Below are 144,179 nucleotides of genomic sequence, written 5' to 3'. Positions count from 1 at the left end.
GCAGAATTGGGATTCAGAAGACGAGAGATGAATGTCCTCTTAAGCCAAGGCTATAGAGGAGAAATGGGTATTTATTACAATTAGTACTGGCTAAAGTTAAGATGATAATAGGAATATAACTGTACAGAATAAGACAGATGGATACTGCCCAAGCCACTTGGAATTCAGACTTGCACCGTAAGATCCTGATGCCCTGATATGCCAGTTGTTGTAAAGGGCTGTGAGTGATGGAGGGACGGGGATTCCTGCCTTTCCAGCAGAACCTTCCAAAATTGCTTCATGAGCACTTGGCACTGCTCCCAGCTCTGCTCTGAACACTGCAAGAGACAGCTTTTCCTAGTGGAAACCTCAATTGCAACTTTCGTTTAATTCTCTTTCAATGCTGGTGACCGTATGCTTATCAGAGAAGGAAAGAGAAGCAATGAGAAGAAGCTGGCTGTCCCCAAACCATTGTGCAATCTTTGCTCCTTGTGTCTGTCTCGTCCCTGCCGCCAACCTTCTATCTTCTTTGATAATATTATTCTTTATGTTAAATCTTCATTAGCATTCTGAACCTAATATTACCTCGAAATGTTCTCTTCTCTCGTTCTTATTATGTTCAGGGTACAATAGGCATTACCTTTATTTTCTTTTTGCCTGTTGATATTTTCCTAACTTCATTTTTGAGAGTTTTATTTTTTAAACTCAAATATGGTCTCTGGGACAAACTGAAATGGTATTGCCAGAAAAATTGATGGGTTTGAGGAGGAGGTTGCCATGGAAACCACTTAGGTTTTGATGATGGAAGATGATGGCACATCTTCTGGAAATAACTTGAAACTGTAAGGACACTTGATCCTTTTTATGACAGAGATAGCAAAGGGCCTAGAATTGAGTTTCCAAACAGTGCCTTGGGGCAGCTTCTTGCTTTTCTCTTTTACAACACTCTCCAACACACACACCCCACCTTTTTAAAATAAACGATGATCCTCTGATCTTTCTGACATGGGAGACCAGTGCTTGGAAACATGGTAGTGGTAGCAGGAAATGAAGTATTTCAAAACATGCTTCTTTGAGGGGAAGACTTGATCCAGGTTTGGAGGTCAGGAATGCTGTCGTAAATAGGGTGAATTCACGTGATAGACTTCTGGTGGTCTCGTTCCTCATTCTCTCAGCCTCTGTTGTATTAGCCAGTGTTAGGCTGCATCTAGCTGCTTCTTAATTTCAGGCAGAAATGGGGGGAAAATAACAAATGACTGAAGAAATGGTGAAAGTAATGTGCAACCCTCATACTTTCTTTTGGTTGCTGCAGAGAACTAGAAAAAAAACCCAGAATATTCTTGTGCAAAACGTCTTGAGGTTTCGTAAGATTTGCAAATTGTATATGGTCACCACACACTGAAAGTTGTGAGAGAGCCTGAATTCTTTTCTTTCCTTTTCTTTTCTCTTTTTTGTTTTCTTTTCTCTGAAATTAAATTGCTCTTTGATCTTGGACAAAGTGCTCTATCAGCTGGGTGACCAGTGACCCCGTGAAGGGGTTGGACTGAAGTCAAGGTCATTTTCCAAATTGCAGAGGTTATAAAATAAAGCTCAGCTTTGTAATTTCTTCTTATAACTAGTATATACCTTTCTCATGAAACTAAATTCTTGGGTTACATTTTCCTCTCTATGGTTGCCCCTGACCATGGGGCCGTATCTGGTGCTTTCCCCAAATATTAGTTTCCTTTTGATCCTGCAAAGGCAATCATGCAGAAAAACAGTCAATGAGAAACACTAGTTGTTTGAGGGCTGAAAACACACCAAAGAGAGTGGGGGGGCCGGCTCCGTGGCTGAGTGGTTGAGTTCGTGCACTCTCCTGGGTGCGGACATGGCACCGTTTGTCAGGCCACGTTGAGGCAGCGTCCCACAACAACCCACAACTAGAAGGACCTGCAACTAAGATATACAACTGTGTACAGGGGGGGTTTAGGGAGATAAAGCAGAAAAAAAAAAAAAAAGATTGGCAAAGTGAGTAGGACCCTGTTTAAAAGATTTACAAAGAAATTTATACCAGCCAGGCAATTGCAAAATTAGAAATTGACCCCTAGGATAGAAGTATAGATCCCAAAGATAGTTGGTTTCCTACTGTCTACCTTTTGTGAAAGTGAGACATACCTATTAAGTATTTTTCTATTGCTGACTTTGAGGAAGCCTGCTGCTGCAGTTGACCTGGTAAGTTGCCTGTGACTACTCAGGTTCACGCTTAGAGTGGCATTATCGCCCCATAAGTACAACTGTCCAACTAGTCTAGTTGTCAAGGAGATTGACAGATATTTGGCATGGGCTGCCACCCAGCAAGTTACACAGTTTTTTATTGTCATTATTCCTGCATAGATTCGGTTCTGCTATAACACTTATTTTTAAAATGTGAATTTGTTCTAACACAATTGATATATTAGTGAACAATTTGATGGTAATGCAAATTTTGCACTTGCTTATGCCTGCTTTTATTAACATCCAAGCGCTAGGGTGAACACAGGAAACTGCACCGAGTCACATATATTCAAAATGCACACATGTACACACCTTAAACATCTACCAGCAAACTCAGTTCACTGTGTGTTGTAAACCACACCCGTTCACACCTGCTATTAACCCTTCTGTCCAGTTTCAGATAAACGTCCCTCCACTACTTCACAACAATGAATGAGCTGTAATCCTTCTGATGGCCAATTCCAGAAGGAAACTTCAGATCTTGCCGTATTTATTATAGTGTTTATGTATTTGTTAACCATTTCATATATGTAAAACTGTGCTAACATTTTTATTAGATTTCTAATAAATTAGATTTCTCTTTTTTTTGCACATGTCTCTGTCAAGTTTTTGGAGTATTTTGCCCTTAATCCCTGTGGTTCTCATTGCGCAATTTTTATGGCATAGCATATTTATTTTCTACTGATACTGTAATAAATAACTTCAAATATGGCTGCTTAAAACAATGCAAATCTATTATCTCACAATTTCCACAAGGCAAATGTCCATATATAGCGTGGATCAGCTGGGTTCTCTCCTTAGAGTCTTAAGAAGCCAAAATCAAGGTGTTGGTCAGGTTGGGCTCTCACCTGGATGTTCTTGGGGGAAAATCCATTTCTGGATTCATTCAAATTGCTGGAAAAATTCAGTTCTGAGCAATTACAATGTGGAAGTCCTCATTTCCTTGATGGCTGTTGGCCAGGGGTTGTTCTTAGCTTCTAAAGGCCACCTGCATGCCTTGGCTCATGGTTCCTTCCATCTTCAAAGCCTGCAACAATGCGTGAATTCTTCTTTTGCTTCAAACCTCTCTGCCCTCTCTTTCTGCTCTATATTCTGACTTCTTCTGCCCTTAATAACTAGGAGAAAACTCTGCTTTAAGGAATATGTAACTACATTCAATCTCCCTATTTCAAGGTCAATTGATTAGCAACCTTAATCACACCTGCAAAGTATCTTTGGCAGGTAACACAACATATTCAAACCAGGGTGTGAAGGTCATGGGAGACAAATTTCTGCCTCCAAGTTTGATTTTTAAGTATACATGTGTCATGTTAAAGCAGAACTGATTGTATGAATCATCTTTGTGCCTTCATGGCTTTCTTATTCTTTCTCCTGCCTCCATAGCATTGGAATCCCTCAACAGTCACTCTTTATTGTTCTTTCTTTGCACTCTCTGGAACTAGTACTTGTCTTTTCTTTGATTGACAAATTTTGGAGAATATAGCAAAAGCTGTGGTCTATCTCCTCAGACAAATGCAAGTACACATGAAACTTCACTGATCCTCTTACAGCCCGTCCATGAAACTCCTGCAATGTAATATGCCCCTCTGGCATCCTATGTTGAAGGACAACTTTGAAGTAACTAGTTATTCCTATGTGGCAATTAAGATGCAACACTTTTCTGTTTGCTACCTTATTTAATCCTCACCGAAAATCCATAAAGGTGGTATTATCAACCTCCCTTAACCTGAGACTTTAAAACAGTTTAGTATTTCATCAGGTTACATGTCTAGTAGGCAATGGACCAGATATTCAAACCCAAGTTGGTCTAGTTCAAAAGCATGTGATGAAAAACATTTGGTTTGAACTATTACATCAATACACAGCAAGCAACAATTTCCATTTTTAGTCCTTGTATCTGTCCTAATATCCAGCCCAAATAGCACCCCACAATCGCTGGGCAGCACCAGACTCTTTCACCATCTCTCCTGCCCCCTTGTCTAGTTTTCTCACTATTGTCCCCATCTTGCCCCCATCCATCAGAAAAACTCACAAAAACTTGTTTGGATTCTTCCCCTTTGCTTCAGTGTGTTCCCAATCACCAAACCCCTGCTAATATCCATGCCCTACTCCCATGGCAAACTTCTACTTAATCTTAAAGAAACAGAAAACATGACACCACCTATGGAAGTTTCTCTGACTCTACCACGGAGAGCATTAAATTATTATTATTGTTGTTACTAAGTAACTATTTTACTTTTATTATTAAATCATTATTTAAATTAGTAAGTTATTATTAAATTACTTCTACTATGGCACTTACCTCACTGTATTGTAATTAATTCTTTGCATCTGTCACAAACTGGATGTGAAGTGGACATTCTCACAAGTAAAAAATCAATCCCTTGATTATCATCATTCTCTTCTTTTTTAGCACATTTTCTGGAATGCAGTGTGAGCTTAGCAAATATTTGTTAAGAACTGATTTGAATTAAATTCAGGCAGAATCAGCAAAGGCATGAGGTTTGAGTGAGAGCAGTCTAACTTTTGTCAGTAAATATATGTTAAGATATCATCCCAATTAAAAGAATGGGGAAAAAAGATAAAATATTTGATAGACTTAACTCACTTTGAGGAGTATTTTTGCTCCAAATGAAAAGTTTTCTAGCTAAATAGCTTACTATTTGGGGCCATCCTAGAAGGGATGGCTCCTTTTATAGAATCTTCTGGTATTCCTTGCCCATTCCAGAAAGCTCCTTCCTTTCCCTTTACTGATATTCCACAAATACTAGTATTCATGAGTATGAATATATGGAATCAGTTGACCAAGCAAAAACCTACTGGGTACCCTCTCTGATAACCTTTGTAAATGGTTCTAATTCTACAAGTATTAGTCAATATGGCATCATTGCTGGGTTTGAGAGAGGTGCTGTCACAGCCTAATTTCATGGAACTGATTAAAGTTGAAACTTTGAATTGGGCACTGCCAAGACTCTCTTCCCACCATTTACAAGTAGAAAATATTTGAAAGCCAGCACAGTGTTATAGTGGCTTCTAGGATATTTGTCACGAACAGGTTCAGAGAGTGAGTCAGGCCTAGCATCCCCCTAATACCTATGAATGTGTATGATATAACTTCAAGAACAAAAGTGTTCTGAATGTCACTCTGTGCCCAGGCCTGTAGTGGACACTTTCATCTTCAGAGCAATACTAATAAGAGAAGATTTTCTCATAGTTCATATTTTAGAAGAGCTAATTAAGCTGATGGTGATTAAGTAACTTGCCTAAGTTCCCACCACTAGAAAATTTGAACTTAGGTCTGTGTGATGCCAAAGTTCATGCTAACTTGATTTGTGCTCAAGGTTGAATAAGGTAAAGTATTAGAATTCGTAAGCCAGGGAACTGTGCTGGTGGGTCCAGGGTCCATCTGATTCATGCTCCCTGTAGCTTCTCTGGAAGCAGCCTTGCATCTGAATGTTCAATGATACACCTGGGGCTCCAGAAGTGATATCTTCTAATCTTCCCCAGTGAACAGAGTGAGGCTTGAGCAGATGGCAATTTCTATGCTTCTGCTACAGGTGATTGCACTGACAAGGTTCCTCCACAGAGCCTTGCCAAGTCGGATGCCAGGCCCTGCCATATGTAGGCCTCCATCCCTTTGGCTTGTGCTCATTAACTTCTCCAAAGAGCCCTTTGGAGGACAAGCCAGTAGGAGGACATGGAACCCCGACTGAGTGCACTCCAGTTACAGGTCTGTCTTCCACCTGTCAGTCTGCATTCAGACAAGGAGATAATCTGATTAGGTGAATTGGGAATTATCAAGATTCACTTACTCTACATATTTCCACATAACAGACAGATCTAGAGATTGCTGGTAACCAGTGAAGCATATATAGAGTGGCCGATTAAATTCCCCAGGCTCCATTTTATTTCTCAAAATGAAAATCTAATCCTCAATTTCTCCTCACTGGTTAAATCACCATAAATCTTTCTTGGCATGCGACCTACTCTGACCTGGGAAAAAGTTCCTTCAAGTCTCCTATTATTCACGTTGATCTCGTATTATCCAAGGCTTTTCATTAATTTTCAAGGTCTCAGATATAAGTCACTCAGTCCCTAAGAACACAGTCCAGGGTCTGGAAGGAAAATAAGGGGGTGTCAGGGATCTTTAGACAAGAAAATCTAATCTTTTGAGGTTGAAAAAGAGAGAAAATCTCTTGCTTTCCCAAAAATGACTCTTAGGGCTGCTGTCAAAGCCAGAGCATGATGCACTCTTCAATTTGACCTAACATAGCATTTCATCCGTTATGATTGCACAAAAGTCAAGGGTTATTACATAAGTGTTTAAGCCATCATACTGGCCACTCAGTGGAGGCCATCAGAGCATCACAGATGTTAACATTCACAGTGTCATTGCTCATGGTTTCTCCTGTGTTCTTACAATAGTTAGAGCACAAAGGGTGTTTCTGATTTCTGATGTATGAAAACGGCCCAAGAACTGCAAATTAGATGCTCCATAGTTTCCCAGGGCCACCAAATCGTATACTGTATCAGCAGAGGTAGATTTTTAATGAATTGTAAGCTTCAGGGTCCCTCACTTGCATGGGCTTCTTCCAAGATTCCGAGAGGGGGCCTACAATCTTTTAACACGGTTATATATATTTTTGCAAAATTTGCAAAAGTAAGCTATTCTAACCACGGTCCACTAAGATCATCATCTCGTTCCACTCTAATGCTCACCCCCCAGCCCAATAACTTTCCTCCTGTTGGATAGCACTGGTTTGGTTGCAGGCATTTTTGGAATTCAGCTTTGGTTAGTTTGGGTTTAATGAGACATTTTTATGTGATTTGCGGTCATGTCTAGAGTTATGAGATTGCTAGCCAGCTCAGCATAGAAATGGCTTCCAGGAACCCCCTCCTGCTGACCATGCTGACTCCTCCAGTATTGTGGTACAAAGTTGTGGGTTCAAGGATCATAAGGATCATATTGTAATATGATCAAAGGTGCTCAACACTCAAACAGGTGGTTGAGAAGGAGAAACGAAGTCCAATATAAGTGGAGCCAGAAGCCAGCCTGTGAAAATCCTTCCAATCATCAGATATCTAAAGCTATAGGTGGAAGATCTATTCCACACCTAGTCAAAATGAAAGTTCTTGCTTGTCAAGAATGTACCTGATGATAATATAGCATATACATTTACAAACTCATCAAAAATAGGTCCTGGGCTTGCTTGACAATCTAATTAATGAAGAGAGGTGAATCATTTGAACACATTAGAAAGTAATTAAACATAATATTCTTATTAATATGACATGAAATATTGACATGGACAAAGATAACATAAAACTCACATTGTACTTTATAATAACTAACACATGGACAATAACTAGGACAACACGGATAGTGAGCAGCAGAAATTCAAAAAATATTCAAGAGAAGCACTACACAAGAGAACTTGAAATTCTCTGCAATCTTATAGTTCATATGTGAAAGAATCCTGACAGAATTTTTCCCTAACTTTACAATAATTCACATTTTGACAATAATGTCCTTACCAATAATGATTTCCATATCTGTAAAAAAAGATCTTAAGTATTAAAATTTTGAAGTCAAAACAAATTTTGGTCAATCATCAGGGGAAATGTGAATTCTACTCTGTCTTTAGAAAAATGACACCAAAAACAGTTGTCTCAAAATAATGCAAATAAAGAATATACAGCCAAAAAAAAATTTACAAAAAGCATTATACAAACAGTTAATTAGTAAACATATATTATTTACTTTTTGATTTTGTAAAGTTTATGGTATTTGTCAACCCTTTAAAATTTATATTCATCATGATTTCTTTTCAAATTCTTCATGAGTAATTGCTTTCCATATTATTTTCTTTTTTAGTGTTGCACTCTTTTCTTAAAGAGGGCACCCTAAATTATATAAACTTCAGGCTACATGAAACCTGGTTCCACCCTGTATGTCAGTCAGTATCTTTTATTTGAAACTGACAAACTCAACTTAGCAAAAAGAATAAAGTGTGAAAATCTAGAATGCTGGATTGTGCTATTGGGACTCAGTCTCATACTTTCCATCCTTCAGCTTTTTTTTTTTCCTGCCTTCTGTGCTAGTTCCATTCTCAGTCCAGCCTCTTTTCATAGTAGCAAGATGGCTGCCAGTAGGCACAGACTTTTACGTTATCTTCACAATTCCAACACTTCTGACAACAGTCTTGTATTGAATCTCTCTGGCCTGGACTGGCTAACGAGCTCGTGAATGAACAAGGCCAGAGAACTATAAGTCTCTAGTTGGCCAGAACCGGATTATGTGCCAATCTCTCACCCACTGCATGAACAACCAGGAACATGAAAGGGACATTATTCCATGAAGAGAATCAGGAAACTGATATTAACAGAAGGAGAAGTGGATAGTGGTTTAGCAAAACAGAAGAGCACCGTGACACATCCACATTTTCTTCATATTCTCTACTTAGGACTTGGTGAGACCCAGGTGGCGTACGACCATACAAAGAGACTTATACCTGGCTAAAGACTGGGAATGAGGAGGGGAAGATCATGGATTTCTCAGCAGAATGTGTCCCTACAATTTTCTTTAATTAACCAGATGTTTCAATCATAAGTTTAAAGGACAGGTTTGTGCCTACATACAGCTGCTAGATCTGGGAGAGAAACCACAGGACCAAAGATACATCATGAAGATTGCTTGACGTATAAAAGGACTGTATGTTCGTGTGGTCGTAACATGAGCTACCACTATCAGGCATCTGACTTGTGCCAGGCATGGTGCTAGATGATTTACATATGCACTTCTAATCTTCCCAGTCCCTAAGAAGTATTTTTATGCATACTTTAAGGGTTTAGTTAGTCAAACAGACAAACTAAATCACCCAAGATCACCCATTTCATATGTAAAAGAGCCAGGACTCAAACTTCCAAACCGGTGCTCTGTATTATATTACTTTAACTCTAAAGCATTTTGCTACGCTTGAAGCTCAGAGTGTTTTCCTCTTGCTTGTATGCGAATGTATATTATAGAAGAAATCTTGCTAGAATATACCAGACCATAGTCCTCTTCTTTATAGCGTATGAATTCTCTCATTGTAGCTCCAATACTCTGGAAGCATGGGCTACATACTATCTCCCAAATAAGTAATGGTCTTGCTACATCAATTTCTTCAAAGCCCCTGGTGCTGGCAGTAGGCATGATATTAATTTAACGTTAAGAGAGATGCTGTCTTTGTAGGCTTTGATAGGGTAGAAAGAGGGGTCAGTGCATTCTGGAAGTCACCAGGACACGTTTAGACGATGCTGCAGCCTCCTTTCTGGGCAGATGTTTGTGAAAGCTCAATCTGCTTTAGAAGGCCTTATTAGAAACGTCTTGAAGTTCTACGGCACTTTATGTTTTGTGAAGGAAATTTATATAAATTAATGTTGAAAGAGGTTTGGAGAAAGGTGAGAGGTAGAGAAGAGATTCACCTTCTCTGATCCCCAGAAAATCTAGCCGGGAAGAAGTCAGAACAAATACGAGTGAACCTAGAGAAAGGAGGATCTCTAGGTCCCACAGGCAGCATTAGCCCCTATCAGGCTCCATCTGGTGCCTGGCACAGGGAATGGATGCACTTATTCTGGCAGAGTTGTTTCAATGAAGAGTTAACCAACTCTACAGCATAAGACAGTCCTGTTCCAAAATGGCAGCATAAATCATCAGCAGAGCCAACACTCAACCCTTCTGAGAGGAAGGAGGCTTTGCACGGGGGAATGCCGTGCCGTCAACTGAAGCTGATAGCGTCAAAGTATCAAGGAGAAGATCTGGGAGTCAGAGATTCTGCAAAAGAAGAGGTAACCCGGGCCCGGTTGGCAGTGGATGGTGCTGTTGCCACAAGCTTTGAAGGGCATACAAAGCATCTCTTAAAAGGCCAGATTTTTAAGTGAAGCAGACTTGAAATCATCTTCTGGCAAATGCCCATTTGGAATGACTCCAGTAAAATGTGTGAGGCCTAAGTGCTCCGGGAGAAGAGTATTCAGACTGGGAGAAGGGCAGCAAACCCTGTACATGCTCTCTATTCTCCCCACCTCTCCCTATTCCACAGGAAACCCCATCCAAACCAATAACCTAAAATTTAATGAAGACTTACAGGAGATTTCAAAAAATAAATGATTGTGTTGTTACTAAGAATGTTACCAAACTGATTTAATCTGTGAATATCAGATTAAGCAGAATGGCCATAAAATTGAGAAAATGAAGAAATCTAGCATACTCCATGGAAAAGAAATGACCTCATGTACTAATGCGTTGTAGTGACCATTGAGAGGAGAAATGGCCTATGCTTGGATATTATACTTAATCAGCTCTCTTAATGCATTTTCATTGGCACTTAAGTCTGTTTTTCTCCATAGAGACACTAATCAGAATGATCTGGGAGCTGTTTAAAGACTTTCTCATGGACAATAATGAGAAATAGACGGGGTCACTACAGGCAAGGAGATTTTATGATACCTTTCTGTCTTTCCTTTCTTCACATATCAAGCCTTTCCCTCCTGGTCATGAATATATTAGGATGGGAGCCTAAAATGGCCCATGGCCATAAAGCATACCTTTAAAAGTTTTTTAAAAGGTCCGTAAACTAGATTATAAAGATGACTTCAATAATTTAAAAAAATCATACAGGACAGTCTCAGAACACAATAAAAAAATGGCAATTAGAAACAAAGCTAGGGGCCCGCCCAGTGGCATAGTGATTGGGTTCATGTGCTCCACTTCAGCGGCCTGGGGTTCACCAGTTCGGATCCCAGGTGTGGACCTATGCACCGCTTATCAAGCCATGCTATGGCAGGCATCCTACACATGAAATAGAGGAAGATGGGCATGGATGTAAGCTCAGAACCAATCTTCCTCAGCAAACAGAGGAGGATTGGCAGCAGATGTTGGCTCAGGGCTAATCTTCCTCAGAAACAAAACAAAAAAAACCCACCAAAGCTATAAAAAACAAAACATACTCAACTAGTTTTACCTTATTTTCTTAAATATATATAGGGCATCCAGACCTAAAACTATTGAATATTAAGAGTATGGAAATTACGAAATCATTACATATAGTAATTTATGGAGTTCAATTAAAGCTGTAGACAGAGATAAATTCATAGCCTCAAAGGCCACCATCACTACAAAAAAAAGTGATTAAAATTAAATGAATCCTGCATCAAAAAGAATAAAATACCTAGGAATAAATTTAACCAAGGAAGTGAAAGACTTGTATGTTGAACATTATAAGACATTGATGAAATAAATTGGAAAAGACACAAATAAGTGGAGTGATATTCCCATGCTTATGGATTGGAAGGATTAATATTGTTAAAATGTCCATTCTACCCAAAGCAATCTACAGATTCAATGCTATCTCTATCCAAATGCCAATGGTACTTTTCACAGAAAAAAAACAAACAATCCTAAAATTTGTATGGAACTGAAAAGACCCAGAATAGCCAAAGCAATCTTGAAAAAGAGCAAAGATAGAGATTCAAACCTTGCAGAACAAAGCTTGATTTGAAATTACATTACAAAGTTATAGTAATCAGAACAGGATGCCATTGGCATAAAAACAGACACATAGGGCAACAGAACAGAATAGAACCCGGAAATAAACCCATATATGGTCAATTGATTTACAACAAAGGAACCAAAAATATAAAATGGGTAAAGGACAGTCTCTTCAATAAATGGTGCTGGGAAAACTGGACAGCCATATAGAAAGGAAGGAAACCGGACCACTGTCTTACACTAGGCACAAAAATCAATTCAAAATGGATTAAAGACTTGAACGTGAGACTTGAAATCATAAAACTCCTGGAAGAAAACATAGGGGAAAAGCCCTTGCACAGCAGTCTCAGCAATGATTTTTCTGGATTTGACACCACATGCAAAGGCAACAAAAGCAAAAATAAACAGGTGGGACTACAACAAACTAAAAAGCTTCTGGATAGCACAGGAAGCCATCAAGAAAATGAAAAGGCAACCTACAGAATGGGAGAAAATATTTGCAAATCATATGTCTGATAAGGGGTTAATAACCAAAATATACAAAGAACTCATACAACTCAATAGGAAAAAAACAGAAAAGCAAGCAGTTTAATCAAAACATGGGCAAAGGATCTCAATAGACATTTCTCCAAAGAAAACATATGAATGGTCAACAGGTACATGAAAAGGTGCTCAACATCATTATCATCAGGGAAATGCAGATCAAAATCACAAGATATCACCTCACTCCTGTTAGTGCGGCTATTATCAAAATTACGAGAGATAACAAACGTTGGTGAGGATGTGAAGAAAAGGGAACCCTTGTGCACTGTTGGTGGGAATGTAAATTGGCGCAGCCTCTATGAAAAACAATATGGAGTTTCCTCAAAAAATTAAAATAGAACTGCTGTATGATCCAGCAATTCCACCTCTGGGTATTTATCCAAAGAAAATGAAAACACTATCTCAAAAAGATGTCTGCACCCCATGTTCACTGCAGTGTTGTGTACAACAGCCAAGGCATGGAAACAAGTGTCCACTGATGGATGAAAGGAGAAAGAAAATGGGATGGAATATTATTCAGCCATTAAAAGGGAATCTTGCCATTTGCAACAACATGGATCGACCTTGAGGGCATTATGCTAAGTGACGTAAGTCAGATAGAGAAAGATAAATACTGTATTATCTCATTTATATGTGGAATCTAAGAAAAAATGAAATGAATTTAATACATAAAGGTAACAGATTGGTGGTTGCCAGAAGCAAGGGTGGTGGGGGGATGGGCGAAACAGGTGAAAAGATAAAAAAATAAAATTAAATGAGTCCTACATATTCAATAAAGAAGTAAGAAAAAATCAAAATATACTCAAAAAGTTGATTAAGAAACTCATAAAGATAAAAGTAGAAATTGTTAATTTAAAAACAGAAAAAAATAAAATAATGAATAACTCCATCATAAGATTTTATTTCTCATTCATTTCATAGCTGGCAGATGTAACCTTAGAACAATTTTTTTTTAATGGATAAACTCTTTCCTGGACCCATACTTAGCTTGAAATTCTTCTCATAATTATGCATGAAAATAAAATGTTAGCTGGGAACAGAATTCCTGGGTAATAACAATTCCTTAATTAAAATTTAGTAGATATTTATCAGCTGACAATGCTATAAACAAGAAGTCTGATGGTAGCCTTACTTTTTCCTTTTTTTAAAAAAAAATCTATTTTCCTGCTTTATCTTCATGAGAATTTCTTTTTAATGCTTTAAAATTTTCTCCTTTTGTTTGTCAGTCATTTTGCATTATGAAAGAGTGGTTCTTTTTTTTTCAGTTTAAGAATGTTTTCTTCTGGTAAGTGTCTGATGGTTATTTTTGCTTTTTTCTTCTGGATTCTTTCTGAGGATGTCATTTATTAATACATGAGTATTTTCTGTCATTCTTAATGTTCCTCAAAAGAAAAGAATCAGCAAGTGACTAACGTGTGCTAGAGAAACAGCAGTGAAAACACACAAATGTTCCCTAGATGTTGGAGCTTATTTAGTCTAAGATACTAAATAGATGAGTAAATTTTATCTATATAATATATATATATAATATAGGTTGTATATACTATATAATATAGATTATATAGATTATATGTATTTTATATATATAATATATATTCCGTTTAGTCCTATATCCATTTAATTTCTCTTATACCTGTTTAATTTTTATTTACCCCATATTCTTAGATCTCTAGTTTATCATCTATGTATTGCTTTAATTTCCCACTGTGTGAATTTTGTTCTTTAGAATTCTTAATACAAGTTCTATCCCTTTAATTACATTTAAAAAATTCGCCTTACTATTTGAAACCCTTCTGTAACCTTGTTTTCATTTTGGATTGTGTCTCACCCAATCCATCTCTCTACTTTTATCATCGAATTCCCGATTTTTTGCCTTTATTGGCCCACCTCTTGGCTCACTGGCCTTGTGGTTGTTTAAATGGACGGAACATGAGCAGTAATTTTTGAACTATTCTGTTTTCTGAAACCACAGACAGGAATAACCTCTCCTACACTTCGGAAAATTTCTGATTCACAATCTTAGCCCCTGAGGATGTTGTAATGTTTTTTTATCATAGTGATTTTAAAAGGAAGGTAGAAAGAGGCAAACTCTGTGCCATCATTACATAAAGATGCTCTTTTCTTTTCTTCTCTTTTTTTTCCTGTCGTGCGTTCCATTCTTTAGGTAATGGTGCATCATTTTCTCACCTCTTCAATTACATAAGAGAAAAAGGTTTCCCAGGCTAGAGTGAGTGTCTGGACAATGGCCTCCAGTCTCATGCTCCAAACACAGTGGTGGTCACCACGTCAATAAAATGGGGGAGTCAACTTGTAAGAAGACCCTGGAAAACCAATGAGCATTATCAAATGAGTGAGGCATTGTCACAGGTGATATATTTCATGTGCAGATCCATTTTGGAGCAGAGCTTCTCAAAGGGTGGTTCTGGGACCAATAGCACCAGCCTTCCCAGAGAATTTGTTAGAAAAGCAAATTCTTGGCCTCCACCCCAGACCTACTGAATCAGAGACTCTGGGGCTGGGGCTCAGCAATTTGGGCTTTAATAAGCTCTCCAGGTGACTCAGATGCCTGCTGAAGTTTGAGAACCACTGTCTCAGAGACTAAAGCACATAAGAACCAGTTCACTGTGAGCACGGGGTCCGGGCTCAGCATATATTCCACCATCCCAGCAATTGGGTTGAGAACAAATACAAATAAAAATAATAGGAGGTCACACTATTTGTTTATTCACTCATTCAACTTGTGTGTCCAGCTATGCACCTAGTGCTGAAATCTACAGGGACGATTTCCTAGTCTGGCAATAGATGGAAACATATATAAACTTCTAAACTACAAAGTACTTTGGTAAGAATGGACTTTGAAAGCGTGCCATGAGAACATTTAAATTGACCTGGAGGAAATAGGGAAGGTCTTATAGAGAAGAACATATTTCAGCTGGGTCTTGGAGTTTGCCACAGAAAGAAGATATGGGTAGAAAAAGGTCAAGGGTCACGTGAGTTAAGTTAAATTGAGAAGCATATGGGGTTAAGAGAAATTCCCAGGAGAATAAGTTAAGAAAATCTTCTATCAGTGCCAGGAGAGGTCACATTAATAGGAATGAGGGACCCTAGAGTCAGAGAGGTGGGGTTGGGGAGGATCCAGAGTTAAGCATAAGACTCGTGACTTCTTATCCTTAGTCAGAGTGTAGAGGACAGCAAGCCAGGTGGTCCTTGCAAGCTGTTTTGGCCGTCAGAGCCCATCTCATCTGTTCTTGAAGTGTCAGTGGTGAGATATTGGATGTGACATCTTACTGGAACCATAGGATGAATTCTGATTTCATGTACCTTCGCCCAACTTTGAGCTCTCCGGTAGGTGGAATCTTCTCTAGGGATGGAAAAGTTGTGAAAATTTGCAGTGTGTCAGGAAATTTGGCAGTAGGAACTGGAATCCTATATTTGATATATGGTGTCATCCTATATCCTAATGTATGAAATTTGGTATCAGGCTATTTTGGATATAAGGGTCTAGCATAGCTTGCGGTATAAATGTACTCTTCCTTTAAGCCAAGCTTCTTGGAGCATTTTGAGCAATAAACTTGAACTTGCCAGATGCCTTGGGATTTTTTAAATAGACTTCCTTAACTGAAAAGTTATATGGCAATTGAAGTGGCAGAGCTGCTGATACCAGTGCCGAGGGGGCAGTGAATACCCTAGAAGCTGGATGCTATGATTTTGACATATGGGTTTTAAGGAATTGGAGGAAAGAAAGCTCAATATCTGAAATTTTGACTCAGAGAGAGTTTGCAGGTGCCTATGGCTCTGGAGAACCAAATATAACAGCTCCGGAAGAAGGAATGTGGCTTGAATGCCAGGCATCATGTTAGAAACTTTCTCATCTGCCAGGCCATTTGATCTTCACCCAACAAGGCTAGAGGCAAGGACTTAGCATCACCACATTCAGTTGAGAAAATGGGTGTTCACGAAAGATTTGATAACTTATCCAGAATCTCACATAGCTAAAAGGTGGCAGAACCAGGATTCAAACCCAGGCCTGCAGGATGCCAATAGCTTCCTCCTAGTCAACCCCTCGACTTCTTTCTGAAGATCTCTTCTCTTTTCCCATGAGCTCTGGTCTACCTAGAGGGCCCTGGGCATCTCTTTTGATGGCTTGGGAGCCAGAGAAGCAGCCTCCAGTAGTTTCACAAAATACACCTGAATCAGGTTGCAGTGATTCAAGAATGAAGCCAGATTTATGGAGTTAAGAAACATTAAGTCCTTCCTTTCCTTTCCTGGGGTTGAGGGGCCTTCTTGCTGCCAACCAAAAACCACAGTGGTTTCTCATTCTCTAAGGCTGCACTTGGAGGCTCAGGCTTCCAAGATACAGGAAATACAGACGAGCACATTTTCAAAGTTCTCACAACACGGAGAGAGCCGACTCAGCAGTCATCCAGGGTCCAACTCACTCTGAATGGGCAATTTTCCCAGGCCCTGAAGCGACATCTGGAATTGGACATAAAAGCTCAGGTAAGGGGATCATCAAAGGAGGGGGCATTCATTCAATCATGTCTTCATTCATTCAACCAAGATTTATTTTGGCAGGTAAGTAAAGGATCACTAAAAGGAGCCAAAATCTCCATTCCATCGCAAGCAAGGAAGTTCCATAAAGCTGGATGGGGGCTAATATTATCAGACAGATGAGGCGTAAGCTAAGGTTGAGGGAAGTGGGGCAATAGGAAGGCAAGTCTGTCCAGGCAGTGGGGCAGATTTAGAATCGGGTCAGGTAGCTAAGGAGAATCAGGAATACAGACAAGATGCAGTGTCCAGAGGCAGGGAAAGGACCACCAGAGTAAGGAGCTTGAGGCACAGAGGTTAAGAAGGAAGATGGAGCCTGAGTGGGAGATTTTGTGAGCTTCAAAGGCTGGCTTCTTCACATTTCTGGTCCAGGACCACACAATTCTCAGCACACATACAAACCGAGCCCCTAAGAAAGCAAGTATGATCTGAAAAAGGCCAAGTAGGGGAAGAGGAGATAAAAGGGCAGGGAGCCAGGCAGTTTTAGCGGCTCCAGAGGCAGTCTGAGCTTTGGAAGGTACAAACGCATTGCTCTGTTCCATGGTGAAATGCAGACACACCATCTTACAGCATCCAAGCTGACACTCCGGGGTTTTGTGAAGTCTGATCTAATCCATACTGGGGATACAAAAAGATTAACAGGTTTATGTTGCACAAGCTCAGCCCTGCTGAAAAACCATGCCTGCTAAAATGTCCTAGATCCAAACAGTGCCCATGTTGACCGGCTTTCTTCAGAAAACAAAAAAAAATACTGCCCATTTTCTCAAGTGGCAAAACAGAGAGATTTAAAAGCAAGTCCGACCTTGGAGATTTATTTCTAAAATTTACCAGACCAGATAAAATTACTTTTCACCCATTCTTCTTATCCTAGGTTGGAAAATTAGGAGCATTTACGCATAGGTTATAATTAAAAAATGTCACCACATTCTAGGAACTGCAAAATACTTAAGCCCCAGTCTCATTAATACAATTAAGGGAAAGAAAGCCAGTGTCCCTTCAGATTAAGCTCATTGGGATGGAGGCTCTTTCTGCGCCTGCCATGGACCTGTGTAGTGTTGGTCAAGTGAAAAGACCGTGGGTCTTGTGTGCAGGAAGATCTGAGTTGTGTCGATGCAAATAATCCATAACCAATCTATAGACCAAAATTGGGGTGAATTTATTATGAGCCATGTCGACAAAAATAATCCATAACCAATCTATAAATGAAAATTTTGGTGAGTTTATTCTGAGTTTAAATCTGAGGATTATAACCCGGAAGAGTCTTTCCACAAAGGAACAGAGCACTCCAAAGAACTGGGGGTATACAGGGTGGTTATATACCCTCAAAGAGTATGTTTCACGTATGATTGAAATGTCCCTTTTACAATAGTCACCAGGCTGCTCTGTCAGATAGGCCTGCTGTCTTGGTGAACACCGCGGGGTGGCAGGTGTGTTGCCTCGGGCTAGGGGGTCACAGATGAGTGCTGCAATCGGTTCCCAGCCTAAGGAAAGATGCTTAATCTTTAAGGAGATGCCAACGTTGGGAGGGGGAGGGAAGTTGCACCTTTATCTCAAGGGCCTTTGCTCTTGCCATAGGGAATCTCTAAAGCGGATATACAATGCGTGCTCAACGGCCGCGGTCAGGCCCTTTTGGAAAGACAAGGTCAGGCCGAATTAGGTTTACACAAAATGGCTTCCTCATATACTCCAATATATCCTATTACTTGCCATTTTTATTTGTCAGCCAGATACATGAACTAGCCCAGGGCCTGCCTTCCCCAAGGAAGCAAGGGCACCAAACAAGCGGGGTGTACAGAGTGGTTATATACTGTCAAAGAGCATGTGTCCCACATGATTGGAATGTCCCTTTTAAAATGGTCATGAGATTGCCTAGCCGGCACAGGGATTCACACAGCAGGGAGCAGGTCTGTGTCTAGAGCTGAGTGGTCACAGGTGAGCACAGCAATCAATTCCTAGCCTAGGGAGAGATGCTTATCCTTAAGGAAATGCTAATGCAGGAAAGTTACATCTTTATCTTAAGGGCATTGTTCTTGTCTTCGGACACAGCAAATGCTTAAAACAGATATACAATGCATGCTCAACGGCCACATCAGGCCCTTTTGGAAAAACAAGGTCAGGCAAAATTAGTTTTACACCAAATGTCTTCCTCATATACTCCGATATATTCTATTGCTTGCCATTTGATTGTCAGTTGGAATCTCAGACTCACCAAGCATTAAATACCTACCCTTGAGTCTGATCCATGGCGGGTACACACTAAGTACCTCCTTTAACTTCCTCACTTCTTTTGGTTTTCCTTCCCTCCCTCTCTCTCTCCAGGAATGTTGCTTTTAAATATACCCATTTATGTTTACATGTGGCAGGTTTCTTCCCCCAACCCCGCCCCACCCCCAGGCTTTTCCATCTCACAGCACAAGGTTGGAGGCCATGCTCAAAAAATTGTAAGAACCTGAATTAGAGAAGTCAGGCTTCAAGGCTCAGTGGGAGTCCTGAGTCTTGCAATACACAGCCCCTCCAGAAGCCAATTTGTCCAGCGCGCACTGGCAGACAATGAAACATGACAAGAAGATGCCCCACACAATAGCTACCACTTTTCCTCCTTTTATCTGCACCTTTCTAAAACCAGCTGGGGCTTGCCCCATCGGGAACCCTCTTTCCTGTGTTGGAGCCTTCTCAGGGCCCTCCCTCATCTTCTCTCATCTCCAGGAACAGGAGCTACTCCAGAAAGCAGTTCTGTAGACAGTAGGATGAGGAGATCCTGCCTCATCACAGAGCACCCAAATTGGTGGCTGCTTTGGCCTCCAGGCTGGCCCCACCGTTAGGAGAACACAGATTGCTGAGTCACCTCGTAAATTGTTTCAAATGAGTTTTTCTTTCCCGTTAACATACCACAGCAGGAGGAGGCGGCCCAGGGAAAGGATGCTGAGCAGAAAGAGACAAGGTTGAGAGGAAAGGGCTCAAGGGAGCTGGAGGGAGGGAGGATGAAAGGATGGGATTTAGCGGCCTGCTCGGTTATGGCAATCAATTTCAGCCGTAATAATAAAATAACGCAGAGGGGAAAAAGCAGACGTGACAGAAGTGATAAAATGGAAATAAATCCTCATTACCTCACTGAAGAGAGGGCCACAGCTGCTGCCACTGCTTCGTCACTCGGCAAGAGGGCATTTCATCCCAGTGCTTATCGTGTGAGTCTCGGCAACGAAGGGGAGAAGGAAAAGCATGGTCTGTGATGTTTACCTACACAGCAGCGAGCTCGGCTGTGCGGTGACTGGAAATCCTAGAAGATCAAGGATCAGCTTCTTCCCTCTGCTCATCTCCCCAGGCTCACAGCCTCTGGCTGTGGGGAAGAGTACCTCGGCCCAACCAAATAATTTGAGCACTTGGAGTTTTCTTTGCTTCTAGTTCTCCAGCAGGAGCTCACATAATCTCCAAAAGCATGAAGGTACACAGGCTGTAGGCCTTGGAGGGGTGCCATGAATACAGCTGCACAATTAAGCTTGTGTCTAGAGCTGGTGACAATGGCAGAGGACGTGACACATTGTCACAGGTAACTTAGATGACTCCTGGGTGTTTCATAGCCCATACTCCTCATCAGGGTTTGGGGAAAGATGGATTTTGCCTTTAGCACCAGAAACGCCTTAGCTTGTCATTCCAAGACTTTCCATTAACTGGTCCCAACCCATTGCACTCGCTTCTTTCAGCTCCCTGCCAGAGTCCAGCTTTATTTGACTACTCACTATTCCCAGAACATGCCTTGTGCTTCCCACACACATTGGCTGACATGCCCTCCTCTGTCTCTTCATCCTTTTTCCTAGCTTTGATTATCTGAGTCTTAACATCCTTAAAGACACAGCTCCTGTGGTTGGAAATGACTTCTTCCTTATGTAAATCTCCTTTGTGGCTTATCTCTATGTTTTCGGTAATATTTTACTTCATATCTTGGACCATTATACTGGTATCCCTTACTGAACTACAAGACTCTCTATAAACATTTCTGTCTGCAATATGTCTAGAATGGTACAAAGATCTACTCACCTAGTAGATGCTCAATATCTTTTTTGTTTGTTTTGTTTTTAATGAGTGAATGAGAAGAGGAAAGAGGAAGGCTAATGCCTGTTCCCCATAGCCAGTTGCTAGGATTTCTTTCTATCCCATTCTCCAACACTCTGCGGATCCTTGGAATGTCAGCTGTTGTTGATTCCAGACTTGATGACAGACTCAGCCTGAGGCCTTTCCAGTTCGAGCCAGTGCTTCCTTCTATGATCTCCTGGATGAAGCATGTGCTGGCAGGAAGCATTAGTGTCTTGACACCCATTCTCATATCTTACGTTGGACGGTGGACTCTGTTTGCATGTAGATTTCAGCAGTCTGATTCCCTTTAGAGCAGGCCTCCTTCCTGGCTGACCCTGACCCCAGCTGCATTCTGATTGTCATTCACGGCTTCCCTCCTCCCCACATCAACACTTATTCAACCTTTAATAAGGGTCACCTCCTTTGTGAACCTGGATCAAGTGTGAAATAAAATCTGTGTCTAAGATGCCATCCCTAACTTTAGGGGGTGTGCAATACAGCATGCACATCCAGCAGTTGTCAAAATCTCTTGGGATGAAGACATGACAGTGACAATTTTATCTTAGGAATGGAACTTGGACTAGGGAAGAGGCCAGGAAGCCCATTTGTCTGTGGGCACTGAAGCACATCATAACACATCTTTCTGAACACGTGCTTCATGCCCAGCTGGCAGCACTTAGTTTTCACGTGGTGCCTAGGCAAGATGTTAAATGCCATTGAGTCACGTACAGAAAATTACCTTCCTTTTAGTTGCCTTTAATCCTCCTGACTATGCCAAAGAGGAAGACGCGGTGGTGTGCTAGTCTTTAACCGCCCTTGGATGCTTACTAATACTGCCTTTTAACAAAAAGAGAGTAAGCCTGAGGCCTGTAGCCTTCGAGATCAGCGCTACCTGGTCAGAATTTAATAATAATGGTTTGTTTTCATAGTATTGATTTGTGTGTTTACCTTTGGTTTACTGAACGTTTTCAGGTTTTCCGTTTACATGCTAATGATAATGATAGCTAATAGTTCTTGAATATTTAACCCATGCAGGGCACCACTGTTTTGATCTAATTGCCATGGCAACCCTATGAGTTGAGAGCTATTATTACTTTCTTTCGCAAATGAGGAAACTGAGGCAGAGAGCTAGAGTGGGTTATCTGAGATGACACACCAAGTAAGTGGTGGAGATAGGATTTGAATCCAGTATGTACTCCTAATCACTATTCTATGACTGCTCCCAGTAATGATATAAAATGCCTTTTTGGAACAAATTTATTTCAGTGAAAAAAAAAGTTAAAGTAATTTAAATATTAAATAAATATTAAATAGTAATAAATAATCCTGAAGGTGCAACAGAAATACCCGGAGTTTGGGAAGCTCAGAATTAGAGTTATTCAGTTGTAGTCCGCAGGGAGCCTATTCTCTGGCATTTAACAACCCAGATAAAGGAAGGGATTGAGCAGAGATGGGGTGCCCAGTTGTCCAGACCTCTATTACAAAGCAGACTGGACTAAATGGCCTTTCTGAGCCTTGTGAGGGATGTGAAATCCTGCGGACTCGGAAGTAATCCAGACTTGGTTATAAACTCTATTTTTCTACTGTAGACTTGGTGCAATTTTCTTAGTCTCTCTTGATTTCAATTTTCTAATCTGTAGTCATAAAAAAATCCTACATCACAGGGTCGTGGTGGTGGAATGGGGAGATATGTATAAAACCACTGGTAGAAGGCTTAGCCAATACTGTATTTCTAACAAAGATCCTTTTCTTCCCACCTCACAATTTTTGACTGTGACAGATGGCAAGATGTGCAAACAGTTACTGGTATGGCCAGACTCACAGTGTGAGGAATCTTTCTGAATTGGGAATTTAAAGTATGTATGAATATTGCTATTCACAGTCTTAAACTTCTAATAACACACTAGATTCTACCCAACCCCCCCCCCCCCCCCCCCCCCTTCTACTAGTAGACTCTAAATAATTTTGGCAGGAGGCTTTCGGTGGAAGCCTACATGTGGAAGACACACAAAAGTCATATTCCTTGCAGGAGAGCACCAGCCGTGAAGAACTTCTCCACTTGCAAGGAGAGAATGGTGGGAAGACTCAAGGACCAGCTCTGGCAAAATGGGAAAAGTATTTCCTTTTATCATCTCAAGAGCTTCCTTTCTATTCTCTCTCTTTCTCTTCTAACAAAACCAGTTCATAAGAATTGATCTTATATCGTTTCAGTAAATATCAAACAACAAATAAGTATTTTACTTCTGGGAAAACAGAGAGAGTCTCCATCCTCTGGGAACTTGGTTTAGTTGGGGGATGCAGAAAAGCAAACGTGTAATGTGCCAATTTGATTGAAAAAAAGAAATTAGGTTCCTACTGTCAAGTGCCTAGTACTATGCCTGGTGCATAGCAGAAACTCAGTATTTGCTGAGTTACAAATGAATGAATCCTGAGGTGGGAAAATTTGCTTGTTTCTGGAGTGTGAACACCGACTTGTTTTTCCTGTAAACCTTTTCCTGACCTCCTCCTCTTTCTAGTCCTCTGGGTTCCCTGTACTTCAGCTCCTCTTTCTGTTGACATGTTTGCCTTCTCTGTTATACCAAAGGCCTTTTTCTTGCGAGGGAATGTGTTTTTGACATCTGTCTGTCCCAGAGCCTGACACGCAGTAGGCACTTAATAAAAGTTTGTTGAATTGATTTTGATATGAGCCTCATTTCCTTGGATGACTTGCTTCTAACTCTGGTACCTCATGCATTAGAAACAGAAGGTGAGATCTCCCTGTGCTTATGGATCCTACAAAACTGACTATTTATCCAGCATAGGTATGGATAAAATGACTGGGGTCATTTTAATAAACCTTCCATTTTGTCCCCTGGTTATTTTGCAACCAGCTCTATACGATTATATTATCTTTTATCAGTTTATAAATCAGTTTCAGTAAGTTCATAAATTTTGTATTATGTGTCACAAGAATTTGGCCTTGACTTGAAAACCCTGGCTGTCTTGATTAAAATCCAGGCCAGGACTCATACCCTAGCCAGTTTTGAGTCTGTCTTTCTCATAATGACATCCTTAGTTCGGTGCGTTTGTTTTTTTTAAATTGAAACAATGCTTCTTATGAATGGATCATGGATTTCCACCCAACTCAATTTGTCGCTGAGGAACCAAATGTGATATTCTGATCTCATCATCTGTTGGAAATATTCCTGAGACGGAGGAGGAAGGAAAGAGATGAAAGCCGAACAGAGGGAATGAACCACAACGATGTACAAGATTCCCTGCTGGGAGCTTTACGTATGCTGAAGCTTGTTACACTCACTACAACGCCATCAGTCTGGTGCTATCAGCCCATTTCACACCCGAGAAAGCTGTGTTTCAAAACGAGATTTTGATCAGCCCACGCTTATGCAAAAATGACAGACCCCTGCAGAATTCTGAACTCTAAAGTTCTTCTTTCCACTGGGAGGTGCAGACAAGCAGGCAGGGGACAAAGAAACTGATTTAGCTGTCTCTGTAGAAAATGGATTATGAAGAGATTGTCTTCCATAAACATCCATGCAAATAAATTATGATTTGAGGAACCCATATAATATGTCAATCTTCATCAGCATGTGATAGTGAGAGAAGAGGTTCTGAGGATGGTCCAAAATGAAGACGACTCAGGCAGATTGTCCTGAGTGTTTAGGATGTAAGGATTCGGAAATGGTAGTGTTTTATTGTTTGGTTTGGTTTGGTTTGGTAACTTTGGTAAGAGAGAGAAAGATTAATTAAAAAGGAAACATGAATTAACTATACAAAGAACACACACACACACTCCGGAAAATCTTCCTATGCTTCCTTTTGTTTTTAGGAATAAGTAAGAGCTCCTTTCATGGCATGGAACACCTTTCACTTTCTTCCCCAATTCTCTTCCAACTCTTACTGTTCTGCGGCTTGTACTCATGTCTACGCCCTGCCATGCTGAACAGCTTGAGGTGTGGCTCATCTAGTTTTCTTTCTCTCTTTTCAAACAGCTTTATAGAATTGACATACAATAAAGTAAACTTGTTTAAGGTGTACAATTTGATAAGTTTTGACACATGTATACCCCTGTGTAGCCGTCACCACAATCAAGACAGTGAACATACAATTATCCCAACGAGTTCCTCCCGCTTCTTGCTATTCCCTCTTGCCTGTATCTCGTCCCACACTGAGCAATCACTGATCTGCTTGCTGTCACTATAGATTAGTGTGAATATTCTAGAGATTTCTATAAATGTAATCAAGTAGCTTGCATTCCTTTGTCTGGCTCTTTCACTTGGCATAACTGTTTTGGATTCATTATTTTTGGATTCATGTCACTGTGTGTATCAGTATTTCATTCGCTTTTCTTGCTGATAATATTCCATTGCATGGACATACCGCAATTTGTCCATCCATTCCCCAGTTGCTCCCAGTTTATGGATATTACATATAGGCTTGCTATAGACATTGGTTTACAAGCCTTTGTGCAGACACATGTTTTCATTTCTCTTGCTTAAATATGTAGGAGTGGAATGGCTGGATCGTATGGTAGGTGTATATATGTTTATGTGCAACATTTAAAGAAACTGCCAGGCTGTTTTCCAAAGTAGTTGTTCCATTTCATATTCGCATCAATGGTGTACGATATTTGTACTTCTTCCACATTCTTGCCAAGCTAACAATTGACATGGTCAATCATTTTACTTTTTGCCATTCTAATCGAAGTGTATTAGTTTCTTATTGTGGATTTCAATTGCATTTCCCTGATTATTAATGACATGGAACATCTTTTCATGCACTTATTTGCCACCCATATCTCTCTTTGTTCAAGTGGCTTTTCAAACGTTTTGCCCATTTATTAGGTTATTGGTTTCTTATTATTGAGTAATAGGGATTATTTATGTATTCTGGATACAAGGCCTTTATCAGATGGATGTTTGGAAAACATTTTTGCCAAGTCTGTAGCTTGCCTTCCATTCTCTTAACAGCGTCTTGTGAACAAGTTTATAATTTTGATGAAGTCCCATTTATCAGTATTTAAAATTTTATGGGTCGTGCTATTCATATCCTATTTAAGAAATCTTTGCCTAACCCAAGGTCACAAAGATTTTCTTCTGTGTTTCATAGTTTTAGGTTTTACATTTAGGTTTATGATCCATTTGAGTTAATTTTTATATCTGGTACAAGGTAAGAATTGAAGTTAATTTTCTTGCATATGTATATCCAATTGCGCCAGCACATTTAGTAAAAAGAATATCTTTTCTCCACTGAATTGTCTTTGAAACTTTATTGAAAATTAATTGTCCATATATGTGTAGTTCTATTTCTGTTCCATTAGTTGATTTGTCTGTCTTATGCCAATACTCTACTGTCTTTATTAATACAGCTTTATAAACCTGCAATCAGGCCATTCCAGTCCTGCAACTTTGATCTTCTTTTCCAGACTTTCACTGTCTTAAGCCCTTTTTACATCCACAAATTTCAAAATAATGTTGTCAATTTCTACCAAAAAAAAAATGTAAAAAGCCTACCAGGATATAAATTGGCATTGTGTTGAATCTATAGATTAATTCAGGAAGAATGGTTTCTTACCAACATTGAATCTACTGATCCATTAGCATTGTATGTATCACAATTTATTTGTTTTTTTTTCATTCCTCAGGAATGTTTTGTAATATTTAGTGTACAGGCCTTGTGTGTAATTGTCAAATTTATCCCTAAATATTTCATATTTTAATGTACTGCAAATGGTATTTAAACTTTTTAAATTTCTTTTATTTTCTACATAGATATACAGTTGCTTTGGGTATATTGCTCTTGTATTTAGCGACATTGCTAAACTCATATATGAGTTCTAGTAGTGATTTTGGAGGTTCTGTCAGATTTTCTACCTAGATAATCATGTCATTTGTAAATAAAATTTCACCTCTTCCTGTCGAGCCTAGATGACTTTTATTTATTTTTTCTTGCCTTATTGTGCTATGTAGAACCTTCATTAAAATGTCAAATAGAAAGAATTAGAGCAAACATTCTTGTCTTGTTCTGGATCTTAGAGGAAATTATTCAGTCCTTTGCCATTACATATGATGTTAAGTAGTTTTGTTTTGTTTCATTTTTTGTAAATGTCCGTTATCATACGGAGGAAGTTCCCTTCTATTTCTGGTTTTCTGAAACTTTTTTAACAGAAATGGATGTTGAATTTTCTCCATTGCTTTTCTCCCCTGCTTTTGTTAAGAAAATTGTGTTGTTTTTCTTTTTTTGTTTGTTAGTATGGCAAATTGCTTTGACTGATTTTCAAAGTTAAACCAACTTTTGTATTTCTAGCATATACTGTACTTAATCATGATGTATTATTACCATTTTTATATATTTCTGGATTTGATTTGCAAAATATCTTTAGAAATTTTTATCTGCATGTATGAGAAATATTGATATATGCTTTTATTGTAATGTCTACGTCTGGTTTCGGCATCAGAGCAATGGTGGCCTTGTAGAATATGTTTATAAAGATTTCCTCCTCTTCAATTTCCAGAAGAGGTTTGTGGAAAATTGGTATCATTTCTTCCTTAAATGTTTGGCAGAATTTACCAGTAAAGCCATCTGATCCTGGACTGTTCTTCTGAGGGAGACAGGGAGGGAGGAGAGTGTAAATGCATTTATTTACAGATTCAGTTTCTTTAATCTATTTCTTCTTGCCTATGCTTAGGTAGTTCATGTCTTTTAAGGCATTTGTCCATGTCATATAAGTTGTCAAATTAATTCACAAAATTATAAAGTATTTCTTTACTATCCTTTCAATATCTATAGAGCCTGAAATGCTGCCACCACTCTCATTCATGGTATTATTAATTTGTATCCTGTTTTTTTTTTTTTCCTGACCAATCTGGCTACAGTCGTATCAATTTATTGATTTTTTTTAAAAAATATATCTTTTGGTTATGTTGCTTTTTTCCTTTCTTTTACTACTTTGTATCTTATCTATTTCTCCTCTTATTTTAAATATTTTTCTCTCTGATGCTTACTTGGGATTAACTTGCTCCTATATTTACAGTTTCTGACTTTCTAAGGTGGAAACAGAGATAGTTGATTTGAATCCTTTGTTATTTTCTAATAAAGCTGTTTAGTGATATAAATTTCCTCCAAGTATTATTATGTTTTTACTTTTATTTAGTTCAAAATGTTCTATTTTCTCTTTTGCTACTTCTTATCCAAGGGTTATTTAGAAGTATTTTATTTAGTTTCCCAGAAAGTTTTATGTTAATGATGTCTAATGAAATTCTCTTGTGGTTTCTATGAATTAAGTCCTTTTAAATGCCTAGAATATAGTCTATATTTGTACATATTCTGTGCTTGCATCAATGGAATGTGCACGCTGCTGTTTTGGATGGACTGTTCTAGAAATGTCAACTAGATCGAGTTAGTTGATAGTGTTATTCAAACATTCTATATCCTTATTGAATTTTCAGTTTACCATTCTAATAATTATTGAGACGAGGGTGTTTAATTAAATCTTTGACTATAAATTCTAGATTTATGTATTTCTCCTTGCATTCCTCAAACACTTAGGATGATTATGTTCTCTTGATGAACTAATACCTTTATTATTTTGAAATGATGTTTTTGGTCCAGGGTAGTATTCCTTGTTATGCAATCCTCTTTTTCTGATATTAATATACACATTCCAGTTTTCTTTTGACTAGTATTAGCATATTATATCTTTTTCCATCCTTTTGTTTTAACATATTTGTATCTTTATATTTAAAGTGTGTTCCTTTGAAAAAGCATCTTTCATTCATTTTTTAAAAATCTAATTGGACGATCTCTGCCTTTTAATTGGATGTCCTCATTTACCCTTATTGTGATTATTGATAAAGTTAGGTATAAATTTATCACCTTGTTATTTGCTTTCTGTCTCATTTATTTCTTGTTCTGTTCTGACCTTCTTCAGTTGCAGTATTTTCCTATGATTACGTTTTATTTTCTTTGTTGATTTACTGGCTATAACTCTTTGTTTTGTTATTTTAATGTTGCCTGAGACTATATAGATATATTTTAACTTATAACTGTTTACTTTTAAGTAATATTATGCTACTTCACATAGAGTATAATGTGACCTTAAAAAAGAGTATTTGGTATCTTCTCTCCCAGCCTTGGGGTTATTGTTGTCAAGCATTTTACATACACACATACATATACACACACACATAATACATGTAGATACATATATAGAGACACATGTATATATAAAATATATTGTAAAATAAGCCCCACATTACATTGTTACCATTTTTGTTTAAACAATTATCTTTTTAAAATATTTACATTTTAAAAATCTTATTTACCCAAATTGTTACCGGTGTCCTTCATTCTTGGCACAGATCCATATTTTCATCTAGTATCATTTCTCTTCTGCCTGAATGAATCCTTTTCACATTTCTTATATTGTGGGCCTGTTGGTGTTTAATTCTTTTGGCTTTTGTATTTCTGAAAAAGTCTTTACTTTGCCTTCAGTTTTGAAATATATTTTCACTAAGTGTAAGATTCTCGGTTGACAGGTTTGTTTTTTCTTCAGCACTTTAAAAATGTTGTTCTACTCTCTTTTCTCCTGCAGTGGATTTGATGAGAAATCTGCTCTTAGCCTTGTGTTTGTTCCTGTGTTCATAATTTGTCTTTTTTTCCTCTGCTTGCTTTTAAGCTCTCTTCTTTATCACTGGTTTTGAGCAAATTGACTAGAACACATATATTATTTTCTGTATTTCTCCTTCCCGTTTATTCAGCTTCTTGGGTAGGTTGGTTTATAGTTTTCATCAAGTTTGGAAACTTTGGTCCATTTTTCTTCAAATACTCCCCAATCTTCTCTCTTTTGGGGCCTCCAACTACTCACATATACGGCTATCTAAAGTTGTCGCAGAGCTCAGTAATCTTTTCTTCTGCAATGTCTTGTCTCTTATCTGCCACAAATCTTATCCAGTGTATTTTTCATCTTATGCATTGTCATTGTCATCTCTATAAGTTTGGTTATGTGGAATATAGTTATAATAACTGTATGCTAACTTTAATAGCTATGTCTGTTGTGTTCTGCATTAGTTTTAATGGATTTTTTTCCTAATTATGGGTCATATTTTCCTACACTATGTTTGCTAATATTTAATTGGATGCAAGACATTATGAATTTTAACTTTTTGGGTTCTGTATATTTGTATATCATTATAATTTTATATAATTTAATTTATATATTATACTTTTATGTAATATAATCCATATTTTATATTATTATATTATTCCCACAAATATTCTTTAGCTTTCTCCTAGGATGCAGCTAAATTACTTAAAAACAATTTGATCCTTCTAGATATTGCTTTTAATATTTTTGGGAGAGTCCAGAGCAGGATTTGGTCTAAAGCTAATTATTTCCTACTGCTGATGCAGACTCTTCTGTGTGTTCTACCTGATACACCATTAATTATGAGGCTCTCCAGTCTGACTTTTGGGAACAGACACTATTTATGGCCCTGTGCGAGCACTGGATTCTGTTTCCTCTCATCTGTTTGGCTAGTTTTTTACGTACATGTCCTGACCAGTACTCTGCTAAATACTTAAAAGGGACCCTCTGCATAGCTCTACAGTTCTCTATCTTGATAGCAAGCCTGAAGTGAGTTTGCTCACCCCATTGTGCAGCAAGCCAATCTCTGACACCAGGTGTAGTGAAGAAATTAGGAATTTTATTATTGCACAGCACTGAGCAAGGAGAAAGGGCAACTAATGCTGAAATCCCAAACTCCCTGAAAAGCTAAAAGTAAGGGTTTTTGTTTGGGGTTTTAGGTAGGGGAGGAGGAGCATACAGCCTTGCTGGTCAGAACTTTCCCACCAGCCTTTGTTTGGCCTTTACACTACTTGCAGAGAGGAGGGAGCCCGTGACCTTGCTGGCCATCAGCTTTCCCACCAGTCTGTAGCCCCTTGGTGGGGAGGAGGATGAGTAATGAATCCAGGTGCTTGTCCTTGGCAGTGTCTGTCTCCATGAAGGATAGTGGATTCTGGAGCCAGGAAGGCAGGGAATGAGTGCTTTGGTTTTAACCCCATATATGCTGGGTTTAATGTAGGGAAACCAATATCAGGGCCAGTATCACTCTGGTCATGTCTCTCCTTTCTGGTACACTTTCCTGTGAACTGTAGTCATATGGATCCATCTGGCCTTTCAGCTGTGTCTCATCAATCTAGAGTCCACTGGTCTCTGCCTCGTTTTGCATCTCCGTTGCTGTAGCCTGGAAATTTTTCAAGGCCATAAGTGGAGACAATTATAGTGCTTTCCTCATTTGTTTCCCATATCCCAGGGATCACTATCCTTTGTGGCTTTAGGTCCAGTGCTTGAAAACCATAGCTTCCTATATTTTTGTTGTTGTTTCGGGTAGAAAAGTGAATCTAGCACCCGGCCAAAAATGGAACTCCCCTCTGATTCTTTTTTGTTTCTGGCTTTTGCACAATCTATTGGCTTTATCTGAAATATTCTTTCCTCTCTCTTTACAATCCTTTGCAAATATTTCAGGTCTTTATTGAGTCAGTTCTTCTCCTGGGTGATCTCCCAGCTGCCTTTCCTTAGTGCTCCTGAAACACAAGGCTCAACCCTCCTTAACACCAACAACATTGACTATAACTATCAGTTCTCATTTTCTTCTCTTCTGCCAGTCTAGGAATATCTTAAAGGCATTATGGGAACAAGAATTACTTTCTTTTCACCACTACGTCCCCTGGTTCTTGCACTGAGCTTTCCATATATTCTTTAATATTTTTCAAGGTGCAAATGAATAAGTGGGCCAACTCTTGATTTATTTCAACACAGTAGGTAAAATAGCTGAAGAAAATAAAAAGAACATATCTTGCTAAGGGTATTTTACTCATTTGACCAGATATTGGAATATTTGCATCCATAGTCACTATACTTGTATTGTCTAGCATGTTCTCAGACCTACCAATGCCACACTAAGGTACAAGGATCAATGTATGCCCGAGAGGTTGCCTCTTAAATTGTTGAAAGCAATAACAATGCAAAAACTTTGCAGAGAGCTCCTTAGAAGAATGGACTGGTCTCATGGTGGCTGTAGTACTTTCACATAATCACCAAAGTCATAAATCAGAAACCCAAGCACATCATATGTCAGTGACTGCAAGGAGCTCTGCCAGTTTGCCCTTATTTTGTTTGGTGACAGGATGACAAAGGGAATGAGCGAGACTGGGAAAGAAGACAGTCTGAGGAAGCAGCAAGATAGCATCAAGGTCTCATTTGCATAGAAGATAAGACACAAAACAATTCCTACTGAGATTTGAGGTAGTAAGGGCTAATGTCATCCCACTAATATCAAGAGGAGTTCATGAGGGCCAGGGATTGCAATTTGTCTCCAAAGCAAGGCAGAGGTTTGGGATTCATGTCTCTGGAGAACAAATACATGAACCATCATGACCTACCAACTATGTAATACAGATCTCCTCAAAAATATTTATAAAGAATGACCAACTGTCTAGTGTTAGAGCCCCCAGTAATGAGGAGATCATGGACTCAAAAGCAGGTATAAGTCCAAATCTGAGAAGTTTCAATTGAACAGAACAAAAAACCCTATTTTTCTCCAATTTTCAACTATTGGTACTGGTGCTGCTCTGAAACTGTACAAGTGTGTTTGCCATTTGCTACATATGCCTACTTTTAGCACCATGGGGAAGTTGCTTATGCCCCATCATCTCCTCAGTGATGTATTCAGTGCCTGCACGTTGGATATTTGAAATTAGCCATGATGGGGGTGTTCACACTATGGAAACCAGCAACAAAGTAGGGCTTTTTCCCCAGAGAGTCAGTCATTAAACATTTACCAGTATACTACTGATTACACTTTTAATATTGACAATGACTATTTTAATGATAATAACCTTTTGAGATTGACTGCCCACATTGAACGAGCTGTGTGTCACAGGGCAGTGGCCCCTTCAGGCTGCGTTTTCCAGGCTTCCTTGTCAGCAGACATCTGACTAGATTCGGCCATTTGCAGGCACTGATGGGAGATTGGGGAGTGGCCGGTAGAAGGGAGGCAGGGATATTTCCGTCCCCCCGTTTCTGCCCCGGGTCTCCTGCAATGGCTACATCCTTTCTTTGGTTTCAGCTCCTGACAAAGAGACTTGCCATGATGCCAGCTTCTAGAAAGTGCTCCTAGTCTTTGAGCTGTAGTATCAGCACCCCCTTCCTCTATTCCCTCTGGTCTAAGGAAGAGGTGGCTTCCTGCTATTACTAATGTCTGTATTGCCTGACTATCCTCTATTAGACTTCTAAGCTCTCTCATTATCTGCGTAAATCCTGAATTACATTCCTTCTGCTTAAATATTCAGATGGTATTTGACTCCAGCTAGATCCTGACTGATATAATGCTTAAGTAATTGGCCAAAGTTCATGCAGAAATTAGCTCAGTTTGGATTTGAACTTTGCTATATCTCACTGTAGAGACTGTGCTATATCCAATACCCTGAAACTTCCTTCAAATCTTGTCCTGGTTTTCAGATCCTCTATTCAAGCTGTCCTTCATGGTCCACTTAGAATGAATGACCAAAACTCCAGGAAGCTCCAGGTAAGGCCACCATGGGAAAATGCTGGAGAAATGCCTTCACTAGAGTCCAAATGGAAAGCTTCCAATTGTTCATCTTTGCCTGAAGTTGGAAAATGAAGGAGATTAGATGAGTTTTCCAAGGCCTTTGCTGCAGGAGTATATGATCTTGCTGTGTCTAAAAATGGTGCTATTATATATTTTTGGCCCAAAATGGAGACTTGAAATAATGTGACATAACCATAAGCGTAATAATATGCCTGACCCATTGTAGGCCCACACTCAGCTATATTTGTTGTTGAATTAGAAATATGTCACATAGTTATACAGGGAATAGGAAATGATTACAGAGCACATGCACCTGGTCATCATTACCCGATTTTTCTGGTCCCTTGTAACTCATCATTCTTAGCTTTCTTTGGACAAGCTCTTACCTAGTTTTTCTGCCAAGGCTGTTCACAAGTGCAGACTCTATCTCAGTGCCCAGTTGTTTCAAATCCTCGGTAGTTGTCATTTACTTTGCTTTGCCTTGTCTGGGTTCTGGCAATGGATATAAAGGTAATCTCCTGAGAGGCCAGGGCTTAGAATTCTTGCTTTGGGGCTCTTGTGTGTATTACTATGACCAGCTTGGTTTTACCTACTTCTGATCCTTATTTCCATGGTGTTTCTTGGCATTTGGAATGGTAGGATTGTTGCTGAATCAATGAGAGATTATCAGCCACAGCTGATTGTCTTTGACCAAAGAAACATCTTAGAGATCAAATGCCTGCCCTTGCACATCCCTGCATTGGAAGGTTTTGTACAAGAGCAAGGTTGCCATTATTTCACAAGGCATTATTTTCACTTTTACAGTATTTGCCACAAATGTGATTTGTTTGTTCTGGTATCATTTATTTTTTCACTACCTCCACACTATTTACTCATGAGAGTAGAGTTTGTTTTGTCCAATTCTTTAGACAGAAGAGTGTCTGGCATACTAGCAAGGCCAGAGATATTTGTTGCTTAAAAAAAATAACTGCGTGAGTAGGATGGACAGATGGCTGCAGGTTAAACATCACACTGTCCCCAACCCCTTCTCCCAGTACACTCCTGGGCCCTCTGTCCTTTCCTTGGACAGAGATGAGCAACCCAGGCAGTCCGAGGCCTCAGTTTGGTCTCCACCATGCTAAGCCCTGTTGCTCCTGACCCTTCCTGAAGCATTTTGGTTCATGACTTCTAGATGAAAAGAAATCTGGAGGAAGAAGACTACTTCTTCATTTTAGAAGTAGATGAACTAAAAATATCCTGTATTTGGAATAGACACTACCACCACCACCACCACCCTGGGTTAAAATCAATCCTGCATCACTTATAAGCTGTGTTACCTAAGACAAGACATATAGCTTTTCCGACTTCCATTCTTTTTCTCATATGTAAAATGCCAGTTATCATTGTACCTTCTTTTACTAATTCATGCATTACTGAGAGATGTAAAAGTAGTTTCCTTGGGCAATGTTCTTGCTCCCAAATGAACCCTCTTTCCCTCTCATTCATTTCGCTTCTCTCACAAAATTCTAATTCTTCAATTCAGTGCTCTCATCCAACTTCCAGGAAGGAATTCTCTCAAGTATCACCATTCCTATAATGATGGGAGTGATTGATAATTGAGTCATACCCTGCCCAGGGAAATTTATATTAAGCATGGTGTTTATTTGTCCAAAGTAATATAATTCGAATGATGGAACTCCAGGCTGTGTTATAAACTCACTGGCAAGCTATTTGGGTCTAGAGAAAATTCTTAAGCTCTCTCAAAATTGGATTACAAATAACTGCCTTTCTCATCTATACCTAAAGACAGGTCTGCCCAGTTGATTGACTTCTGGACATGCTGTACGTAACACTCACCAAGGTTGCTATTGGTGCAATATGTTGTCCACTGCAAATGCTTCCTAAATTGGTGAAGTAGAGGGCATGTGACATTAGCCCTCAATAAATAGCAACTCATGCTCTTCGTGGCATAAAGTGGCCCCATGCTGCAGTCCAGCTGCTCGGAAAGTGGACTTGAAGAGAGTTGTGATCAATGAGGACAGCAAAATAATCTAGAGTTGGAGTATGGGTCCCTGATGACAGCAGAGGGCAGAGCTGTAGTTTCTGGAAAGAAGTATTGAAAGATTAATAAATCCATTTAGAATTCCAACTGTCATCTCAGATCATTTATTCAAGTTTATATAATTTAAGGTCTGGAAAACACTTTATTAATTGTATTGATCAGAGTAGTCTAGATTTTTCTGTGATATCACATTTACCCCCTCAATCCCACTGACTTGGTACTGTAAGGTTATTTCTTACTGTGCTATATACCTATTGAGGGTTGGCAGGGCCTCTCTCTGTATAGTCGCTCAGAGACCCAGACAGACATATTCCAAATGCACAGTTTTGCTTGGAAGTGACACATGGCACTTGTGCTCATGGCTCACCTTCCAGAATTAGTTTCATGGCCTCGTTTAACTGAAAGGGGTATGAGAAAGGTAATCCTCCAGATCATTAGAAAGAGATTGGGGCCAACCATTAATTGTACTATCTACCATAGGTATCATCTAACTAGTGGTTCTTAACGCATTTTGGATCATGAATTCATCAAATGTCTGACGAAAACTAGGGATAAGTTACCCAGAAAAGTTTAGATGGTTATATACACACTTTTGCAGTCAATTTCACTAAGTGTACAGATTCCGGTACACTTCAGCTAGGATGCCACTGCCAGATGTGTGCTGGTGCTGGTTTGTAGTACCTTTCAAGAGCCACTTGCAAAATTTTTAGGAATTTTGCAAGCCAGATGATATTGCATTGTTAGCTTGAAATGGCTGTAGTTGGAGTATTTATACCATGGAGATTGGAAAATGCTACCAGTCAGTCCTCTCCCCCATTTTTTGTTCTGGAGAGTTGGTTGCTAAACATTTTCTAGCACACCAGTGCCGCTATTGGCCCCTTGTTTCTGTTGAAGCAACTCCTCCTCCAGATCAGAGATCTCAACTATGCTGCCTCTCACGTGTCTGTTCTGTTTGACTAGCAAGTGATTTCTTGGGAGCACTGTGTTAAGAAGGAACGTGAGTATGAAAGAATACTAGCATGCAATAGTAGTATCTGACAGTGTCAGAGCCTGGAATGGCAGCAATAGTGCTGAATTAAATGATGGCCTCGTTATACAGATGGAGATACAGAGGCCAAGTGGGATTAAGTTAAATGAGCTACTTAAGATCGGTTAATGTTGTCAACCACCCTGGAACACATATCTCTGGATTCCCATGCTGTGTGCATCCATGTCTCTGAATCAGCATTGAAATGGCTGGTGTCGACAGCAGCCTGACATGACCGTGAGTCACCAGGAGACAGTAATTCACTATGGTTGTGGCTCCTCTGCTGATCTTATTATCTCGAACCTTGAAGGCCTTAGCTGTCTCTGTAGGTGTGCACTTTCTCAAGTACCATCAAGCCACAGACTTGGAGGCAAGGCCTCTTCCTGGGAGAGGACATTGTCCTTTATTCAACCTAGGGCCTCTGAGCTCTCCATCTGAACTGGGGACTAGATTTGGAGATCAAAGGACAGGGCTAGATTATTCTTTAAATTAGTAAACACCTGTAGGCATGACAACTCCTTGGCACTAGCCACAATATTAGGCACTGCTCATTTTATCACTCGTAAAAATTAAATCAATGAAATACATTAACCTTGAGTAGTTTGTGTTTTTCTCAAATACAATTTTAAAGATTAGAGGCAAAGTAGGGAAAGGAGCTAGAGACCGGGTTGAGGCAGTACCCAGTACATGAGGCCATGGTGGGTGCTTGCTCTGTGTGCCACCATTATTCCAAAAGGAGTGAGCATACCTGTAGGTGTGACCCCCTCATACATTGGGGTGCACCTGTGCCAGGCATTCTGAGCGCTCAACAGAGGGTACACTGAACTCCTCCCGCTCTGTATCTGCTGTGCTCCCAATTGACTAATGACCTCCAGAGCATAGACAAGCTATAAAAGCGTTGTTGCAATGGTTAATGGTAAACATTGATGAGTGTCAGGCATTGGTACTTGGAAGAGCAGAGGACCCAGGGCCTGGCCTCCAGCAGCTCATGACCTGACGATGATGTGTTTTACTCCACATGCAAAGGGATGGGGAATCATGCTCTGCTTTGATGCCCAGAATTCCCTCAGTCGGCCTGAAACAGATGGCCCAGGTCTGAGACAAAGAGGGACTTGCTTCTCCTCTTATTTCACATCCTGGAAGTAGCAAGACTCGGAGAGTTGAAGGAACGGCATTGCAGCACCTTCGTCCTCCAGAAAAATCAGACCCACGCTGGGGAAGTGATCTACCCAAAGATGCACAGCCACTTTATTTTAAAGTCCACATAAAGACCCAACATCCCTACTTCTAGTCCAGGGTGCTAATCATTGGCATTTTAAATAGAATTGAAATTATGTAAAATTTTACTAAAAAAAAGTGGTGTAATTATCCCACGTTTTATGCTACTCATTTACAATCAAATAATCATTTTGTTTACAAGAAGTGAGATTTTTTTTCCTGATTATTTCTAGTTTTCTTTTTTTTTTTGGATGTGACTGCTCTGGGTTGCTGGTTTTGACTTTGCTGTTTTCTGCCTTAATATTCTGGTTTCTGCTAGTCATTATCATGGGATAAATTAGGATAGAGACTGAAAAGTAATTAACTACAAACACACAAGCATGCATGTAGGGCTTTTTATTTTTCAAGGCATTTTCCACCCTCATTCCCTCAGTTCATTCTCAAGCAACTTTGTGAGGCAGATCAATTATTACGATCTGACCCATTTTAGTTTGCTATAACTTGGCACAGGGACATTAAGTAGCATTCACAGCATCACACGGTACTTAGTAACAAAGCAGGGAATAGACCTGGTTTTTATGATTTGAAGGTCAATGTCCTTCCCATGACGTCAGTGTGTGGTGTATGCTCTAATCTATGTGTTATACCTACGCTGCCACTAAAGGTTCAAAGGCAAGGCCCTATACGAGGTCATTAGTAATAAAAATAATAATCATATAGTTATCTCACATGTTATTTAGACATATTTTTCCTCTCTCAACCTCACTTCCCTCTGATTTGGGATACTGTCAACATCGAACACAAAAGAAAAAAACTGCCAAAATATATGTCACAGAGTCCATATTCAAAATCATGCACTTTTTCTTCATAGAAGTTTCTCTCAAGTCCCCACTCATAACTGAACTACCTTAATTTTGCACACAATTCGAATCAGTTGCCAACCCTAGAGCAAATTTGGAGGGTTGAATGGAAGATAGAAGTTGGAGAAGGTGGGAATTAGTAATTATATTTTTACGGTTACTTGTGATTACAACAGTGAGTAATAGTTGGGAAGGTGACAGCAAGGAAGAGAATGAAAAAATTGAGAATCAAGAGAAAAGAAAAGAAAAAGCAGACAGTTACCTCCAAACACCTGGTAGTCTGGTGTTTTGTGAACCTTGGTAGGTTCTGAGGTCTGAAAGATGATCTGAACCATTAAAAGCAATTTAAATCCCTTAAGAACTTGAGTTCATTAGAAAATGCAGGGAGATAGATGGCCACCCAGTGTAGAAACATTTCAGTTCCACATTGTTCAGACTAATCCACCACAAATACATATTTTTAGTGCTTTGGGGGCATAAGCAAACAAAATTAGCATATCTTTTGTTGTTGTTGTTGCTTTTTAATTTAGAAGGCAAAGGGATAAACTTCTATTACCTAGAAATGTCTCCTATGTGGAAATAGTCCTCTGCCTGTAATGATGGATACATGAAGCATTGATATTCTTTCTCTTCTGTATCTTCAAATGCAGCCTCCTCTGACAGGATTCCAGGAGATAAGGCTGGAAACTCTCCCCTCTAGTCAGAGTTGGAATCATCCACCACCACAGTCCACCCCTGGTGCCTTCGTCTTGGAAAGACAGTGGAAATCACCTATGGCGTTTCCCAGAGCAGAGGATGACTGTGATGGCTGGTCCTGGAAGAGCAGAGAGCCAGAGGCCCAGGGGGTAAGGGTGGAGGGAAGGAGCAGCCGATGGGTCACTGCATGACAGCCCAGGCCCGCAGGAGGCTGACAGCTGTCAGGGCAATCCAGAGATTGCTGTCCTGAGGCTGATGGCCGCAGACAGCACATCCTTCCTTGCCTTATTCAAGAGGACTGCCTGGGTATTTTGATATTCACTTGCTACTTTTGGTTCCATTAGCCTCTGTGTGTCTCTCCATAGCAGTCTTGTCTCTGGGATAATTAACCACCAGGGCAGAATGTGGCCACTCCAGGCAACTAAACTGGCAGCCATCGCTGCAGATCTTTGCAATTCCACTTTCTTCTGGGCATTCCAGTTTGAGCCCAAACACCAGCCCTAATGCTGCCTTCACCTTGTGCCCCAGACAACACAATAAGTCCCTATTGCCCTATTCTGCTTTTTTCTTAACAGCATTTGAGATAATCTTACTTTTTGTGTACTCGTTTACTGTTTCTCCATTCCTCCACTAGGATAGGGGTCCTGTCCGTGTAGGTCATTTCTGCATCCCCAGTGCTCACACCACAGCTTAGGACACAGTGAGTACTTAATAAAACTCATAGGAAAATGCTGAATGAAGCAGATACATTAGGGTTATTCCTTCTGTTACAGAGTTTTTCTTTTTAATAGAGTTTATTTTTTACATCAGTTTACGTTCACAGAAAAATTGGGAGGAAGGTACAGAGATTTCCCATATACCCGCTGCCCGCACACATGCATAGCCTCCCCCATTATCAACATCCCCCACTGGAGTGGTACATTTGTTATAATTGATGAACCTACGTTGACACATCATAATCACCCAAAGTTTATAGTTTACATTAGAGTTCACTTTTGGTGTTGCATATTCTACGGGTTTGGATAAATGTATAATGATGTGGAGCCACCATGACAGTATCATACAGAGTAGTTTCACTGCCCTAGAAATCCTCTGTGCTCTGTCTATCCATCGCTCTTTCCCCTCTAACCCTGGCAACCACTGATCTTCTCATTGTCTCCATACTTTTGCTCTTTCCAGAATGTCATATCATTTAGTACACGTCCTTTTCAGATGGGCTTCTTTCAGTTAACCATATGTATTTAAGGTTCCTTCATGTCTTTTCATGCTGTGATAGCTCATTTCTTTTTAGCACTGAATATTATTCCAGTCCGATGGACCACAGTTTCTTCATGCATTCACCTACTGAAGGACATCTAGGCTGCTCCTAAGTTTTAGCAATTATGAGTAAAGCTGCTATAAACATCCGTGTGCAGGTGTTTGTTAGCCATAAGTTTTCAACTCCTTTGGGAAATACCAAGGGGCGCAATTGCTGGATCATATGGCAAGAGTATGTTTAGTTTTATGAGAAACTGCCAAAGCGTCTTCTGTAGTGGCTGAACCATTTTGCATTCCCACCAGAAATGAATGAGAGTTCCTGTTGCTCCACGTCCTTCCCAGCATTCCGTGTTGTAAATGTTCTTGATTTTGGCCATTTTAATAGGCGTGAAGTGGAATCTCCTTGTTATTTTAATTTGCATTTTCCCCATAACTTACGATTTGGAGCATCTTTTCGTATGCTTCCTTGACATCTGCATGTCTTCTTTGGTAAGACGTCTGTTAAGGTCTTTGGCTGATTTATAAAGCAGATTATTTGTTTTCTTATTGTTGAGTGTAAGAGTTCTTTGTATATTTTGGACAAGAATCCTTTATTAGATGAGTCTTTTGCAGATATTTTTTCCCAAAACTGGACTTTCAAGTTTCTTTTAAATTAACGTTTGCAGAGTATGAGACATTATGCTTGATTTTCTCAGTGATGTCAATAATATAGCAAGGTAGATACTAATATAAGTCACAGGCAAGCAAAGGGCCTGTCCCAGGCCATATAGCTTTATTGATGTAAGCAGTTTCCTTTTAGAAAGACACAAACAGCTCATCTGTTTTAGTAAATTCTAGTACCTTCAGTGACATACTTGAACACCTCCTGTCTTTAGAGAACATTCTTTATACTTTACCACATTTGCACAGTACTTCGATGGGAACAACAGAAGGACAGGGATTCATCTGAGTGATCCCAGGGTTTGGGCAACCCAGAACTCATCTTTAGATCTCACCTCACCTGCCTGAGCTTGGAGGCAAGAGCAAGATATAAGAAGTCAGCTCTAGCGACCTAAAGAATTACCTAACACTGAAAGCTGAATTACGGATGTTCTGGGATCGTCTGCTACCCAGAAGTATAGACAAAATGTCCACAATTTGGATCCGATCTCTAACCTTATCGGCCCTTTTAGTTATTCTCAACATAGAAGCCAAAGTCACTCCTTTGCTCCTAACTCTGCAGAAGCGCCCACCTCATTCATGTTAATTCCAGGGATCTTCCATGCCTCCATGGCCCAATGGAATCTCCCTGACCCCATGCCCTCTGACACATTTCTTCTTCCTTCCCTTCCCTCGCGTGTTTAACCAAACACGCTCACTCCTGCTTGGGGTGCTTGAACTGGCCAGTACATCTGCCAGGACCAGCCCCCTTCATCAGAGCAACCTGGATCGTTCCCTCACTTGATTCTCATCTCACTCAAGTGCCATCTTTTCAGAGAGGGGGACCCATTGCTATTACACTGCCCTAAGATAGTACTCCATCATTACTTTTTATCCTCTTACCTGCTTTTTTTTTTTAAAACTACCTAGCGCGTATGACCATTTGTCACATATTCATTCATTCTTTGGTTATTTGTCTGCTTCCTAGATAGGAGCCTAATGAGAGGCCAAGAACTTGGCTGATGGTGTTCAACTTCTACATTCCCACCACCTGTCACAGTGACTGACACATAATAGGGACTGAATAAACAGTTGTTAAATGAATTGCTAAATTAATTAATTATGTGACTTTGGACACATCTTCTAGTAAAACTGAATAGTTTCTGTTTGCTCACCCAACTTCATTGGTTTTGTATAATTCTAACGGAAGTTTTTAGAAATTCTACACCACTATAATGAATGTAAGAAATTATTACTATTATCCTACCAGCAGTAACTTGCATTTAAGTATACCCTGGCTGACAATTGGTTGGAGAGCACTCGCATCCTAACTCCATCTGGGCTACGCTGAGAAGAGAAAATTAGGCCAATCAACATGGACTCTGTGTCACTCTTCATGCCTGGAAACGCACCATTTGCCCTATGACAGTCAACAGCAGCTCTCTGACTCATGGCTCTCATTGTAACATTGTTGCTAAAATATGCTATTTCTCTCAAAGCTGAAGGATCAAATTCCCTTGAAAAACCTTCCTTTTGTACTGTTTCTTGGAGGCCATTCTCAGACACGATTTCATTTTGTCTGTTTTCTTCAACAAATTCCTTCTCTATGCTGCTAACCACTTCTTATTGCACCAATGCTATAGAGAAAGGGGTTTCTCACCTCAGAGCACCTGTTAATGCTCCTGCTCTTGACTTTTCACTTTCTTCATGCTTAGGCCAAACCTTCATCCTGTTCTCTCACACAGCCCAGAGAAAAATACACATGTTGGAACTATCGATTTCTATCCATTTTTGTCTGAAATGATCAAAAGAGAGCTTAAGAAAAGGCAGGAGATCAAGACTAGATACGCTCTCCATTCTATTTCCTACCCATACTAACTGTGTGACCTTGGCCGGGCCACTTAACCTTTCTGGACTTCATTTGAGTAGAGTAAAACTTCATTTCCTTGGGGTCAGGAAGCTGGCGGTTGTCTTCCTTGGGCCTTTTCCCATTCAAATTTCCATTATGTATTTGTAGTTGACCCATAGAACAACTATTTAACCCGACTTAGTGAAGTCATTCCCAGGAAGTAACCCAGAGTAAAGCACTGCCCCTGACTTGCATTGGGAAACTGATTCAAGTGTATCCTTGATTTCTTCTCTGAGTAACTCAATTTGTTCACATGTCCAATGAGTAGAATAAAACTGCCTCTTTATGAATGACAGATGAATGACAATGGAAGGGCTTGCAGCCTCTAGAGAATGACATGCACACAAACTGAATGAGAAGATGCAGGACCAGAGTAGTTGCATCACTTCTTCTGTCTCCTCACAAATCTTCACACAGATAGTTCCCACATGCTGCAGGGCACAAAGTGATTCACAATCTTGCCTTCAGATTAAATGTAAAGCCAATTCTGGTGGGTCAGATTCCAATTGGGTTGACGAGGATGAATCTGATTTTTGGTTCTACTGCAAATAGGCACCAGGGAGAATGTTTTTCATGGCTTGGGCAGTGGGGAAGAAACACTGACATGCCATGCCTCTAGAATACTCAATCACCTGGAGCTGAGAGACAAATGCGAAGTTGAACTGCCTCCCCCAAAGTGACACGTAAGCTCTTTCTGCACTCAGGACTGAGTGAATTGACTCATTGGAAGCAATATTTTCCCGTGGCATTCACTGATATCTACACCATCACTGTAATTAACTATGACATGGAATTAATTTATTTGCAACTTGGTAGTATATTTCTCCAATCTCCTTGCTCAGCAGAAAATTTTAGGCTAATTCTATCCAGTCCCATGTTGGTTTTGAGGTAAAGTTTGGGCTTTCCTTTAGTGTTACATCTCCAAAGAAGGGATTCAAACCCACTTTATTTTGCTGTGTGCATGAGTGGAGACTTACACTTGCCCAGGTCATCACACTTTTGGTTATCCATGAAAGAAGCGTTGGTTGGGGTTAGCAACTGGATAGATTCTCTGAGGCACAGATGAACACTATTTCAAAGTGGACATTTTTGTGAGTAATGGATTGACTGCTAGTGGTCAATGGACTCTCTTCGAGCACAATAGGAGGGACTTGTCTGCAGTGAAGAAGCTTCCTGGTCCTTGTGATCCTTTCCCTCAAAGATGGAAGTTTATCTTATTCTTACACTCTTGTTTCCCTTGTCCCTCTGCATCTACAGGTCTCCTTTTCTGGCTTCTGTCATTTATCAGTCTTTGCAAATGGAGGTCTGAATCTTCTTATCTAAAGCAATTTACAGAGTATTTGTCAATGTTTCCACAGTGAGTCACTATCCACTATCTATTCGGAGAAGAGAAGAAGGAATGAGCCCTCAGGGTATAATTAAAATAATTTAGTAGGGGTGGGAGACAAGCTGTTGGATTCTGGAAAATACCATGCTACTTCAGATAGATAATTTTAGTGATGGAAGATAGCTTCTTGTTCTCAATCAAGGGTGGTGCTCAGGGTGGTGTTGAAGTCTCTAATGAGCCTCACAAAATGACATTATCTTGAAACCCTGCCCAGTGCAATAGAGTTTTGTGTCATATTGAGTACATGGAAAGTCCTCAACAGACACACATTGGATTAAATTGAAAGCATCACGCCAAGTGGTCAAGTGGAGAGAATATCATCTGAAAAATCACCGTCCTCGTTTAGCCTTATAGTCTTTCAACTTCTGAGGCTCCAGTCTCAGGCAAGCCTTTGTCGTTTATTAGAACTACATTGTAGGAGAGAAGGAGGAGAGTCCTTGCTGGCCCAACACTATGGTGCACCCAACACTGAGGACCACCCCTGCCCAATTCGTTAGCACATCATCATTACAGGCCATTTTTTTAAATACGTGAGCATAACCTATAATCCCTTCCAAGGATTGCCTATGATCATGAAAAAAAAGAAGGGCCTTGTGACATATGAGGTAGGTAGAAAAAATGATCTGTGATACTTAGCATTGTAGAAGAAGATACACTTTGTCATAGTTAGCAAATTTCAAAGCCTTTCTGAAAAGGCTGCTACTAATATTTACTCTTTTTTTAAACATCATAGTATCTGTCAAGTAATGTATTTAGGACCTATACACAGGTAACAATGTTAGAGATCTCTTTTTAGTTATTAGTTTTAATGTTTTAGAAAGTGAAATGAAGTTCTTTTAATGATAGAAATGCTGCTTTCTCCATTACTTGTCACGATCCTATGGAGGAGAGATGGGGAGAGCAAATCTCTCACCCGCTCTGCCCCAAGTGGAATACCCTTTTTCTCTCCATGGTTTCTTATCTCTGCCACCACACTAGGCTGCATCTTTATGTTGGTTCTTTAGCTTTACGATGGAGGTTGTGAGGCTAATAGTAGCCTAGGGGCTAGCCTTTAGAGGATCCCAAATGTTATCCTAAGGGTATCCAATGTTACTTGGTAAGCCCACAGAAACTATCACAGATGGAAGAGTTAAATAATCATAGATGTCCTTAAGGAAGATAATTGAAGCAGTGTTGAAAAGAATGGGTTAGATGACAAGTTGGAAGAGATTGAAGGTGGAAGCCATGTTAGAAGACTATGGTCAGGTGGGACAATGAATAATTAGCTATGCTGGTGACATTATAATGAAATGAAGAGTATAGATGCTGTCACAGAGTTTCTGGATTACAGCAACCCCAACACGCAATAGATTCCAGCCTCTCTGCACTGCTGCTAATGTTATTAATAATGATATTATTCTTCATAAAAATAACAATAGCTAGTATCATTGAGTACTTACTACGTATCAGGCACCGTACTCAATGCTTGACATTCATTAATTCATGTAGCTTCCTAACTACTGTCCCAGGCAGGCCTATTATTATCCTGCCTTTGAAGGTGAGGACATTTATGCGTCACGAAGCTAAGTAACTTGTGCAAGTTCTCATAGCACTAAGTAGCCGAGCTGGAACTTGGACTGAGGCCTGTGTGACTTCATAGCCCGCCTCCTTCAGGAGATACTGCCTCTCTTCTCTACCGTGCAAAGCAGGCATCTGCTGTGCCCAAGGAAGCAATAATAAGTACGTTCCTTATAATATTATGGTAATTTCCACTTTCGATAAAAAAGAATAGAAAGGAGATTCTAGAAGAAGTCTTTGGATTAGAACAAGGGAAAGACAGAAAAGCCAGTTGTTAAAAGAAAATTCAAAAATGTCATCTTAATGTCTGGGTTGAGAGAATGGGAAAGGAAAGCAGCAATTCCAGCTGTGCCCAAGAAAGAATATTTCAGAGAAGGTATACCTACGTGTGCCAAAGGAGGGTACGTTGAAGGGAAGAGCAGAGGAACTCTAGTTAGCCTTCCAGTTTACTGATTCTGCATCTCACTTTCTTGAGCAATTCTTTCCTGATGGTTTCATAGTGGTTAGACCAGGTTGTTAAGTTTTTGAAGCCTTATGTGTTGGGATGTTTCTGATACTGGCTGAGAGACTGATGTCAGATACAAGCGACTTGTCGACTAATTGAGTCTAGAAGAGGGTGGAAATTGATGCCTCAGGGTAGACCCTGATGTTTTGAAACTGTTGGGTGAGAATGATGGCACTGGTAACTGATTTTAATGCTGAGGAAGAAGAATTGGTGTGGAGTGTAACTTGCAGAAATAACCAATTGAGAGTGCTTTGGAAGCACCCAAAACCAGGTTTCTATGCAAACAAAGCAGTAACCAGCTGGGGTCAGTCCAGGTTGATGACTCTGATTGGTGAGCTCTGTTATTCAGACCTTGGAAGTCATTGCAAGATGGAGATATAAAGTTCTCAGAGCATTTTCTGAGGGAATGTCTCGTGTTAAATGCACATTTGAAAGTCTCGCCTTCCCCTGGGAGAGATTTTGCGGTGTATGTGGTTTCCATTTAGGAATGAGGAATTATTTCCCAGAAGTTTGCCGCTAACAAGAGCTTTGATTGTATAGAAGAGGTTTGTCCTTTTTGTGATAAAAATGTTCATCGCAGTGCATTAAATTAGACGCAAAACATCCTCATTAACACAGCCAATCTGGTAAATAATGTGTCTTAGGCAAATTGTCTTATTAATTAATATTTAAGACCTTTGCTCAACAGAATGCTGGAATCCTGGTTTCATAAATGAGATTGCCCTCCCCACCTTGTTCTTTTTTTTTCCTGTATGCATGTGAAACTAGTAACATAAGAGAATAATAAAAATAAATCTCGTAAGTGAATTGAGCTCTGCTTGGTTCTAAGCTTTGCTCTGAGCTCATTCTCGCAGCCGAAGCTGCTCCTTGATTCAATGACAGAACAAAGCAAAAGCTTCTCTGGATCTTTACTGGTGTTACAGATGTAGAAATGTTTCCAACTAGAGATGACTTTAGACATCATTTAGTTCAGTCTCCCTTCTTTACAAGGTTGTGTTCAATTTCTCCAATGCATAACCGTGCAATTTCTGATTGTTTACATGCAACGCAACTCTTGCGACTTCATGCTGCTTATATTGTTGTCAGAGCAGTCAAATTAGCAGGAAGGTCCTCCCAATTTTGAACCAAAATTAGACTCCTTAAATTCTACTTACTGATCCTAAATGTGTCTCTGGTGTAAGTCCTATCTCACAGATCCCTTTATTTCTTATGACAATTCCTCATACATTTGCTATATAGAGTTGCTATAGCCCTTTAGCCCAGTGTACACTTGGCAGTTTTCCTTAGTTGTTCTTATCTGATTTATTTTCATACAAATTTACCTTGTGCACTTCCATGTGGTAGCATAGGGAGAGGCGAGATAACTGAAGCCCTGCCCTTTCCTTCCACTTCTAGTGGAAATCAGAAATTCTTCCATTCCAAGCACCTACACAAATAGAGGTGATACTTTCGGAGAGGTAAATGTAACATGAATAAAATAAAATAGGTATCATGATAGAGGGTGACTGAGTTGGGGGAGTTAGGTGGTTAATTTTTGAGAAGGTAGTTAGAGAAGCACTCTGAGGAAGTCGCATTTACATTTAAACCTAGATTCCAAAAGGGATCCGGCCATACAAAATTCGGAAGGCAGAACGTTACAATTAAAAAGAGCAGAAGTGCACATACGCTAAGTAGAGATGGCATTAATATATTTGAATGGCTAAAGCCAAATGAACGCTCCTCTGGACCAATTCTACTTTCTCCACATTGGTCTTAAAGGGGGCTGCTCACGACTGAGCACAGTGGAGTAGCTGTGCTCTGACCAGTGCAGATTACAGAAGTCTTACCAGTCAAGGCTTTGTTTAGTAATCTGACAGCACAGTTGACTTGTTGAAGCTTCTGAGGACAACTTCCAGAATTCATATGAACTGCCCTCAAGCCAGTCTCCCCACATCTGCATTTGTAAAATTGATCATTTTAGTGTAAATATAGGAATTCTTATATTTTCCATTTTGTTTTTTTTATTTTGGTTTACACAGAATATAACAAGCTGAAGACATTTTGAATTTTGTTTCTGTCCCCACTGTAGTCTAGCCATCCAACAGTAATTTGTTAAACACATTTTATGTGCTTCTGTGTAACTCTTGGATGAAGATGTCCAGCAAAACAGGACCAAAGGTTGAGACCCACAGCTCTGCTCCAGAAAACCTCCTCTCCAATTCCAGAGCCATCAATATGTTTTAGCGTAAATGCTTAACATGTTAAAATTGCCCTGTAAATATAGTAACATCTTCATCTCAATTCAATCATATTTTTGCAAGTATGTCATGAGAGATTATGTTCGTTGTATTCATGAAGCTAAAATAAAACAGATTAAGCTTTCATGTTCTTCTCCCTGCTCTTTGCGTGGCTGGTTCCTTCTCATCTTTCAGCTGTCAGCTTTGATCTCACCTCCTCCAAGAGGACACGTAGGATCCCTCCTTCTAAAGTAAGTCCCATTCACAACACCTTTTGTTTTATATCTTAACATCCTACTGGTTTCCTTTATAGAATTTACCATAATTATTCTTACATATATTTATTAAATTATCTTATATAAATTTATAATCATAAATTGAATCTATTAAATTATAATTTACTCTAATTATTTGCATTTATTTCTTTGATTTTGGCTCTCTCTTCTACCAGACAGTCAGCTCTGGGAGTGCTGGGCTAGCGCTTGCCTAGTTTACTACTCTAATCCCATTGCCTGACACTGCTGAATGAATTACGGAAGGAGAACATAAATGTATGAATAAGATATTAATGTAAACTCATGGCTTTTATAGGTAGATAGATCTGAGTTAAAATTCTAGCTCAAACACTTACTAGCTGTATTCCTTTAGGCAAGTCACAGAGTCTCATTGATTTTCAGATTCCTCCTACTAAAAATGGATTGTTCTGGAATCAAGAATGTGAAAATGCCTGCTATGCAGTAGGTTCTTACTGCATAGTAATTCTTCCCTGTCATATGTCTTTTGACATAGCCCCCATTCTCCCTGAGTTCTCGAAGATTACATTGTCTCTGACACATCTGCAGGGTTTTCTCAGCAGCACTGGATGCAACTTGGGTTTTTTGCCTTAAGCCTTTGACTTGCCCATATCACTCACTCACCATGTCCTCTTTCAAGAATATTTACTTCTAATTTTCTAGTTGAAGACCCATTTTTCCTACAGAAACAATCTTTACATCCCCTTCTTTATCAAGCATCATGACTTGCTAGGGAAGTGATTTAGATACTCATGTCATATTTGTGTGTTACAACAAGGATATATTTGTTGACGAGTAAATTGATTAATCTGGGCATTACATTTGGCATATTTCCATTCTCTAAGGTCATATTCAGATGCCTATCTCAAATAAGAAGATTCAGGGTACAGCAGAGACCTAGAAGAACCGATTTTCTGTAACAGCTTTAGTTTTGATAAACTCAGAATTAAAAAAGGATATTTGAGATCATATAACCTAACCCTCCCCAACTTTTTGTTTAATAGGCAAAGAAGCCAAAGTGAAAACTTACCTAGAGGATGAAAAAAATCAAGAGTATATTTTGTATATCCAGATTTTAGGCCAATGTTCTTTCTTTGAAAATTAAGTACTAACATTTGGTGAGCCATTACCATATGCCAATTAAATAATTCATTTAACCTTCACAATTACTCTAGGCTGAAAATAACATTACTGTCCTCATTTTATGTATATGGAAACTGAGGCTAATAGCAGTTCTTTAATTTGTCCAAGTTCTCACTGCAGAGCCGTAAGCCTACAATTGCCCGACTCCAGTTAGCTGTCGCGTCTAACCGTGACCTTGTGCTGCTTCCTTTAGTCCACCTTAATGACAGAGGAAGGATGAGGTCAAGGAAATATCAACGGCATTGAATGACTTCTCTCTTATTAGGTCGTAAGGAGCAGGAATATGTAATGGATTCCAAGAACCCTTGAAGAATAATTCTGGGCAAAATTAAAAGATTAAGGCAAAATGAAAAGATTGACAGGAGTCACAGAAGTTCATGGTGTCCTTGAAGTTCACGTCCAGAGTCATGTTTTTCATTGGAGATTTTACTAAAGCTGCCTAATAACAAGCCAGCAATTATAAGGGTTGCTTTCTCCCAGCAACCTCAAGACCGAGATGTTCTTAAGATTAAGGGGTCTACTTGGCAGGCTCCCCATCCCCATAAAACTATTCTACCATACTGTCAGAAAGCCATAACTCAAGCGGTCCAATATTCTCTCTAGTATAAAAGTACTATGAAAAGTTTAATATGGTCCAATTGCCCAAACTAGTATAAGTAAGTTCAATCTATTACAGCTATCACTCTTGTAACAAGGCTATGTTCCAGGCATATTAAGCACTTCATATATACTAACTTTATTCCACATAGCATTCTACAAGGAGTGTGTTATTCCCATTTTGCAAATGATGAAAGTGGCTCAGACAAATACATTGTCTTTGCCAAGACCACACAGCAAAGACAAGATCCAGGATGATTGCCTCCAGAGTTCCTTCTGCTATACCATTCTGTTTTTTTTTTTCTTATTCTTGGTATCAGAGTTAACATTGTTAGCAAAGTCTTTACAGCCCAGAATTAATTAGATCCTTGAGAGGGAATATACATTGATCCAAAGGGCTGTGATTGAAGGGCCAAGGGCACTGTGAGAGGGTGGTACATAAAGTTTTAGAAGAGAAAACGCAAAGAAGGGAAAGGGTGGGAAAATGGAAGACTTGTTAGATCGATTTCATCTTCCATTATAGGCTTCCTCTTTCTGTGCAGTGTCTTCTGTAAGGCTTAAGGTAGCAGGCATGCTGCAACCAGGGATCTCGATGAACATGAAAAAGAATAACATTGCCTCTTCTGAGCACAGTGGCTGAAACAGAATCACTGACTAAAATTCAACGTGCTAAGTGAGCCTATCTTGGCAATGCCTTTGAGATTTCCCTTTTATCCTCCAGTGTCAGAGCTGGTATTATCTACTTCCAGTCGTTTTCCAACTGTCTTTCTTGGACCTCAAGAGACCATAGATGACAAAATGGGAGCCCAAAGGACAGTGCTTCAGCCATAATGCCACCTAACCATCAACCAGAACAGGTCTTAATTTATATTTTTATATTAAAAAATCGTTTGGAAAAATAATTATGCTATTTAGAAAAAAAATATTTTGGCATTTTGCAGGAGAGCAATCTTAGGCTCAAAGAAGATGTAAATCTTTGAAGATCATGTAGTTGGTTTTAATATCAAAGTGAAGTTTAGATTACATGTCTCCTGACTTTCAAATCAGTGCTTATTCCAAATATCACAAAAGTTAATTTTTTTATATTTAAATCTTGTATGAAATGTTAAAATTGGCTTTTCATGGCATCTGCAAGCTATAGCACGTCATGTTATACTACAACTCTACAGAGACCCATCTTTGACCAATTGAAGTAGGCTTCTTGGAAAAGACCTGAAATCATACAGTATTTTGATGGTAATCAATTCAGGCCTGTCCTGTTGCTGAATGAATATGTTCAGTCCTCTCATTTTCCAAGGAATGACTACAGAAATCCCTCTTTCTCTTGGTCATTGTTTTTAGCATGTTGTATACTTGTTTGATTTGTGATATCCCAAGCAAAAAGGCAGGCTGAGGCTTCTGCCTAGGCTGTTCTGATTGGTTGGTTGCTTTGAGACATCATAAAGAAAGCCCTAAGGACCAAGTCAGATCATAGCATGTTTGACTTAATTCAAAATGCCATCGTTATTACATTTAGTTATTCTTTTCATTGAGGTATAATACAAAAACAAGAAAGTGCACCCATTTAAGGGTATAGCTCATTGAATGTGTTCATATCAATGCAATCATACAACCTCAACTCAGGTCAAACTAAGATCATCTCCAGCACCTAGAAGGCTCCTCTGTGCTACTGCACAGTCAACAATGGCCCTCTGCCAAGCAAAAGCCAGTAGTATGATTCTATCATCATGGATTTGTTTTGCCTGTTCGTAAATATCATATTAATGAAATCAAGCAATATGTATTCTGCTGTGTCTTTTTTCATTCATCATTATAACTGTGAGATTCATCCATGCCATTGCATGTATCAAGAGTTTGTCTCTTTCTATTGCTCAGTAGATAAGATTACAGTGAATGATTTAATCACAATTTGCTTGTCCATCTTCCTGTTGATGGGCATTTGGGTTGTTTCCAGATTTGGGCTATAATGAATAAAGTTGCTTTGAACATTCTTGCACTACTTTTGGTGGACTTATGCACTCATTTTTTCTTGAGACTATCCTAGGAATGAAATTAATGGGTCATAGGTTAAGCAACTGTTTGATCTTAATAGATATTATTAGTTTTCCAAAGTATTTTAATCAATTCACAATGTATGATAATTCCAGTTGCTTCCCATGCTCTTCAATATGTGTTTTTCTTCTTTACTGTAGTTTTGATTTCCATTTCTTTAATGACTAATGGTTCGAGCTCCTTTGCATATGCTTATTGACATTTTAGATATCTTCTTTTGATAAGTGACTGTTAAATTATTTTGTTCATTTATTAATTGGGCGTTTGCTCTTTTTCTTATGATTTGTAGGTGTTCTTTGTATATTATTTTATATATGTATTTATTTATTTTTCTAGCTTTATCGAGATATAATTGACAAATAACATTGTATAAGCTTAAGATGTGCAATACGATGATTTGATACACATATATATTGCAAAATGATTACCACAATAAAGTAAGTAAACACATCCATGACCTCACAAAATTTCCCTTTTTGGGTGTGTGTAGGGAGAACATTTAAGATGTACTTTCTCAGAAACTTTCAAGTATATAATAAAGTATAGTTAACTATAATATCCATGTACGTTAGTTCCCCAGAACTTACTCATCTTATAACTGGAAGTTTACAGACTTTGACAGACATCTTCCTATTTCCCTCACCCACTAGTCCCTGACAACTACCCTTCTTGTATTTCTATGAGTTTGGCTTTTTGGTTTTTAGATTCCACATGTAAGTGAGATGATACAGTATTTGTCTTTCTCTGTCTAACTTATTTCACTTAGCATAATGCCCTCAAGTTCCATTCATGTTGCTGCAAATAGCAGAGTTTCCTTCTTTGTTATGGCTGAATAATATACCACTGCATGTATATATGACATCTTCTTTATCCATTCACCTGTTGATGGACACTTAAGTTGTTTCCACGTCTTGGCTGTTGTGAATAATGCTGCAATGAACATGGAATATAAAAGCAGCAGAGATGAAACATCAAAGTGAAGCCATCCTAAACGAGGCAGCTCTCAACCAATCCACCAGCTTACTACAGGTATGTGAGCATGGCCGGCCAAGATCAGCTGAGCCTGACCCAGATCTTCAGAATCGCTCAGTTGACCATACAGTTGTAGAGATAATAAATAGTTGCTGTTTTAAGTCACTAAGTTTTGGGAGTGGTTTGCTATGCAGGAATAGCTAACTGGCATACACCCAAGGAGTTCTTCATTTCAGCTATTGTGTATTTCAGTTCTATAATGTCCATTCAATTTTATCGTGTATCAGTTACGATTCTGTGTCGATAGCCTCCATGATTTTCATCAATTTAGTTGATTATTTATTTACTTGCCTAACATCGTAATTATGGCTATTTTAAGATACTTGTCTGCTACCTCGAATATCTGGATTATCTGTGGCTCTCCTTTGTTTTTAGTTCTCATTATTATTGGTCATATTTTTGCCTCTTCCAAGATCTAACAATTATTTTTTTAATGATTTTATTTTTTTCCTTTTTCTCCCCAAAGCCCTCTGGTACATAGTTGTATATTCTTCGTTGTGGGTCCTTCTAGTTGTGGCATGTGGGACGCTGCTTCAGCGTCGTTTGATGAGCAGTGCCATGTCTGCGCCCAGGATTCGAACCAACGAAACACTGGGCCGCCTGCAGCAGAGTGCGCAAACTTAACCACTCGGCCACGGCACCAGCCCCAAGATCTAACAATTTTTTATTGAATTCTTACATATAAACTATATTACATATTACATATAAAAAAACTTTAGAAGATCTAAATAATGTCATATTCTACCAAAGAGGTTTTCTTCTTTCCTCTTTTAGAGAAGATAATCAACTGATGATTTCAGCTTGAGCAGAGATTGATTTGAATCAGAATAGAGTGGCAGATTTAGTAAGAAACAGTCTGCTTTAAGTTTGTCCTTGTTGCTCAGCTTGACCCTCTGAACTTCTGGTTGAGAGCCTGGCAGGTCTGTGTCTCCTCAGAAATGAAAGGTTGTAAGATTTAAGTTTTGCCCCTTGCACGTTTTGAGCCTATCTCTTTAGCCTCCCATCCCACGTACATTCAAACCAACAAATGTCTTGAGGAAGAAATCAGCCATGTGTTTGTGCCAGTCTCCATCTAGGGAGACCAACTCTTATAAACCCTGTGAGTTTATAGGTAATTTCATTCTGTCTTTTGGAAGCTTCCAGGTGAAACTTCCAGTCTCCTATCAAACCAAAATTCAACCAGTTATTTACATTTGTCCAAACCCACAGAATGTACACCACAAAGAGTGAACCTTATGTAAACTGTAGACTTCGGTTGATCATGATGTGTCAATGTAGGTTCATCAGTTGTAATAAATGTACCACTCTTGTGGGAGATTTTGATAATGGGTGAGGCCGTACATGTGTAGGAATAGGAAGTGTGTGCGAAATCTGTGTCCTTTCAATTTTGATGTGAACCTGAAACTATTGTAAAAAGATAAAATCTTTTTAAAAAAAGTGAAATGACTTACCCATGAGGAGAATTGACCATGCTTTAGGACTCATCTATCTTTCAATCCATCATGCTAGCTCTAGACAACCACTGAGAATCCCACTGGTTTCTTTTCTCCCAGTAGTGTCCTTTTATCCCAATCTGGTTTATATTTGGAATCAGAAAATGACCTTAGGGAAGCAAAGAGCTGGTGATCATCTGCTCACCTAAGGAGAGCTCTTCCCTCTCTTGAATTTTAGTTTATCTAGTCTCTGTTGCTTCCATAACTCGCCAATGTATTTAAAAGATACTTTTGCAATTTACCCCTCCGCCAGTCATTGTAGTAGGAATATTTGTCTGCTGTGACCTATTACATCCTACCAGAAAAAAAGAAGTTAAAAAGGCCATTTTTAGATAGTAATGTCAAAAGTTTGGAGGCAGATCTTAGGAAGTATATAAACAGACTTTATAACAGAGTATGTCTGTAATATGACCCCATGGACTTCAGAAAATTTGGAAAATGTATTCTTTAAACAAAGGAAGTAAGGCCCTTAGATCAACCTAACTCAAACTCCACCTAATCGTATTTAACAGTGAGCGCCGCTCAGCCTTTCTGGTGAGCTAGTCTCATCACCACGAAGCTTTGCGGAATCCGTCTCCCTTTCACATCTGCCTTTCCTGTTAGCCGCCGTACCTTCAAGCCCGTTCATTTCTGAACTTTGTGGAGGTAACAGCCCGATGAGTCACGGATCCAGGTTTTCTCAACTCAGAGGGAATTCTAGGTTAATTCAGGCTGGTTTTCAACTTGGCTCCTATGGTTGGTCCATTTCACCAATGTGACATTCTTTGTCTAGGTCAATAATAGCTGAAAATATCATAGCCATTTTCTCAGCTTTAGAAGCCACCTGGGGAAGATAATCACTGCCTTTTGTGCAGGTACTTATGACTTTGTGTATAAAACATCTCTGTGTTCTGACATTATCCTCACAATGATCCTGTGAAATGAGGAAATGACCTCTGCTTGCAGGTGGGAGGATAGAGAATATCCAAGAAGACCAGTGTTCCCTCTTTTCTGGATCAAGAAATTGAGATCCAATGAGGGGCCCCAAATAACACGCCATTGGTAAATCTCAGTCTTTATGTACAGAAACCTTGCAATGTAGGGATTATAATTTCATTAAGTCAAGGAAATTGTGTCTTAGAGACAAGAAAATTATCTCAATTACTAAGTGACAGAACTAAAATTTAACTCAGGACCATGTGAGCCTAATCTTTACTCTTTCTATTATACTATATGAGGTTTTTAAGTTAAGAAGAGATAGAACCAAGTTCCAGTTGTCACATCTTATGGCTCTATGGCCACTGCACTTCACCGCTTATCACACTGGTTTCTGAGAAGGAATGCATCTCTTTCTATCATCAAATGAAAAATTTCCCAAACCTCAACAGAAACAGAATTGTGAAGAAGGAGTGAAGGAGATGGTTGGTGAAGCCCATCCTTCTGATGCTTGTGAATTATCTGTTCCGCAGAGAAAGAAAAGGATTTGAAACGCCATGGCTCTCTGATTAGGGCTCCAACCAAAAGGCAGTACCATCTGACATCATGCAAATGTTCTCCATCTGTTGAGGGTTTGGGTGGGCACGAGGGGGAGAGAAGAAGAGGAAATGATCTCTGATGTAAGTAATAGCTGACTGGTCTGGCAGAGTCATCCCTGAACTATAACTGCTGCTACTGAGCCAGCCTGATTGTTCCATTTCAGAGTTTGCTTTGCACATGCCTTTTCCCAGACATACTATCTCATTTTCAAAGCCTTATTTAAGAAGAGAGAATGAAAGGAAGAGAAAAAAAAGGGAGAGAATCTAAGGGACCAGCGAAAATTAGAAATAGTCACATTTTCTGGGCAGTCCCAAATAAGTATCACAATCAACCTCTGAAGAAAGAAATGCCAGGGCTGCAAGTGACAGTCCAGAGCCTCCTTACAGCCTGAGGATGCTCCAGGTTCCACAAGGAAATAGACAGAGTTGCCCTGCAATATGTACCCCCGATCAATATTTCATTATCAATCTGTCATTGTTTGCAGGAATTTCCACTTTGGACTCCTAACAGCGGTTAGCAAATCTTGCTGATCAGTGCAGCCTTCTGAATGAAGGCAATTTTTCACCAATCATCTTTCTTAGATTTGGTAAAATGGGCAGCAATTCATGTACCTTCTCAAATTCTCAGCCTATAAGTAAGCAAGCTCCTTTCAGTTATCACAGATCACTACTTTTAGGCCTTTCACAGAAAGCCCACGAAATCTGAAGTTGGACACTGCCTAAGCAACCCTCTTTTAAGTAGAAAAGTTAAATAGTATCTGGTGTATTTAATTGTCAAGAAATCTAAAAGTAGGAAGAGATATTTCAGGTCACCTGCTATATTTCTTTAATTCGTCCATTTGTTGATTGATTTGACAAATAGTTATTGAATCTGCTATGTGTCAGGCACTATGCTAGTCACTGGGGATTCCATGGATAAGAGATAAAATTTACATAGATGATTTGTATAAAAATAAATAGAGTTAAGAAATAGCTGGTGATTGGGATATGCAGTGGGGGGGTACCTTGGTCAGGTAACAACTGTCTCAAAAGAGATTACAGTTAAGTGGAAACCTGTATAAACTATAGGAGCCAACCATGAACAAAACTAAGGAAATGTTCCAAAGAGAGGGAAATGCAAAGGCAAAAGCTCAAAGCCAAGAAAGAGCTTGGTTTTGTCAAAGACAGATAGAAGGTCAGTGTGGCTGGAGATGTTTATTCTATGGCGAGTCTGATTTCTACTCATAATGAAAAAAGGAAGAATTAATTTTTTTAACCAAAAAATAGGCATTAAGACCTAAGAATATCCAAAACAGAAGGCCACTATGAGGAAAGAAGCTATTATTTGAAACATTTGTTAGGGCCTTGATCGGTGGGAGTGAGATAGTCAAAAAAACCTCTGCACTCAAGCTGCTTTCCTGGGTCAGCTCCATGTGTCAACTTGGAAAGTACCCTCTTCGTGATGGACTGCACAAAGGCAAGGTGGGTGCATTTTTAAAATTCTGCACTAATCAGGGAAATGTATTAATGCATCCTCTCAGTACTCATTCCAAAAATACTGATTAAACATCTACCATGTGCCAGGGCCTGTTAACTCTTGAAGATACCATGATGAATAAAATGGTCAGGGTTATATGGAAACTCTTTTCAGTCAAGTCTGTCTAAACTTCACAGTGGGTAATTTTTGAAAAGAGGAAAGAATTCCTTTATTTTTCTGGATATTCCTAGCGTTCTCGGGGCACAGCAAAGACCTCAAAGCAAGAGAATCAGAGATTACTCAGAAATCATTAAACACTGGAACACCAGGTAGGAGAGAATTCTGGCAAGGCTAAGCCTACACAACACCAAGAAAAATGTCCACAGTTGGAGATGCTCCTGCTGTTTGACTTCAAAGGCCAAGGATGGACAACCAGTTTTATACCACAGACAAGTGAGACCAACATGTCTACATGAGCAAACCCAGAAGGAATGAGTCAAAAAGATATGACAGGGGCTGGCTCCATGGCCGAGTGGTTGGGTTCACACACTCTGCTGCAGGCGGCCCGGTGTTTCGTTGGTTCGAGTCCTGGATGCGGACATGGCACTGCTCATCAAACCACGCTGGGGTGGCGTCCCACATGCCACAGCTGGAGGGACCCACAACGAAGAATATACAGCTATGTACTGGAGGGCTTTGGGGAGAAAAAGGAAAAAAATAAAATCTTTAAAGAAAAAGAAAAAAAAGATATGACACCTTTCATTTGTCACAACTCACAGGGTGCATCTCAGGACCACCAAGTCCTGATGCGACAATTTTCCAGAAAAGAGGATTCAGAGAATCTTAATAGTCTGTTAATGGAACAAAATGGAAGAAACGACAAGGAAAAAGTACATTTTTTCAAAAAGATTGGCATTATAAATATGTAGTTAAGATTGTCTTGGTGGTTTGTAATATGCTAGACATTTTTGTCTGTTTGTTTTTCATTATGTTTTCACAAGTGGCAGGAGTCAAAGCTGTTTGTGCTTCTGGAAGTTTCTGTGTTAGAGTTAGTCATAAATACATCTGCCTTTTCCTTGAATTTGACATTCTTGGGAACAAGTATTGTTTTTAGACTTGAATCATTTATACCTAGCATGGTACAGGCATATGATGAAAAATGGATGTCTAATGCATGAATGAATGAGTGCATAGATGCATGGATATACACGTGCACATGGTTCCCTAAGACCAAAAGTTTATGGGTTACTGATATAGATTTGGCTTCAAGGGAAGTTCCATAGCTTTATATTTTTTTTTGGTGAGGAAGATTTGCCCTGAGCTAACATCTGTTGCAAATCTTCCTCCTTTTGCTTGAGGAATATTGTCACAGAGCTGACATCTGTACCAGTTTCCCTATATTTTGTATGTGGGATGCCCCTACAGCATGGCTTGATGAATGGTGTGTAGGTTTGCTCCTAGGATCTGAACCAGTGAACCCTGGGCTGGCAAAGTGGAGCACATGAACTTAACCACTATGCCACCAGGCCAGCCCCAGAAGTTCCATATCTTGTACCTCTACTTTAAATTTTTAGTAAGCCTTCCAAGATTTGTAGTAAAACATAAAAAAAGAAACTAATGAAAAGAGATGAGAGGGAGCCGGCCCAGTGGCCAAGTGGTTAAGTTTGCGTGCTCCGCTTCGGCTGCCCAGGGCATCTCTGGTTTGGATCCTGGGCACAGACATGGCACCACTCATCAGGCCATGCTGAGGCAGGGTCCCACCTAGCACAACCAGAGGCACTCACAACCAGAACATACAACTATGTACTGGGGGGCTTTAGGGAGGAGAAGGGAAAAAAAAAGAAGATTGGCAACAGATGTTAGCTCAGGTGCCAATCAGTAAAACAAAGAGATGGGAGCTTAAATCACACTGTATTTCTTTTGGACCACACTCTGTTTTTAAGTACCATGCCTTCTCTTTTTGTTTCCCATGCCTCTTTTTGAAAGCACTAAGCATGTTTATTTTTTTCCAGTTTTATTTAGATATAATTGACATCCTATTACATAAGTTTAAGGTGTACAACATGATTTGATATACATTGCAAAATGATTACAATAATACATTTAGTTAACATCCATCACTTCACATAGTCACAACATTTTTCTTCTTTTGTGATGAGTACCAAGCATGTTTTAGCTTCCCAGGTGGTTAGAAATAGGAAGGGGACAAGAGAAAATGCAAACCAACCCACAGCTTTCTAAAGGAAACTGGTCTTTGATTTGCGCACTGTTTCAGTTCTCTGATTAGCAAATTCTAAATACTGCCTGAAAGAACAGTTGAGAACTAAGCCTGATTCTGACCAGCAGCCTAGACAAGGTGGTCGCTGAACCACACACCGTCAATGCCCTGCGCGGGGCCATTTGGAATGGAGGTAACGCTAGCCAAGCCTGTAATTGCCCAGCTTTACAAAGAGGAAACTTCGTTTGAAACATGCATTGCTTCCTGTGTGCCAGCTATTTATTCCTTTTGTTTCCAACCAGCCAGCAAATCAAAAGAATTAAGGGGATTAAAAAGCAGAAAGACTCAGTGACTTCATACATCAAAACAGGGGCAGTGTTAAGTGAAACCATTTCTGGGCAGAGTTACTGCACAAAAAAGGACTGGGAAAGGCAGCTCAAAGGGAAAGAGAACCTCAGACTGGTCCCCCTCTGCCTGCTCTTGCTCAACATCTAATACAAGACCAGACACGTTTCAGGATCAAAGCCCAGAAGAGATGCAAGTCAAACCCACTTAACTCTGGAGGTTCGCGGTCTCGCTGCTGCAGACGCTGTTGAGAGGTGCGCTGTTGGCAGGCGTGTGACTCGATGCACTTTTGGAAAGCACTTTGGCAGGAGGAATCAAGAGCCTTAAAACTCCTTTGATCCATTAATTCCACTTTTGGAAAGCGATCCTGAAGAATTAGCTTATAATTCACATAAAAGCTTATGTACACGAATATAGAGCAAAGCTTGTCCATAATACAAAAATTAGAAAATAATCTAAATATTCCCCAGTAGAGGAAATGCTTATAAATTTTGTTGGAATATTATACAACCCTTAAGATAATTTTTGCATAAAATTGGGTAATGTGAAGTGAACCATGCACAATAGAAAAGTATATATGGAATTCAGGATGGGCTAATAAAATCTGATTTGTCGTTAAACCATAGAGACACTGTGTTCCTTGAATGGAAAACTTCAGGTGTATATCTTAATGCTAAGTATGCAGTAATTTGAGTGGCTTACTGAATGCTGCTTTGTTAAGGTTAAAATCAAGATTGTCAAAATCTTGGGACCAGTTCCGGGGCAGAGTGGTTAAGTTTGCATGCTACGCTACGGCGGCCCAGGGTTTGGATCCTGGGCGCGGACATGGCACCACTCGTCAGGCCACGTTGAGGTGGCGTCCCACATCCCACAACTAGAAGGAGCTGCAACTAAGATATACAACTGTGTACACGGGGGTTTTGGGGAGATGAAGCAGAAAAAAAAAAAAAAAAAGGTTGGCAACAGTTGTTAGCCCAGGTGTCAATCCTTAAAAAAAAAAAACGCATTGGCAACAGTTGTTAGCCTAGGTGCCAATCTTTAAAAAAACAACAACTACAACAACAACAGCAACAAAAACCAAAAATAAAGATTGTCAAAATCTGAAGTTACTTGGCAATTGCTCTTTGTCCTAAAGTGTGTCCAGAACATGTACAAAGGAGCAGAACTTATAATATTTAATTAAAGCATAGGTAAACTCAAAAAGAGGACATGCATCCTAGACTATCTCCCACTGTGTGTGTGTGTGTGTCTGAGTGTGCAAAATAAAATTAAGCACATTTGATAAAAAAAAATTTTAAAAAGCCTAGGGAATCCCGAGCTGTGACTATTTCCTTCTGCTTTTTGTTAATGTGTAAATACGGGCAGCCGAGGCCGTGAACCAACAGAATATGATGGCAAAAACTAGAGGACTTGGCAACTCCACTTTCTGGAAGACGTGGGGTAAGACATTGAGATTTTTTTTAAGTCTCAGTTTGCCGCTAGAAAAAGAATGACTAACAATACCTACACATTATAACTCAGTTGATCACGGGGATTGAAGGAGTTAATATGTGGAAGAAACTCATAAACAGTAATTCTAAGGCTGTATTTTTAAAAAACTATTTTGCATTCAAGTGTCAGAGATAAAGAACCGTTAAACAAGTAAATACAACACCAGTATTCAATCTAAAACAAGCATGCTTTATGTCAATATAACAAATACCTAGTGTTCAACCCCATTAATTGTGCCATCACTTGCTTTCCTTGGCTCATAAGTCAATATCCAATGTCTGTGTATTATGTTTGATTGATATGACTTTTTAAAAATTATTCTATTGAGATCATATTGGTTTATAATTGTGTAAATTTCAGGTGTACATTACTATATATCAGTTTCTGTACAGACTTCATCATGTTCACCACCAATAATCTAGTTTTTATACATTACCATGCATATGTGCCCCTTTACCCATTTCCCCCACTCACCAACTCCTTCCCCTCTGGTAACCACCAATCTATTCTCTTTATCTGTGTGTTTCCTTGTCTTCCACATATGAGTGAAATCACATGGTATTTGTCTTTCTCTGTCTAACTTATTTCACTTAGCATAATACCCTCAAGGTCCATCCATGTTGTTGCAAATGGGACATTTTTTCTTTTTTATGGCTGAGTAGTATTCCACTGTATACCACATTTTCTTTATCCATTGATGGGCACTTGCGTTGCTTCTAAGCCTTGGCTATTGTGAATAATGCTGAGATGAATATAGAGTGCATATATCTTTTGAATTAGTGTTTTCATGTTCTTTGGATAATACCCAGAAGTGGAATAGCTGGATCATATGGTATTTCTATTTTTAAATTCTTCAGAATTCTCCATACTGCTTTCCATAGTGACTGCACCAGTTTACATTGACAGTTTTAGCAGTATCTTTTTGAATACCGTGTCTCCTCAGGAAAGGGAAATAAAAGGAAAAGTAAACAAATGACACTAAATCAAACTAAAAACTTCTGCATGGCAAAGGAAATCATCAACAAAATTAAAAAACAATCCACCAACTGAGAGAAAATATTTGCAAATCATATACCTGACAGAGGGTTAATTTCCAAAATATAGAAAGAACCCATACAACTCAACAACAAAAAAATGAACAATCCCCTCAAAAAATGGGCAGAGGATATGAATAGATGTTTTTCCAAAGAAGATATACAGATGGCCAACAGGCACATGAAAAGATGTTCAACATCACTAATTATTAGGGAAATGCAAATATAAACTACAATGAGATATCATTTCACACACCCACACAATAATAGAACGGCTATTATTAAAAAAACAAGAAATAAATAGTGTTAGAGAAGATGTGGAGAAAAGGGAACCCTTATACACTGCTGGTGGGAGTGCAAACTGATTGATATGACTCTGGAGTTTCTTTTAATCTATAAAAATTTCCCGTTTCTTTTTTTCCCCTCTCTTTCTCCTTTGCCCTCTCCCTCTCTCTTTTTATTTGTAGAAAAAAACAAGTCTCTTTTTCTGTTGTGTTTCTCTTGTTCTGGATTTGGCCATATGTTGTCATTTAGCACATTCTTCCTTCCTCTGTAAATGTTGACCCTTGATGGAGACTTGATCAGTTTCATGTTTGACTTTTTTTATCTTTATAAATGCTTGTCTATACTTTATCACTTCAAGAGTCACATAATATCCTTTTGTCAAGGGTTATCAATTCAATCTATCCATTTTTAAGTTCTCCATTAGTCTTTCACCTACTAGTTTTAGCAGCCATTGAGGATAACTGTCTGGATATTTTATTACATTGGGGGTGGCAAAATGGTGATATTCTATCATTCCATCCACTCTTATGAGCTGTGAGATTCTTCTATAAAGAAGAACTTCTCTTCTACTATTAAATTACCTTGAAACATAATTGGTATGGGAAAGGTAGAATAAATGCTTGATTTCCCCCTCATACCCTTTTCTTTAACCAGTTTCCAAAATAATGAGTTTATTTCTTGACAATTTCTGAAGCAATTAGTAAGATTTATTTGTGTGTCATGAGGAACTCATGGATGATGAGTTCTAATCTATTATGACAAAATTTCCTTTTGATGTCCTAATTGTTCATTCTTTTGTCAGTGGGAGCCTCGTCACATTGGTGCCTATGTCTTTTTTTTTTGGCATAACCTCAATAGGCATTGACAGCTTTCGTGTTTTCTGGTAGATATATTTTGTACTTCTTTGAACATTTCCTGTCTCACATCTGGAATCAGTCATTTCTCCAAAAATTATTGGTTCCTTTTAATGGGAAATAGTATTTAGCGATAACAACTTTGAACCCAAAACTTATTGCTATTGGGTATTACTATGTCTTGTAGGCCACTTCAGTGGACAAAGCAAAGATACAACTGTTTTGTTTGTAAAGACAAAATGCGTCATATATTCATAAAAATATTTCTAATTTAAATTTAAGACAAAGCATATTAACTTACTTGATTTTATAATTCTCTGTCTTTTTCATTAAAAATCTTAGTCTGGAGCAACTTTTAAGTAATTAGTGAGTTTCTTTATCTTAATATTATATGTATATATTTATATGTACTTATGTGTTTTAGCAAAAACATTATTTTTAAGAATATGAAACACCAGCCATAGTTTTGTTTGTTTGTAATTCTTTTTGTCTTTATAATATATTCCAGAAAGCCTGTGTAGTCAAATAATATATTTTAAACCCCCCACTTTATATATGGTTATAGTCATTTGTTTTATTTTATTTTTGATGACCAAGTATCACTTCTATTTTATTTTAATTTTGTTTTATAATTGCTGAAGCCATTTGCACATTTCCAAAGACACAACTGTCAAACAACGCAGAGTTAGAGAAATCCAGCTTTCATTCTCTCTCTACACTTTTCTGCCCCTTCCCCCTTTTATAACTATTTTTATTGTTATCTTTATCTGTATCTGTTTATACCTATAACTAATAGACTAGATGCAGCTGAAGAAAGTATTAGTGAATTGGAGAAAAATCTGAGGGAGTTACCCAAAGGTAGCACAAAGATGGTAGATATAAAAAGAGACCATTTGGGGCTGGTCTGATGGCACAGCAGTTAAGTTTGCACATTCTTCTTTGGCGCCCCATGGTTCGCTGGTTTGGATCCCAGGTGTGGACACATGCACTGCTTGTCAAGTCATGCTATGGCAAGCATCCAGCATATAAAGGAGAGGAAGATGGGCACGGATATTAGCTCAGGGCCAGTCTTCCTCAGCAAAAAGAGGAAGATTGGTGGCAGATGTTAGCTCAGGGCTAATCTTCCTCAAAAAATAAAAAAGAAAAGAAAAGAGACCATTTATATCCTTAAATGTATATTTTAGAAAACAACTATTTGAGAAATAGTGAGCTAAGAATTTTATTCAGCTAGAAAAAAGGAACAGGGTAAACCTACAAAAAGTAATAAAAGGAAGGATATAATAAAGTTAAAAAGAAGAAATTAATGAAGTGGGACACAAAGGAATAGTAGAGATAATTAACAAAGGCAAACAATATTTAAAAAAACCTAATGAAATACTTCCTGGAAAAGATGGAAAGTCTGAGAAATGGTCACAGAGCAAGGGGGCTCAGCTAAAGGCTGAGACAACGAAATGTTCTCTGGTCTCCTGGATGGATTCCTGGAACAGACTCTTTAGGACTTTAGGGGAAATCAGGACTTCTGGGCATCAGGATGTTAGGGAAAAACTAGTGAAATCCAAATGAAATGTGAAGTTTAGTTGAGTAACGTACTGATGTTTATTCCTTAGTCATGACAAATACACCAGGGTAACATTTGGGAAATTGGGTGACGGGTATATGAGACCTCCCTGTGCTACATTTGAAACTTTTCTGTAACTCTAAAACTATTCTAAAATTAAAATTTATTAAAAAAATAATTATTAGGCTAAAAACACAGATTCTCAGTTTGTAGGATAAATGTGTTGGATGTGCCCTAGACCACCCTTCATGTTAGGAGAATCTCTAGAAGGCCTCAGTACACTCTGCGTGTAGTTATCCTCATAGCTAAGATTCGTTACACGGATGTAGCAAGAATGCACCCAGATCATAATGGCAAAAGACGGAGGTGGAGTCTAGAGGAATCCATGTGCAGATTTCTTTATGCTCTTTCCCTTCCACTCATAATTCACTCTTGTCCCCCTCTTGGAACAAAAAGGTAGCAACATGTGTGCAATGTTTCTGCCCAGAGAAGCCTATTCAGCACCTAAGCTTTTTATTGGCGGTTGGTTATATAGACCAGCACACACCAAAACTCCAGACTCCCAGAAGGAAGTCAGGTAGTCAGCAAAAACCAGACTGTCTGCACAGCAGGCAGACTCGATGTAGCAGACCACCTTTGTTACTTAGGGAAGGTTTTATTTCAGTGTAGAGAACTGCTTACTAGCCAAGTTCCCGGGCACTAGCCAAGGTCAAGCTTGTAAGGAAGCATTTCTAAATATAGCTGTCTCAGGATTCCTATGTGAATTATCTTCTGCACAGATGGGTACGATGTTTATATATAGATAAATAGATGATAGAGAGAGAAAGAGATAGACATAGATATATAATTTATATATATGTATATATTTATTTACAAATATAAATTATGTATATAAATTATACATACATTTATGCTTCTATAAATATGTTATAGCTATATTTATATACAGCTGAGCTTCTTAACTCAATATTTTATATATGTAATGGTTAATTTTATACATCAACTTGGCTAGACCATGGTGCCCAGTTGTTTGGTCAAATACCAGTGGAGGTGTTGTTGTGAAAGTATTTTTTAAGATGTGAGTAACATCTAATTAGTAGAATTTGAGTAAAACCGGTGTGCTTTCGGAATGTGAGTGGATCTCATCCATCAGTCAAAGGCCTTAAGAGAGAAAACTGAGGTCCCCCAAAAAAGAATGAATTCTGCCTACACCCTGCCTTCAGATTCAAGATTGCGTTGGCTCTTGCCCAGGTCTCTGGCCTCCCAGCCTGCCCTGCAGATTTTTGACTTGCCAACCTCCATAATTATGTGAGCCAATTCCTTAAAATCAATCAATCAATCTCTTTCTCTGTTTCTCCTTCTCAGTCTCTCTCTCTGTGTACATATATATGTAAATTCTTATTCTTTTTTTCTAGTTTCTTAGTATTCTGTTCTGTGACAATATCATAGTTCATTTCACCAGTCCCTATAATGGCCATTTGGGTAGTTAAGTAGTTTTCAATCAATTGATATATCAAAGTGCTACAATAAATAGCCCTCTGCATACTTTATTTCATATTCTTCTCAGTGTAATTTAGCAGTAGATTCCTAGAAGTGAAATTACTGGACTGTATGATTTTCCTGGGTATTTGCTAGACACTTTAAAAATCACTGTATTGAATGCCCCTTAGTCACCTCTATTTGGGCATAATTTATCCTTTAAGTCATCCTTTGAATCTCAAACAAGAGCCATTTTGCATATTTCAAGTGTACCACTGTATATTTTAAGGGTCCAGATGTGAAAATGGAAGAACATTAAATTAAAGGTAAGTTGAATCCTAAAGAGTAAGGGCTAGTTATGGCAGAGACGGGAAGAAAATGGTTTGAAATGGAAGATGTATTTATAGAGAAGCAATAAAAACGAGGGTTCTAGTTCCATCTACAAGTAAACACATAGGTCTGTGAAGAGAAACCGCACTTCTTGGGGCGATGAGCTGAGAGGAGTTAAGCTGAGGCAGTTTACAACAAGTACTCAAAAAACAATAAACAAAATTTATCTTCTGCTTCCAATTAATGCGGAGATTGAGAATGACCCAATTTGTGTGTGGCTAGAGTACCTAAAATATAATTGGATTTTCAATATCCTATATTTCTTATGCTAATTTATTCAATAAGGAGATGATTAGTCCAGGAACTGTGGAAGTGAGTAATGTGCCCCAGATGCCCTGATGACTTCAGAACGAGGAGACAGAATGTGAGGAACTTGAGTCTTTGGGAAACAGCAGGATTTAGAGAGCGCGAGGAGAGAATAGGAAGGAAATGCATACAGGCTGGCCTTGCTTGGACCCTTGGAATGCATGTTTAGTCAAATGGTGATGCAGTTCATGGATGTTTTATGGATAGCACTCAAAGTAGTTCCTGAAATGACACTATACAGAAAAGTGTTTCAAGTTGCGACATTGAGGTAGCTTCAGGGATCATGAGGAGAGAAATTTCTTACAGAATCAAATGAAGAGTTAATATATCACCAAGCTAAGCCAGGAAGTCAAGGACCAGGCATCCAGTTATATTCTCAATGCCTGAGACATAGCAGGCACTCAATAAAAATGTGTCAAATGAATAAATGAATGAATTAATGTAAAACACTTTAGAAAGTAGAACTACGCTTCCTTACAAGAGCCGGATCTTGGTTAACCTCTTGCTGAGTAACTCATAGACGTGGTACACATTAGGCTCTCCAGAAACATTCTATGGGCGAGTATTCACCCCTGCCTCCATCTTCTTCCTAGGACCTAATTTTTCCAGGATGAATCCACTGGGCTCACTAAACTTAATCTAGTTGAATTTCTGTTTTATAACGGCCACCACACCGCATCCTTTGCTCTGTTTCAGTCCCAGGATAGGAAGCATTTGGGGGCACAGTTTTCCCCTCTTCAGCTCCCACCTTCTTGTTCCATTGCTTTCAAGAACAAACATGGGGAGTCATGTGGCCTTAGGGCTCCATTTGTTAATCAGTATAGGGAATTGGAGAAACAAAATAACCGACACAGGCTGATAGAAATGTTGTTCAGCTTCTTAATTTCTCTAGTCATGGTTCCTGGACTTTCTTTATTCCCTTTCTCAGACCGAATCTGCTGTGGACTGAATGTTCCAGTCCAAAATCCACTTGCTGAAGCCCTAATACCCAATGCGAAGGTACTTGGAGGTGAGGCCTTTGGAAGGTTATTAGGGTTAGATTAGGTCATGAGAATAGGGCTCTCATGATGTGACTAATGCCCTTACACAAAGAGAAAGAGACTTCTCCCTCCATCATTTGGGGATACAGCTAGAAGGCAGCCATTTGCAAGCCAGGAAGAAGGCTCTCACTAGAACCCAACCGTGCTGGAACCCTTATCTTAGACTTCTTAGCCTCCATAACAGAAATAAATTTCCACTGTTTAAGCCATCAGGTCTATGGCATTTTGTTATAGTAGCTCAGCTAACTAAGACAGTATCTCAGTGTTCCAGTGGCTTCCATTTGCCCTTAAATCTCAGAATAGCTTTCACCAAACCTTCCTTCTTGAGACCCTGCCCTGTCGTCTACAACCTGGAGTCAAACTCATGTAGAATAACTCCTTCTATCAGGTTTCTTATTTCTAGGACAGAGGTACAAAAGTACAATCAGGAGGAGATATTAGTGAGCGCCATCATTCGTTTACATTTGGCCTGAACTTGTATTCTACATCTGTGGAGACCTTTGGGCTGAATGACCCCCATCTCCTGAACCCCTGCCCGCCTTCCCATCTCTGCGGCCGGGGATGTTTTATGCCATTTGAAAAATTCCTCTGACAAGCTAAAATTAGCAATAAAACTGTCTTCGATTGCCTGCCTAAAAATCGAGTGCCTGAGCTCTCCTCAGTCTGTTATAAAGCCATTTTAACATGCTAGGTGGGTTTCACACGTTAAATCAAAGGAGCACGCCTTACGAGTCAGCTAGACCTGGGTGGTTCGTTCATTAATGCATCCCCTCCTACTCCCATAGTCTTTAGTGTTGCTGCTAGTTTTCTGGCTACCCTTACCCTTTCAACTTTGACCCTTTTGCCTCATCTTTTTTTTGACTTTAATGCTTGTTCCAGGTGCCCTACTTTCTCGTTCTCTACCATCCTCTTAGGCATTCTATGCGGGTCCATGCTTTCGTGACCATTTACATGCCAACGAGAATCAAATGTACCCCCTTGAGCCTGGACTTCTCCTAAAACTCCTGACCTGTACGTGCGTGCACTTAGACGCCTCAAGAGTTTCAAAACTGAGCAGAAAATATCAACCCAGCACGCATGATTCTCCTCCAGGATTCCTTGTCTTGGTGAATGGAAGGACTCATTTTGCAAGTCAGAAATCTAGGAGTCACCTTGTAAATTCATCTTTCCTTCCTCCCACCATATCACATCTACCATAAAGTCCTATCAGTTTTGCCTCCTAAACATCTCTTGAATCCATCTATTTTCCATCATCTCTTTTTTTTTTCTTTTGCACCTCACCAAGGTAGGATTTTCCAACCTGGACTACAGCAATAACCTCCTAACTGCTCTATCCACAAACATTGTACTCTCCCCTTCAGTTCATCATCTGCACTGCAGTCAAAGGCATCTTTTCAAGCACAAGTTGCTTTAGGCTCCACCTCTCAACTCAGTTTTTAAAATAAAACTTCAAAGGCTTTCCTTCTCTGCTTTTAAGATAAACACCAAGGCATATTCTGGTCCCTGTCTCTTTCTCCAGTTCCTCTTTATTACCCCTCCTCATCTTCTCTCTACTCTTGCCATTATATGTTAAGGTTTGTGTTTTTTTGCCATTCTTCTTCCTGCCACAGTACCCTTGCACATGCTATTTCCTTTTATTTAGGAATTCCTTCCATGTTCTTTTGTATTAATTAACTCAAGACCTTACTTACTGCCTTTTAGATAAAAAATTGACTTAATGTGCATCATAATTTTATGAATATATAACCAATAAGGATCAGTATGGCACCATTTTGTGTAGTGAAAAATTAAAAACATAAATATGTCCTAATGTTGAAAGAATTAAAGAAGTGATGGTATAATTTATGTTGGAATATTATGCATCCATTTAAAATGTACTTAAAAAAATTCAGTAAACTTATAATATGCTTATAAAATTAAATTGAATAAAAAGAATGCACAATTATATGGACAAAAATAAAATTCTAATTCTCTTAAAATCAAACAAATATGTGTGTTTATGTATGTGTTAGTGTATTTGTACGCATAGAAAAAAGCTTACATACATATTCACAAATATATAAACAGTAATACCATGAAGTTGAAATTATAGTTGATTTTTATTTTCTTATTTCCACATTTTTGTTTTCTATATTTTGCACATCAACTATGGTATTGTTATAGTTTTTATAAACGCTTATCTTCGAAGCTATTTTATAAAATGTAAAAGTCATAAGTAACTTTTAAGTAAGTTTAAGATCACTGGCACAGGTGTTAGAGAGGGAAAGAATGGTGAGATAATGTCCAGCTTCTTTACACAGGTACAAGAAAGATTTTGGATTCTGCGTGCGAGGCTGGGCAAGTATGAAGGTCATGCTATGGGCATGGTAATTATCTTGATCTCCATCCCTGCCCAGTCTGACAATGACATTAGGAAACCTTCTTTTGGAGCATCCAGAGCATGTAAAAATGATGGCCATTTAAAACAGGATAAATAAAAGGAAAACTGGAGACTACAAGTTGGCTCTCTTCTGTTTTGGGCCAAATTCAGAATTTTCTTCTCTGAGCCCTATGACATCCAATAACCCTTGACTCTAACAGAGACAAAAATCTATCTTTTGAGATTAGAAGAAAAAAAACAGAGTGTGTGTTATGTTCTGCCAAGATGTGGACAGGCTTTGTAATATTAGAGGAAAGAGAGAGGGAGAAAGAGAGAGAAAGAAAGAGAAACTGTGAATCCCTTTTGTAACCCTCACTCCACCTTATGACCAAAATGAATCATAGAGCCTTTCAGAAATCCATACAAATATTTGAACAAACAGGCAGTTTAAAAACAGTCCAGAGATGTAATAAACCTTTGTCAAGGAGTTAACCAAGGTGAATCCTTAGGACAGACAGCCAAGCAGCTGATTTCATAGTCAGAGACACATGGGTTTGAATTCTGAGCCCTCTACTTCCTTTCTGACTTGAGACAAGCTACTTAAATTCATTTCTCTATGCCTCAGTTTCTACGTGATTCTTACCTAGGGAGGCTCTTTGAATATGAGAAATGCTGTATGTAACACACCGATAGACAAGTATTTAATCATAATTATTTTTATCATAGGACTTATACCTTAATCTGGACTTGACCGTTTAATGCTGAGGTCCGGATTTTGCTGGAAATAGGAAATCGTGATAGTTTGGTACTCATCAGGTATTATAACTTCAAACCCCTGAACATTAACAATTCCCATGAGCTCTGTTGGGCTTAGGAGAGAGTTTGGGTTTCTGAGTTTATAGAGTTGTCTGAAAGCTATGCAGTTCACCAGTTCTCTAGTTAGTGAAAATCCATCCTTGGGTTAAGCAGGAAAATCAGAGAGACACTGTGACTCTCTGTCCCTCTCCCCTACCCCTTATTTCGGCACCATCCATCCACTGAAAGCCTTTAAATGAAGGGCTATTTGGCACCATGACCAACGCTTACATTGAGGGATACTAAAGAAGCATTTGAACAAAAGTTGTTGCTGTATTTTTTGTAAATAGTGTGTTGAGAACCATGTCTACAGCCATCCATGGTATTCTCTTTATTTCTCTCTGGTCTCAGCACCACAAGTAGTCACACTTCTGATCCACGAGTTTGCTTTTATCTCGTAGACATGTTGAAATGTGTCATTCCTCATCTTTCCTCCTTTTCTTGCTGTTACAAAACACAGTGAAATGCTCTAGACAGAGTAGTAGACATTTGCTACACATTTTCTGTATTTACCTCTATGCTGGGCTCATCCAATTTTTCCTTTTGCCTTAACTTCTCTCTTTATCTAAATTTCACTTTTCCTCTGCACCTTTTTGTAAACCATCTTAAACCATTTTTGGAGGAAATATAGAGAAGAAAGAGGAAAGAAAGATAGAGAGGGCAGAAATAAGAAGGAAGAAGCAAGCCAAGAAGGAACACATGAAATATTTTACTAAATAAATGGTCTGTGTCCATTTAAATTATATTTGTGGCAGAGCTGCAATGACAAAATTTTCATTACAATAGGTCAAGAATTACGACATAGATGTTCAAGAAAGACATCAAATAAATATTTGTCAAATGGCTCAGTCATCATCTTGGAAATGGATTCCCGACAAGTCTATTAGTCTTTCCTAAGTGAGTGGAGAGCAATGCTAAAGCCAGAGGTTGGACCTTTCAATAGTTAATTGTTAAGAAAGTTCAGACTCGGAAAAAGTGAATCTTAGTGTTGTAGTGTGTTGTAGTATCAGAGCTTGTGAGTATCTGATCATTTTCTTCAAACTCAAGCAGGTACGGAGGGCAGTGAGCTAGGGTGCTGTGACTGTCTGCAGGGTCTTTGGCCATTCTGAAAGCTTGCAAAGGTTCTGATGCTATAACAGAGGGGGGAAAAGCCAGCACACAAGCAAGCAAATAAAAGATACTAGATCAAAAAGATCTGTTTAAAGACAGTACATACACCAGCCCCAGGGTATTTCAAATATTTATAATTCTCTACATATTTAATCTTTAAGAGTTCTTGAGATGCTATGTTCAGAATGTGATACTACTATGCCTGGCTCAGTGCTGATACTATCAAAGTCACTGAAGAAACACAGAAGGCAAGAGATGAAGGAAATATATGAAAAAGACAAAATAATCAAAACTCCTAAGGCAGTCCACTTGACTAGATTCATAGAATGACAGAATGGAAAGGGACTTTGGAAACCCCGTTTCTTTGTTTCACAAAGAGAACACTAAGACATAGGGAGATTTCTGAGCATGTTCATATTACTCAGAACTGGTTATCTTTGGGATAGAACCTTGGTGCTTCATATGAGATGAACAAACAGTGATTTGCTAAAACCACAGAATACTAACTTGAATGACAGAGGACAATCATAACATAGCTAGACTAGCACGTACCTTCATACTTCAATAGGGAAATATTAGCTACATCAATTAATAATATCAGCTATCAATCAGAACATATTTATTAGGGGTTCATCTTAGTGCCACACTAGAAGGAATGAGGAGGAAGGTTGGAGAAGCACTTGATAAGCATACTGTCCCTGGCTTCAGAGAGCTTCCATTTTAATTGGGAAGACAAAGGAAATCACAGAAAAATGTAACAAATAATTTAAGATTGTCCAACAATGTGTCAGTGGTATGGGCTCTGACATTATGACATTCATGGCTGTGCTACAGCTTGTCTTGTCCAACCCTGATTCATTGAAGGCATAAATTTCCTCTAAAAAGCCCTATAGGTGACCATACAGTAACTGCTTAATTTGTTGATTGACAACTCCTTTTTCCCAGTACAGCGTAACACATTTAAGAACATTCTATATTGTATAAATATCCCCTTCATATTTTAGATGTCTCCTTCATATCTCCCAGATTCCCCTCCATTTCCTGTGTACTGTATTTGGTCACATAGGAGAACTTAGTTTCTCCTTCGATGCGACAGTCCTTTGGATATTTTAAGATAGTCATCACAGCTTTCTTCCATCCCAACCATGAATTCCTTCAATGACTTTCCATAGAACAGGGAGCCAGGACCCTCTATGACCTGAGTGCTCCTCAGAACCCAACCCAACAAGCCAGATATGGTTTCCTCGGCTCAGAATGGAGTAGGATGATCACTTCTTGTTCTGAAAAGTTGATTCTATTTCTGTTCTTGTTGTCTAAGATTATATTAGTACTTTGGCAACTACGTCACACAGTTGACTCACACTGAGCTTAAAAATTAAAACCCCTGCATCTTTTTCACATGTGTTATTGATAAATTCCCCCCAATTATTCATGTGTGCAATTGTTGGTGGTTTTTATTTTTAAATTTACATTTGCGTCTGTTAAATTTCATCATGTTATGTTCAGGCTATTGTTGCAGCTTTGGGAATATTTTTTGGGGAACTTTTTTGGCTCTCCTTCCTGGTTCTGTGTCACGCACAAGTTGATCTGTCCATGTGTGTCCTCATCCATGAACAAAAATTTTGATTAGATATAGGCCAATGCCATGGTTAAAGAATGATGTTTTTTCAAGCTAAAACCTATTGATTAGTTATCAGTTTCGGGGGCTTGTCATAGTTAAGGTAGACTTGGGCATGAGGCATCCAGAGATCGGGCAGCAGTGATTGGAAAGGAAAAGTTCCTTGAAATTGTCAATAATATTGGAACCAAGTAGAACTATGATATGGACCAGATATAGCTGTTTACTTAAAAGAGAGTCCTCCAATGGCAATTTATAATAAGGGTAAGTTTTGGTTTGCTGGAGAATTTGGTAACTGGTAAGAATTACAAGGATTTAGTTCGGCAAATTAGAATTGCTGAAGATCCCATTATCAAGGGAGACTAGTTCAAATAAACAGAAGGATTACAAAGAAAGAGGCCTAGAGGGAGCCGACATGGGAAGTGCAGTAGTGTCTACACGATACTCACGATTAATTTCTAGCACAATGAGTTCTGAATCTAGAAGGCAGAACAGTGCTAACTATACTAGATGATGTGGAAGAATCTATCTCTTGTCTTTAAGGATGGAGGCCCATTTGGACCTAAGTTGGGACCCATTAGATCAAGATGTGAACAGCTAGGGCAGCCATCAAAAAGATAGCTCAATCAGGAATAAACCCTTTGAGCTTACTTAATATTTAAGCCTATATTTCCTATAAATTTTAAAAAAGTGTATTAAATATATCTTAATTTAGGCTTCCATAACAAAGTACCATGGACTGAGCGGCTTACAAACAATAGAAATTTATTCTCACAGCCCTGGACATGAGGCCGCCTGCGTGGTGAGGCTCTGGTGAGAGCCTTCTTCCTGGTTGTAGACTGCCAACTTCTTGTTGTACCATCACATGGGGGAAAGAGGGACAACTAGCTCTCTGGCCTCCTCTTTAAGGGCATTAACCCCATTCACAAAAGCTCCACTCTCATGACCTAATTACCTCCCAATGGCTCTACCTTCCAAATACCATCACCTTCGGGATTAGATTCTAACATAAGAACTTTGGGGGGCCACAAACATTCAGTCTATAATAAATGCCTAGTAAACCCCAGATATCTACTCATAGATCAGCATAGCTCTGATCTACAAACTTAGCAAGTCTATCAAGGGAGGAAAAGAGGGTGGTGTGCTGTTGGACTTACTTATTTTTTAATGAACTTTGTGACTAAAAGAAACCATTTAATCTCTCAGAATAATTTTCCTATGTGCTAAGTGAGCCTAAAATTTTGTATTTTGCAAAATTTAGTAAAGATCAAAATGACAAATAAGAGCGACCTGGCACATCATAATCACGCAACTAATGCTAGCTCTTAGGAAAGAAAAATTGGCCAAAAAAAAGGAAAAAATCAAATAAAAATGGCGAAGTCAAAGATCACTATAACGTCAAATCTAAACAACTAGAAGAACGGATTAAAACAATGGCATAAAGAGTTTTCAAAAGCCCTTCTATAGCTAAATGTTCACTAGCCATTGATGTATAAACAGTAAGCTTCGAAAAATGGCTATTTACCTTGTCCCCATAGGCCTCCCTTTCTGCAACACTTCATTCGCTGTAATTGTGTTACCTGTATAAACTTGAAAGAGATATCCATACATTATTTTAAGAATATTCTAAATTTGGATTTCCCACTCATCTGCACTGACCTTCACCCCTTCACTTCAAATCAGTGAGGTTGAACTATGTATAAAAACATCCCGTGCTCCCTTCCTTTAGTTTGCACAGCAGAGGCAGGCAGCGTGTTAACGCAGCACCTGGTGGTCGCAGGGAAGAAAGGAGAGGGTGACAAGGTGAAGAGATCTTAGCTGGTTCCTGAACCATTTTTCATATGTTCTTTTAATATCCTGAGACGTGTGATAAAAGATGGAGTCTGTGTGGACCGTTCCCGTTGCTGCCTTCCTGGGTATCAATAATCTGGTGCGGATTAATATTTAAAACTGCAGGGGGAGTAATTCGTGAGACGAGACAAAGTTCTCCTTCCTGCCGTGCCCCTCTAGAAATGCCATGCAGAACTCGGTTGTGTGGATGAAGAAAAAAAAGAAGAAAGCAAGCACTCTCTGGTATATTAAAATTGAATCGGTGCCCAGGCTCTGGCATTTTTCCTGCTCCAATTATTTCATCTGGTGTCTTCCTATGTTAGGCAGGAGCAAGGCCACACCCTCCCACTGCTGCTCCACCCTCTTCTTTACCCTCACCCACGCTCTACTGGCTTTAAAAGGAAACGAAGAAACACTACAGCAATAGCCGCAGTATTGCATTTTAAGTATTTGGCACTCCTTGTGCTGTTGCTGAATGTTCATGCTAATGTGTTACAAAATCGCATAAATTAGTGGAGATTTCCTTTTCCTTTAAAGTCTTGTGGTCCGTGCAAGCTGCCCCGATGCCTGGCTCCCCAGCCTGGATGAGGAGAGGTCCCTAAGTCTGCTGCTGCCGTCCTGCACAGAAGCCTTCATCCTGCCTGGAATCATGATTTGCCAGGCGGGAGATGCTGGTTGATAAACTCCACCCAGAGTCAGGATTGTAGGGCGGCAGAAACATTGGGAAGGGCAACATTCCCTCAGAAATATGTCTGAAAGGACTGGCCTTGGGTTTGGGGGAAAAAGACAACATGGAGCCGACTGAGTCCTTTTCAAGGCTAGAAGGATCTGGCTGTCTCCCTTCTGTGGTGTTTGGGGAAGCAGTGCCATGGCAAAAGGGGCACAGCCTGGGGACTGAGATGGGGCCATAGCTCTCCCTTCCTCCTTCTGGTTCCCTGTATCATCCCTGTAAGCAACAGCTACTGAGGAAAAAACCCAGTAGCAGCCTTCCCTTGGAGCGCTGGGGGCCGCGGCAGCCCTATTATCCACATTTCCCATTCACTCCATGCCAGCGCTCCATGAGGCAGCCAAATGGAGCTGCCCACTTTGCTGCACCCACTCATTTGACTTATTAGTAAGATGGTAATTATGTTGAGAAGGGATGAAGAGCAGGGAGGGGGAGGAGATGGAAGCAATTTGTTGGGGTGGGATGGGATGGGGTGGCAGCCTGGCGCTCTGCCTTAGTGCCTAGGAGAGAGGGCAGAGGGGAGGAGGAGAAGGAAGGTGGATGGCCATCTGCAGTCACGCTGAACATCTTGTGTGCCTTTTTAGGAACTTGCTTACAAGGAATGGCCTCTATAATCAGGCCGTCCGCCCAGCCATCCTTATGAAACAGCCACCCACAGCAAGGCCCAAAGGGCCTTTTTAATAAGGAGAGTGCACTTGCTTATGGGTATATTTTTGGAGACAGTTCTAGCTGCCTATTCCTTTTAACTAGCTTAGCGGTGCCTCTTTCGAGAGAGTTAAAGCTAAGTTTGCACTAAACTTAGACAAGCTGGTGTGAAGTCTTGTCTAGCAGCTGGGGCAAGGTATTCAAAATAAGAAGCATCCTTTATGCAGTCACTCAACAAATATTCATTGAGGACCTGCTATATACTGGGCACTGTTGTAGATGCTGGGGACATAGCGGTGGGTCAGACGGAGACATCTCAGGTGTTTACAGTCCCATAGAGTTCACATTTTTGAAGGGGGGCAGAAAATAAATCAGCAAATAAATAAACAATTTTAGATAGTACAAAATGTGATAGTGACTAAGAATGGGGACATTTTATATTGTGCCATGAGTGAATGGCTCTGTGAGTGGGTGGTATTTTTGCTAAAAGCCAGTTAGGCAGAAATCTGGGAGGAAATTGTATTCCTGGCAGAAGGCAAAGCAATGTAAAGACCCTAAGGCAGGCATGAACTCGGCTTTCGGAGGGGCAGCAACAAGATAAGAAGGACTAGAAGTAAAGTGAGCAAAAATGTGAAGCTCAGGGCTGAGGCAGGAGCAGCAGGAAAGGGGTCAATCACGGGCCATGATGGGTTGTTTAAATTTTATTCCAAGGAAATGAGAAACTATTGAAGGGTTTTCATCAAAAAGTTGGCATGATCAAGTTCATGTTTTCAAAACACCTCTTCTAAATGCGGAATGGGGGATCAACCGGATGGGAGCAAGAGAGAAACTAGAGAAACTGGGATTCTGTTGACCCAGACAACAGATCTAAGAAGCTGGCAGTCAAAGGAAACAAGTGGATTACAAAGGTGGAGACATCACAGCCCCTAAGAAAGGAGGCACTGGAATTAAGCAGCTATCGTGTGCACCTATTTGGTATTAGCCATTGGCTTGACACTCTGACAATGAATTTTACTTTTTGCCTATTACACTCCCGGGGGATTGGGACTCCCATTTAACAGATGGCTACTAAGAGACTTAAAGTGACTTGTCCTTCATCCTACCTGATAACAGGTGGTAGAAACGGAATTTGAACCCAGGAGTCACATCTGAAGTTTGTGTTGTCTCTATTACACACGCTGTCTCTCATCACGGGAGATAGTCGCTCCTTTTCGGGCACCAGAATGTGTGTCAAGCACAGGACTCCAGTGTTGGTTACTGCTCTATCCCCTCAAATCTAGAACAGTGCCTGGCAAAGAGCAGGCACTCAGAAATATGTCTGAACAAATGAATGGCTGAGTGAAGTGATGAAGGAGTTCCCAGGTATTAAATTAGACTGTTTTAACTCCTTTGCACGCAGTAAAGATTGGTCCTACAACCCAGGCTGTCTGAACTGGAGGTCAAGTAGTACCAGATAGACTAGAGGAGGGATGCAAAGATGGGCTTGTAGAGAAGGACTGTATCAATTAGGGAAATGACTTGCCTAAGGTCACATCATGGAGTAAATCAATGGAGAGTAGTCTCAGAACTCACATCTCACTTTCAACCCAGGGGGGCTGCATGGATCCTGGGAAGGAATCAAAGGACTTGAATATAAATCCCAGGGCTGATTATCAAAAGGCCTCAGTGGCCTCATCAGAAAAGAGGAAAGATATTGTCCACCCCACAGTAGTGTGGTGAGGAATAGATGAAATAATGAACTCTGAAATGCCTAAAAACAAGCACTGGCCAAATAAAACTTCTGATGAGTTTGTTAAATACCAGTTTAATTAGTCATTCTCCCCGATCACATACTTTTTAATAGGATTTGAATATTAGTAGCCTATCTATGCACAACAGAAGTATTAGAAATTATTCAGATTTCTTAATCTGCTAAAAATATCTGACCACTGAGAAACATATCTTGGGCAATTTCTTTGCAAAATCTGCTATTCATCAATCCACAGAATTTTATACATGCGCTTATTCATTCAACCAATATTTTTAAAAATCTTTAAAAATGCAAGATGACTGCCATTTTGGCCAACACCTAAGGACACAGAAACTAGTATTGAGGATTCCAAGGGACACACAGCCACAGGACTCCTATATCTTAGAGTATAGTGTGAGAGAGAAAAAAAAATGTGTGGATAGAAAGAGAGGATTATCAAAAGTAGTCCAGAAATCTAGAAAATCTTCATTTGTTGGTTGTTATTTTGTAGATTGCAGGGATCCCTGCCCAAAGTCTAAGGGTCAATACCTTCTGTTGTGTTCTCCAGACCGTTCTCAGGATGTCACAGAGAAAGTGGTCAGGTGCCCCTGCTAAGGATAGATGCTGCTACCTGGTTCAGAGTTTCCTCATTACACTTCTACATATGTGACTGTCTCCCCAAATTGACTGTGAGTTCTACAGTCGAAGGACCAGATCTTCCTCAGATGTTTATTCCTAACTATGGTCATCATAGTTACATCTTCACTGACACAATTTAAATGTCAACTGGGGTGCCACCTTATACCTAAAAATCTAGTGAGCCTGGCTTGAAACCCTGTTTAGCATTTTGTGGAAGTTCAAAGCCCGTCCATCCCATCATTGTTTTAAATTCTTGGAAGGCTTATATCCCGCTTGATTTCTTCCCTGTGATCTCTCCAGTATGCCATATTGTTTTAGAAAAGAAACTCCGTCCCTTTACTAACTTTCCCCAAAGAAGATCAAACCCACCATAACAATACACAAGATTTCAGAAGACTTTCTGAAAGAGCTGAAAGGAGAGTTTGGGGAGAGAAGAGGACATGGAGAGAAAAGACTCCCCCTATGGCAAAGCAAGCAATTGTACAACACACACGCTTTTTCTCCAGCTTTTGCTCTCTCTGACACCTGGCGTTTCTCTCTTGGCCCTTTGTTCTTGAAGTCCTGTATCCTGTAGCCACTTATCCCTCCGTCTTCTTGCTCTCTGTTCTCTGCTCTCCCACATTCTTGCCAGGGTAATAAATATACTTATTATCTGTGCACCTTACTTAAAGTAGATTTGTCTGCTTCTCTGAGATTGGCCACATCTGACATTTAGGTCCTGGTAGTCTGTTTCTGTACAATGTGTTAATCAAGATATTGTTCTAACCAAAGACAGTTTGCCCTCTTAGTGAGAATTTAAGTGTGGCTGAATTACCTGTTGGACTTCAATAGAGTGGGGCTTTGGGAGTTGCTCCAGCCACCTTCTCTATCTCCATTTCTTGCATTTCTGCCCCTCTGTGTTCCCACCAGAAGGAACTCTTTGTAGCCAGTGCTTGTGGACACTTCTATATCTTTGCATATTCTGGTTTCAAAAGCTAGCAATGTCAACATCCACTTTGCATGGATAAATCCTACTTAATTTTTAAATTGGCTTAAAAGTAGCCTCCTTTAAGAAGAATTCTGTTTTACTGAGCATTGTCACTCCCCACCTCTGTTAACTTCTACAAGTGGCCTTATCATTCACTTTTTAACAGTCTTCTCACTATCTTCTCACTCTAGTCTCTGATTAACTGAGGCCAAGGCACTTTCATCTCTGTATCCCCATCTCCACACATTGTGTGGTTCATAAAATACATTAACCAGCTGCTTAATGAATGAAAGAGTAAATGAATGAACAAATGAATCAATGAATGATGTTAATGACTAACCCTATTACTGTCTCTATAATAACAATGCCTTTATTTTAAAGAGAGGTAAAAATGAAAACACCACAAATATAGCATTCTCCTGTCTGTCTCTTCTATTTTTTAAATTGCCACAGCTTTGACAGCAACTGGATCAGTTGGTTGCAAACACTATGATGTGTTTTGGCCCTTGAATCCTATACATTATGGCATATGAAAAAGAAGTCATAATTTCAAGATGATAATTTGAACGGAAACAGATGGTATTTCAGTAGTGGTGCACAGAGATCCCTGCATGGTTCAGGTCATGTTCCCCAGCCCCCCCTTGGGAAAATATTACATTTGCCATATTTCTTTCCCCACCTCCCTATCCCCACCCCTCTGGCCATATGTTTCATAATGAGGGCACTTAAAATATCGTAGATTTGGCCTATCCTCATGATATTTAAAATGTGAGATGTGACAATATCTTAAACATGTTTCAAACACATGGCTACCCAGGAGGAGAAAAAAAGCAATGGAAAAAGTTCACACCATGTTATTTTGAGGGAGGTCGGCAAAGAGAAAGGGGGCATCGTGTTAAGGATTTCAGATAACAGAAAAACTGGCAGCTCTGGCATAATGCATGAAAGATGGTGTTTGACGAATGTGTGATCAAGGATTTTGAGAAACACAACATCGGCTGGAAAATATACATTTTAATTTATAGAAGCAAAGATCCTGGGCCACCCAGAAAGTTCGACTATCTGTTCTCTAGTCTGGAGGGAAGGAGAGGGAAAGGTCACCCATCTGGTTCCCAGAGTGTAATGATTCTACTTTGCTGGGATCATCTGCCTCCGGGCCCGCCATGGGGGAAACTTGGCTGGGCTTAGCGGGGTTGGCAGCAGGTGAAATATCAAATAGGAAGATGATAAATAATACATGGGCCCATTTTTCATATTTGATGGAGGGAAATGTTAATGGAGTTAGGGAAAGTTTGTCTCCCTTGTTCCAAACAGTGAGGCTTTGATTATTTCAAGATTGACCATTCAGTCTCCAGAGGCCTTGGCTGGTATTTCTCTCTGCCAGAATGTGGAGAAGAGCTGACCATGTTGGAGGATCTGCAGGCTGCAGTTCCTTTTAGAGGCTCAGCATGTTATAGTCCCAGCTGGCTGCGAATTCTTACTCGTCCTTAGGATGAGCTTGGTAGATGTGCGTGCTACCCTCTTTCCATACTGCCTTCTTCTTTAAAACAAAATATCCTATTCATACTTATCATTCGGGGGTTTGAGTACCCCCAGGGGAGCTTAGGGATCTGCAGTGAGTATTCAAAGCCATTGGGTTAGTGTGACACATCTTCCAGTAGCATCAATTTTACTCCAATAATGGAAAAGAATACATCAGTTTCACATCAAAGTAAACACAGATGTGAAAAGGAACAGAGGACAAAAATCCATGATAATTCTAGAAATAAAACAAACATGAAAGTTAAAACACAAAATGTAAAACTTTAAAGAAGTTTCCAGGCTTCCGGCAGGCCTCTGTCTACCCCTCCAGACCCCTGGAAATATCTTCTCACCCTCCTCTGGCATTCATTCCACACGGAGGGTTGTGGTGGAGAGGGGTCGGAGGAGCATCCTCCTCCAACATCAGTGGCTGGTCTGGCAGCATCAGCAAAGCAAATCACTTCTCCTTTTTCGTCTCATTGCTTTCCCTTTAAGCCTCTATATGACAAAAATCATAGGACGCTCCCTGTCTTCAAGGAATTGATGCCCATTTGGAATTGGGGCTTTGTAATGAGGAGTTCAGACCCACAGTGGAATCAGAGGAGCATCTCTTGGGCACCCTACTTACTAGTTAGTGGTTGGATGAACCAGTGCTGGCTACTGGGCTCAGATGAATGAGTTCTTTTAGTGGCAATGGATGTATTCAATGAGATATGTTACAGTCGGTCATGGTCACTGATTGCAAGTGTGGAGGCTGGGAAAAAATATGTATAGAGATTGACTGCGTAACTCAACCATACTCCTCAGTTGAAAATTAATTAGGAAGAATTAGCAATGAAGGACATCAGTCTGAGGATGCACCTGCAGAAGCTTGGCTCCGTTCTCTTTTCCTCTGCAAACCAAATTTTCTTTACCACCTTATTTCGGGTAATGGCAACATAACCAAGCCAGTTATCCAGGTTGAAACGTCACTTTTAGTTAGCTCATGTCTCTTATACAACTTCCCTCTTTTCTAATCCTGCAGCCCATAGTCTGCTTCAGTTCAGCTTCTCGCCTCAGATTCGAGATTTGCTTCCCTCTAAATTCTTTTTACGTCCGTCCTCTGCACTGCTGTCAATGATTTTTCTCACCTACCACTCTGATCATGGCACTTCTATGATCAAAAGTGGCTCCTTCCAATGCCTCCTCATTGCCTACCAAATAAAATTTAAACTCTTCTGCTTTGCACAGAGAGGACACAATCTCTGTAATGTGTCCTCCTTCCCTTACTCCTCCATAACTCTACTCAGAGCAGATAGCTCCCATGTGCATCCTCTGAAATGCTCTCCCTATTCTGCCACCTGCTTTTTCCATTCAGTCTTCCTGGTGTGTCCTCTTCTCCTGATTCTACTTAGCAGCATCCTAGAGGCCTTCGAAGAAGTCTTTCCTGATAATCCCAGCCCCCAATGTCCTGATCTCCTTGGGAGGTTTATAATGCTGTCAGAGGAACCACTATACACTGTCTTGAATTAGAAACATTTGGTTAGTTCTTTTATCTCCCCAACTAGGTTGAAAACACTAGATAGGCAGGGAGCTTTAGCTTGGCAAGATCCCAATGCTTAGTGGAGTGCTTTGAATATAGTATATGCTCAATAAATAACTGTTGAGTGAATGACCAGATTTTAATTTTCTACCTAAGATTATATAACCTAAACTTATAAGATGTTTATTAGTATTCCGAGCAACATACTATCATTTACGGAATGAATTATTTGCTTTTAAATGCTGCCTGCAAAAGAGATTAACTGCTCTGTGTGAAATTAACCTGCATAGCAGAGAGGTGAGGCTTCAGGCACAGGATGGAAAACTAGTTTAAATTCCTAAATTAACAATTCTGAAAAAGAAATGCTGTTTCCTAAAACAGATATGCCAGTGTACAGCCAGGTTCAAGCCCATTCAAATCCTTGATATCTGTCAAGAGCAATGTTGTTTTGACCATGACAGCTACAGAAGCCAGTCCCCAGGTTGGAGTGAGCTCTGGTTTCCATGGGGGCATCAAATCCACTTATACGGTGGAATTCAATGGACAAGTTGAGAGGGCTTGATTTTCCTGTGTGACTAGTGTTCGGGAAAGGCAGTTAAAGCTAAGTGCAGACCGTTTCCTTTCCAGTACGTGAAGACAGCAGATCTGTGGCCTGAGGGTGATTCACAGCCAATGATGCAACTACATAAAAAGGAATAAAAGATATAATGCATGACTGTTGGCTAAAAGTAGTTTTTTAGAAGTTAACTAAAGTTCATATTTACTCATATTTGTTTTTACCTTATACTCTATTTTGGTCCATCCAGGATATCACAAGAAATGCTGTCATTTGTCCTCAGGCCCCTCTTGACTATGACAGTTTCTCAGACATTCTTTGTTTTTGATGACTTGGATAGTTTTGAGGGTTAATGGTCAGGCATTTTGTAGAATAGCCCTCTTCTGAGATTTGACTGATGTTTTTAGACTGGGGTTATGTGTTTTGGGGAAGAAGACCACAGAGCGGTCTGTTTGCATCCTATCATGTCAAGGCTACATGCTATCTATGTGACATCACTGTTGATGTTAACCTTGATCGTCTGCATGAGGGAGTATTTGTCAGGTTTTCCACTGTAAAGTTACTCTCTTTTTTTTTTTTTTTTTGAAGATTTTATTTTGTCCTTTTTCTCCCCAAAGCCCCCCGGTACATAGTTGTGTATTCTTCGTTGTGGGTTCTTCTAGTGGTGGCATGTGGGACGCTGCCTCAGCGTGGTCTGATGAGCAGTGCCATGTCCGCGCCCAGGATTCGAACTAACGAAACACTGGGCCGCCTGCTGCGGAGCGCGCGAACTTAACCACTCGGCCACGGGGCCAGCCCCTAAAGTTACTCTCTTAACCCCTTTCCATATTGTACTCTTTAGAAAGAAATCACTGTGCACATTTCACACTTAAAGAGTGAGGGAGAATTATATTCCATCTCCTTGAATATGCAGTCTCTACATAAATTATTTGGAATTATTCTGCATAGGAGATTTGTCTATTCTGTGCCATTTATTTAATCATTTATTATTTATTCAATCATTTATTTATATCAATATAGACTCATGTCTGTTTTATATTTTTGGTTATAATCAAATACTACTTTCTTTATTTCTTTACTCAAATTGTTCCAGCTTTGGGCATCCAGAGCTCTTTCAGTTGCCTCCTGTGTCCTTGTGACGTCTTCCCATCATTGTACGTGTGTGTGTATTTATTTTTTTCAGCAATATCTTACTTCTTGGCACTACAAGATTCTCCAGGTTCATCTTGTGTATTTCCAGTCCCAGCCCTAGAATCATCCATTTCTCCAAGGTGCCCCAGTTTCTTTAATTAGAGAATGGCATTAGAAACCAAGACGTGGATGCTAGGTGCTTGTTGCTACAGAGGATGTCATTGCTTCTAGGTCTTCTCAGCTGACAAAGCAAAGAAAGAAATAAAAGTGTGGATACTAACCTATGTATACACTCATATCTCTAAGTATTTCAATATATAACCATCTCTATCTCTAAGCTAAATATGAGTTCATATTGATGTCCTCAACTCTAATATAGTACCACATGGATCATTCTAGCCTCATCGCCTCGTTTATTTATGACCCACCACGCTAATAGTGAGAAACATGCTTCCTACCATCTGCCATCATTTCTTTAATTGTTCAACACCAGTTTATATCTATAGTAGCTTTGGAATTATTAAGCCATATTTGCACTGGAAATAGCTTTATCGATTAGAGTACATTGCTATGTAAAGATCCTTTTCCCTTTAGTCTCATAGACTCCATTCATTGCCAAAGTCACCGAGGTCAACATCTTTTCTTGAACTCCCTTCGGCCAGGTTGTTTAATACACTTGTAATATGCACTGTCTGCTTTCCATCCTTGGATCCTCCAAACTCCTAAATGTTTTTTCAGGTTTTTTTGTTTTTTCTTACTTTGCATACATGAATATTCACCCTTTGTGCTGTCTCTTGAAACTACTGATCTCTTTACTATCCTTGTACTTTTACACTTTTCACAATGTCATATAATTGGAATCATATAATATGTTGCCATTTTAGACTGGCTTCTTTCACATAGCAGTATGCATTTAAAGTTCCACCTTATTTTTCGCTTTTTTTGTGTGGGTTTTTTGCTCATATCTTTATATTATTGAATAGTATTCCGTTCTATGATTGTGCTGCAATTTAATTATTCATTCACCTATTGAAGGGCATTACAATTGCTTCCACTTTTGGGTCATTATGAATAAGCTTCTAGAAATATTTGCATGCAGACATTGTGTAAATACGTGTTTTAAAATCAACTGAGCAAGTACCTGGCTGCACAATTGCTGGATTATATGGTAAGACTATGTTTCAGCTTTGTAAGAAACTGCCAAACTGTCTTGTAGAGTGGCTTTGCTATTTTGTACTCCAGTCAACAAGGCATGAGAGTTCCAGTTGCTCTGCATCCTCACCAATAGTTGGTATAGAAAGTTTTTGAATTTCAGCCATTCTACTAGGTGCGTAGTGGCATCTGATTGTTGTTTTGCATTTTCCTAATGACAAATGATGTTAAGTAGCTTTGCACATGTTTAGTTGCCATCTGTATTTTTTCTTTGGTAAGATGTCTATTCATATCTTTTGACCATTTTTTAATTAGAATGTTTGTTTTCTCGTTATTGAGTTTTAAGTGTTTTTTTCATATATTTTGGGTACCAGTCCTTTATCAGATATGTGTTTTGCAAATATTTCCTTCCTGTCTGTGCCTGTCTTTTCATTCTATTAACAATGTCTTTCTTAGAGCAGAAGTTTATAATTTTAATAAAGTTCAGCTCATCCATTTTTTCTTTCATGAATCATGCTATTTGTCTTGTGTTTGAAAACTTATCACCAAGCTCCACATCATGTAGATTTTCTCCTATGTTTTCATAAAGAAACTTTGTATTTTTGAATTTTACATTTAAGTCTGTGATCCATTTTGAATTAATTTTTTAATTGAGGTATAATTGACATATAAATTATATTAGTTTCAGGTATACCACATGATTTGATATTTGTATGGATTGTGAAATGATGACCACCATACTCTAGTTAACATCCATCACTATACAGTTACAAATTTTTTTTCTTGTGATAAGAAGTTTTAAGATCTACTCTCTTAGCAACTTGCAAATGTACAATACAGCGTTATTAACTATAGTCCTCATACTGCACATGACATCTTCATGACTTAATTTATTTTATAACTGGAAGTTTGTACGTGTTGACCCCCTTCACCTATTTTTGCCTACATCCCCATGCCCCGCCTCTGGCAATCTCAATCTATTCTCTGTATCTATGAGCTTGTTTTTCTTTTTGTTTTTAGGATTCCACATTTGAGTGAGATTATGTGGTATTTGTGTTTCTCTGTCCAACTTATTTCATTTGTCATAATTCCCTCAAGTTTCATCCATGTTGTTGAAAATGGCAAGATTTCCTTGTTTTTTATGGTTGAGTAATATTCCATTGTATATATCTACATATCTATATCTATCTATCTACCTGTCTATCTATCATATTTTCTTTATCCATTTATCCATTGATGGGCACTTAGGTTTCTTCCATGTCTTGGCTATTGTAAATAATGCTTCAATTAACATGGAGGGGATTTTTTTTTAAAATAAGTTTTAAGGTCTATATCTGGGTTCCTTTTTTTGTTTTTGGATACAGACATCCACTTGTTCCAGCACCTTTTCTTTGAAAGACTATCCTTTCTTCATTGAATTAACTTTGCTCCTTTGTCAAATACCTGTTGACTATATTCATGTAGGTCTATTTCTGGGCTCTCTGTTATGTTCCATTGAACCATGTGTCTATTTTCCTGTAAATATTGCGCTGTCTTGATTACTGTAGTCTTGTAGTTAGTCTTCAAATTGGTAGTGTCAATCCTACAACTTTGATATTCTTCAGTATTGTGCTGGCTATTCTAGGTCTTTTGCGTTCCCATAAAAATTTTAGGATGAGGTTGTCAATATCTACAAAATAGCTTGCTGAGATTTTGACTGGGGTTGCATTGAAACTATAGACCAAGTAGGAAGAACTGATGTCTTAAAAATATTGAGCCCTGTAATCTATGAACATGAAATATCTCTCCATTTACTTATATATTCTGTGATTTTTTCCATCAGTAGTTTGTAGTATACACATATCCTGTACATATGTGTTAGATTTATAACTATTTCTCTTTGTTTCATGAAGGATGCTAGTGTAAATGGTGTATATGAAAACAAATGACTTTGTATATTAATCTTGAATCCTGCCACCTTGATATACTCACTTATTAGTTTCAGGAGTAATTTTATAGATCCTTTGAAATTTTCTGCAGAGGCAATCTTGGCATTGGTGAATAAGGCACTTTTATTTCTTTATTCCCAATCTGTATACTTTTTATTTATTTTTCTTGTCTGATTGCACTAACTAGGACTTTCACAACAATTTTGAACAGTGTGGTGACTGAGGACATCTTTTCCTAGTTCTCAGTCTTAGGGCAAAATCTTCCAGTCTCTCACCATTAAGTATGAAGTTAGCAGAAGGTTTTTTGTAAATGTTCTCTCTCAAATTGAAGAAGTTTCTGGTTTGCTGAGAATTTTGCTTATGAATGGCTGTTGAATTTTCTCAAACATTTTTTCAGTGTCAACTGATGTTCAAATAGTTTTTCTTCTTTAGCACATGAATACAGTGGGTAATTATATTGATTGATTGTCAAATGTTGAACAGTTTTGCAAGCCTCAAATAAATCTCACTTCACCGTGGTATGTAGTTCTTTTCAGATCCTGTTGGATTTGATTTTCTAATATTTTATTGAAGATTTTTGTGGCTATGTTTATAAGTGATATTGGTGGTCTGCAGTTTATTCATTGCTTTTTTTTCCTCCTAATATTTTTACCTGGTTTTGGTATTAGGGGAACACTGACCTCATGGAATGAGTCAGAAAATTTTCCTTATGATTTTATTTCCTGGAAGAGATTGTAAAAAATTGGTATCCTTTCTTCCTTAAATGTTGGTAGAATTCACTGGTGAAACTATTTGGACCTGGTGATTTCATTTTGAAAATACTAATTATTAATTTAATGTCTTTATAAGATATAGTACTATTAAAGTTATCTATTTCTCTGTGTCAGTTTTTATAGTTTGTGTTATTCAAGGATTTCATCCATTCTGTGTGAGTTATTAAATTTGTGGTCATAGAGTTATTTGCAATATTCCTATATTAACCTTTTAATGTCCATGGCATCAGTATTTATGACCTCCCTTTCACTTACGATATTGGTATTTTGTTTCTCCTTTCTTTCTTCATTGTTTAGCCCAGACTGGTGTTTATCAATTTTATTCATCTTAGAAAAATAAAGAAACGACTTTTAGTTTCTTTGATAATTTCTATTATTCTCCAATTTTCAATTTCATTGATTACTTCTCTAATTTTTATTTTTATTTTACTTGCTTTAAAATTAAACTTTTCTTTTCTCTCTAGTTCCTAAGTAAGGTGGCAGCTTAGGCTATTGATTTTATTTCTCCATTTTTTTCTGATATATGTGCTTAATGCTATACATTTTCCTCTAAGAACTATTTTGCTGCATTCTACAAATTTTGATAAGTTAACATTTTATTTTCATTCAGTTCAAAATAAATTTTAATTTTCTTGGGAATTCTTTTTTGGTCCATGTATTATTTACAAGTGTGTTGTTTAATTTCCAAATACTTAAGAATTTTCTGGCTTTCTGTTATTGATTTTAGTTTAATTTTCTTGTGGTCTGAGAACATGTCTTGCATGATTTCTATTCTTTTACATTTGTTAGGTTGTGACTTCTGGCCCAGAATGCAGTCTACTTTGGTGCCATATGAGCTTAAGAAGACTGTGTATGCTGGTATTGTTGGATGGAGTGTTCTATAAATGTCAGTTGCATCAAGTTAGTTGATAGTGCTGTTCAGATCATCTGCATCTTTACTGATTTTCTGCCTGATTTATATATCAGTTACTGACAGAACTGTGTTGAGGTCTCTAACTGTAATAGTGAATTTGTTTATTTCTCAGGTTGCCTCATGTATGTAGAAGCTCTGTTGTTAGGTGCATACACCTTCAGTAGTACTATGTCTTCTTAGAGAATTGACCGTTTTATCACTATGCAGTGGCCCCTCCTTATCCCAGATAATCTTCCTTATTCTGAAGTCAGCTTTGTCTGAAATTAATACAGCTACTCAAGCTTTACTTTTATAGTGTTAGCATGGTATACCTTTCTCCATTCCTTCACTCTTAATGAATATGGTTCTTTATTTTTAATGTGGGTTTTTTGTAGACAACATGGAGCTTGGTTTTCATTTTTTAACCCATTCTGACAAATGTGTGTCTTTAAATTGGTATATGTATACCACTCATATTGAAAGTGATTATTGATATAGTTGATCTTGCATGTTTTCTGTTTGTTGCCTTTGTCCTTTGTTTCTTTCTTCTCTTTGTTTTTCTGACTTCTCTGGTTTTAATTGAACATTTTATGTGATTCCATTGTATCTCCCCTCTTAGTATCCATTATATTAATGGTTTAAAATTTTAGTGGTTGTGCTGGAGTTTGCAGTATACATTTATAGCTAATATAATTCTCCTTCAAATAACATTATATTGCTTCCTGTGTAGTACAGGTACTTTGTAACATGTAATTCTGAAATCCTCCCTCCATCCCTTGTGACATTGCTGTCATTTACTTCACTTATCCTTATGCTATAATCACCCAATATATTGCTACTTTATTACTTTAGATGGTACTCTTTTAGATCAATTACAAGTAAGAAAAATAAAAGTTTTGTTTTACTTTCATTTATGTCTTCTCTTATGCTCCTCCTTTCTTTATGGAGATTCAAAATTTTGACCTATATCATTTTCCCTCTGACTGAAAGCTGTCTTTTATCATTTCTGTCAGGGAAGTTCTGTCTGTAAGAATTAGGCAAATTTCTATTTCTCCAGGTAAGTCTTTATTTATCTTTCATTTTTGAAGGATAATTTTACTGCAAATAATTTTAGGTTGATTTTTTTTTCTTTTAACACTCCAAATATTTCACTCTCCTCTTTTCTTGCTTGTGTGATTTCTGATGAGAAGTCTGTCATAATTCTTATTCTTATTGCTCTATGTTAGGTGCTTCTCTGTCCCTCTCTTTCTCTCTTAAAATTTTCTCATTGTCTTTAGTTTCCAAAGTTTAAATGTGATGTGCCATTATTACCGCAAAAATTTCTTCTGCTCCACTCACTCTTTCTTTTCATTTTCACATTCCAATTATGCATATGTTACATCTGAGGAAATTATCCTAGAGTTCTTGGATCTACAGTTCTTGATATTTTTTCTTCACTTGTTTTCCTTGCATTTTAGTTTTCAGAGTTTTTATTCACTAATCTTTAAGCTCTGATTCTTTCCTCAGTTCTTTCTAGTCTACTGGTGAGCCCATCAAAGGTATTCTACATTCCTCTTACAATGTTTTTGATTTATAGCATTTCTTTATGATTCTTTTTATAGTATTTCCATTTCTCTCCTTATATTACCTGCTTGTTCGTACATTAGGTATAGTTTTTTTCCATTAGATCCCTTAGCAATTTAGTCAAAGTCATTTTGGCTTTCTTGGCTGGCAATTTTAATATTGTGTCATATCTGAGTCTGGTTCTGATGATTACTTTGTCTCTTCAGACTGTGTGTGTTCTTGCCTTTAGGCATGCCTTATAATTTTTTGTTAAAAGCTAGACATCTTGTATCACGTAATAAGAACTGAGATAAATAAACCTTCAATGCGAGGATTTTTGTTAATCTGATTATAAGGAGTGCTATGTTTAAAATTATTTTTTGTAGCTGTAGGTGCAAATTCAAATTCAACTTCCTACATTATCCTTGTTTTTATTTTCTCTAGACTTTGGGTTCCCCTAAATGCTTTTCCTTAGAGTCTGTATCTTGCTCTTCTTTCAGCTATAATCTACTGTGTTTATAATGTAGCCCTGTTGTGGTAGTGTTCAGTTTTCCTGGATGCAGAACATTGTATAATCTTCCTATTAAATCACAGTCTTTTAATGGGCCTGTGTCTCAAGGCTGTGTTCTCCACAACTGTCTCCTCAGTGGTATATTTTTTTCCCCTCCCTAGATCCTGAATTCTTTCCTTGGGTACAGTGTTCTCAATCCATTTCCTTGATACTCTGCCTCCTGTTGGATGTTTTCCCCTTTTAGGTGAGACAGGAAGCCTGGAGGGGACAGGAATAGAAGGAATGTTCTTCTTGGTCTCAGTCTTTGGCAAAGACTTTTCCCCTGGGCAGTGGGATTTTGTTACACAGAAGTCTTTGAGTATATTTCACAATAATAACTCTTCCCCTGTCCATACCAAAACAAGAAAAGAGTCTTTCACAAAACTTCACCATGAGAACTGGGTGGGGTTCCTGGATATGAAGCCTGTGAATGCATGGGAGCCCCCAAGACAATAGTCTTCAGGAGTTTCCCACTCTCACTCTTGTCCACACTCAGCCTCCTGTAATTCATCAAATTTGCTATTTAAGAGTTTCTATCAGGGATTCCCAAGACCACCCCCAGCTTTAGTAATGTAGTAGAAGGACTCACAGGACTCAACATATCATTACACAGCTATGATTTATTATAGTAAAGTGATGCAAAGCAAAATCATCAAAGGGAAGAGATGTCGGGTGAGGTTTGGAGGAAACCAGGCACAAACTTCCCAGAATCTTCTCCCAAAGGAGGCATACATGATGCTCTTAATTCTTGCAGCTATGGGTTGCAACAATTCATACTAAATGTTGCCTCTCAGGGAAGCTCATTAAAAACTCAGTGCCCCCAAATTTTGGGGGGGGTTACCCTCTACTTCTCACATACCAAAATTCCAGTCTCCCAGAAGGAAAATAGGTGCCTGAAGCATGAACCACATGGTTTATACAAATAGTCTAAGCATAGTGAGCCCTGTTATCACTTCTGGAAATGGTGAGAACCCTCCAAAAATCCATGTTCCCAGGAACCAGCCAAGGGCCAACCTTGCAAGCAGGTCTTCCCAGGAATAACCGTCTCAGGCCTGCTATGTTAACTTTTCTGCAATGTTCTTACCAGTTTATGATTCCAGTGGTTTCTGCTTCAAGCAAGCAGATGTCAGTTGCTCTCTCTCCAGAGATGTGCCCATCTCTCCATATTTCAGGGTAGTTGTTTTCCCTGCAAACTCAGTTCTCTGAGACATCCAAAAAAAGTCATTGCTTTTCAGTTTTTCCAGCTTGATCTTATTGTAATAGTGAGAATGATGACTACCAAGCTCTTTATATGGCAGAGCTCAAACCAGAAGTCCCAAGGAACAATTTTCATATCACAAATTCTCATTTGGGAAAGCTCTTACACAAAGTTAGTGTTGTAGTTAACAACAGACAGGTCTTTCTCTTCTCCCTGGAGAAAAAAGAAAAATACATAAAAGAATGGCCAGAGGGATATGTGTGTGCATGTGTGTATGTCTACGGATGGCCAAATAGTGACATCCATGAATTCTCAGTAAACTTTTGAGGGTCTGGAACAATAATTCTCACTGTCTACATATTAAATTCTATGGGGGTGAGGGGTTTCTGTAGGATGCTATTGTTTTAGCCCACCCAAAACCAATTAAATAAAAATTTTGGGGGTGGGACTCAGGCACCGTTTTTGTTTTGAAATCTCACATTTTTTTAAATGTGCAGCCATATTAAAAACAACAACAATAACTCTGTCTTAGACGTGTTTCTTAAGATGTGCTCTGAATTTCACTGCATCCAAAGCACTCTCACTAAAAATGACAATTCTGGGTATCTTGTTAGACTACTAATCCATAATTTTGAGAGTGAGGATGAATGGCCAAGTGTAAGAACCATGATTTTAAGAATCCCCCAGGATATTATCATGTGTGTTCAAATTTGAAAGCCATTGATCTAGTATTCTAAAGACAGAGGTAGAAAAAAATCGTGAGTGATCCACTATCACCTCCTCCATAGAAATTCTAAGATTTTAACCAGTTTACCCATTAATGGCTTTCAAGGTACCCACTCATGTTCTAGAAAGATGGAGACACCTAAGAGTAGTCATAATAACTGACAAAATAAAGAATCAAGGAAGCCAAATCTTAATAAGGAAAGGAGAAAAACTTCTCAGGAATAAAACCACTAGTCTAAGTTTGATTTCCTTCTCCCAGCTCAGGTTAGACTGGGAACTAGGAAGACCTGTCAGTTTAGCAAGTCTGGAGAGGGTACTTTGCCAGTGTCTTTTCCTCAAGGCCACCTTGCTTGGTGCGGAAAGGCAAATATCAAGCGTGTGTCAAAAAATAATAGTGATCATGTTGATCGAAGAAGAAAAGCAAGATCATCTGAGGTCATTGACCAGGAGATCCAGAAGAAATATAGTACCTGAGACGCAGTACCAACCAGTAGGTGAAGAACAGGGACACAAATCCCATCAATCCGGAGACGGCCTGAATCAACTCTTTAGAGAGGAGCTTTAAGTGTACCTGAAGATTTCCATACCTAAAGCATGTGATGTAGGCACATTAGGTACATGTATACAGACAAGTAAAGTATATTGTCCCAACTCACTTTCAGGAAATAATCTTAAAGAAACAACATTTCAAGATTACATATATATATATATATATATATATATATATATATAGCAATGCTCTCTATAATTGTGTTAGTGTGCACTACTGTCTCAAATTCTTGAGCCCTCTCAGCTTCCATGCTTTTTTCCATGTTCTCCTGCAGTTTCTCTTGACAAAGGTGGCATGAAATTGGAGCTTGGCTATGTGATTTGCTTTGAGCAATTGGTTACAAGCAGATGTACTATCGGCAAGGGTTTGGAATGTGTGTGCATGGTGGGGCTTGCCTCTGCTATTGCTGTGGAAATTGCATCCCCCAGTTACCCCGGTGGTTCAAGGAAGATGGGACTCACCTGAAGAAAATACTGGATTGCAGCTCTGCAAAGGGAACCAGAGGTGCCAGGGTCAACCAATAGATCTGTGAATATAAGCAATATCATTTTAAGCCACTGAGTTTTGTAGTGGTTTGTTATCCAGCATTATTTTAACAATAGCTGACTGATAACATAGTTTAATTCACAATATAAAAAATTCAGAAACAAATTAAATTTTCAGCAATAGGATTGTCTAAGTAAAATACGATATATGCACACAATGGATATGCTGCCACTAAAAATAATATAGAAGAATATTCGTTGGTATCAAAAGATGCTCATACTTGCTAAGTGAATAAATGGCTATAAAATACTGTGTATAATATGCTTTTGGGGGGGTAGAAAATATGTGTAGATTTCTATCTGTATGTATCTATACATTTATATAGAAATTTAAAATTTTTCATAAGAAAGATCAAAAAGCTAAAGACTAAAATATTAAAAGTGGTGATTTCAGAATGTTGAAATAATACTTTTTTTATCTTTGTACTTTTCTGTGTTTTCCAAATTTTAGAATTGTAAGCAAGGAAAAGAGGGAGATTTAAAATAATGAAATCTTCCATACAGACAGCTGTAGATATCTCTTCAGTATTTCAAATTTTGAGTTGGTCCCTCTGCATGCTAATCCTGATTGGAGACATCTGAGAGAGAGTCTGCATATCTCAGTATTTGTAAAATCTGAATGAATGAACATTTGAATGAGAATGAATAGTTTATTGGTGTCAATAAGTGTTTTCATCAGCATAGTGTGTCATTTGTAATTTGTATCAACTCTTCTTTCTTAATTCAGGGTGGAACTTCCTGCAAAACAGAATTGTTGACACAATAAGCACTTAGTGTCTATTTGGTGAGTGTGTGAGCCAGTGTTTGAAAGGCTGAGTCAACGATGGAATGAATGTCAGATGGGTCAGAGATTACCAACCAAAACAATGGCTCTTGTCCAATCCCACTTGTCTGCAAGGGTCCCAGGTGGGTGGCTGGCCCAGCTGCAAGCAGAGTTGAATCCGTGTTCTGAAGCATAAGGGATGGCTCTCCACAACGTATCATGCTAGTGTCATCATGATACTGTTCCTGTTCATATGCAACTAGTCTCTTTCAGAAACTTGTTAAGCGCTGTGTTTCAATAATACATTAACATGAGTAAATGACTTGAATAATACATTGGCAAGATCCTCTAAATCTTTGTGCCACCAAATGACAAGTGCCTTTGGATGCCTGAGCATGAATAGGCTTGGGGAAAGATTTGGAACTGGATCAATATTATATGTCATTTAAAATAAACCAAATAACCCAAGAACTGACAGCGAAATCTTCCCATCTCCCAAAGACCTGCTCACATTCTTACTAGGAGTGACCTGAGTTTCAACAGCACAGTCACTTTGACTCAGAACTTCAAAACAATCACAATCATATGGGTTTCCCCTAGCAATGAAAATGTTAGCAAGAGCTGATAAAAGAAACTACTTCATTGCAGCAGGAATTTGTAAAAATAGAGCGTTTAGATGTGTGTGTATATATTTAAGTTCCCATCCATATCTCAGCTCTGCCTTGCTGTGTGATTTGGGAAGGCTACCTAAACTTTCTGGGCTTACCTATGTGAAGTGCTGTGGAAAGCGCTGGAGGAGATAAAGCTGAAAGAGCCTAGGCAGACTCCGTAAGTGAGAGACTGCACTCATCTCTCCTGGCAAGTCAGTTCATTTATGAAAGCTCTCCTCTAAAAATGGGAATAATAGTACCCAGTCACTGTGACAATAAATGAAGCTAGTCATATAAATTGCCTGACGTGGATGTCTCTTACATATTAACAATAAATAAATAGTAGTGTCCTCTGTGCTTTTTTCTCTTTTATTCATGTCTTGCTCTTTCTCTACCTTATATGTCCTTATTCTCTCATTATTTCTTTCACATCTTATACTAGGCATTACAGACTCAGAGTAAATATTTGGTAAGGAAACTCACCTGTCAGGTGACAAGGATCCACCTGAACCACGATAGGAGGAGGGGAACTTGAAGAACTGTGGCTGCCAGCAGTTGAATAGATGCTGAGATGCTCAAATGAATGAATTGAACTTAAACATGGCTTCATTTTATTACCAGCCTCAGACGTTTCCCATTCCTGCAGCCACAGCTCCTTAGGTAGGAGAGAGAGAGGATGTACAGATTGGCCTAGATGGCAAGATTTTAGGACCAGTTTTAGCCTCAGGATACCAATCCATGAAATGAATGAAATGAAATACGAAGGGAGCCAATCCATGGGCTCCCTTTTTTTAGAAAGAAAAAATTTCATAAAGATTTATGCAAGAAATCTTATCCAATATTACAATAAATTCTCCAATCTTCCTCCAATTTGACTCTTCACTATTGCCTGAATGATCCATGTATTCCATAATTAAGAAAGGAGGCCAGAAAAGAGACTTCTCTTGTTTTCTTTTCTATGTTTCATCTTCTTCTTTAACATCCCGTCATGGATAGCATCACCAACTGGAGCCTGAGTTCCAACTATTGTAGAGTACTTGGTGCCAGTGTTGTGTGTTTTCAGTGTTTGAATGTCATTCCCAAGATCCATGGTATCCATTCAACATTTCAAGTTACATACATTTTTCCAGGAGAGAGGCATGAAATCCCGTAGATGAGAAATTTGGAAGAATACACACACACACACACACACACACATACACACATAGACACACAAGTTACCACATGGCTAAAGAGGCATGAACTCTAAGGGAACGGTGATAGTTTCTACAGATTCTTGGGTAGACCTCACTGAAAAAGGGGGAAAATAAACAGATGGTAAAACTTCTTCTTCTTGGCATTTTACTCCAATTCCATTAGACCTTTAAAATCAGCAAAATATTTCCCCAAACACCATTGTGAAGGAGACCCACCCATCCCTGTTGTTCAGATATGACAGCTGAGGCTTTGAGAAGTTGAATATCTTTCCCACCAAGATTCATTAAGGACTCAGGAGACCTGGTCTTTTTTTTTGCAGAGGGGCAGACATCAGCCTAGTAACACACACACACACACAAATGGCAAACAAATTCACTTGGGTGAAACTATAATTTCTTATGAGACAGTGCCTACATGTCATTGATTCTATTAATTCATTCTCCAAATAAACTTATTTTGTTAAAAAACCAGCCATGAAATTGACTGAACCTTTCACTTTCCCCGGGTCTGATGACTGTGTACACAAAACATACATACCTATAAATATATCCTTGTGTGTTCTCAGGTATAACTAACAAGACATTTGAAAGAAAAACAAATAAATAAACTACAAAGGGAATGGAAGGCAACCCTGAGGAATGAGTTAAGAAAGGGGACAGAGAGGATTGATAGACTATAAAGGACACAGCAGAGAGGCATCCCAAATTGAGGTAGATTAAGAGAAGGACAGTGGGGTGGGTCAAGGAGAAGGCCAAAATTGTTGGAGCTCTTGTTAGGAGCCAAGGACAGCTACAAGCTCATTACACGTATTAGCTCATTTAACTCTCCCCGAACCTGATGGAATCGGGACTGTTGTTATTACCTCATTTGTAAAGATGAGAAAACCGAGGCACTGAGGGATTAAGTAACTCACCCCTGGCCATAAAATAATAAAAGGTGAAAGGAGGCTGAGACCCCAGGCAGCACAGTGTGTGACCCCAACCCGCACTCTTCACAGTGGCTGGGAAAGAATCCAGAGGGACGCATGGCAGATGGGACAACACGCAGCTGTGAATGAGAGTACCATTTAGTACCAAGAACATGGTAGGTGCCCATTGTGTATCTCTTATGTTCTGAGGGGTTCAGGTGGTAAATGATGGGAGGGGAAAATGTAGAAGGAGATTGAAAAGGCGCTCATCATAAAATAGAGGTAAAGAAGTCAGGAGAGGAGAGAAAAAGAAATGAGTCACTCAGGTAACAAAAGCCTTGGGTTTTACTGAAATGCCAGCCAGTCCCATGTGTCCAGAGCCAGTGTACCCTACACCCATCCTCAGGAGGGCCCACCGTCTCACAGGCAAGCCCCAGACAAGAGTGGGGTGGTTAGATTCTGGGGACTGATGATGTCTGTGAAGAGCTGAGCACAATACCCAGCAGAGAGTAGACCCCGGACAAATGTTAGCCCTTTACACAGTGTGCTCAACACCTACTATGCACGCGAGACCTACGGTGGGTTAGGTGGTGCTGATACAAAAGTGGGGTGTGATCATTCAGGCTTTGGAGTCAGGGGGTTCGGAATTAGAATCCCAGGTCTGCCCCTGAATCTTTGGCAAGTTTCTTTCCCCTCTCCTGTCACATTTTTCTGTTTTCTGAAGTGTGTCTAACAGATGTTAGCACAGGACCTGTGGCATCACCACGGCTCAAAAGCTGTTAGTTGTTGAAGCTGTTTTGTCATTATTGTCCAAGTATTAATGCTCAGCCCTCGTGGCTGATGGGGCTCACAGTTCAACAGGGATGAGAAACACGTAAACAACCACAAGAGAGCGTGACACATGCCCTGGTGATCACGGCCTGAGCCTCAGGCAGGATGCGTTCCTGCCACCCGCAGCTTAGAGACCCCGCCTCCTCATTTTCAGGAAGCTGCACTCGGGTGTCAACAAGGGTGAGGTGACAATTCAGCCGCCATGGCAGAGCCTGAGAAGTGATAGAAAGATTCCACCGGAGAGGTCAAACTTGACTCTTCAAAGCACCCAAGAAAAAGGCAAGGTCGCATTGGATGTTTAAATGTAAATTTCCTCGGAAGCTTGGGAAATATTTCGGAAGTTCGCAATTTAGGCCGAATACCTGAAAACAAACCTTTGTCAGACAAAGAGCTCTCTCACAAAGCGGTTCCTCACAGTGTTTGACAAATGAAATGAAATTACGCAGTAATTATCCTATTAATCCAAATTAAACCCTTATCTTAGGCTCTTCATCCAACGTGTGAATATAACAATTACTGGAGGGCTAAAAGGAGAGTGACTTCAGAAACATGCTTTGTCATGAGAGCAGACACTGTGTTTTTTGGGAGAAAGAAAGAAATACAATTTTAACCTATATAAAAACTAAGATGCACGAGTGTATCTGAGAAATATGATAAATGAAGGGTTTTTAAAGATCTTCAAAGTTCTTACAGTGATCTTTAGGGAAAGTCTAAAAAGGCAAGCAGATTCAGTTACTGGCTTCACCAGAGCCTCTGTCTTCTCATTCCAGAAGCTTCTATTTAATTAATTAAAGTTCCCTAGAAAAGACTTTCACTTAAGACAGGACCCCATGACGTAGATCCAAAGGGCAATAGCAATGACGTTCTTGTTCAGGACTTTCCAAATGTCACTGAGGAGCCCTGTGCGGCTGCTGGGTAAGACTAGCTGGAGGCCTGGTAAGACACAGATTCTTAAGCCCCACCTGGGGAGATTCTGTCAGTAGCTCTGGGGTGTGGTTCCAAGATCTGTAGGTTTTACAAAGCTCTGCAGGTGACTCTGAGAGCTGAGAGTGGAAACTGCTGCCATACGCAAATGCCAGCCTTGCCTGTTGATGGGAATCGCCTGGGCTGTCAGGTAAAAATGCAGATCTCCAGGCCACACCCCACACCCACAGTATCGGAATCTCTGAGTTCTGGGCCCAGATACTCTATTTTAACTGCCCACAGGTCAGTCTTAGCTCCTGGCCTAGTGTGAACTAGTGCATCCATGCTTTCATGGCCGTAAATCAGTTTTGTAACATTATTGGTCAGTTCATGAGTGGAGATGGTTCCGAGTTTTAATTTGGTTCTCTGACCTACTAGACTTGTGACTCTGGACAGTTCCTTAACCACACAAAGTCTCAGGTGACTCGTCACAGGTTATTGCAAATATTAAAAAGTAGCAAATAGTGCCAGCCCTGTGGCGTAGTGGTTAAGTTTGTGTACTCTCCTTTGGTGTTCTGGAGTTAGCAGGTTCTGATCCCAGGCACAGACCTAGCACAGCTTGTCAAGCCATGCTATGGTGACATCCCACATAAAATAGAGGAAGATTGGCAGAGATGTTAGCTCAGGGACAATCTTCCTCAAGCAAAAAGAGGAAAATTGGCAACAAATGTTCACTCAGGGCCAATCTTCCTCACCAAAAAAAAAACAAAAAAAAGTAGTCAATATAAAATCCCTAGTAAACTGACAGATAGTGGATATTGAATATTCATTTCTCCCCACCAAGACTTTATTTACCTCTTAATATGAATATAAATTCACAAATTAGAGGAGATGTCAAATAGGACACTTTGATCAAGGAATCACGATCAAAAGAAAAATAAGGTCACATTTCACTTTTGCTAAAAAACTCAAAATGAAAAATAACGATAACACCAATTTCAGATGAGGCTGAGATGAAAATGTTACACTCATCCATTGCTGCAGGCGATGTAAACTGACAAGGTCTTTTGAAGATTTGATATAATTCTAAAATTACAAAAATGCTCAGACTTTTTGACTTGGCCATTTTCCTCTTGGGAAATTTCCTATAGAAATTGCCCCAAAGGATGGAAAACACTATTTTCCTGAAGATGTCTATTTCAGCATTATTCAAAATAGCAGAAAAGTTTAAAACAACCGAAATGTCTAACAAGATATTTAAGACAAGGAACATCCATTTATATGTGATATTATGGAGCCACTAAAAGTAATAATTAAGATTACTGAGGAATAAGGAAAAGTGTCTGCATGTTATGTAAATGAGAAAAGCAGAGTAGAAAATTGTATAAAACCTATTCTATGATTACAAGTGTAAAATATTTATGTATAAAAGACATAGAAAATGAATAATTAAGTTGCTATGGGACTGAGTTGTGATTTTATCCTTTTATTTAATATCACTATTATTGTTACAATACCGCTGTATATTCCATGACTACTTTAAAATATTGCTCATCCTGTCAATTATTTAGACGAAAAAGACAGCTCATTGGCATTTTTACATCCACAGAGGGCTGTGATATCAAACCACTTTGATTATCTCTGACAATTCGAAAATCTAATTTGTATTACAGGGCCACCCTGGTTAGTCACCAGGCCCCAAGCAGAAGGAGGTCAGCATCCAGTGACAGGAAACCAAGAAGGGCGACGTGACAAGGGGCGTGCCAAGCTGCAGGCAGAAAAATGAGCTAAGTGCAGAACAGATGTCCAAATACAGGATGGGAAAGGTGCATTGGTCCACAAGAGCTACACCTGGAGGCGGGCAGAGGTATGAACACTTTTTACAGGTTGGTTAGCTCATGCGACACGGAGAGACGCATTTGCTCAAGGGTCCAGGAGTGGAATCAGCAGAAGTACATTTTCATATTACATTTTAGAAAGAGTCTGAGTCAAGAGCTGATGTGGGCACCAGCTGGGCTGCCCCAGAGAAGAAGGGATTGATTCCCTTTTTGTGTGCTCATTCTCTCCTCCCTATCCCTAATATGCTCCAAGGCCATGCCTGACTCCCTGGGCATAATTTCGACGCCATTAAGTAGTTGCTGCATTAGTTTGCTAGGGGTGTCCCAACACATGCCACAGACTCGGGAGCTTAAACAACAGAAACTTTTCTCACGGTCCTGGAGGCTAGAAGCCCATGATCAAGAGTTGGCAGCATTGGATTCTTCTGAGGTCTCTCTCCTTGGTTTGCAGATGGCTATCTTCTCACTGTGTCTTTACGTGGTCTTTCCTCTGCCTGTGCCTGGGTCCAAATTTCCTCTTCTTCCAAGGACACCAGTCCTATTGCATTAGGGTTCACCCTGATGACTTCATTTTAAAGAAATTACTTAAGTGATTATATAAGACAGATCTTATCTCCAGATACAGTCACAATATGAGGTACTAGGGATCAGGGCTGTAATATATGAATTTTATGGAGACACAATTCAGTCCACAACAGTTGTCGTGCTTTAGCTCAGAACATGAAGAGAGCCACTTGGAAAACCAGATGATAGATAAGTGAAGTCACACAATGTATGCACAGGCAGAGAGCTTCTGTGGGTTGGGGAGAATCTTGAAGATTTCTGACCTATTGCCTCATTTCTAGAATAAGGTAAGTCTCAGGTGGGTTAAGTGGACTTTCTAGGACTAAAGAAGGCAAGTCCACAGCCAACCTTTTGAGTCTCATGGTCTGAGACAGCTTGCAAGTCATCACTTCCTTCTTTGCTGCTTCCCACTCCTGGACTTCCTCTCCTTCTCCTGAGGCAGTCCCAGTGAACTGTATCCTGACATGGGTCCACATAGGTAGGAGCCTCAGTACAGAAGTCTTCTGACAGAGATGTCAGAGGCCATACAAGTCCCACTCCCACCTCTTTAAATGTGGATCTGTCAGATCCCACTGCGGGACAAGGATACAAAGGCTCCATCATATTCCAGCTGAGGTCTTTCATCTACAGACCCTGGTGCAGGTAGAGTGGGGGGAGTGCTTCTCATTAGAGAGCTCCACTTCTCCAGAGAAGAGGAAAACCTAGGTCAAGGTGACCCCTGACCCTGGGAAGCAGTCAGCTTTTAGTCTCTGCGAGCCTCCTCTTCTTTTTGACCTCGTCTCCTACCCTCTCCCCCAGCTTACTCAGCTCCAGGCTCACTGGCCTCCTTGCTCTCCTTTAAACATATCAGGCATCCTTAGTCTGTCTGAGGACTTTTGCATTGTGCTACGGTCTGAACGTTTGAGTCTCCCTCAAAATTCATATGTTGAAATCCTAAGCCCTAAAAGTGATGGTATTAGGAGGTGGGGGCTTTGAGGGGTGACCAGGTCTTGAGGGTGGAGCCCCCATCAGTGGGACTAATGCCTTATAAAAGAGGCTCCAGAAGGATCGCTAGCCCTTCTACTATGTGAGGGTGCAATGAGAAGTCTGCAACCTGGAAGTGGGCCCTTACCCAACCAGGCTGGGGCCCTGATCTTGGACTTCTGGCCTCCAGAACCGTGAGAAATAAATTTCTGTTTTTTATAAGCTACCGGGCCTGTGGTGTTTTGCTACACAGCCTGAGTGGACTAAGACACCGGCCACTCCCTCTGTCTGTGAGGCCCACCTGGATCATCCTATTTTAAATGGCAAGCCAGTATACCACCCAATCCCGCACTTCTGATCACCAATACTTTTCCTATTTCTCTATAGCTATTATTGCACTCTGGAACATCTATTTGGTTCCAGTCAATCCCACATGCTACATCACACAGTGATTTCATTTTACAGATATAAAAACTCAAGTTGAGAAATAAATAGGTTGCTGACTCAAGGTCACATAGCGAGTAAGAAGAATCTAATTATCCATTAAATTCAGAACAATCTGATTCCGTGTTCAAATACTGTTACTACACCATCATTGCCGTCCTTCATTTGGTGACACACTAGGATGCTAACACTCCCTTTTCCTCATCTTCCTGGAGAAGAGGGAGTATTTTGAGTCAGGAAAAATTTGCTCTCTAAAGATGCTGGGTGAGACATCCCCAGCTTTATGGCCATCTGAATATCAGAGCAATGTCCCCTCTAGCTCAGTGGATCCTCATGTCAATGTTGCAATACAGATGCATGTTTATTAATTTGGGGGCATGTCTGCTATCATTTATTACTGAGAAGAGTTGAAGTACTGCCTTATATGACTGAGAAATTTTATAAAGTGGCAGGAATGAAAACCCACTATGAAAATAATAGCCTGCTAGATACCTTAACCAAAGAGGAAAATATATTTTCAAACTCATCTAAAAACCTGACAACCTTGCTAACTAGGAGCTGTTAAGCATAATCTCTGTCGCAGAGGACTGAGAAATAAGCAGAATCCTGAGGATCTTCAGATGCAATTCAATGGCTCACCTTCTTGCTTCCTGGCAGGTTTGCATCTGTCAAAGACTGGAAGCTCTTTTTTTATTTTCATCATTTTCCCAACTAATCTGTCAGCTATTATACACTCTAGTCCAGTACTTCTCAAACTCTAACATGCATGCAAGTCACACTTGGGATCTTGTCAAAATACGGAGTCAGATTCAGCAGGTCTGGGGTGAAGCCTGAGATTCTGTACTTCTAAAGAGCTCGCAGGGTCTGCCAATGGTGCCGATCCATGGACCACACTTTGAGTATAAGGTAGAAGCTTCATTTCATCTGCAACTTTTCCATATGTACCCTATGCTCCAGGCATGCAAACTACCAGTAACTTTTAAATTTTTATTCTGTGTCCTTGTTGTTTGTCTTCTGTCCAGAACTATCTAGATTATCTGTTCATTTAGGTCTTTGTATTCTTCAGTGCTCAGGTCAAGCTCGCCTGATCCCTTGCATCATCCATCTCCTGTGTGGGGGGTTTTGATACAACTGACAGTCATAAGGCATCACTCCACAATCTAATTTTAGTTTGCTTTTTTGTTTTTCTTCTACGCCATATTATGAGCTCATTAAATGCAGGAATTGTCTCTTTTCTCACTATCTAATACAGTGTGTGACCTCAGTCAGATAACAGTGACCACTTGAATGAATAAACGACTAAATGAATAAAACTTAAGGTTTGACAGGTGGGCAAATGTATGAATCACAAGAACTATATGCAATTATATAGAGAAAAAACATCCACCAGTCTCATATCCTGACAAGAACAGATGAAGGCTGTGTATTGGTCCCTAGACCCAAGGCAGAAGAGGGGCTGAAGACCATCATGAAATTTCATTCTGTCACTAATAGGATAAATTAAGTGCTTGGACTAGCTGCATAAAATGGTTCACCTTGTGCCTCCAGCACTCTGTAGGGGGCAACGAGGAAGAGGTGAAGACAAGATTTTCCTGCTCCCGAAGACCCCCAGGGGAGCCTCACTGCATCATACAGATCACAAGGGGAGACCTTTTGAAGACGGTAGATTCATTTCTGCAAAAGCCAGTTCCAGGTTTGTTCCCATTAATCCCCTGCTTGATGAGAACGGCGGGGTGTACTGCTAATGGGTTCTGGTTGCTTGTGGGCTGATGTGAAATGCATGTGATAATTAGCTAACGAAATTAGTTCTGTTCTCATTATTTTTTATATAAAATGGCTTTGTAGGGATGGCTATTTTTACAATGATTTCTGGTCTAATTTCTCATTATCACCATTGGGAAAAAAAAAGCCAGTAACATTTTTCTCCCCATTCTCTAGGGTACCTCTCCCACTCACCACTCTTGACACCTTCTAAACTTGCCTGTGTAAGACCTGGTGCATATGGTAAGCACTAAAATTAGAGGGCTGCCTCCTTCTTCTGTCTTCTCTTTTGGATCATGGCACTACCATCGCTGTTGGATTTCCTCTTGAATATTTACAGATTAGTGGAGGTTTTTATTCATAGCTCTAAATGCAGAGAGAAATACAAGCAATTTATCCAGAGCTTTCTGCTACTACGAGCAGTAGAACTTTCCATTCCAACATGTTAACATCCCAGATGTATGACATGAGCCACTCTCTGGGACTTTGCCCATCTGTTCTAAGCCTCAGCCACCTGGTGATAATGAAGAAAGAGCAGAACGTGGCTTTTTGTCCTGGCATGGCCATTAGGTTTTAGGGCTTTACAGATCGCTGCATATCTGCCCTCCTCTGCAGAGCTCACTGTAGGGTATTCATGATGCTTTGTGTTGACTTGTTTTAAATTAGTTGAATTTGTATCTCCTTTCTAGAGATGTGTTTTGTTGGTTTTTTTTTTTTAATTTTTGAAGAAATCAATACTGCGCAGTATTCTATGTGCGGAAGTTCCTAGATAATTGTGAATTTGATTATATACGACTTTACCTAGCTGCATCTCAGCGACTTCTTCAGCAAAATAAGACTTTCTCTAGGGTCTGTTTATCTGAAATGTGATAAAGTAGATACTGGTTAATGGTATATCAAGATTCAATTCCCATACCACCTAGGTTACTATGGCATAACTTTTTCAAGATGGTTATAGATCCTTTAACACTCTTTCCAGTGACAGCTGAGGTCTAATTTTCTTTCCTTTAATTTGGGTTGGCCTTAGTGACCAACTCTCCCAACAAAAGTGATATTCTCAGACTTCTGAAGACAGGGCATAGGAAACCTTGCAGCTCAGGTCTCTTGGCCTGCTCACTGCCCTGTCTTGAGGATGACGGTCACCATATAAAGAGTCTAACAACTGTCTCACCACCAAGCTGTGAGGAAGCCCAGGCTCACCATGTCAACAGGTCACATGGAGAGAAAGAAGGAGATGCTCAGCCAGGCCCCTGCTGATCAAGCCATCTCACCTCAGACACTAGACATGTGGCCAAAGATATGCCATCTTGGATGTCCAGCTCAGTAGAGTTTCCAGGTGACTCCAAACCCAGGTGAGCATTAGAAAGCCTGAGCAAGAACCAGCCACTGAGCCCAGTCATTCCACAAAGCCATGAGAGATCGTAGCCAAGAATGGTTTTAAGCCACTAAATCGTAGATGATTTGTTCAGCAGCAACAGGTAGCTGGAATACAGAAGTGAACCACTCAGTTTTCACATCTATAAAACCAAAATACAGTGCCCATCTCATGTGACTATTGACAGGATTTAAATATAAACAGATAAATCCTTTAGCACATAACCTGGCAAGAGGAAATTCTTAATAAGTTACTTCTCCTTCTCTTCCAGTTCCAAAAATCTATACATTTGTGATTAATTTATTATAGGTCTATATTTGGCTTCTTAACTTCACCTGTGTGAAATATCCTCAGAAAAGAGAGGCACTTAAAATCATCCATTCATTTCATCAGTCACTACTTTCAATAACAGCTAATTCTTAGCCATCCAGAAACACGGAAAAATGAAGAATCTACATAATTGAGTTTAGAAGGGCTCAGTGTTCATTTTTGTAATTTTCAAAAGTTTATTTTGAAATCCTTCTAATTTAGATGTAAGTCTTTTTAACATCTATCATTCTTTTTTCATGCTATTGACACACAATATACTGAACATAAAGTAAATGTTTACTGATCACTCAGTTGTTATAAAAACTAGTTATTTTTTTCATTGTCATATAGTTATTACACCTCAATTGGCCCATGCACTACAGGTCCCTGGTTGCTATAATTGTTTTGTTGTTGTTGTTGTTGTTGTTGAGTGAATTCAAGTCTCCACCCATGTCTTTCTGTTAATAAGTCAGCTGTCACATCTTAGAACTGACAGTATAATTATTTCTTGGAAACTTCTCTGGAAACACCTGGGCCACTGGCCAGCCTGTAGATGTCTGCCCTTAGGTCAGATGCTCATCCTTGGTCCTGTCAACTGTGGCAGGTTTGGGTGACATGATATAAAACATAATGACCTATTGGAGAAGGATTCTATAGAAATAGTGCGACAGTCACTTGAATGCCCTGGGAAGCACAGGCTAATATCAAGACCGCTGGAGGGTTAGTTGAAGTCCACCTAATCTCTAATAAGTTGCAGCCATTCCCACTGGCACTACTCTTCCTGTCCTCATATTAACTCCGCCTGTGAGGCTTAATTTCCTGCTTTGCTCTCTGCTTCTCCTAATGGAATGGGAGCTCTTCCTGGAACCTCAAACCATTTGACAGGGGCTTGGAAAGTATTTCAAACTCTTGCCAACCCCAGCCCCTTCCCTCTGGAGTCTGGACTTCATCCAACTAGCTGCTGCCTGGGGCCTTAATTCACATAAGAAACATGTCTAGAACCAAAACACCACGATCGTTGAGTATTAACACTCCCCAGAGAATATAAGGAAAAAAAAATAAAACCAAACTTTGTATAGCAGTGCAATTCAGAATGAGGCAAAGGTCATCTCCCTCCAGGCAGCACTGAAAATTTATTATCATTGCCCTAATAATCCTAATAATGATTTCTAGCATTCAGAGAATAACCCAACATGTTCTATTCAAGGTATCAAACTTAATCTTATGAGCGCAATACAAATATTAGGTACATTGCATAGAGAAGAAATGGAGGGCAGAGAGCTTGAGAGAATTTCCCAAAGCAACACAGTGAGTGGGGAGACTCAGGATTCAAACACAGGCAGGCAGACAACAGTGTTTCCTCCTTTAACCACCGAACTACAGAGTCTCACAAGATCTAACCCCAAGCCTGGCCTTCCTTTTTGTCCCTTTACAGCTCAACGATGACTGCCTGTTGCCTCATGGCCCAGGCTGTGTGTTGTCACAATGTTTAGGAGCCATTTTGGATCTGTCTTCAGATCCTGTGCCAGCATAATGAGAGAAGCAGTGAAGACACTCAAAAAATGAACAACTCTGGCCCCCAAAATGAGACCCATTATCTTCCTCCTGTCCAACAGTGGCTTGTTGAGAGAATTTTAGTCTCTCATATTCCTTACAGCATTACATTCTTGGGAATATACCTCAATAATTCTACATTGCTTATCTATGTTTTTCTGGTTCTGCCCTAATTTTAAGTTTAATTCCTGAAGGGAAATAGTTTAAGTATTTGTAAGAATTACCAGAAAATATAACATTGTGTCCTCTGCTCACTCACAGATCCTTCTCATCTTTCATTCTTCTTAAAATTAATTGGGAATGATTTGATAAACTAGACAATTCCATAAATATCATTCAGACCTACTGTTTTTATAATTAACAATTTCCATTTAATTTTTCTTTGCCTACTTTTTAAATGACAGCTCTTCGACGAGGCCTTAATTAAACTTTAACTGTTTCTCCTATTATTAATAGGGGATTTTAAAATTCTCCCACCTGTTTTACTTTCAGTCCTGGTCCATCTTTCTCCTCAGTGATGAACAGGCTGACTGACCTGTATTTCTAGTCTTCACTCCTTGAAGCTGTGGGTAACTTAGCTTCTCGGGGGATTGAAATGGTTCCCCTGGAGAATGCAGTTTGGTTTTCTGTTGCACATGTGACATTCTTAGAAACGCTGATCCAGCAAGTTTATTATACAAATAAAAACAGAAAGATAAAAATGTGGATGCCATAAACAATTTGAGTTTAGAGCTAAGGATCTTCTAATTTTGTTTTGTCCTGTGATTTATTAAAAAGGAAAAATAATAGAATGAATGTGTTGATTTTGATCTTCAGAAATCCTAATTAAGGTGATTAAAAAATCACCCTTGTAACAGCAAATTCTACCCCAAGACTACTAAATAGATTGTAGACTAAAGCAGAGTTGAAGATTTTTAAAAGGTGCTGTTTCTTTCTTTCCTCATACCTCCATTATCCAGAGGAAAAACAATAAATAGGAACCACAATGAGAAACAGGGAGGTGGAGAGAGAGGACAAGGGAAACACATATTTTCTAAACCCTAGGCTCTAAAAATAAGAGGTGCAATTGAGGATGGGGCAAACAGAAGTTTCTTTCTAAGATGGAAAGATGGGGAGGACGTTTCTCATTGAATTCTTAGATGGAAGTAGTCAGGAAAGCAATCTATTTTGAAGTGGGAATGCTCAGGAATTTTAACACTTTCATTTGGATGTAGTCTCACAGGCCAAAACCAGAATCATTAGTCTTTTTTTTTTTTTTTTCTGGTGAAGAAGATTGGCCCTGAGCTAACATCCATTGCCAATCTTCCTCTTTTTGCTTGAGGAAGATTGTCACTGATCTAACATCTGTACCAATCTTCCTCTGTCTTTTATGTGGGACACCACCACAGCATGGCTTGATGAGTAGTGTGTAGGTCCCTGTCTGGGATCCAAATCCACAACCCCAGGCAGCCAAAGTGGAACGTGAGAACTTAAGGACTATGCCATCGGGCCAGCCCCAGAACCATTAATCTTAACTGCTGTATCTCAACTAGATGGAAGCCTGTTCTTACCCATGTGTCTGTGTGGTTTCTCTGTACTTTGGTCCCCCTGATTGGAAATGGTTTTACTTAACATTAAAGATAGCCACTTAAGACTAGACTACACCTTCCCCCTAACTAACTCCATCTTATCTGGCTCCAAGGAGGCTCTTCAGCACTGACTAGTACTCTTCTCTCTAGTTCCTAGCTGGGGACGTGTCCCTTCGTTCCCACCATTTCCTTCTACTGAGCAGGTATATTCCAAACATTTGTGTAAATTTCAACAGGACTCCAGGTTAATTACATTTGAACATTCTAAAAGTGACGACGGCCAAGGCCATTCTTTACTTTAACCTTTAGTTTTTCCTATGTTCTCAATGTCTGGTCTGCATTAGCTGGGTCAGCCTGGAGTAAGAAAGGATAGAGGACTTCAGAACATCCTTGTCCCTAGGCCACCCTTCCCAGGAGGGGTTTACAACACACTTCTATGGAATGTCTTGGAAATGAAAAGTGAAGAGAATGTTATAGAAAGCCAAGAGAAGGGCAGAACAATCCACAGACAGAAGTAGTTGTCCCAGAGGAGCATCAAGAGACAAAGATCATGCTGAACTAGGGCCATGACACTCTACATCCATATGCATGAAGAACCATGAGATTCTATTCTAAGAAAGGGAAATCTGAACTCAGGTGGATATTTGCTAATAAGAGAAACTAAATAGGGCCTTGCTTCTGACACATACTGTGAGGCCAGTACTATCCTGATTCCAGAACCAAAGACATCACAAGAAAATTAAAGATCTATATCTCTTATGAATATGGACCCCCAAATCCTCAACAAAATACTAGCAAAAGGAATCCAGCAACATATTAAAGGATTATATACCATGACCAAGTAGGATTTATCCCAGGATTATAAGGTTGGTTTAACACATGAAAATCAATGAAAATAATATACTATGTTAATAATAAAGAACAAAAACTATGTGATCACCTCAATGGATGGAGAAAATAATCATTTGACAAAATCCAGTATCCTTTCACAATAAAAACAGTCAATAAACTGCAAATAGAAGAGAAATGCTTCAAAATGACAAGGGCCATCTATGAAAAAACCACAGCTAACATTGTACTTAAGAGTGAGAAACTAGATGCTTTATACCTAAGATTGGGAAGAAGGCAAAGATGTCCCCCTCTCATCACTCCTCTTCAACATTGTACTGGAGGTTCTTGCCAGGGTCATTACACGAGAAAAATAAATAAAAGTCATCCAGATTGGAAAGGAAGAAGTAAAATTATCACTATTTACAGATGAAAAGATTTGTATGTAAAAAATCCACAAAAACACTATTGGAAGTAATAAGTTCAGCAAGGTTACCGCATAAGTTATTGATATACAAAATCTCTCTACCTTAGCAATAAACAATCTGAAAATGAAATGAAAAAGCAATTATATTTATAATAGTATCAAAATTATAGAATACTTAGGAATAAATTTACTTAAAGAAGTGTAAGAATTGTACACTGCAAACTGGGAAACATTGTTAAAAAATTAAGAAAGACCTAAATAAATGGAAAGATACCCCTTACCGTGGATCAGATTTAAGATTGTTAAAATGGCAAAATACCGAAATTGATCTACAAATTCACTGAAATCTCAGGTGTCTTTTTTTCCTAGAAGTGACAAGCTGATCATAAAATTCATATGGAAATGAAGGGGATTGAAAATAACCAAATCAATATTGAATTAGAAGAACAAAATTGGAAGACTTCAATTCTCAACTTCAAAATTTACTGCAAAGCTAAAATAACCACAATCTATTCATACTGGCCCAAAGATAGACTTACAGATTAATAAATAGAATTGAAAATCTAGAAATAAACTCTAATATTTATGGTCAATTAGTTTTCAACAAGTGTGCCAAGATAATTAAATGGAGGAAAGAATGGTCTTTCCAACGAATGTTGCTGAGACAATTGGATATACACACACGAAGGAAGTTGGGCCTCTTCTTTACCTCATATACAGAAATTAACTCAAAATGGATCAAAAATCTAAATGTAAAGCTAAAACTATGAAACTCTTAGAAGAAAACATAAGGGTAAATCTTCGCAATTTTGAATCAGGCTATAGTTTCTTAGTTATGAATCGAAAATCATGAATGGCAAAAGAAAAAAAGATAGATAAATTGGATTCATCAAAATTAAAAACTTTTCTGTTTGAAGGGCATTATCAAGAAAATGAAAAGACAACTTACAGAATGGAAGAAAATATTTGAAAGTTTTTGAGCTGATAAGAGACTTGTATACAGAATATATAAAGAACTTTTACAAGGACACTATAAATATTCAAATAACCCTATTTGCCAATAAAAAATAGGCAGAGGATCTGAAGAGACACATCTCCATAGAAGTTAAACAAATGACCAATAATACTGGTTCCCAATAAAATTACTGAGGTATGTGTGTAGGGACCTCAGTCCTACAACCACAGGAACTGGATTCTGCCAACAGCCTGAATGAACTTGGAAGCAAATTTTTTCCCCAAACCTCCAGACAAGAGCCTAACCTGGCTGACACCTTGATACTGGCCTTGTTCGACTCAAAGCAAAGAACCCCAAGGAGCCTAATCAGTCTTTTGCCCTGCAGACTGTGAGAATATAAGTGGGAGTTGTTTTAAGTGGTTACATTTACGGTAATTTGATATATAGCAATAGAAAAGTAATGTAAGCTTCTTCCATCTTTAAAAAAAAAAGAAAATCTTTCCAAGACCACACATCCTCTTCAATCTATCAATTCCCTCTTCTTCATAGAAAACATTCTCAGAACATTATTAGTGCTCATTATCCTTATTGCCCTATTTCCTGCTCACTCCTCAACACACTCTAACTTACCTTCTGACCATAACTTTCCATGAAAAAGGTATTTCTAGGCTCACCAAAACCCTCTACATTGCTAAATCCAGTGGGCATTTTAAAGTATTCATCTTTCCTGATATTTTAGTAGCACTTCATTCAGTTGATCCTTCTCTTCTTCTTAAAACTCTCTTGCCTTGGCTTCTGTGACAGCCCCAAACTTCTCTAGCTGTTCCTTTCTCCACCTGTTTGCATATTTAGCCTCCTGCACTCAGGAATTAATTGTTGATGTCCCTCAAGATTTGATCTCAGGCTCCCTTCTCTTCTTGCTCCATCTTTAGAAGAGTTAGTAAACATGTGACTTGCCCATTGTTCTAAGCACCTAGATACTTAACTCATTTAATATCCACAGTAACCCTGTGAGAGAGTTCGGACAAAACTTAATCATGCCCAAGGTCACATACTAGTTCATCAGCAGTGCTGGGTTTCTGATCCAGGCAGTCCAGAGGCTGGTGAACCCACTAGAATATCTTAGCTCCTGGCAGTTTTATCTACATCCCTGACTTCACATGTTATCTATAGGCTGATAACTCTCAATGTTTTATCTCCAACTCTGACTTTTCCTTTTAACTTGAAATGTCTTTTTTTCTCATCTGCCAGCCACTTGTCTAGTCCAGACTACCATCATCTTTGCTTGGAATATTGTGATAAACTTGTACTTTTGTGTCCCTCTTGTCTACCCTGCTTTGCAGCTAGATATATAATTCAAAATGATAATCTGTTCATGGCACCATCATACCTCAATCCAGTACTTAAATCATTAGAATCACCATCATCCCCAAATTCTTACCATGATCTGAAAAGCAATATTATTTGACCTCCTTTTACTGCTGTGGTTTCCAACAAGCCCAAGGCCTTTGCACATGCTATTTCTTCCAACTGGAATGCTCATCTCCTCCCTTTGTAACCCACAACCATTCATCAAGTTTTATCTCAAATGTCACTTCTTAGCAAAATTTATCCATGACTCCCAGACCAAATGAACTTCTGTTATATTTTCTCCTATCAGAAGGAGTTTATTCTTCACAACACTTAGAAGAGTTATTATTTTGCAAATATAGTTTCACTCATTTGAATAATAACTCTCTCCCTGCTTAAATGGTAAATTCCATAAAGGCAGAGTCCAAGCAGGTTTTTATATCTTACGCCTAGTTCAGTTTCTGGGACAAAGTCAGCATGCAATAATAATTTATTAAGTGAATGAATGCCCTATGAATAGCTGGAGTCATACAGACCTCTGTTTATATCCTAATTTTCCACTTACTAGTGCTGTAACTTGAAGCAAGTAACTCCCCCAGCCGAGGACACCTTATCTGTAAAAAAATAGAAAATGATATTCCTGATTATGCAGTTTTTCTGTAAGGATTAAAAAAGATAACACAGTTAAAGTACTTCTAACACAGTGCCTGGAATACAACAAATGCTTACCGTTCTGTCAACACAGAGTATGTATATGGGCTTCATCTTAGAATGACGATCTAGAGAAGAACGTGATTTGCCCAACATCTAACTTATGGCAGAGCCTCAGTCGCATTTTTCCCATATCAGAGCCTTCATTACAACATTGCTCATCTGAGTGACATCTCAGATTTCCATTTTGAGAAGATTACTCTGGTTGCAATGCGTGTTTGTGTGTGTGTCTGTGTTGGGCACAGAAACCTTTCCTTTCTGAAACCACACTAACGGCGCTTTCTCATGTTAGTGGAGTCTCATATCCACAATCCCACAACCCCCAAATGGAAGGTAGGAAAACATTACACAACTCAAACATATTCATTTGTCAAGTGTGTGTGTTGTGGAGGGCACATTCTAATTCTAAACTCACTGTGTTGCTCCTTTTATTTGTTTTGGTTATTTTGCTTTTGTTTTTTGGTGAGGAAGATTGTCTCTGAGCTAACATCTGTGCCAATCTTGCTGTTTTGTATGTGGGACGCCACCACAGCATGGCTTGATGGATGGTGTGTAGGTTCACTCCCAGGATCCGAACCCGCAAACCCCAGGCCACCAAAGTGGAACATGCAAACTTAACCACTATACCACTGGGCCAGCCCCTGTGTTGCTCCTTAAATCAAGTCAGATGATGCACATTGATTTGCTTTTGCATATTATAGAACTCTATGAGTTCTTATTATTCTATCAAGAGAGTCAAGCCCGTGTGGGTCCTAGACATGCCTTAGGGTACAGGCTATTCGGTAAAAGGCATTGCTTCTCCGTGGACACCTGTGTGCAATGGTTTACTCACCTGCTTGTTTTCTCTCCCTTCACAACAAGGGCTTCTGAACTCAGGGTTGTTTTACAGGAATCTGAAATAATCAGAAAGCAACCAGAGAGAGGTCCACGGGCATCAGCTTTGCCTGGGAGGCAGGGAGTCTATAATTCACAGTTCCTAGTTCCTGTGACAAAGGCAGCTGCCTGACTGACAGCCTGGGAAGGAGGCTTTGCAAGCTTGTTCCCTGGGCTTCACGCGTCGCGTCGACTTCAGTCCTTTACCTGTAAAAGAAGGGAGAGGAATATCTGGTCTGAGTTGCAGAAGGAGTTTCGGAAAGCTTTTCCATCCAGTGCCAATAGCTGCTCATAATTACAATTACCCATCACGAGATCCTCTTAACTGAGCAGAGCCAGAGAGCCAATTCTAATTTCTTTGCCCAAGTAAGATTTTTCTCTCTCAAATCTGGCCTTTTCTGTCTTACTCTATTTTTAAAGGGAAAGAAGCACCATTGCCTCATTAAGCCAAGGGTCAGTGTTATGGACTGAATCTTTGTGACCCCCCTCAAATTCACATGTTGGAGCCCTAACCTTCAAGGTGATGGTATTTGGACGTATCGGGAGATAATTATGGTTGGAGAAGGTCATGAAGCTGGGGTCTTATGGTGAGATTAGTACCTTTATAAGAAAAAACACCACAGATAGAGAGTGAGGTCTCCACAGGCACTCACAGAGGGAAGGCCATGTGAGGAAACACCAAGACGGCCACCAAGAAGCAAAGAGAAGAGGCCTCAGAGTGAAACCTACCTTGCTGACACCTTGATCTTGAACTTGCAGCCTCTAGAACTGTGAGACATAAATTTCCACCATTAAAGCTCTCTTATCTACAGTATTCTGTCACGGCAGCCCACGTGAACTAAGACTGTCAGAGACCATTATCCGATGAAAGAGATGTGAAATGATGTCACTTTTATGACCTCAGAGGAAGTGGTGGCTACTTGGTGAGTCAGGAAAAATGTCCTTTCATTTATTGCCTATGGAGGGTGTCTAGAGCCAGAAGGACAGGTTTTCGTTTGTTAGCGCTTCTCTCTGTGGGATTCTGCCTTGCTTTCAAGCTGCTCTTGATTCAAAGCCCCCCTTGGCCTTCTTAGTGACATCAGACTCCAGCAGGAGCCAGTCCCGTTCAGCATTGATTTTTGCCATTTTTAACGTACTGTGGGCGGTAGCTTTTGTTATTATTAATATCAGTCTCCATGTTACTCAGCTCACCCTGGGAATAGAAGCTTGCTGCATGAGGACAAATGGACTGAATACTTCCTTAGTTCTTTGCAGCTAATTCTTGAGTCCATCCTTAGACTCAGCTCTCCAGGAGTGTGGGGTCAACTGGGCTGCAACCCCCTCAGTGTATATTTTGGAGCTTTTTATTTTATTTTTTCAGAGGTGATTAGAGAATTCTATTCTTTTCTTAGACCTGGACTTTGACAAAAGCTCAGGAGCTAAAAGTTGCCCAGCAATAAGAATTAAAGAATCATGTCAAAACTTAAAGCAGCCGTGTAACTCGGCCCTCACTCCATCCTCCTAGAACCTGAGGCTCCATGTTTATCAAACGAAAGAGGAAACAGTCTTGTACCGAACAGTATATTTATATTTTCTCTGAAATAAATGGGACTCTACACATTCCCCACCCTCTCTATGACAGGGAAAGTCTTTTCAAATATGTATTCCTCTACACTAGCGGTTCCCAAAGCGTAGAACCAGCGGCATCAGTATCACTTGGGAATTTGTTAGAAATGCAGAACCTCGGGTCTCGCCCAAGACCAGACTTCTGAGAGACAAACCTAGTACTCTGTGTTTTAACAAGCTCTGCAAGAGAGTCTGATGCAAACTCAACTTTGAGAACCACTGCTCCAAACTAGCCAGATTTCTTTTTCATTAACCCTACTTTTTTGAGTACCTCCACCAATATAAAATTGTGAAGCCATGCAGTGTGATATCATCCCTCTTGCCAGGGTGATGGGCTCAGGTTGATCAAACTGTTTTAAAGCTTGTGACTTCTGATCCATATTTGGTGAACAAGATATCTTTTCTCTCCCCTTGGATGTGAATGAGAAAAGCTGGTCTGGGGTGCTGCTGTAGCCATCTTGCACCAGGAAGAAAGCCAGCCCGAGACAAGGTCCACCACGTAGGAGTGCAAGATGAAAGAACTGCAGAGAAATGGACCTAGATTCCTGATACAATCATGCCTGAAGTCTGAACTGTTGCTAGAATTTCTAATTAAGTAATATTATAAATTCTCTTTATCCCTCAGTCAGTCAGAGTTGGATTTTCTCTTATTGGCACCCAAAAGCATCCTGACTAATAGTGATAACAGAGAGTCCAATTAGGAGGTTATTGTAGGACCCAGGAAATGTACAGTGTTCCCTGTAGCCAGTGAGTGATTGAATTGGGAATGAAGATGAGCAAAGTTTCTGCATATTTGGAAATAAGATACTGCAAAGCTTAATTTTGAGTGGGAAAGGGGTAGAGACTATTATAAGATTCAGGACTAGAAATAAAGCCCAGAGCTTGGGATTTTGGAAGACTTTACTATTTTGACTCTCTCCCAGCCTCCATCATTTATCCTACCCCCGTGTACACAGTTTTGTCTCTGTTATAATCCTCTCTCTTAATTTGTTTTCAATTCTTTCTTTGTATCTTAACCTCACCTTTTATCTATTTCTGGCCCACAATTTTTTGCTACCCTTGTTAGAGCTACCCATCTTCCATTAAAAATAGGCAAGCAAGCACATATAAATTAATAAAACTTTAATCTAAGCAACGAATTGAAAGAATAACTCTTCTGTTAATTCATTAATACAAAAACTTGTTTTTGAGCACCATCTATGACTGAAGTGCTGAGTAGGTTGGGAAGAGAAAGAAATGAGTTTGACTTCAAGATTCTCACGGTCAAGAACAATTGTCAGCAACTTTTGCCTCTAAAGGATAAGATTGTAACTATTTTCAACTTTGTGGGCCATACAATCTCTGTTGCAACTACTCAACTGTGCCATCGCAAAGTAAAAGCAGCCATAGGTGATACCTCTATGAATGGATGTGGCTGTGTTCCAATAAAACTTTATTTATAAAACAAGCAGCAGGCCAGATTTGGCCCATGGCTATAGTTTGCTTACTCCTGCTCTGGACAGGCACCTGATAAGGAAATGACAAAGGACCATAGTGGATGCATTAACAGAGTATTGTCAAAAGGAACTGAGTACTTATACATTGCTTGAGAGTATAATTTATAAGCTCATTAAACATTTTCATGTTGACTCTTTGTTGGCCTTTCCCACAGGCATGCTGTAAATTAAGGACAGGAGCTTCTGGAGCCACCCTCCTTCCATAAGGATGACTCAGAAACCAATTTGTTAAGAATTACTGAGGAATTAGCCTACCTAACCAACGAGAAAGTATGAATTAAAAAGAATATATGAGAAAGTAACTTTGTTATTCCTTACTACATATAAGTAGTGGAAGAAAATTCTCTTAACTCCCTTCTGGATCTTCCCCTTGTCCTAGGAGGCCAGGACTTCCCCACTGTCCTTGAGATACCCAAACCCTATCATGAATTTACAGATAAATTCAGAAAGAATTGAACTCCTCACCATATTTAATCTTTATAAGAAATGTGTCTTTGCCTTTTTCAGCTCTTCTTTTATGCTTCTCAGTAGAGTTTAATCATTTTCTTCCAACAGGCACTGAACATTTCTCCAGTTTATTCCTACGTAGTTTATCTTCTTCATTGCTCTTGTAAACGGGAGCTTTCCTGCATTTGATTTTTTAACTCTACTGTTTGTATCTAGGGAGCGATTGATTTTTGTATATTAATTTTTTAATCAGGGAATTTATAAAAATTCTCTTACGGTTAAAAGAGTTTTTCAGTAAATTCCCTTCCAAGTATACAATTATATCATGTCAAATCTGCCTCCATTTTTGAATACTCAGTATTTTAGCTTTACACTTTCCTTACTGCATTGGTTCATATTTTCAAAACAATTTAAGTAAAAGCTGGTTTGTTCCTTATTTTAATGATAATACCTTGTGTTTCACTTAACATTCATGATATTTCTGTTGGAGTTCATGTGTATTTAACAGATTAAACATTTGCCAAAATATTTCTAACTTATTGAATTTCTATTGGGAAATCTAATATAGTAGATAAAGTGTTCACATCTATAATGCCTAAGGAACATTTACAAACTTAACCAGAAAAATGTGTAGAATCCAACAGAAAAAAATGAGCAAAAGCTACAAACAAGCAATTCACAAAATAACATACTCAAAGGTCAACAAATGTGAGAGCCTCAAATTCACTAGCAGAGAGGGAAATCCGAATTAAATCATAGGAAGACATCTTCTTGTAACCATCAAACCAACCAAACCTAAGAGGAGTAGGAACATCAAGTCTGATGTGTGATACAGGTCGAGAGCTCTACATACATTGTGTAGATATAATTGCTGCAGATTTTTCAAGAGCAATCTGGAAGCATCTATTTAATTTTAAAGTACGTATACTCTTCGATCCAGCCGTCTTAACACTGGGAATCATGCACTAGTGCTGTAGTGGACACTGTAGTACACCACCAGTCTCCCCCTTCAGAGCTGATTGACTCATTCCCTGGGCTGTCAGCAATGTCATCAGTGTTCAATCAGTGGGGCAAATCTGCTATGTGTGATACAGGATAAAGAGTATATCAGAAGGACTAGAATTGACACAATAGTAGAAAGTAGTAGAGACATCTGGTGCCCTACGTCTGGTGTTGGGTCTGAAGTCACTATAGTTCAGCCACACCAGCCATCAGAAAAGAAAACTAAGCATGGACAAGATGAAGGACACGTTGGAACTGGGACGATGGGCTGCAGCACATGAAGACCAGCTGGAGTCCAGGTCTCTTACCACCTCCAACCTCAATGCCACGGGACCTGAAGGTGAGCTGGTGCCCTTCATCATTGACACATTCTCACTTGGCACAGGACTCAAAGAAACTACAGGAGTAGATGTAGTGGGAGTTGAAGGAATTGTGGGTCCATGCGTTAACCAATCAGGTGAGCTAGTAGATAAGCAAAAATGTGCACAAGCTACTAGTATCTGGAGCCCTCTGCTGACTTTCAGACACAACACAATGGCTGCACTTTTACTTCTGCCTTCCAAATCTCACAAAGCTTTCTTGTACGTCCAACACTAACCCAGAGCAATCCAGGGAAAGGAAGTCGTTCCAGCTTAGCTCACTTGATATGAGACAAAGCTCTGCAAGAGCTCCTGGTGAAGCTGCTCTCCAGGAACTACCCTCAGCCAAATGAGCTGCCTCGTCTGCCCAAAGTCATGCGCCCTCACTGGGCACATCTTTGATTATGGAGGTACATAGGTTTGGTTTCCTTGTCTCAACTGGCCTAATTGGCAACCACCCAATTCTAGAGCAACGCAAACACCTCAAGACCTCTGATACAATTCTGCTGAAGCTTGACCTCTCTTTCAGCCCAGTTCTGGTCCTCTCACCCCGCACAGATGCTGTTCTTGGGAGCATCCCCCAATAAGCCTCCAGCAGCAACTCTCATGCACTCGGAATTTGTTTCCCAGGAAACCCAACCTACTACAATTGTATACAGATATTGTATGATGCGTTGTTTGCAGTGACAAAATGAGGAAACAATGGGAATTCCAGTTATAGATTGGATATAGATAGGATATAGAATATTATACCAGAAATAAAATGCTTCAGAGCTACAGAAGTTGATGTGGAGGGATTCTCAACAGGTATTTTGTTGAAGGAGAAAAGCAATATATTGAAAATTCTGCATAATATGAAAATATTTTTATTAAACAATGTCAAAATTCATAAACAACCCCTTTGTGTATATGGATTTATGTATGAGTATGATTCCATAAGTATATATGTGTGTACATATATGTTTCTATATAATTACATAGGCATGAGCAAAAATTAGAAAGGACATATGCTAAGTTGATGACCTGGGTTACTTAGTGGGGAGAATAAAGGTGGAAGGTGAGGGAAGAAGAGAAAAGCAGGCAAAAATAACATACACTAAAAAACAAGCTTATGATCCCACCATGCAGTGATATAAATAATGCATTTATGTGAATCTGTGTAACTATATATATATGTATAGTTAGAGGATATATCCACACATATAAAAATAAAATATATACCTATGTATAAAATAAAGTTATGCTACTTTTTAACAAGGTATTGACAATATAATAGAAATATAACTTAGATCAGGAGTAAATGCATAATCTCATCAATAACTTTTTTCGTCTATATGGAGAGGTTGTTAATAAGATAGGCACAATTCCTAATATTGAAACATCTGTTCCTTTCTGTTAGTATATATTACTCTCTTAGGGTGTTATAGAATCTCACTGAGTAATTTATTTAGGATTTTTGGTTCAATATTCTTAAGGAGATTGTTTTTTTAACTTGATTTAGGGGACCATCTCTTTGTCTACTGACTGGGGATTAAGTCTGGAAATGGAATGGGGAGCACTGTTAGGAGAGTATTGGAGGAGTCTTGGGGAGAAATGGTGATTTAGGGGAAAACAGTGGTGTGAAAATGGAGTCACAGTTAGATGAAAAACATCATGGAAGTACTAAAGGAAGAATTTGCTCCTGGATTCAGTGTGAGGAACTGAGATTATGAAAGGAGACAGGGTGATCATCAGGTTTCTGTGTTTGGAAACTGGTTGCTTAATGATGCCATTTGTTGGTATTTGGAAGACTGAAGAAGAGATCATGTAAGGGTGGAGGAAGGAAGGAAGGAAAAAGAAAGACAAGACGTGAAAATGGACACTCAACATCACTGGGAATTACAATCCATTCTGCAAAACCTTGTGAAAATTTGTTTTGCCATTGTGAGAAAAAGGATCTGAAAAGTTAATGTGTCTTTTCTTTTTTAAATTTGCACTCCTTCAAAACTCCCTAGACTCTGAGATAGTGTCCATCTCTGATGGATGTGGTGGCACAACCCACAAACTTTAATAGCATTCCCCATGCCCTTGCCTTTTGTTTCAAAGACATAGGACTAGAGGCTTGCAGAAGCATTTCTCTGGGGGCCCAATCATGTGAGTTGTGAGTGTTGATGTTTAGGGCTATGGCTTAAACACTTGAGTGCTGGATCCCAAGGGAAAGAATTCTCCATGTGTTCATGAACCAATTTATATTTCTCCTGTGCTATGTGGTGCCCTCTGAAGTGCGTGGTTCGGAGGAGGTGTCAGTCCTGTCTGAGTCTCAGTTAATACTAAAGATCAAGTTGGTGACAGAGGAATCAATGTCCTCACGTGAAAGTGGTTTTTAATTAAGACAAGACAGCAGTGAGCACATCCTCTAAGATTGAGATTTCAGAGTACGTGGCCATCTCAGATCGAAACTTCCAGAAAACATAGTAAACGGGTTAGGAGTTGAGCATGTTTAGGAAATTGAATCAGAGTAGACTATATCCAAGGAGTATGAGAAAGAAAGACCTAGTTACAGTGAATGACCTGGGAGAATTGGACTCCAAGGGTTGGTGAGGTAAATAAGAAGGAGAGTTATTATGGAGTGAGCTTTTTGCTTAGGCCTCATCTGCTTCTTGGGTCATTTGGGGTTCTTGAGATGGTAATAGGGTGTGTTGCCTCTGCTCCAGCAGTGTAGAAGTGATGCGGTAGTTACTCACTCACATCTCCCTTCTTGAATCAGTGGCAACCACAGGGGAATGCATTCCGTCAGTCAGACAACGAGGATCGTCAGCCTGTAGTGCTAGCAGAACCCTCAGGGGCACCCTCTAATCTCACTGGTGCTGCTGTGTGATTTGGGACCAAAACCTCCTTAGCCCTCATATATGTGGTCGTTTCCTCGTTTCCTTTTCTTTTCTTTGAAACTGCCCTCTCTTATTTCCAAATCGTGTACCTATATTTCTTGCTTCAAATACCATGTGATAATGACAACAGAGTAAAATGTTCTTTTTAAATTTTTGCTAATTTATTTATTTTTTTCAGCTTTATAGAGATGCAGTCAACATATAACATTCTGTCCATTTAAGTCACGCAATGTGACGATTTGATACACGTATACATTGCAAATTGCGAGCCACCGCACCTCCACCTCGCGTAATTACCATCTTGTTGCTGTTGTTGGTATGGTGAGAACATTAGGACTCCGCTCTCATAGGATCCTTCAAGGATACGATACAGGACTTTTAACTATAGCCTGCATGCTGCACCCTGTCTGCCAGGAACTTATTCACCCTATAACTGAAAGTTTGTGGCTTTTGATTTTCTTTTTTAACACAATAGAGAGATTCTTCGAATTTCTATCTGCTTTGTAAATTTTGGTTTCGAATTTGAGAATTACTTACTTTTCACACAAATTATTCAGAGAATGTGATCCATATTGTTTTCATTTAAGAATTTATTGAGGATTTCTTACTGCCTAATATGTAGTGAATGTTTGTGAACTCTCCACAGATACTTGAAAAGACCTTGCCTTCCAGGGTACAGTAGGCAAGATATTTCTCGACTGGGATTACCTTTTAAGTTGCACTTTAAATTCTCTATATAACTTTTTAAATGTATCTATTGGACCAGTTATGGGATGAGAGAGTAGTTAAACTCTGCTAGTTAACATTTTTCTTTTCTTTCTTTTTTGAGGAAGATTAGCCCTGAGCTAATATCTGCTGCCAATCCTCCTCTTTTTGCTGAAGAAGACTGGCCCTGAGCCAGCATCCGTGCCCATCTTCCTCTATTTTATGTGGGACGCCTGCCACAGCATGGCTTGACGAGCATTGCCCATAGATCTGCACCTGGGATCCAAACCAGCGAACCCAGGGCTGCCAAAGTGGAACTTGTGAACTTACTGGGCCTGCCCCAACATTTTTCAATGTTTTTTCCTTTTATTGCCTCCAATTCTTAGTTAAAGATTTTAATTATTTTATTTGGTGCATAAAGACTCATGAGCATTTGATCTTCTACGTGTTTGTGCACTTATTATCATAAAGCTCTTTTTGTCATTTATTTTTTTGTCAGATTTAACTTTGATACTAATATTGTGATCTCTGATTTATGTTTTCTTTTGTGTTTTTCTGGTGCAATTTTATTCTGTCTCCTCACTTTCAACCCCTCTGAGTCAATATCAAATATGTCTCATATGTATGGATTATTGTTAGGTTTTATTTTTTGATGTAATCTGAGTCTTTTTCTTTTAGTGGGTTAGTTTATCCCACTGACATTTGTTGCTATAACAGATACTTTTGTTCTGAATTCTGTCATTTATGTTATTCCATTTGTTTTTCCTGTTTCTTATGGAATCTGCTATTTGCTCTATGGTCTATGTTTTCTTTTACTTTGTGTCTATGATTTTGGTTTTAGATTTCACAGTTTGTGATGTTTATAGACTCTATTTCTCATATCCTTGCCTTTATTACCTTAAATACCATAATATAGGTAAATATCCTTATAATCTATCAATTTCAAGTAGTATCAAATAAAAAAATGGGGAAAGTAATACTCTTACAGTTTCTCCCAACTTCTCTCTTAAACTTTTCATTTTCATTTTTTTTTTAATGGTATGCTTTTTTTGGTGAGGAAGATGGGCCCTGAGCTAATATCTGTTGCCAATCTTCCTCTTTTTTTTGTTTCTCCCCAAGGCCCAGATACGTAGCTGTGTATCCTAGTTATAGGTCTTTCTAGTTCTTCTATGTGGGACACTGCCGCAGCATGGCTTGATGAGCTGTGTGTAGGTTGGTGCCCAGGATCCGAACCAGGGAACCCTGGACCACCAAAGCAGGGTGCACAAACTTAACCACTTGGCCACTGGGCTGACCCCCACTATTTTTTTTTTGTTTCCTTTAACCATTTGCTTGCTTGAATGTCATCATCTTTGTAAAATACAATCCTGAGGCCGCCTCCACCGTCTTCCCTTCATGATTCTTCAATGTTTCCCATTATTAGCCAAGATTGTCTGTGTTATATTTACGTCTCTCCGTGTGTTGTCCCTGCCTGCTTCTCTAGGTCCACCCCCGTCAATTCCTGCGTCAACGTTTCCATTTCATTTGGGCAGCTGGTGTAGTTTACACATTTATCCTAATGTTCTATACTCCTGGACCTGTACTCACATTGCCAAATATTTAACTCTCCTTGCCTTATTTTCTGCTGCTTCTAATTTATTAATGAAAACTCAGGTCACAATTTATTATTTTAAGGAAACGTTTATTGAAATATAACTTAAATATCAAAAATTACAAATACTGAGTGTACAGCTTGATGAATTTTCACACGGAGACGTAGAAAACCACGTAATCAAGTAATTCATTATCCAGAAGAGAAAACAGAAATTTCTCTGCATGCCAGACCCCCTTTTATGCTCTCCTAATCTCTATCTACCTCCCCAAAGGTAACCACTATCCTGACTTGTCAGTACCGGTTTATTTTTGCCAGTTTATAACATTTATATACGTGAGAGGTATTGTATGTGTATTTCTGTGTCTGACTCCACAGACCCTGCAGTCTTTGCTCACCTGCTTGATCATGGTCACCTCCTCAACCCCAGCCCTTCAGGCCTTACCAGCCCCAGCTGCCTCCCCAGGCCTGCCTGCCTTTCCTGTTCTAGCTCCCAGGCCCTGCCAGTCCAGGAAGACTCCTCAGCCTTGAAGGACTCCTCTTTCAGGCTGCACTGGCCTTGGTCTTCTCAGGCAAGAGAAGAAAAACAGGAGAAATGGAAGACAAGGAAAGGGGTGGGTATAGAATCGATTTTTCTAGAGGATGACCAAAGAAAAGGAAGAAAAAGGGAAGAGCGCTATAGCGTTCTCATTTTGAGGTATTGAGATTTTCAGTTCTGGTATTTCATGTATATATGTATATATATATAATATGTAATATATATATATATGTATGACTTGTAGAGGAATTTTCCATCTTGTCATCTACTTTAATACATATTAAAAGTTATATTAGGGGCCGGCCTGTTGGCATAGTGGTTAAATTCACGCGCTCCACTTCAGCAGCCCAGGGTTCATAAGTTCGGATCCCAGGTGTAGACCTACAAACTGCTCACCAAGCCATGCCATGGCGGCACCCCACATACAAAATAGGAGAAGATTGGCAACAGATGTTAGCCCAGGACCGATCTTCATCCCCCCCCGAAAAAAAGTTATATTAAAGTCCACATCTGACAACTTCAATATCTGCATCAATCATGGATATGTTTATATTGTATATTTCTTCTCTTGGTCTTTTTTCTTGGAATTCTCAATAATTTTTAAAAGAATGGCGGATACTAAATGTGCAAAGATGCTATATACTTTGTATATAGAGTTTCTGGACGATATTCTCTTATTTCAGGTATTATTTTCTTCAGGTTATGGGTTGTAGAGAGTTTTCTAGCAGACCCCCAATGTGGGACTGAGACCATTCGAGCTGATTTTTAGGTTCTGTAAAACATATTCCAGTCGATTCTCCTAGCCTTTCAAGGGTCCCTATTTGAAACCACAAGGTGTTCCCCAGGGCCCCCTCACCTTGGAGTGCTCTGAACTCTGATGCTCATCTCTCTCATGCCGTAAAGCTGCTCATAGCCCTGCTCAGCTCCTCAGTCCCTTAGTATCCACAGGCTAGTCTGTTTCTTCATCTTTCAGGAGCACAAGTTACACAGCAGAGAACATATCAAGGGGCAAAGTTGTTCTCACTTCTCTCCTCCTCTCTTCTATTTGGGATCTTGGGCACTCAAGAGATAAGATCCGTGAACTCTGATTTCTTCCTGTTCTCCCTGTGAGACTGCTCAAACCTCTGCCAGCTTCTCTGATTCAGAGCAGCTCTTTTTCACTTGATTCTCAGACTCCACATATCTTGGGACGGAATCGATAAGTTGCTGGAGTGAAGAGGTAGAGCTGAATAGCAGACTCACCTCAACAGCTTTCCTTTGGGGCTTTGGCATCTCATATCCTGGCTGCCTTGCTGGATATTTAAGGCCGTCACATATATTTTTTTAAAATTCACGTTATCCAGCTTTTCTAGTCGTTCTCACAGGGAAGACTGGTCCTTTATGTGCTAATTCATCACAGCCGTAAGCAGAATCCAGGACAGGGCTTTTGAGCAAAGCAACTGTTAATTCACTCCATATCTCTCCCAGATTCACTGTAAAATAACACAATGTAAACAGAAGACTTATTTGCAGTGGGGTTGAATGCAACAAATGTTTGTTGCCCCCATACCTGAGCTCTTGACATCACTAGATGTAGTGTAGTTGGGCCCACATGCTTACCCCAAGTGTCCTCTTGTGCAAGAGCAGAATTCCCAAGTCTAAAATAAGAAGCATGTGGATTCCATTAAAATCTGTTAATTTTGAGCATAAGAGCTTGATTTGAGCACGGTCTGTTGATAACAGGGTACACATTTGGATCCTACCAACACTCCAGGACACCAAAAATCGCATTTTTGCACATCTGATTCCTGCACTAGAGAATAAGGTACCTGAGGGCACAAATTGCATCTTTTTTTCTCTAAAGCCAAGTTTTCAGTAAATGTTGGTTAAATTGTAGGTCCTAATGACTCCCTCAATGCCTAATTTAGAATTTCCTTTGATAATGCATTCATTTATTTATTTTTTCCAGCAACCTAATATATGTGGAGAAGGAAGCTCTTTTCTGGGGAAACAGCAGGACTCAAAGCAGCTGGAATCCAGGCCACACGGTACTTCCTGTCTGGTAGCGTTTTTATTCAAATACTATTTCTCTTGACACCGTGACTCCCCTCAGGTAACTATAAAGACCCTATGCCTAAATACAGAAAAATAAGAAACCACAGAGAGAGACAACGCAGATTAAATCATCCATCTTTTCACCCGGATTGAATCAAAGTAATACTTCCTGCTACATTCCTTCATGCCTTCAACTCCAGTTATAAGTGTTTATGCACAGATACTTATCCATAAGTAAAAGAAATTGGTTCATACCTTGTATACTGGTTTTTAATCCTGTCAGTATACTTAGACTATCTTTCTATTTTTTAATATTTGCTCCCATCACATTTTGGAGTATTATAGACATAAAATGGCACATGGAATGATAAAGCAAACACCCTTGCAACCATCACAAAGGCTTTAAAAAATTGAAGTATTTATCTAATGTCCATATATTTCTATCCACCATATTTCCCTGTCTATCCCCCTCTTCCTGCACCTCCAGTCTTTACCAAAGATAACTATTATCAGGACTTTTCTGTTCATTATTTCTTTACATTTTTCTAGCCTTATTAAATATATAAGTATATTGTATAATTAAATCTATTTATAAATCTTATAGAAAATCTTATTTCTGAATTTACTTTTTCCCCTCAAAATTAAAGTTTTAGAATTTATCTATAGAAAATTATGTAAATCTAGTTGATCTTTAACTTTCTTATGGTGTACTACTATATAGAATGAATTATATGTTTATTCATTCCCTTTTTAATACATATTTAGGTTTGTTTTTTCTAATTTTTCACATTTTACCCATGAGGCTGAATAATAAACAATGCTTTCTCAAGTCCATGTGTGAGAATTTCTCTAATCTACAGGCCTGAGAGTAGCATTGCTGGTTAAACAGTACAGATGATTTCAGCTTTACTAAATATTGCCACAAGTGTCTCCAAAGTAGTGACAGCAATTAAAATTCCCACTGACGACGCACATGAGTTCACGCTGCTCAACATCCTTGCCAAAACTTATCATATCAGGCTCTAAAATGTTTGCCAATCTTGTGGGTATGAAGTGGTATCTTATCCTAGTATTCATTTGCAATTCTTTCATGACTAGTGAAATGGCATATGTTTTCACGTATTTATTGGCCATTCGGCTTTGTGCTTGTGAAATGTTAAAATTGTGGCCCATATTTTGATCGGATTGTTTGTGTTCATCTAATTTATTTTAGGGGTTCTTATGTAATCTGCATATTAATTCTTTGTTGGTTACATGCAATACACTAAGACATTATTTTAGATTGTATATGATGTCTTCACTAGTTTCATTATGTAAACTTTTAATTTCATCATACTAATCAAACTTCTCCTTTATGTTCTATGGGGAATGTTGATGAAAAAGTATTTTTCTATATTTTCTTTTTAAAGTTAAAGTTTGTGGTTCACTTTGAGATCAATATTCCATCTGAAAATAGTTTTGTTTGTGGAGTAGAGATAGAATTTTTTTTCTACAAGGGAAACTGTTTGCCACAACCCTGCTAACTACGTCCCGTGTTGTTTCATTCATAGTAATGAAATGGCACTTCTGCTATGGATCAACTTTCTATAGATATTTTAGATTTGATTTTGGGATCCTATTCTGTTCATTGTTCTGTTTTTCTATCCTTGCATCAAGACTTTATTGTTTTAGTTAGCATTGCTTATAAGATTTCTTGGTATTTCTTATGACAAGTCTCCTTCTTATTCTTTATTGACTTGATTATCCTAGGACTTCTGCTCTTTGAGGTATATTTTAATTTCTGTTTTTTATTTTATTTATTTATTTATTCATTTTGAGGAAGATTAGCCCTGAGCTAACATCTGCCACCAATCCTCCTCTTTTTGGTGAGGAAGACTGGCCCTGAGCGAACAATTGTGCACATCTTCCTCTACTTTATATGTGGGATGCATACCACAGCATGGCTTTTGCCAAGCGGTGCCATGTCTGCACCCAGGATCCTAACCAGGAAACACCTGGCCGCCATCGAAGCAGAACATGCGAACTTAACTGCTGCGCCACCGGGCCGCCCCCTGAGGTATATTTTAGAATACGCTTTTCCAGTTCAAGGATAAAACTCATTGTGATTTTAAGTTGAAATGCTTTAAATTTATATATTGATTTGGAGAGATTCAATATTTTATTATATTGAGTTTCTATATCCATAGGGTGACCATATACATTATCATCATATGTATGTAAAATATATGTATATATGAAAATAATAACATATTTTATCATTATATTGGTGGAACTATAAAATAATTCTCCTCGAAAATCAGTTTCAAAAGTTAATTTATACCTAAAAAAGTAGAAATAACATATAACTTTGTGTAAAATGACAAAATTTAAATAACCTTGTTTTTTGAGAGTTAAAATATAACATAAACAGATAGTTATTTTTGGCACATTCAAATATTTAATCAATTTCTTAGCTCTCTCTGTCTATAATACAGAATAACCAGCATTTTTCTGAGCAACGTTTAGATATGTCTTTAATATTTCTAATTTTTTTTATTTTAATTGACCTCAAAGTGCACTTTATGATCAAAAACTTGAAACTGTTGACACTTTAGATCTACTCTTCACTGTGTATACAGTATTTTTCTTTTTTTGTGACAAGTTTCTTTATTGAGCAAACATATCTGGTAATTAGCTCTATAATTATTTTGATTTTTTGCCAATTTTAGAACTATGAAGTCATGCATTTTTAATATTATTCCATTCTAATATAGAACAGAGGTATCTAGTTAAAAATAGAAGCTTCACCAGAAGCTTTTCCCCATAAGTTGAGATATTTCAAAACACAATGGCCAAATGTAGCATTTAACCCGGTACACCATTTAAACTCTTTTTTTTTTTAATTCATTTAGTGCCTTTTTTGGCTTTTGGGGGCACTATATTTTTTATTATGCAAAACATACAGAGAAGCGTCAAAATCGTAATTGGACAGTTTGATCTGGTTACTAGCACCAGATCAAGAAGCAGAACACCGCCAGACTCAAGACCACCAACTCCCCCAGCATGTCGCCGTCTAGTGACTACACTATCCTTCACCAGAAGACACCACCAATTTAATGTCTACATCATGAATCAGTTTGGCCTCCTTGTGCACTTTTACATAAATGGTACTATAGAGAATGTATTTTTTTGTGTCTGGCTTCTTTTGTTGGACATTATATTTGTAAGAATCCATCATGTTTTGGAGAATAGTTGTTCATTTATATTCATTGCTGTATATTATAAATAAATAAGTAGACTACATCAATCTAAAATGCTTCTGCAAAGCAAAAAAACCATCAACAAAACGAAAAGGCAACCTATGGAATGGGAGAAAATATTTTCAAATCATATATCTGCTAAGAGGCTAATATCCAAAATATGTAAAGAGCTTATACAACTCAATAGCACACAAACAAACAATCTGATTAAAGAAGGGGCAGAGGAACTAAATAGACATTTTTCCAAAGAAAACATAAAAATTACCAACAGGAATATGAAAAGGTGCTTGACATCACTAATCATTAGGGAAATGCAAATCAAAACCACAATGAAATATCAACTCACACATCAAAAAGACAAGAGATAACTAACGCTGATGAGGAGACGTGGAGAAAACAGAATATTTTTTCACTGTTGGTGGGGATGTCAATTGGTGCAGCCACTATGGAAGACAGTATGGAGGTTCCTCAAAAAATTCAAAATGGAACTACCATATGATCTAGCAATCCCACTTGTGGGTATATAACCAAAGGAAATGAAAAGAGGATCTCGAAGAGATTTCTGCACCCCCATGTTTGTTGCAGCATTATTCACAATAGTCAAGATATGGAAACAACCTAAGTGCCAGTCAGCAGATGAATGGATAAAGCAGATGCGGTATGTGACTAGATAGATGATAGATAGATAGATAGATAGATAGATAGATAGATAGTTAGATAGATATACAGTGGAGTATTATTCACCCATAAGGAAGAAGGAAATCTTGCTATTTGCAATAATTTGGATGAATCTTGAGGACATTATGCTAAGTGAAACAAGTCAGAAAAAGATAAATACTGTATAATATCACTTATATGAGGAATCCAAAAATCCAGACCTGGAGAAACAGAGAGTAGAGTTGTGGTTACCAGGGGCTGGAGGAGTGGGAGAAATCGGGAGATACTGGTCAAATGGGACAAACTTCCAGCTATAAGATTAACAAGTTCTGGGCACCTACTATACAGCCTGGTGATTATTGCTAATATTACTGTATGATGTACTTGAAAGTTGCTAAGAGAGTACGTTGTAAGTGTTCTCACCACAAAAAATGTGGTAATTTTGTGACGGCATGGAGGTGTGAGTTAACATTATGATGGGAATCATTTTGCAACATGTAAGTTGATCTAATCAACACCTTGTGCACCTTTAACTCACACAATGTTGTATGTCACTATATATCAATAAAGTTGGAAAAAATAGAAAACAGAGCAGCAAGAAAAAAAAGAAATGAAACCAAAAGCTGATTCTTTCAAAGAATCAATAAATTTGATTGTATCCTCACGCAGACTAAGACAAAAAGAGTGAAGACACTTACAAATATCAGGAATGAAATAAGCAACATCTTTACAGACGCTATAAGCATTAAATGGATAATAAGGGAATAATATAGCTTTATGTATGTCCATACTATGGTCTGAATGTCTAATGTTCCCCCAAAATTCATATGTTTAATTTCTAACCCCCAAAGGTGATGGTATTAATAGGTGCAACCTTTGGAAGGTGCTTAAGTCGTGGTGTCAGAACTCTTATGAATGGAATTAGTACCTGATAAAAGAAGTGCCAGAGAGCTCTCCTCCCCTTTGACCATGTGAGGCCATAGTGAGAGGTGACTAGTCTTCATCCTGGAAGAAAGCCCTCACCCAGGCAGGCTGATACCCTCATCCCAAACTTCCAGTCTCCGTAACTATAAGAAATAAATTCTGTTCTTAATAAGCTATCTGGTCTGTTGTATTTTGCTATAATAGCACAAACGGACTAAGGCACCCATAAATTTGACAACTTAAATGAAATGAATTATTTCCTTCAAATATATAAACTGCCTAGTTCACGTGTGAAGAAATAACCTGAATAGAGCAATAAATAAATTAAATGAATTGAGTTTTAAATTAAAGTATTTCAACAAGCATTCCGGCTCCAGATAGCCTCACTGGCAAACTCTACGAAATATTTAAGTAAGAAATAATGCCAGTTACATACAAACTCTTCCAGAAAACAGGAAAGATCAAAAAACTTCCCCACTGATGGGGAAGTCATGCCAAAACCAAAACATTACAAGAAAAAAAAGTCACAGAGCAGCATTCCTCATGAACATAGATGCCAAAGTTGTCAAAAAACTACTAGTAAATAAAATCCAAAAATAGATAATGAAGTAAAATTTTATCCTAGGAACGAAGGCTGATTCAACATTCAAAACTTAATCGGTTGTTGTAATGGATCATTTGTGCCTTTGAAGAATATTTATTCTCTAATTCTTGAGATTAAGAAAAGTTTGAATAGATTGAGAAACATTCCCAGAGTCCTGAGAGGTAAGGATAAATATTTTTATTTAAACATTCTCACCCAGTTAATATACCATTATTCTGCAAGCTCACTAAAAATGTCAATGTCAATGTCAATGTCAATTGACATTTTTAGAGAACTTCAAAAACAATTCGAAAAAGAACTTGGAGTAATACATGTCCCAAAATAAAAAGAGAGAGAGAAATAGAGTAAACTTAATGGAAGTTTGTCCTACTAGATGTTTAAAAAATACCTTTAAAGAGGAATATTCTGTTTGGCACTGATACATTAACAGGTTCCTACAGCAAAGGAACTCCATCAATCCTTTCAAAGTGTTCTACGTCTCAGTTTTCTTTGCACTTGATGTGTGCGATTGATGGATAGTGTTTTCCTCTAGCTACTTTGCTATTGTTTTCTTTGTGGTGGTGGTGAATAGACAGAATGTGCTGTCTTCATTGCAGCACTGTGGGCATTCAGCTTCCTCAAGCAACTTTTAAAATAAAATCCCCTTTCTTATTGGGGCCATTCTTTCCAGGGCCATTTCGTTTGATGCACTTGTGATGGAATTGCATTGTGATTTGATTCCAGGTCTTGCTCTTTGACAGTCTGTCTACGTTCTTTTTTCTTTTGCTGAAACCTTACCTGAAGATATTTTCCTCCAAGAAAAAGTACAGAGGAAATAACTGTTTTGAGTTCCTGCACATTTGAGCATGTTTTAAATCTGCATTCATATTTGACATATACTTTTGATAGATGTAGAACTCTAAGTACAAAATTATTTTCCCGCACAACTTTGAAAACTACTTTGCTTTCTGACATAGAGGGCTGCTGAAGAGAAGTCCAAGGTTTGGTCTTTTTGTTTCCTTTGCAGGGTACAATACTGTTTTTTTTTTTTTTTGCTTTTTGTTTGGCTATTTGTTTTATGACTCTCTGCCACTTGGGACGTATTCTTGTCTTCATTTTTGGTATAGATGTCGCTTATGAAAACTCCTTTCTTTCTTAAACTCTGATAATATTTATTTTTTTAGTTTATTGATTATATTCTCCATTCATGTTTCTTTATTTTCTTTCTTGGAAACTCCTGTTATATGAATGTTGTGCTCCTGGTTAATTCTTACTCTTAGCTTATTTCTCAAATTTATCAGCTTTTTTTCTCTTACAAAACATTCTAGACTTTTTAAAAGATTTACTTACTCATCTTAATTAACTTTTATCTTAAGTGACATATTTTTAGTTTTCTCTGACTGAGTTTTATAACATAATATTAAATTGTATTTTTCTATCATTTCTTCTTTATTCTTTCTAATGAAAAGATTTCTTTAAAGATCTTTTCCAATACCTTCATAATTTCTTTTACTTTCAAGTTCAGGGGATCCGTTTGTTTCTGATGATTGTGTGTGTGTGTGTGTGTGTGTGTGTGTGTTCGCTTTAAGAGTCTGGTGATCTGACTTGTTATTGCTGTTATATAAGAAAACTATTTGCTTTTATATATTTACTTTGTATGTAATCCAATTAGTAAATCTTCACCATTTGTAATAGTTTTCCTCTTGATTTTCTCTTTTTCTTGTGGGCAAAAAATTTCATTATCTGTGAATTTTTTTTTTTTTGAAAGATTTTATTTTTTCCTTTTTCTCCCCAAAGCCCCCGGTACATAGTTGTGTATTCTCCGTTGTGGGTTCCTCTAGTTGTGGCATGTGGGACGCTGCCTCAGCGTGGTCTGACGAGCAGTGCCATGTCCGCGCCCAGGATTCGAACCGACGAAACACTGGGCCGCCTGCAGCGGAGCGCGCGAACTTAACCACTCGGCCACGGGGCCAGCCCCTCTGTGAATTTTTTTTTAAATCTCCCCTTTTCTTAGTAATATTCCTATTTCTTCTCATTTTTTTATTGTATTGTTTGGAACTTTCAGGAAAACTTTAAATATAGTATGAGTACAAGTTTAAGGGTACATTTTATGTAGATAGTATATATAAAACAATATTACATATTATATATTATAGAATGCATATAATTTTTCTATTATATATTCATATTGACATTAACTAATGGTTTTGAAATCTTCACCAAGTAGAGTTCATATTTTTCTATTTATAGTTTGCTCAAAGCTTGCTTTTTTATGTTATTGAATGTAAAGAAATAGTATAAAATTTTGTCAAATTATTTAACATCTATTAATATTTTTCCTTCTTTGCTTATTAAAGTGATAAATTGTATATCTTAAATTGGACTAGCCTCACATTCCTGTATAAACTTTATTTGATCGCATATTATTATTTTAACATGTTGACTTAGATGACTAATGTTTTATTAATACATTTCTTAAAAAATTAGTCTCTAGATTTTTTGAATTATCTTCACAATTTATTATGAAAATTATACTTGATTTATAAATTTAATTGAGAAGAAATGTACTGCTCTCCACAATACAGAAAAATTTAGAGAGCTTGAGTATTATTTGTTCTTTGTTGATTTTATAGAACGTAAAACTTTTTGGATCCAGAGTTTTGGAGAAGGTCTTTAATAACATGTTCAAATTCTTGCCTCTTAATATATTTACTATATTACCTCTTCTAATTTGAGACAAAGCGTAGACGATAGCCCATTTCATATAGATTTTCCATTGTTATTTGTACAATTGTATAGTATTATTCTTATAAGTCTTTAATCTCTCCCAGATCTATGCCCCCTTGCTGGTATGTAGATTTCGTATTTTCAATTTCCTGTAATTTACTGGATTCCCTTTACAAGAAGTTTGACTATTATTAGAACTTACTCAAAAAGCTAGTTCTTACATTTATTTATCTTTTTAATTTTTTCAGTTTCTTAATATTAATTTCAGATTTTATCTTTGTAATTTATTATATTCTCCTCAAAATCCTTTTGCAGGGAGGGAGAGGAGGAAGTTATCATTTGGAGAGTTAATTTTCATTTTCCTATTTCAATATTAATGAGTGTACTTCTAAAAGCAGATTTTTCTGCCCTAAGTTTTCATGTACGTTTATTCTTCTAATTGGCATTAATATCTAGGACTCTAATTGAACGTATTACTTTGTCTTTGATCCTAGAGCTATTTAGTGGACTGTTTTCATCATTCTTTTCAATTTCAAAGTAGGTGCCTATTTTGTAAACATTTTGTTATGACCATATTTTTTATTATTGAAGTACTTGTCTCATTTTCTGTAATATTTCATCTTCTCCTTTGCTATTATTAGGCTGACACCTTTTACTCAGTTACTTTTATCATGTGTAATAGTCAGACATTTCTCCAGTCCTAAAAGATTTTTCCTAATATGATATCATCTGAGAAGTCAGATATCCAACTTACTATATCGGTATTTAAATCAAGAAACTCAGGAGAAAATTTAGGGTTTTTCATTAGCTTCTGAATTTGGGGGCTAAGCTCTAAATAAGATCCCATAAGGTACCATTTGTTTTTAAAGCAAGAAAACAAACTTTTGTTTCCCTTGTTGAAAAGTAAACCATAATTCAAACAACTTTTCAAAAAATCAAACCATTTTGGCCAGAATCAATAATGTCATATCACAAGGATAAATTAGTTCTAACAAAATTCCGTCCGTTAGTCCTTCAAAATAAGTGAATAATCAAAGTGGGGAAAGGAGACTTAGCAGTGGCTGATAGACAAGAATGTTTTCAACACACTGCAAATATAGGGAAAGTCTATACTGTTTCACGTTACTCTCTCTATTGATTTCTCTTGACCTTTCAGTAAGAGCAGGCTCATATTCATCACGATGCGCTCAGGACCAGGAATAGGATGTCCACGACAGCTGCTATTATGAATCCTGTGGGTGTGTCAGACAATATCCAATTTCCTTTGAAACTGCATTCTAAAGAGAAGCTGCTATTGCTTTGACGTTAAAAACACAAGCGCAAAATGGTCCATGTCTCCTGAAGCCTCACGAGTGCGGGAGGGTATATTTGTGGAATGAGTCTCCAAACATGACTTTGGCTACAGAACATTACTTTATCCCTCACCAGCTTAATCACTGGAAAGCCAGACCCCAAATCCTTCCCTTTGGAGTCTGAGAATCAGTATGTTGTCTTATGTTTGTTTCCAAGTAGCCATAACTGACCTTTCTTCTCACCTTCTGGCATCCAGCCTGTTTCCTATTTCCCACTACTTATGTTCTGGTACCTGGTCCCAATGTGAACATCACACTTTTGATTTATGAACGTGTTCTCCTTACGCTTAATGTCAGTTCTTGCTCTTGTCTCTCTCTCTCTCAGAATAATTACCATTTTCACGAGCAGCCTGTTCTTTATTCTGAAACAGCAGGGAGTATGTTTGCTATATAGAATCACAGAAAAATTTCATTTGAATAAAACCAAGAGACCATTATTTTGTCCACCATCTCATAGGTGCAAAGCAGGAGCATGACATTCTTACGCTCATACACAGCTTGTATATATAAGATATAGGACTGGGATCTAACTTTAGTGAGCTTTCTTTTTGCCAGTCATTTTCAAACTTTGTAAAGCCCTAGAACCCTTGAAATGGTATATTCCATTTACTCAAAAATATAAAACCCGTTTAAGAGAGCTAATTTAAAATAAATGCTGGAAAACTAGACCCTGTCTGTCCAACCTCCCCATCTCCTCTCCTTCAGCAGGCTCTAGAACAAGCCTGCAAACATATGACTTGAAAACCACTGCTGTGGAAAAAACTAAACAACACGAAGGACAATTGGGAGTGCCAGAGCCCGAGGAAGGAGCTGATGGGGTAGGGAAGTGGGCAAGAAATTGCAATTTTAAATAGGGTGCTCAAGGCAAACTTTATTGAGAAGGTGACACTTGAGCAATGATTTCAATCAAGTGAGGGAGCAATCCAGGTGGACATCAGGTGGAAGAACATTCCTGGTAGAGGGAACAACCATTGCAAACTCGTGAGTGTGTTCAAAGTGCAGCAGAAGGTGCATTTGGCAGTATGAGAGAGGGAGTTTTAATCTGCTAGCCATCCAGGTCAAGGCAGAGAGCCCTGGTGATACTGTGGAGACAGACATTGCACTAATTCACCTTGCGTATCATCTTCATTAATATACCAACCACTCCCACCCTCTCATCGGACAAAGACTTATCCAAACTTATTTTCCTTAAACGCGTGTTTGTGCGTTTCTGTGTAAATCATGTAACTACTAACAAGAACCTTGCCAATGGGCTTGCTCTAGTTGATACCACTTATTGCGATTGTTTTTAGACACCTAGTTCCATGCTTGGGCACCTAGGATATTGAGACCATGGAGCAACCTGGACAAAAACATTACATGCATGTAAGATATATCGCAAACACATCTAGGCATGCTGGCTTCAAAGAGGCTGCCTCCATAGTAGGGAGAGTTATTTTGGAGTCTGCGAAGCTGTGTCGTTTCTTTGACCAGAGATTCATGGAGGCCTTTCCCAAGAACTGAGTTTAATCATTTATCCAGTATTCCACAGAACACTTGGCCCACTGCAAACTCCCAATGTTCCTTGACCGGCCCATTTCCTTTCCCACAGGAAGATGCTCTGCCCAGAATACTTTTTCCTCTGACCTTCCCTTCTTCACCGCTCAGTCCATCCAGACAACTCCTGTTCTTCCCCCAAGAACCCATTCATTGATCACCTCTTCTGTGGCAGGCACAGTGAGTAGCTCTCTTCTCTGTGCTCCTTCAGCAGTCTGCTCCTGTCTCCCTTGTAGCACAAGTTGCATTGTACCCTTGTATAAATATGCAGGTCTTTGTCATGTACCAGACTGGGAGCTCCTTGAGGACACATGTTGATGACTGACTCATTTCTGCATCCATGGGCGGAATCCAGTATCTGGTGCACCGTAGTCTCTTAATGAATATATATCTAACAAATGTGCAAATGAGTCATACTAGTTCAATCCTATTATGCAGGTTCATGCTGTGTAAACTAACAGTTTGGGAATCCTTGGAGAAAATTTCTATGTTGAAAATAAAAAACCAAAATCTCCCGATATCACCAGTCATTGCAATTAAATAAAGAAGCACCCTCCTTGGGTGTCACCCAACGTGAACTAGACTTCCACAGAACTGTTTTTGATTATATAGGTTATCGATCCTGGAAACTAGAATGATCATTCCCATTCAGGAAATGAGATTTATGTATCAGAGAAATAAAGTGTCTTACCAAAGATGCAATCATTTATTTATTCATTCCATGCATGTTTATGGAGCTGTAGGCACTGTGTAAAAAAAGAAAAAGAACAAGAATGCAGCTCTTATAGAGCTTGCATTCCATCTGTATTTAACAGAAGTAATTCATTCATTTTTTTAATAGAGGAGAATAAGGGGCATCAGTAATGAAACGGGTTAGGGAGCAGGTTTTAGCATTCATAGGGTGGTCTGTGTGGGCCAAAATGAGAATGATGACCTTTGAGCAAAGATTTAAAGGAATAAAGGATATTGAGGATTTTGAGGAATAGAGGAGTATGAGGATAAGAGATCTCAGCTCAGGAGGGTCTTGAATGAACTAGAACCTCCTGTAGCAAGGAGCCCAGAGCAGCGACGTGAATAGTCGAGCAAACCCAGCAAACGTTCCTGGTACCATTTGCCAAGTTCTCCATATACCAGTAGCCTCCAGAAATGGCGTCCATAAAATATTCGAATAGCACAGCCATCTCCAAGATGAATCCGGTCTATGCATTTTAAAGATAGCAAAATGTTTCCATCACCGCAGTACTTTGCAAATATTTTTAAAGATCAAGGAAATTGGCCAATTTGGAAATGTTTAAAATGGAACGTTTTTACATCACTTCATATATTACCCACCCTGTAGCAATACATTTTGTGAAGGCTGCATCAGGGGTACAGTCATGCCCCCACCACCCCCACCACCTCATGGGATGAATGGGCTGAATAAATGCTGTTGGTAAAAGGCCCAGTGATGATAGATTCACGACAAGTTCCCTGGAGATCGCCCTGCTTAAGAGAGGCTGACGTTCCTCTACTTTGTGAGCTCCTATCAGATTTTGCCACTTGTAGAAAATTGACTTGGGCAGAGCTATCATTCTTATTACTATTATTTTATTCCTCCCAGAAACTGCCATTTCGAAGTGTGTTCCTTTCTGGATTGAAAACCAAAATAATGAGCCTGTATTTTTATTTCCTAGGAGGCCACCTTCATTTACATTCACTTACTGTTGAGACTCCTCAGGTCCTGTAATTTGCACAATGCTTCAAGACCCAGGCATCCAACCACAGCAGGGCAGAAGTGAGGCCCCAAAGCCTGGATATTGCAAGTAGCCTAGGTTGTGTTTATGTCAGCTCAGGGGTCCTAGTGCCCTCCACACCATATCCATACATATCTGTCGAGACATTTGATATAGAGCAATTTGAATCCTTGCTTGTTGTGCTAAATCTCTGATTGGTCCGTGCCGGTCTGCTCATAAGCCTGTCTGCATAGGACAGGCACCACAGTGCTCTCTGCCGGATGAAATCTTTCAGGCCCATGACCTGTCAGATGGCTTTTTCCTTTGTGATAGGTTAATACCGTAACTTACATTTATAGCCTCATCAGATGAATAGTCTCTTTGTCCCAGACCAAACCAGATTGGTGACAGAAAGTGACTTGGTAACAAAATAATATTTCTAGTCTTTCTCTGATGCCATCTACTCTGAGAATCCAGACCTCCAGCCCATCGAGCTCAGGGATTCGGCAAGGAAATCTCATAGATAGTTCTTGCCTACCAGCAGGTATCCCCTGGGCTTTTCTTTCCTCTGCCATTTCCTGTGACGATTTACATCAGGTGCGTAAGTCATCAGAGAATCCAAAGCAGATAAGGATGGTTTCTGTTCTGGTTATCTATTGCTGTCTGACAAACACACCAAAACTTAATGGCTTCAAACAACCACCATTTTATTTGCCCTTGACTCTAATTTGTGGGCTGGGCTCATCTGGTCTTGCCAGAGCTCAATCCTGTGATCGCATTCAGCTGGCAGGTGAGTTGGACGCTGGCTCAGCTGGATTGCTGGCACGACTGGGCATCTTTGCCCATGTAGTCTCAGAGTCTCTCCCGGTCCATGTGAACTCTCTATTTTGTCCCTTGTGTGCTCCTAGCAGTAGCATGACTGGGCTTCTTGCATCGAGGCTCAAGGCTCCCAAGAGCACAAAAGCAGTAGCTTTCAGACATTGGTAAGGCTGAGGCTCAGAAGTGGCAAAGCATCACCTGCAACACCTTCTATTTGTTAAAGCAAGTCACAGGCTGACACCAAATTCCACAGCAGAGTCAGGACCAGACTCAGGCAATGAGATGCCTTGGATACAAGTCTGAGTAAGTAGATCCTTAAATCACGCGCTGTAGGTACTTCCCTTTCCTGACCCTACTCCAGGCCCTGTTGAAAAAAGGACAAGGGCATGAATATCATCAACAACCAGGATTCATTGGGGACCACCAACATAATGGGCTTCCACAATCCGCCCTCTGGCACATACTGATTTGTATTCTTCCCACATGCAAAATGTACTTGCCTCCCATCCCACAGGAGCCCAGAAAGTATGGCCCATTTTAATATCATGTTTGGGCTTGAGCACCAGGATATTGTCTTCTAAATCAGACCCAGGTGTAGAGGTGTAGACGGGGCTCCTTTTGGGTTTTCCTCAGGGTCAGTTCAATAAGTACAAGTCCCCTCTATCTGAAGACCTGTAAACTGACTCCATACACCCAAGGGTGTGACACAGCGTAGACACAGAAG

This window comes from Equus quagga, chromosome 2 (genome assembly GCF_021613505.1).
Source record: "Equus quagga isolate Etosha38 chromosome 2, UCLA_HA_Equagga_1.0, whole genome shotgun sequence".
NCBI classification, from domain to species: Eukaryota; Metazoa; Chordata; class Mammalia; order Perissodactyla; family Equidae; genus Equus; species Equus quagga.
This window is presented reverse-complemented; position numbering follows the sequence as displayed.